Raw genomic sequence first — 144,179 nt, 5'->3', positions numbered from 1 at the left:
AAATGTTGGAAAAAAGCTAGAGGGAAACCGTCTAGACCTGGGGCCTTATAAAGTTTCATAAAAAATACTGCACATTTCACCTCCTCCTCCGTAATGTTTCCTAAAATGTGATTGTTTTCCACCACACCCAACACCTGAGGGATCATATTAATCAAGCTTCTTCTAATCACTGAATTTCCTACTTTATTGTCCTTAATGTATGCCTTGCTAAAGTATTCCACCGCATGTCTTCCCATCTCCTCCTAATCCTTATAAATTCTTCCCCCTTCACCTTCCAACCTGCAAATTGTGTTTCTTCTTTTATGGTTAGAGGCTGACCTATGGAAAAAAGTAGTGTTTTTATCACCCTCGGTTAACCATTGGACTCTTGATCTTTGCTTCCAAAAAATTTCCTCCCTCAAAATAATATCCTTCCACTTTTTTCTATATTCCTCTTCTTCTTGAGTAGCACTTTCTAGGTTAATTCCTACAATAATCTCCCCTTGGAGTTTTTGAAGTTTTTCCTCCACTTTGCCTTTGACTTTAAACAAGTCTCCAAAAGAACTCTTAACCTAGCCCTTAGCATTTCTCCTTATACTATCAAGTTTTTGGGTCAGTCTATACATTGAAGTACCAACTATCCTTATAGTCCACCATTCTTGAACTCTATCCTTGAATTCTGGGTGAGTCTTCCACATTATTTCATATCTAAAAGGTTTCGGCCCACTTTTTAAACCATCCTTCCACCGAAAGATTAAGGGAGAATGATCAGAAGTAGTTCTAGTGAGTTTTTCCAAAAGGGAATTGCCTAGTCAATTCTAGTTCCTTGCCACCATTAGCCTATCTAGCCTAACTTAGATAAGGTCTCTCCCCTTTCTATTATTGGTCCAAGTAAATGGATTCCCTCTCAGTTCTACATCAATAAAGTCCATTCTGCTCATAAAATCATGGAGATCTTGCAAGCTTTCAAGGTAGTCCCTATTATCACCTGATTTCTCTGAATGATAAAGGGGGGTATTAAAGTCTCCCATACAGATTACTTTCTTATCCTTCATTTTTTCTAAGATCCTAACCAACTTATCATACATTTCCTTTCTCCCTACCTTGCTATTAGAAGCATAGATATTGCTCAATACAATTAGATTTCTACTTTCAGAGCAGGTCTCTCTAAATTTAACACTCGAATGGTAGGAAGTGATTAGACTGTGCTACCATGAACCAGGTCTACCTAAGATTTTACAGTGCAATGTATAGTGAGTCCTATCAAAAGATGCAAGCATATTATTGAAATGAAAATATGCATGTGTTGGAGCTACACTTCTAGAAACAGATTTAAATGTAGGAACAATAGAAATTGTTTGAATGCCTTCAACTTGTTAGAACATATACTCATCATTTCACACATATGCAAGGCTAAATAAGGAATTAGTGTGGATTGTTTAAAAACATTATATACTAAGGTTAAATTCCTAGACTAAAAGTGTTGAATAATTAAAATTGATTTATTTGTCCAAACTTAATTTCCTTCTTAATGTGATGTTTAAAGGCAACCAAAATTTTGAAACGTCAATACTCAAATTACATGCACAATTGCTAGAAAAAAGTGTACTACAACATCTAAGTTGTATCTTAATAAGAATGCTATAAGACTAAAAGTGTCTAGTTGGTATTTTTTCCTTTCCTTTTTATCCATTTGAATTATTTATTTTTAATAATAATTAATGTATAAGAAGTGTTTCTTTATTGGTATTATATGATATAAGTTTTGAATGAATTCATCTTAGATGTCTCTGTGGAGCTTCAAGTTTTATTCTTTTTAAATATAGATTATTCAAAAAGGATGGATTTAAATCTAGTTTAAACTTATGGTATTAGAATTGAATCTAAAGTATTAATTTATTTTTAGATAGAGATATATGGAGACATATTCAAAGAGAAGTTCAACTCTAAATTATAGTAAAGTATAAAATCTACAACAACAATGATAAGTTAAGCTTACACATTTCCATGACTATTTAAAGCATCTTTCACATTATAAAAATTGTTAAAGTGATGTAATTGTTTTCACTACCTTGGTTGAGAGAGGATTTAAGCATCTTTCACCAAGGCACAATGTCCTCATTAGTGCTATTGGCATCACCCTATCTAGGAATTTGAGACAAAGTAAATCTTGAATAAATATGAAAACATAAATTCATTTTTATAACAAATGGTGTCAAAATAGTTAATTTAGATTGACACCTATAAATGTTCACTTAGAGTGGGCAAAAATTAATTACATATCCAAAATAGAATCGTCTGATATAAACATTAGTGTAGACATGTTGAATAAAAAAAGAACAACACCTATAAAGAATATTCTACAACAAAGCCTTCAGCTAAGTTTCCTAATCTTCTTAATTAATTTTTACTCTTATTTATGGATATGCTTTAGGCACCATTTATCTCAACTCATATATCTAGGCATTCATTTTCCATTATAGATTACTTATCATCATATAGTGTAATCACATTATAGTGCTTGCTTGCACTTTGAGTATCACAATCACATTATAACACGTGAGAATTTTGTTTAAATTGATTAAAATCTTTTCATTAGACTTTAATGTTCAATTTTAAGGGCGTAACTTATATATTAGGCTTTTTATTCAAAATTATGCACAAAAATGGTGTTGGCATTAGGTTTTTTATTTTCCTTAGTTGGGCATCATATATTTTCTCACACTTTTATTTTAGCCTTATTAGATATACTAAGTGTGTCATAATAAGAGCTTATGGCATCTTCCATGAGCATAACTCTCATCTTTTTTTGCTAGTTGAGTTACTTTTCACATTGGTCAATTTTAGCTCCCAACTTTCTAATAAATGTATTTTCCCTCTAACAAGTTATTTATTTAGTCAATTGTGAGATCTCATGATAGTATACATTCAAATGTTCTTAATTTTTTAAATATTTTGTGGGCATTAACTCTATTGTAATTTTTCTTTATTTCCTATTATGTAGTAGAATAATTTCTTAGACTAGATTTTGAGTAAGTTTGCTTTATCTTTTAATCTAACAGTCTACTAGAACTTGATATTAAAAGGAAGAAAAGTGAAAGATAACACTTACAAATTTAATGAGAGATATAATGCAAATAAATTCTTACAAACCTCTTTAATTATTATAAAATAGATAAACACCTACAAATTCATATTTAAAAAAAATAAAGATATAACACCAAATTTAAGTGATTAGACCCTTTTGGGAAAATAGTCACACTACAAAAGTCAAATAGTAATTATATAATCCATAATGATTTAATAGTTACAATATAATCTTATAGCCAATGTTCGTAAAGAGTAATTATAGAAACACAAAAATTATGGAAATTGTTAGTGTAAATAATTAATTACTATTTACATTTTACTTAAATTTACTTAGGTTAATGCATTATCTAGACACCTAGGTGTATGCATTGTCAATGAGTTGTCTTGTTGACAACACAAGAGTTAGCAACTAATTCAAGCACATGTATGGTGTCTACAACATCTCTATATGAGATACACCTTGTCATACTTATCCTCTCATTTTTTCACATACATTCATGCACAATGGAGGATAATCCAACTCTAGTCATACACCTTGTCATACTTATCCTCTAGGATGATGGCGATTCAGGAAAAATAATTATAGAGGTGATTTTTAAACAGTGCTACCTCCCTCATACAGACTCCTTTTTTCAAGCAACTTTTTTTATTTTGGGGTAGAATTTTGTGATCTACACATTGGTGCATGATGTTTGAGATCTATGTTACTGAATTTTTCTACAAATCACAAATCTTGATTTTTGCAACTTCAAAGGCTTAGTTCAGGCTCATCTAGACACATATTCAGGTTTCATTTTCTTTGAAAGTGCATAATTTTTCATCTACTTTCCAAATCTTCAATTAGATTATAAGCTTGTGTGGACAGAAACATCACTTTAAGAAATAACTCTTTTTTTGCATTATATTGCTTTGATGCAACTTCAAAATTGTTGTATATCTGAGCAACATTGCTAAGTGCTAGATTTGAACTCCAAGAGGATGTTGTAAACAGAAAAATCAGAAGTCCACTTAGGCCCTAAATTAGCAAGTGACTATTATAATTGCACTAAATATAAAGTGTCAGGGGGGTGGGGTGTCATTCATTATTTTTGTATTTTGGGGGGTGCATACATTTATTGATCTCATGGAGTCTTGTCACAAATGTCGGTTTGGTTTAAGATCGAGGTTGACAAAGAGGAACTATCACAAATGGAGTGCTTTGATGATTGATCATCTAAGAGAGCATAAGGAAGTATTTCCTTTTCTATGTTCTAAAGAACTCCCACTTACATTGATTCGACACCTATTTGCGCAATTGTGTTTTCCATTTTTTTCAATATTAGTGTTGATTACTTTGATCTCCTTGGAAAGCTCAATGAACCTTATGACCTTTTGATGTAACACCCCAACCTTGCTTCCAAACCCCAAGCTCTCACAAGGCTACCTTAGTTCAATCACTAGACCCACTAGGGCTTCTTCACACCCTATGCTTACTAGGACCTTGCTCAAAAGATCCTAATCCTTCAGTTGGGGGTACACGAACAATGTAACATCAAATTTCTTCCTAGCTGGCTCCAGTCCACTACTAATGCTCAAGTCCATCTATAGCCCCAAGGGTGCTAGTTCTTCATCCAAGGTTTTTTTAGACTCCTTCTAACATCCATGACCCTAAACAATGATGATTTCATAGGTGCATTCAATCTACTAGGGAAAATACACCAAATTGCTTCAAAAAGGCTACTAAGAATTGACACTCCTAAATAGTTGGCAACAAGATTTCTTGAAAAAATTCCATTTATGGATACCCTTTTTGGATTACTTCAATATTCTATGATTTTTCAACTCCCAAACTATCCATACAACCAAAGTACAATTTTAGGCCAAAAATGAGGGTTTCAAGTGCTTTAAAACCACCTTGGAAAGTGTTCCAATACCTCTCCTTTGGACTGAAGAAAGGTTAGAACTTCTCCTTACTCATTGTGTGGCTAGATTGAGGTGTTTGCATGCTCAATCCACTCCATAGCTCATTTTTCCAACTATGATTCCTAGCCAAGTCACATTTGGCCTGCCTAGGGCATCACTTTAAAAATACTTTATGTGCTTCCCATGGGCTCTCCTTTGCTGTACATAATGTAGAAGGAGTATAGTTTAAAATACCAAGAGGCCATAAATTTTATACAGTGAGAAAAGGCCCTAAGACTCCATTTTTCATTAGCTACCCAATTCAGAACAGCAACCTGCTAACTTACTTATTCGAACACACAAAAATCTCTATAAAAACACAAAAGCTAAAAAAATAAATGAAGGAAAACTACCACTAACACTTCCAACTCAGAAAAACCTAATTCTGATCTATAGAAAGCATGAAAAAACACTCAAAGAAAGAAACTGTTGTAATAAGTAAAAATGTTGATTAGAATCCGTAAACTCTCATTTCTCCTTCCTCCAACCTCTTGAAAAGGTTGAGTTTGACCTAATATAGTATTGGCATGGATGTTTATAACTAATTTAAGTGGTTGAAGGTCTCTCACAAAGAAGTTTCTCTTTTTGCATAAAAGTTGCAAAAGTTGTCAATGACAACTTTGCAAAAGATGAGCAATTTTTGCAATTTTGCAAATTGTCTACACAAACTTGCTCTACTTGCTACCAAACTTTTAAAAAGGCTTAAGATGGATCCAAAACACCTAATAAGTGCCCTAAAACACTTTCTTTCCCTCTTTTTCCCTCAAAACCCAAAAAATTTCTATTGAGCCAAATGAGCAATTTTGAGCAATTAGGAGCAATATTGTATTGTAGGGTTCTTCTAACCTAACTAACCTCACCTTAGGACCAAGTTGATCCTATTATTAGACTAGTGATGTGGCTAGCATAATTACAAGAAAAAAATAAGGAAATACCTAGGTTTCACACTTAGCCTACTTAGGTACTCCTACACCATACTCCCCCACAAGGGAAAGTCAAGTAACTCCAGCTTGAAGAAGATCCAAAGGAATTCCCAGCTTCATGAACTCAGTCTCAGCCACCCAAGTAGCCTCTGAATCAAGTTTTCCCTTTCATTTGATAAGGTTCTCAAAGTACACCTTGTGCCTAGTTGCCTTCATGGGTCTTGCTTCCAATGTCTTCTCTGCTTCCAATTTGATGACCTAAGGTGTTATAGCAGTGTCCACATCTTCATTAATATCTACAGTAGTTGGAGATACAACGCCCTTGAAAGCTACCAAATCCTAAACATTAAAGATTGGTGACATGCCTAGATCATGAGGTAAGTCCACCTTGTAAGCATTTGCTCCATACCTTGCCAAAATCTTGCATGGTCCCATCCTCTTCATGTGTAACTTGGTGGGAACACCTTTTTGGAGTCTTTCTTTGTTCAAATTCACCATGACATAGTCACCAACAAAAAATTGTATATCTTTCCTCTTTTCATCCAATTTAGCCTTGAGTTTTTGAGTGTTATCTTGGATAGTTTGCCTGACTTGGTCCTAAATCTCCTTCATAGTTTGAACAAAGTCTTTAGCTTGTCCACTCCTCTTATCCAAGTCTCCAAGAGTCCTCAAATCACACACACCTCTAGGATGCATGCTATAAACCACTTCAAAAGGGCTTTTACTGGTTGTTCTATTTTTGCTATCATTGTATGCATATTCAGCCTGTGAAATCACCATATCCCAAGACTAACCATACTCCTTTGTAAGGCACCTCAAGAGGTTACCTAAGGTTTGGTTAACCACTTCAATTTGACCATAAATTTGAGGATGGTAAGTTGAGCCAAAAGACATGTTAGTACCAAGCCTCTTCTATAGAGTTTGCCAAAAATGACTCATAATTCACATCTCTATCTGAAACAATACTCATAGGGAGTCCATGAATCCTAACCACCTCCTTAAAGAACAAAATGAGAAATATGACTAGAATCATTAGTAGTCCCACAAGGAATGAAATGTGCCATTTTGCTGAACCTATCCACCACAAGAAAAATACTATCAAATCCTTTCTTGGTTTTGGGTAAACTAGCAATGAAATCCATACTTACACAATCCCATGGATGGTTAGGAATTGGTAAAGGCTGGTACAGACCTGCATTACTCATACCTCCTTTTCTTTCATGCATATTGTGCATTGCTCCACATTCCTAGTAACATCTTTGACAAGTCTAGGCCAAAAGTAGAGTCTTTGTACAAGTTCCAAAGTTTTTCTCATGCCAAAATGACCACTTAAGCTACCATTGCATTTCTCTTGAATGAGATTCTCCCTTATAGATCCCTTGGGAACACACAACTGATTACCCTTGAAGAGTAACCCACTTTGCAAAGTATATTCTGAAAACTTTCTATGAAAATGGTTCTCAAAATCTGAACATACCTTGTATGCTTCACCAAAATCTTCACCATATTTGTAGAGATGTTTGAATCCTTCTATTTCTATCCTATGGAGCTGCACTTCTTGGATTATCATGACCCTTCTACTAAGTGCATCTGCCACTTTGTTAAGCTGCCCTTTCTTGTGCTTAATGGTGAAAGTGAAAGCCTACAAGTATTCCATCCATTTCAAGTGCCTATTGCTTAATTTCTCTTGGGTATTTATGTAACTAAGGACTTGGTTGTCAGTAAACACCACAAAATCCTTAGGTAATAAATAATGCCTCCACTTCCTAAGACATTGCACTAATGCATACAACTCTAAGCCATAAGATTAATACCTCTTTTTGGCTTCATTAAGTTTTTCACTATAAAAAGCTATGGGCCGACCCTCTTGACTCAAAACACCACCTATGGCTAAACCACTTACATCACATTCTAAGGTGAACAACTTCTCAAAGCTTGGTAATTGCAATATGGGCTGGATAGCTACTTGTTTCTTCAATAAGTCAAAGGATTTTTCAGCCTCTAGGTTCCACTTAAATTTGGTTTTGACACCTCCTTTGATAGTATCCAACAAAGGTGCACAAATCCCACTAAAGTTTCTAATGGACTTCCTATAGAATTGTGACAAACCATGAAAACTTCTTACCTCAGTGGCTGTAGTAGGTGTTGGCCAACTCAAGATAGCAACAAATTTCTCTTTATCCATTTTCAAAGAGCCTTTGGATACACTGAATCCCAAATACACCATCTCTTGCTTGAAAAAATCACATTTCTCAAGATTAATAGCCAACTTCTCTTCATGAAGCCTCTTTAGGACTGCCTCCACATGCTTGAAATATTCTTCTTTTGTCTTACTATAGATGAGAATATCATCTAGGTACACCACCAAAAGTCTTCCAGTGAAGTCCTTAAGTACTTCATTCATGAGTCTCATGAAGGTACTTGGAGCATTTGAGAGACCAAATGGCATTACAAGCCACTCATAAAGACCATCATTAGTCTTGAATGTTATTTTCCATTTATCTCCCTTCTTTATCCTAATTTGGTGATACCCACTTTTCAAGTCCAAATTTGTGAAGTACATAGCACCACCTAGACAATCCATTAGTTCTTCAATCCGGGGTATAGGAAACCTATACCTAATTGTGATCTAGTTTATTTCTCTTGAATCAGTACAAAGCCTCCATTTTCCTCCCTTCTTGGCTACCAAAACCATAGGAACTGCACATGGTCTTATGCTCTTTTGAATTAGGCCTTGATCCAACAACTCTTGAACTTGTATTGCAACTTCCAAATTTTTATTTGGGGCGAGCTTATAGGCTGCTTTATTGGGCAATGAAGCACTTGGAACAAAGTTAATTTGATGGTTAATGACTCTCCTTGGAGGTAAGATAGCTGGGGCACCATCACTTACAATATCTTTGTACTTATCAAGCAAGGTTCCCATTTCAATAGGCAAGGGTTCTTTTTCTAATTTTTCCTCTTCTTTGGACTTCAAGATGACAGCAAATCCCTAATTTTCAGTTTTTTTAAGTTCCCTTAAGAACTCCTTCTTACCACACAACAACATCTTAGGAATCTTTTCTTGTGTTCCCTCTTCTTCTAGTAAAGACTAAATTTTAAATGTCTTACCTTCTTTCTTGAATGAAATGGAATTTGTCCTACCATCACAAACCATCTCCCTATCAAATTGCCAAGGCCTACCTAGCAAAAGATAGCAAGCATCCATGGGCAAGATATCACTCAGTAATTTGTCCTTGTAACCAGCTATGGAAAAATCCATCTAAGCTTGCTCATTAACCAAGATACTTTGCCCCTTATTTAACCAAGTGACCTTGTGTGGATATCCTTATCAATTTTAGTTTAGTAACAACCTCTTCAAAGATGACATTACCAGTGGATCTTGAGTCCACTACCACCTTGCGCACTTTGCCTAAAATATTGCACTTGATTCTAAACAATGCCCTTCTTTGTTTGGGTTCATTAGGGGCAGGTTGTTTGATTAGCACCCTCCTATACATCAAACTCTCTCCTTTTTCAGACTCAAGATGATCTACATCAGCATCCTTGTTGTTTGAACAATCCTCTTGTACAAATGTCACTCTCTTGCTTGGATTTGAAGAAGAAGGCTTCTCATGACACCTATAAGTAGGGTGTCCAAGCTAGCCCCAATTGTAGTGCGAATGCTTGCAAAATAAGAATTTGATCTATCTTTTCCTCTTCCTCTTTGAGAGCTACTATGATTTCCTCTTCCTCTATTATGACCTCCTCTTTGTGAGGTTTCATTTGGTTGTTCATTGGTCTTACTTTTAGCTTGACCTTTTGGTTCACCACCTCTTCCTTGGTAATGTCCCCTTTGTCCTCTTTAGTTTTTACCCTTGCCTCTAAAATTTGAATCATTTCTCTTCTTGTTCTTCTCTTCTACCTTCAAGGCTAGTTGATGACACCTTTGGACTGTGGTAGGAGTCCACAAGCTAAGTTCTTCTTGGGTACTCCACTTCAAACCACTTAGGTATCTAGCAACTTTGATTGGTTCCTCCTCTTGCTTCTTGGATCTTAAGCATAATCTCTAAAATTCTTTTGTATAGGAAGCCACATCCGTGTCTTTTTGTTTCAGCCCTTGCCTTCTTTGGTGGAGCTGAACCTCAAAGTCTTCAAGTAGAAAGTTTTCTTGAATCTTCTTCACCATAGCTTTCCAATTCACAATGGGTGCCTTATCCATCATAACCCTGTCACCTTGGACGTATTTCCACAAAGTGAGTGTTGTTCCCCTAAATCTAGAGGTTGCCACCTTCACCTTTTGAGCCTCTGTTAACCCTTCACACTCAAAATGGTTCTCCATGCCTTCAATCTAATCCAAGACAACATCTAAGTCCATCTTGCCTATAAACAGAGGCATTCCTTATAAATCTTTTCCACTTAGTGCTTTGATGGCTTTTAAGAAGGGTTTTTCTTGCAAGATAAAATAAATTTTAGTCACAATGTCTTCCCCTTCTACCCTTTTACCCTTCCCATCTTCTTTCTCATCTCTTTTCCTAACTGTCTTTGCAACTGCATCCAATTTTTGCTTCACCTCTTCTAGTGCTTCTTCAAGAAGCTAGTTTCTTTGCCTTTGTTCATTAACCTATTTGGCTAATTCAACATTTGTTACCATCATGGATTCACCTACTAATTATGTAGCTTTAGACATCCACTACCTTTTCCCAAATCTTTAACCTACTCTAATACCACTCTAATGTAACACCCCAACCTTGTTTCCAAACCCCAAGCTCTTATAGGGCTACCTTAGGTCAATCACTAGACCCAATAGGGCTTCTTCACACCCTATGCTTACTAGGACCTTTCTCAAGAAATCCTAATCCTTTAGTTGGGGGCACACCAACAAAGTAACATCAAATTTCTTCCTAGCCGGCTCTAGTCCACTACTAACCCTCAAGTCCATCTATAGGCCCAAGGGTGCTAGTTCTTCATCTAGGGTTTTTTTAAACTCCTTCTAATGTCCATGACCCTAAAAAATGCTGATTTCATAGGTGCATTCAATCTACTAGGGAAAATACACCAAATTGCTCCAAAAAGGCTACTAGGAATTAGCCCTCCTAAATAGCTAGCAATAAGATTTCATGAAAAAATTCTTAACAAAACCACAAAAAAATTACATTTATGGATACCCTTTTTTTATTACTTCAAGATTCTATGATTTTCCAACCCCCAAACTATCTGTACAACCAAAGTACAATTTTAGGCCAAAAATGAGGGTTTCAAGTGCTTTATCGTTGTTGTGATGGAAAACCACCTTGGAAAATGTTCCAAGACCTCTCCTTTAGACTAAAGAAAGGTTAGACCTTCTCCTTACTCATTTTTTGGCTGGATTTAGGTGGTTGTACACTCAATCCCTTCCATACCTCATTTTTCCAACTATGATTCCTAGCCAAGTTGCATTTGGCTTGCCTAGGGCATCACTTTAAAAATGCTTTTTGTGCTCCCCATGGGCTATCCTTTGTTGTACATAATGTAAAAGGATTCTAGTTCCAAATACCAAGATTCTATACATTTTATATAGTGGAAAAAAGTTGTAAGACTCCATTTTTTATTAGCTACCTAGTTTAGAACAACAACCTGCTAACTTACAAAATAATTTATTCGAACACACAAAACTCTCTGTAACAACAAAAAATATAAAAATTAGAAATGAAGGACAACTACCACTAAAATTTCCAACTCATAAAAACCTGAGTCTGATCCGTACAAAGCATGAAAAAACACTCAAAGCAAGAAACTATTGTAATAAGTAAAAATGCCGATTACAATACATAAACTCCCATTTCTCCTTCCTACGTTGAGTTTGACCTAATATAGGCTTCGCATGGAAGTTTCTAACTAATTTAAGTGGTTGAAGGTCTCCCACAAAGAATTTTCTCTTTTTGCATAAAAGTTGCAAAAGTTGTCAATGACAACTTTGCAAAAAATGAGCAATTTTTGCAATTTTGCAAATTGTCTATGCCAAACTTGCTCTACTTGCTACCAAAATTTTCAAAAGGCTTAAAATGGATCCAAAAAACCTAATAAGGACCCTAAAACACTTTCTTTTCCTATTTAGCCCTCAAAACCAAAAAATTCTCTATTGAGCCAAATGAGCAATTTTTAGCAATTAGGAGCAATATTGCATTGTGGAGCTCTTCTAACCTATCTAACCTCACCTTAGGACCAAGTTGATCATATTATTAGACTAGTGATGTGGCTAGCATCATTACAAGCTAAAAATAAGTAAATAGCTAGGTTTCATACTTAGCTTTCCTAGGTGCTCGTACACCACCTTTGGATGGCTCTTTGGAAAGCATATGGAGATCTAACAATTCCTCCATTCCGAGAGGACATTCTACCCCTAGTGACTCCAGTTGAGATCATACCTTCTGATACTCATGTTGCATCTACTGATGTAGTTCTAGCCACAGATGCTTCTAATTCAGTGCAGCAAAAAACACCATGTCTTCCTATTTCAGCTTCATGAGATGAATTCCTTCTAGACATTATAGTGTTGTTTTTGGAGTCTCACATTGAAGATGTGGGAGACATTATTGATGAAATCCATCTTCTCTTTGTTGAGGAGACTTCTTCTTCACTTGCTGCAAGGGAACACTCTAACCCTCAACCACTTGATCCTTCTTTCGAGACTGACATGATTGTTGACACTTTGTTTCAGTAGTTGGAGGAGGACTCTTTTACTTCAAAGGAGACATATCAGTCTTTGGAGATTGTAGTCCAACTTCCTCAGACATCTTATCTTTTGAGGATTTTTCCTACTATTTGGGGAGCATTCTCTACTACACCTATGACACCACTTTTCCCTACAAGGATGAACATCATTCAATTTTCATGGTGCAGCCTCTTCAGTCATCAAGGAGCTTCTTTCAGGGTGTGAATTCATCATTGAGGGGAGACTATATTGCTTCTCTTCCCATATCTTCCTATAAGGATGATTCCTTATCTTTGGAGTTTGATTCTGTTTCCTACATAAACATGCTACCTTTTTTGTCACCTTCTTTTGGGCATTCACCAAATTGGCTTGTGGCATCTACATTCATCAAGGAATTTTCAACATATGAGAAGACTTTAGAGGTAACATCCACACCATATTACATATGGATCTCGCTTCCATCTTCATATCCACAGTGGGAAGAATACTTGCACTTATACTTGGTGTATCTTCTTCCCAAAGGGATAAATGTTGTTTGTAGGCATTAGATTCTCTACACTCATTATCAATAGATCCTTCACTAAGGGGGGGATTTCCTAGAGGGATTCTCAATTGTATACACATGATGTATGTCAAAGGGGGTGTGGGGGGTGTCTTGATTACTCTATCCCTTCATGCATCTTTCTTTATTGTACATATCTCTCTTTTTGGGGGAGGGTTTTTCCCATGAGATTTTCCCTCTTTCTTCATTTTTAGAGACATTGCATTGCATTATATGTACAACATTGCATTTGTACATTGCTACCTAACATGACCTAGTAGCTAGGACCCATCACAACTTTTGTGAGCTTAAGTGAATTCCCCTAAGTTGCACTTAAGGGGGGTGTTAGCATAAATAATTAATTACTATTTACACTTTACTTAAGTTTACTTAGGTTAATGCATTATCTAGACACCTAGGATTATGTGTTGTCATATGAGTTGTCTTGTTGACAACACAGGAGTTAACAAATAATTTAAGCACATGGTGTCTACAACATCTCTATACAAGATACACCAGTGTCATACTTATCCTCTCATTATTGCATGTACATTCATGCACAATGGAGGATAGTCCACCTCTGGTAGACGTGTGTGTAGTTGTTGAGCTTATCTCTTCACTGACTCCTATTTCATTCTAGAGGCTTTTATATATAGGCACTTCTAGTGTGTATGTACATGAGAAAATCATCTATCATTGAATAATCTGATATCTAAAGAATTAGTTATTCATTCTCATATTGTTATGATCATACATAATTTGGTCCATATTGTGCTAAGTCTTGTGCTTCTTGATCTTGGTGTCATTTTTCCCTAAGGAAAGTTCTTACGTGGTATTAGATCTATACCAAATTCTTACTAAAATTTCAACATAAAATAACTTCCTATAAATCATCAAAAATATCATAAAAAATACACTAAGCAACCACATATTTATAGAGCTCAATTCAAGAGTAGAAAGTTCACCTAGTTTTCAAAACCAAATCATACACTCAAAAGGTAAGAGGTATAAAGAAAACAATGTTGGACTAACCGCAAGCATTCCCCTTTGGGATTTGTGACATGTCTTAACTACCTCCTATGTTATATAATTCTAGTGGTTGTATCAAGCATTAACAGGTTAATCTTTTGATGCAATGACAACTCTAGCTTATAACAAGTGGTATTAGAACTTGGTCACAAGTTGAATCTCCTTAGAAACTCTAAGGGGGGGATTGTTGGACTAACTGCTAACATTCCCCTTCAAGATTCATGACATGGCTTAACCACCTCCTATATTCTATAAGTCTAGTGGTTGTATCAGGCATTGATAGGTCAATCTTTTGGTGCAATGACAACTCTAGCTTGTAACAAACAAATAATCACTTACATTAATTTTTTCACTTATCAACTTTTGAAAGTACTAATAAATGACTAACTCATCATGGATATCTTTCCATGTGAAAAACCTACCTCACACCACTTGTCAAAAGTGGACTCCACCATAAATTCCATCATTCAAAAAATAACTTAAAGACTCTCTTACTAAATTAGTAAGTATCATATTAATTTGAAAATTGGCATAGTTCCAGCATAGAAACCTAGGTAGTTAAGCTCCACAATTTTAGGGATCCCAAAGTAGGTGGAATAAATAATTAAAAAATAAGCATAAATTAGGACCTAAGGCTAAGACACCTTAATCTCAAGATTATCCTATTTTTTGAAGACCTAGAAAGATTCATTCTCGCTCACATGTTCAAGATCTAAAGCTCTTAGAAATTGGAACATCATTCAAACTTCTTAGTGTTCATTGACTTTGTTATTAAAAATGTATCAACTTTTTATTCCATAATATCTTGAATGAAGTGAAATTGTACATAATGCACTTTACATCCTTGTATGGAAAGTAGAGTATGTTACTAAGTTATCAACACTCTATATGTCAGAATAGACAATAATATATTCCATATCAAAATTAATATTGAAACAAAATTTATTAAGCTAGATGACATCCTTAAACAAGAATGAGTAAGATTCCTCGTAAGTTTTTTCTATATTGGAAAAATAAACTACAAACCTTTTTCTTCCCCATTCAACTAATAGCACCACTATACATCATGAAAATATATCTGCTAGTGAACCTTCTACTATCAATATCAATTGTCTAATTTGAATCAACATATCCAAAAATGAAAATTGAATGTCTTGGTCTAATAGGATAACCATAAAAATACAAATAATGCTTAAAGTACCCCTTAAATACTAGAACTCTCTTAATCATGTCCCAATGCACTCTTCCAGGATTATTTATAAACCAAAGAAGGACACTTTTGACAAGACACATTGTACAAGTCTTTTTTCATTGTAGTTGATGGAAACCTAAGTCACTGTACTCATCTGAATAGAATTATGTGATCAAAGAAAAAGTTAGATTGAAGATTTATTCTAGTCTGACAAGTTGAGAATATAGTATATGGAAGCATTCAATATTTTGGTTAGTTCTCATTTTTAGGTTAATATTTTGTATTTTAGATGTAAGGTAAGCAAGATGGATGAATAAATTAACTTATTCTAGACGTTTAATTTCCAATGATAATTCTAGTGTGCAATTTAGAAGCATCTATGTATCTAATTTAGGTTTGACATTGTAGAAATACCAACTTTTGTAGTTGATCCTTATGAAAATTTGATGGAGCAATTTTGGTGACTGTATTTTTGATTTAGGAAAATTGGATGAATATTTTTCACTCCTCAAATAGGCAGGGATGTCCCACGTCTTCTCAATTAGTCTTAAGACTTGGATCATTTTTCTCTTCCGATAAATCTTGTGTGGAAATGAGATTAGATCTATCCCATATGTGTTGTATGAGAGGAATTACAAGCCTTTTAATATACAAACACACATTTATTAGACTATCTCAAGTGGACAATTATGAAAGGAAAACCGCATGTGTGGAGGGGCCCGCAAATTGGACTAGTTCAATGGTGGCAACTAAATGATTTTTTTGACTAATGAAATGTTCCCAAGAGGAAGTGCCATGTGGCATCTACTAGAGGCTCTCCTAAGGTCAGGACATTAAGGAGGAAGATGTAAGATGCTATGCCAATTCGTATGATCGGAAATGAAATATTAAGGACCTAAGATGTCATGAAAATTCATAGGATCATAAGCAATAAATTTTTGGGATAAGATGCTACGAATACTAGAGTTGTCATATGGTCAAGGATTTCAAATTGAGGAGCTTCAATTCTATGATTATCATGAGATCAGGGCATAAAATTTAAAGGGTCACGATGTTATGACCTTGTCGTAGGATCAGAGATATGAAATTATAATGTTAAGATGAATTACAAGAGATATTTGAAGTGTTTCAATTTCAAATGGAAAATGATTTTAAAAAAAAATTAGAGCTATGAAATTATGATGGGATCATAATATTGTAGAGAGGAATATTAAATGATTCAAATGTAATTTGAAGGTGGGGCCCGCCAGGTAAGATGTCCAATCAAAATTTGACAAATGGAAAATGTGAGAAATAAAAAGTAAATTTTGAGATTTCAAAATGATTTGAATGCACATCTTAGATTTAAATAAATTTAATTATATTATATATTTCAAGTATATAGTTTTTTTATTAAAAAAAATCATTTTATTGCTATCATGGCCCGGGGCTTGAAATTCAAATCAGTCTCAAAGGCACAATTTTTATCCAAAATGTACACTATAATATACCATTGGAATTGGAAAGAGATGAATTTTCCATTTCTACAATTAGTTTTTATACATTTATTAACCGAAAACAACTACAAGAGGTTTTGCAATTTTGGGTATCCTTAGTGCAAATGCTAATTTGATGTTTCCAGAATGGGATAATATCATATTTTGATCAAATTTTTATAGGATTTGATCTCATTGACCATATTTAAAGGAGAAATTGAATATTGAATGTGTTAAAGCAAGCAGTTGCAAGTGACAAGTTTTTCCAATAGTATAGTTGAATTTGACGGCAAAAGAAGAGCATGAAAAACCAAGATTAAATTTGAAGCTCTAGCACATATTATGATGTGTATCTGATATTTTCTTCAGAGGATATTTTGTTGATTATTTTAAGGGGATATATCAGATATTTTGTTACAACATTTATGGTTTTGATTGTAGGCAGATTCAGAAAATTAGTTTCAACAACATCGAGATGAAGACAATTTCAGTATGGCATGTGAGAATCAGATGGTAGATCCAAAAACTTCTTCTCCTCTATAAATCTTTCTTCTCTACTCTTTGTACAAGTTCCAATTTTTATGACTAGTGAGACCATAAGGTTGGCTCCAGTTCTAGAGTTGTGATACCATTTCTTCTCATTATTCCTTTGTTATGAATAGAAACAATGTATTTCTTTTGAAGCATTTTATACTACACAATCATTCATTTTGTATTTTCTTAGTTTTGACATACAGATGATGTATTGATTTTAAGGAGATTAATGTAAAGCTTCATTTTCTTAGTTTCATTCTGATTCTCATCTCCTTCTCTATTGTCTACAATGTTTTGTGTTTAAGAACAAAGAGCTTAAACTCATTTGCAATCCCTTAAGGTTTTAAATGTCTAGATAGGTTTTCTATTGGAACAAAAAGACAAGTAAATGCTTATTTACCTTGGTAGGGTTGCAGGTTTCACTAGGAGGATTTTAGAATAAGTATGAGAGTTCTTATGAAAATAGATGTCTATTTGCAAGCTAAATAGATAGATTAAATGTCTGAATATATGAGTATACTTCAAGTGTCCATGTGTATGTTAAGGTTTAGTTGATGCCCAATGGATAAAGGGACTAATTAGGTTAGAGATTGCATGTTCTCTGCTATTGCATACCTGGGTTATGTTGAGATCCAAATCTTTAATCAAATATCAATTTACCTTTTTATGTATTAAAGAACTAAAGTGTTGGCCGTTACTTATTTGCATCTACTTTCCTTTTGGTTATAGTTAGCTACTATAATCAAGAAGTTTATCAACAAATCATAGAAGAATATTAAGGTTTTCCTGCCTTGGCTCTGTAGAGCCTAAAGTGAAGTGATTCCTAATGACTCTGCTAATGTTTTCCTAGAACTAAGATTTAGCCCTTCTGAATATAAGATTTAGCTACTCCTTAGGCTTGTCCCTATCTTATGGTTCGTGGTGTTAGGTTTAAAACCACCTTATATGTTCCTTACCTAGAAAGAACTACAACAAACCAATTGTTGACCAACCTTTGACTTTTTTATAACCTTATTACAACATGTAAAAAACATGCATAAATGCATATTTGAGATTGTCTAAACTATCTTCTGTCAACTTGGATGCTTATTGATCACCTTCTATATTATCCTACGTGGTGTTTGGGCACCTTATTTAGGATCAAGGTCCCCTACACCAAGATCTAGGATTTATTTGCCATGCCCTTTTGATCAATGTATACATATGTATGTATGTACATATATATACATATGTATATGTATATATATGTGTATATGTATATATGCATGTATCTATTTATATAAAAAATAAAAGTCACTCGATAGGTACCATGGCCACAAGATTTTAAACATAACTATATAAGAAATGAATTAGGATGTATACAAGTCAATTGGTGTAGTTTTTTATTAGCTAAGTTGATCACAAATTCCTATAGAACTTTCATCGAATTAGGTACAATAAAATGAACACTCAACTATTCCCAGCTACCATTAACTTGACTAGTCTATTTAGACTCATTGATTATTGTCAAAAGCTTTAAAACATGAGTATATAAGGAGTGAGTGAGGATGCGTATATGTTAACCTTACATTAACTATAAACTACAAAACAAAGGTTGCACTAGGGTATTATAGGGTTGTAATTATAGAAAACCACCTAATTCTCCCTAGTGGGTGTATGATGGTGAAGAGTTGTATTAGGTGAATAAAGATCACTAGTGGTTATCAAAATACAACTAAATCAAAACAATTAGAAACTATAACTACATATTCATTAGAGAAAGTAGTTCAATGGACTTGATCCCATTTATACGAGTATGTAGCCAACCTAGTAGGTTGAGTATACCTCTAGTGTGCAGACACCTTGGACATAATTAGGTAGCATGGATCACCACATGTGGTATGCACTTTCTCTGACCTTACCTCATGCATGTAATAGTTCAAAATCTTTCTACCAAGTTGAATGAAATCTAGAATCAATGCTAATGCTATATTGTTCAAAATCAATGCCAACATTTATATTGTATAATTCATTTGATTTGTTTAGATGCCATCTATACTAAAGAGATAGAAATATTTGATTATTTAATTATTATCTATTATATACAACATACTACTAATGCTTGTATGCTTATATTTGTTATAATTTTATAGCCTAAATATTTTTTATGAAGAAAGTCCATGCCTAACAATATAGACCCAGAACAAAATATGGTGAAAATTGCTAGATTTTGCTCTCAGTTCAAAATAAATGGTCACAAAAAATGTTATTGTCCTTGTAAAAAATGCAAGGGCTTAAAGAATCAAAGAATTCTAATCACAACAGTTGAGGGACATTATAGGCAACACAATCACATTGAAGGGGGAAAGGCTTATCGTCCTTTGGTGGATGTATATTTCAAACTGGTGGCACATGGAGGTGTGAATATCAAATAAAAAGGTAATGCTTCCATGGAAGAAGATGATCATGAGGCAAAGAACACAATTGAAGATGTTGGTATTGGTGTAGCTGATAATGTGCCAGAGAATAGGATTGAAAAAAATGTTACTGGTGCAATTGATGAAGATGATGATAGTTGTACATCTAATGATAATGATGATGAAGAGAACCTTGATATACCTATAATTGAAAAGGTAGACAAGCCCTTGTACCATGGCTCCCAAAAAACACACCTCTTTGTTGTATTATTGTTGGTAAACTTCAAGGTTATGAATGGTATATATAATGTAGCAATCTCATGTATGCTAAGGTATAGTGTCATTTTTGTCATCTTCTATGTTAGTGTACCATGAAATTTCAATTATGTACAATGCTTGTATAGACTATACATGATGCCCTTAGACCAACACATTTTTTTGGTATGTAAAAATGCTAACGCATAATTTTCATTGTATGTTTAAGTTGCATGCGATAATTGTGAACATGAATCTTATAGTACACATTTCATCCAATTATACATGATATTTTAGGTCTTTAGACAAAGGGAAAATTTTCATGTTCAATTTGTGGTCCAAAGACAAAATCTTGTCATTCAAAAAGTTTAGAAAAGTAGGTGTTCGATGAGCATAGACACTTTCTCCACAAAAATCATAAGTATCAAATTTCTAATAAATATCTTTTCAATGGGAAAGAAGAGACAACATCAAAGACACGAAGAATGCCACCTCACATGTGGAAGTTGGAATAGAATAGAATGAATTGTTGAGGTAATGCCATTCCATCCGATGTAGGTTTTTCATATGAAATTTAAATTTGGATACTGCCTTTTTTTTACTAATGATATAATTGATGTTTGTGAAGGTTGTCAAGGCATTGATGAGAAACTTCTAAAGAACTTAAAAGCTATCTTAGACAATTTAGTATTTTTTTGCACTACAAGAACCTCCCAATCATGCATTTGTTTGATGCTATGCATATTAGAAAGAATGTAACAAAGACACTATGGAAAATATTGGATGGAAGACATGAAAAAGAAAAATTGGTCAAAATTTTCAATGACATTGATGAATCCAATCATGCATTGAAGTTTTTTGTTGAATGAAATAGAGATGGAAATTGGATTAATATGAGCATCATTCAATGTGGATGGTTGAGAGGCACTTAAATTTTTTGAAAGGCTTGGTTTGAAAGAGAGAACATCCTAAGGGTTCCATGGTTGAGGGATATATGGTCTACCAAATGATGGTTTACATTAGTGAATATCTTTCCAAGTTTGAATCAAAGATCCATGTAGATTGCATTTGGTATCCCAACTCCATTAACATATTCAAAATTAGAGTACTTGATGGGGAAAGGTACAGTGAGGAAAGTGAGAGGTAATTATAAGATGTTATCGTAGTTAATTAATTCTTATCCATCATCAATATAAGTAATTTATAACTAGTCTATATATGTTATACAGTTTCTCATGAGTGGGATGCACTTCATTTGTATCTTGTAAACAATCTTGATTAGATGATGCTATGGATTTAATGATCTCAACAAAATGGTCACTCATTAACATTGGAAGGTGTGTCTTCATTAGTTAAAGAAACTCATTGAAATGGAGATCCTAATGTTACACCAATGGTAATTAATCTAGCAAATGGTTTAGGAGGTGGAAAGGTACATATAAGTTAATCTATCATGACCCATTTGATTAATATCAACTCAAGAATTGATGCATAATTTTAACATTTTTGAAAAATAATAGGTCAAGCACCATAGAGAAATGTACTACAATGGTAGTAAATTTTGCATTAAAAAAGTGGATGAGACTAAGAGAACTTGTGATTCTAGGATAACTGCAATGTTCAAGGTCATCAATATTTCATCTAGAAATGACAAGCATCCTCAACAATTTGAAAACATATACTCTACCATTTTGGATGATATAATTGAGTGTGACTTTAATTCCTTCAAACAAGTTCTATTCGGTATCAAATGGTATAGGCCACAATTGAATCAAAATGATTATAATAGAACTATTATTGAACATGATAATGGATTTACAATGATTAATAGAAGGTCATTTGAGCTAATTGGAAATGAGCACTATGTTCTTTCAAGCCAATATGAGCAAGTATTTTACTTTGGTGTTCCACATAAATTGGATTGGTCATTTTTTGTTAGACATGATCCATGAGGAAGAGTGGTAAAGTATAATGTGATTGAAGAAGAAAATGGAGGAGATGATGATGATGATGGTGAAAATAAAGGAGGAGATGATGATGCTAATGATGGTGAAGATGAAGAAGGAGATGATGATGATGATGATGGTGAAGATGTTCATGATGATGGTGGTGGTGGTGGTGGTGGTGGCAAAGATGATGATGGTGGTGATGGTAATGGTGATGATGATGATGATGATAACGATGATGATGATGATGGTCATAGTGATGATCATGATGTTGACGATGGTCATTATGTTGATTGGATGATGATGGCAATAATGATGATGTTCATGATGATGAGATGGATAAAGAAAATGATCAATGGAAATGCATTAGGTGCTAATTACTTATAATATATTTTTTGTAGAGGTAACCAATTGAAAAATATACAATGTTATGTTTTTCATGATGTATGCATATTGTTCATGTTATGTTGTATGCATAATTTTTAGTATAAGTATCATGTAATTTGTAACTATCTTAAGACAAATTATTTACATATGCAGGAAGCTATAACCCTTTAATGAGGATTTTACAAAGTGACATGGATCAGGATGTATAAGTTTATTACATGATTTCTTTCTCTTTACCTTCGGCATTAACTTTAGGAAAATTTGATCAATATTAGCCTCATTTGATATGCTGATATTTTGTTTCTTCAAATATATCTCTCATTTGATGGACTCTAGGTACCACCAAACAGGTATTTGTCAGATTTTTCTTCCTCAAGTGAGGGAAATGTGAGAATAGAAGAGGACACTGAGACATGTAGTAGGTCTATGAAAGAGAGACATACTAGAGGGAAAAAGATTAGAAGAAAATTCAATAAAAACATGCAATTTTTCCTTTCTCAAAGGGGGTCATGTTATTATGATGATGAGACAAAGGGTGACATGAAGGTTCCGTTGATGTACACACATCTTGAGAAAGAATGGGTAACCAACGAATTACCTCTAATTAACACTAATTTTTTTGTTAACAAGAGGATATATCGCATATCTCCATCATCATTACATAGTTTGGGCCTATTTTCCATGGATGGCATAAAGGTCAATTATAACAAGGTTGTTGAATTTATGAAATATATAGGACCTTTTTGAAATTTCAAAAATTGGATGCAGATAGTTCAATATAAAAAAGGTATGCATATGTATGCACGGTCAACAAATTATCTATAATGGAAAGAAAATGATCAAAGTAAAAGATTTGATGTGTACATTGATGGAAGGCCAAAAGCAACAAGGAACATTGTAGGTTTTATAAATAGTACGTGTCTTGGGTCAGCTAATAAGTGACCCAATTGCATTTCCAAGGTGCATGAGGGAAATCATGTTGTTATATGTGGGATGACATCAATAAGTTTAGGGGAAGAGTTGCTAATAGATTACAATTTGAATCACATAGATACAAAGAAATTACTATCCTAGGATTTATAAGTACTATATATGTAAAATTTAAACTAATTACTTCCAATTATGACTCTAATATATAATATACCATTTTAATAATATTTTTTCTGCTAAGTGGACTATTCCTTTGATTATGGTGATGTATTTATATTTTATTTTTTATCATAGGGCAACATGGTTGAGCCATCAAATGACAGAGGTAGGGGTGTTGCTCCCACCCCTTCTCCAATGCAGGTAAACCTTTTATATAATAATTAATACAATTTTAATTTTACAAAATATCATATTATTATGTTACTTTCATGAAGGTTTTGGACTTGTTTTGATTGTTTTACTGATATTTTTTTGTCACAATTTGATTCATAGGGAAAGGGAAAGGAACATTGCACAAGAGAAATTACTTATTGATATGGAAGCCAATGTATTATGTGATGATGATACTGCATATAACAGTGACCCTAATATCCTATATAAAAAGACCTTAAAGAATGTCAATCTATAAATTCTTGGACTTGTCATGGATCCACATCCGAAAGAAGAAAAAGAGGCCATGAAAATTGAATTGTGTCGTGGAGCACGTTGTCTAGAAGTAAGTAACAATGAGTCTTTTGCTAGGACAATAGTTCAATAAAGCTTTATGTTTTATACTAATTTATGGACCATGAACCACAATATGTATGTTTTGTTACAGGATTTCTTGAGACCACACCGAGTTCTTCCACCTGACGAGGGTACCAGTGTACATCCTGCAGGTATGCAATTTCAATTCCCAATCATCTAATATAGTATTAAATGTATATCCACTTGACCAATTCCATGTCCATTGAGCTTGTGATGATATGATTCTGATATCAATGTTATAAATAATTGTCAGTCTAAAACTTTCTATCATTGCCTCTAATATGATTTTGTTGACATTATCATAAAATATGCCTCTGAAACTCTCTATATATGGCTCTGATATCTGTGTTGCTTCTCATTGATAATGCCCTTGATGTAATGTCTCCTTTTATTAAAATTTGGGAAATATGTATAAATAACTCACAAAACTCAATGATAATTCCCTTGATGTAATGTCTCCTTTTATTAAAATTTGGGAAATATGCATAAATAACTTACAAAACTCAATTGCAAGAAACTTCTTTCCTTAAAGTCTCAAATAACACTTAAAACTGATAATGATTGATGTAAGAAAAATAGTCTATGGTACCACTTTTAAATGATTGTTCTTATGCATACGATTGATATGATATATGAGAAAAATGCCACTACTATCTCTAATACAACAGCTAGGTATATGTAAGATGATTTTGGTCAATATATCTACACTTAGTCCAATACAACAATATTGATATTATCTCTATTATTTCTGATATGACTAGTAATAATTATGCAAGGATGATCTTTAATTTGAATTGTGCAACTAATGATGCTATCGTTGTGTCTAATTTTGATCCTTAAACATATGCAATTATCTTTCAAATATTTATTGCTATGATATGATGATCCATTTCTCCTGATATATTGCACACTATAGGAATAGTTCCACTTATAGTGGTATAATGCTTACCCTCGACTTGATAATATTTATTTGGAATGACACATGGGTGGAGAGTTTCTCCTAATAGAAATTCCATTTTTATTTATTATCTATTGTTAATTTCTATATGATTATTTTTTAGGTGTTGTTGATTTCCATACACTTACTTCCATGAGGCTAGCTAGTACTCTAAGATTGCCAATTGCAATATCGACAACAAGGGGCATGGAAACATCCACACCTGCTGCAACTACAGATGGTAAATCATTTTTTTGCTACATTTTTTTATGTGTTAAATATGATAATATTTGTACTTTCTTGTTCATTTTAGTATATCTTGACATTGATTAAATTTTTTGTGTGACAGGTACACCTGATACAAGTACTGCTGATAATTTACTAGCCTTTCCTAGAGAAAATTGTGTTACTTGTATTGGATCATTGGAGGCATCATTGTTGATGGCTGAGAAAGATATGATTCACTTAAAATTTCCTAAGGTTCTAGGTACTTTAAAATTGTAATTATTTAGAGTGTAATTGTAGTTTACTTATTCATAACTCATTTTTGACTAATGATGTGGTGATGATTTCATAGGAAATGATCATTTTTATGAAATTTTTTATGATTTAGCATTGAAGATATTTGGGCCCACATTACATAAAAGGTACATAGCTTGATATAATTGGTTGCTACATTTTTCCATTCGTCCTTGAACTAATTTTTTTATCTAACAATTTTGTTTTTTGTTAAAATTTAGACTGACCAAGCCCCTGAATTAAAAGATCATCTCATAAAAACTATGGAGAAGTTCTTTGGTCAAAATATTTTGAACAAATCCCAATTTCTAAAAAAATCTTGCAAACATCTAAAGACTGTGAGAGACTAGTACATAAGGGCTCTAAAGCTCAACCCAAAGTATGAGTGTCCTTGTTATAAGCTAGAGTTTCCATTGCAACAAAAGATCAACTTTTTAATGCCTGATACAACCACTAGACTTATAGAACACAAGAGGCAGTTAAGCCATGTCATGAATCCCAATGGGTAATGTTGGTAGTTAGTCCAACAATCCCCCCCTCAGCGTTACTCAAGGAGATTCGAACTTGTGACCAAGCTCTGATACCACTAGTTACAAGCTAGAGTTATTGTTGCACTAAAAGATTGACCTCCTAATGCCCGATACAACCACTAGACTTATAGAACACAGGAGGCGGTTAAGCCATGTCACAAATCCTGATGGGGAACATTAGCAGTTAGTCCAATAGTCCTATGGTCCCACAGCTAGAGTGGAATGAAATAATTGAAGATGCAAAAGAGAAGAGAGTAAAGGATAAAGGAATCAACCCACTACTCGAAAAAAATAAGTTTGTGTCTCATAAATTTTAGTCGTATTTTTTTCAATAATGTTGATTCATTGTTTTTTCTTGCAACAACAGTTAATATGTTGATTCGTGTTCAACTCTTCAAAAGGAGTGATGGTTATGATTTAAACCCATAAGATAAAAATGAAGACAACCAAGAAATAATTAACACCTTCCCTAATCCCCATACAGTGATAATCATGCAATCAATCTTTTCTTCATTCTAAATCTGCATAGTATTTACTGTCCAACAGTGAGTAGTGAGGCCTTTTTCCATTACATGTTATTTATAAGAAGGTTAGTGCATTGTCCTAAAATAAGTGGCATGATGAACATATGAAAATATAATGGGGGAAGTTTAGAGAAAACTTTACTGTGATGCATTTTCAACCACAACTACAAATCATTTTGAAGGTATTGCATTATCATGTTTTGTCTTTCTCTTTTCAACATACTATCAGCACATCCCAATGTGAAGTGATGGAAGCCATTTACATATTTGTTCAGGAAAAACTTAGAATTTCCTTCATCGATGTTCAAGAATTACCTTTAAAAATCTCTCTAATCCATACACATCAAAGTTTGCACTAACTCACCGCACATGCATCATAGTTGGAAAACTAAAAAAATGGAAACTCCAAATGTCCCACTATTGATTCTTTTTTATCAACACAAGCTAAACTTTCTTCTACAAGCAACATTGAAAACTCCTCAATATATGTATTTTATTTATGAGGAGAGCGGTGCTTCTCATCAGCTCTAGATTTTATCTATACCTTTTCTCACATCCACCCACCACACCTACTTGGATTTGTAAAATGCAAATGGGTTGTTGGAGGCTATCTTGGGCTTCAAATTTCAAATCAAGACTATTCATCCTTGCGTAAATTCAATAGACCATGCCTCATCTCCAATCAAGAAAAATTTAAATTCCTTGCAAAAAGTATATAGAAGATAGTAGAATCAATCCATAAATAGCTAGTTTTTTATAGTCAATATAACTTCATTTAACTTATTATTCTATTGCATTATCTCTTGTTTTTACATGAGTAGTTCAGTAGGAAGATGATTTAATGGCACAAATCTTATCTATACTCCCTCTCTAGTGATTGTTCTTAATAAAATGTTGGAATCTCTTTAAAATTTTGTCAAAAAACATTTAGACTACAACTTCATCTGATATCATTGAAACAAAAAACCTCCTAACTCTACAATCACAATTTTTTGTAAACAATGGTTAGAGTCATGTATTAATGTCTTCATTGGTAGTCAATATTTTCAATTGGATTACCAACACTCATGATGTTGTGTAGCACAAGCAAGGTCACCTTTATACCTCATCGCACATCACATTTTGATAGAATGTCACCTACGACATATCAAACTTTTTAAATTCATTTATCGATTTATATAATCTAACATATTTCTAGAAGTGTGATTGTGGATTTATATAATATTTCAAACATATTTCAAAGTTTACATATATAGGTTGTAGGACACATCAAAGGCAACACAAGCTTGGAAAAAGAAGGTTGGTCAACTTGGCTCTGGTGGATATATAAAAATTCACTCATGCCATGTAAATAGTAGTAAATGAAATTTTATATCAAATTTTTAGTATAAAATTACAAATAAGAAATACATTAATTATTGATGATATTATGAAAAAAAATGTAGGGAATTGAATTTAATCTAGCACCTATTGAGTTGTCATTTTGCGCGATGCTTAGCAACAGGAATCCTTTTGAACTCCTCTCTTGAAAAGTTAATTTGGGATCAACTCCAAGGTTCTAAGAAATCTTGTAACCTACTAAAATCCACTCAGTAGAAGATAAATGTGAGTGTTCATGAGGAGGCCTTTGCTAGTTCTTAAACAATTTGGATAAGATTTTGAATCTACTTGCTATCTCAAAATAACAACAACACAAAAGAAATATATTTTTGTACTTTCTATTTTTTAATGAATGCAATCTAACAATGAAACTATATGAATTCCTAATTTAACCAAGGGGTTAGTAAAGAAAATAACAAAGATAGGGTAACAAGAAATTTAAGAAAATAATTAAGATCCTAATGGACATAAGCCATAGAACCAATGCATCTGCGAGTTAAGTCTTTGAAAAGATTGGTGGGTAACCAATGAAAATAGGAGAAATGTTTTCTTAATTCCATTGATGCAATAGTCAATGGGAATTTAGTAACTGTAAGATGTTTCACTTTTCATCAAATTGCAAGGCCACAAAAAGTGCGCTCATGCGAGGCAAAAAGTTATGCAGGAACAATATAGATGATCTCTTCTTGAACAAAGTATGTCAACAAAATTTATAGATCTATAGTAAACACTAGAATTAAAAGATCGCACAATCAAAATAACATAATAAAACTATTGGCTCAATAACACTTCATGAACATACATTCGCAAAATATAACACACTTAGGCAAGAAGCACTACACTCCAATTGCGAGCACCAATAGCATATATTATTGCATTAAAATAAAAACTTAGAATACATGTTAAATTCTTGAATTTATCAGAAATCTTCTCCTCAATTTGAATTGAGAGTGAGAGATATCTTTATGCAAACATAGGCTTCTAACTAATAAAAAAAATCTAATTATATTCAAGCTAACTCTCTAATTGGTGCTTAGTAGGACTTCATCCAAATTTATATCATTAAATGGATGCATAAGCCTTTACATGTCTTAAAAAAAAGGAAGCATGAAAAAATAAGAAGAAGAAAGATTTTAGATGATGTAGGAGTGTCTGGAAGTGCCAAAAATAGAAGCTTCATCTTTACTATGTGTCTGTAGGAGTTAAACTTTCGTCAAAATGTGTTTTCAATGCATAGAAAGATCTAAATTTAGAACTAGTAGTTAACTATCAGAGCACCTCTGACTTCTTCAAAAACTTCTGGCACACCTCTAGAAAAGCACACCTTGTAAGTAGTGCACTTGTGCACTTAGCACACCTGCACACCTCAGAAGCAAGTTCAAAAAATACAAAATTTTCAGCCAAGTGTCAAAGCTGAAATTCTAGCTTCTGAGTATTTGTTCCCTTTCATACCAAAGATATGTCTGGGTATTGGCTATTGAATTTCTCAATAATTTTGGTGACTTGAGCTGCATTTGAAAAATCTAAAACTTCATATTTTCCCTTCACTTTCTACCTATAGTTTCCCACATTGATGCATGTCTCTGCAAAATTTTTGAGTTTCACATCCAAATCTAGTAATGCTTCCTTAGTCTTGAATGCTTTTCTAATATCATCATCATTAGAAGTTTCTTTAAAAAAAATCTAAAATTGTTCAACAAATTCTTCTACAATCATCAATTTTTCCCTTGAATCATCCTAAAAAATATCTAAGCATGCATCACTATAATGTTTCTCTGCCTCCAAAATTTTCTCTTGGGTTTGATCCTTGAGCTTATGAATATCCATGTGTAATGTTTCCATTACTTTATTTCCTTTTGCAATCTTCTCTATCCAATCATCAATTTTATCTAACTCTTCCACTATATTACCTCTATTAACATCTGATACCATTGACCTTTGATCAACTGTAGTGACTGCAGGTCCTTGCCCCAAGTATGTACTTCATCTATTAAACCAAAATCCTGATTCAAAATTGCCACTAGTTTATCTACATTATTCTACATATGGTGTAGCAGCTTAATATTTTTCTATCTAATATGCACACCTTTCTCTTCAAAGCCTTCTCACAATTGTTGACAAGCTTTCAAAAATGGGTCTAGTTGTACCATCTCCTTATCTCTTTTCTCCAATGTTGCATTCAAAGTCTCGTTAGGGTTTTCAACATCTAAGTGACCAACAACTTCATTTAGATATCCTTTTAGGATCTCATTCTATTTCTGAAGTGTTATCAATTTTTTTTCATCCTGTTCTAGGTGTCTAAACACTTCTTTAATCCTAGATGTTACCATCAACTTGGTAGTGTCCAACATGGGTTTCCCAAGCACAACCTCCCTAACTTGATAATCTTTTGAATTGAATTCTTCAATATCTGCATACAGAGGAGGAATAGCAACATGAAAAAATAAGTCCTGGTTCCTGATCATGCATGATGAAAGCCAATTCTCATGCATCTTTTGGTGGTGACATAGGTTTCCTTAGAACTTCAATCAATTATCTCATTCCTTCTTCCTAAAAATCATATCATTACCTTTTGATTCTAATCACCTCCTTTCTTAACCATCTTGGAATATGTTCCATTGAAGATTTTCCTTTCGACGAAAAAGGATTTTTCTTTTCTCTGCTATTCCCCTTAACATTCCTCTCTAGGGTCTTCTCCATTTGTGAGAGATCCACATGGGGAGTCTCTATATCCATTGAGTCCATAGTTCTCACCTCTATGTCTTGGGAAGTCTACTAAGGATGCTCACATATTTTCCCCTCCTTTGACACTTCATCAGTGAGTATTTGTTGTGGCTCTTCCTTTTATTCTAGTTAGACCTATTCTTCTTCATTTCTTGGAGGGAGAGGAGTAGCTAAACCTTTATCCACACAAAATTTAGCTTGATTTTGTGATGGTGGAGCTACTTTGGTTCCTTGTGGCTGAGATGGAAACTAACCCCAATCCTCCTATTGAGGTTGATTAATTGGAGTATCCCTTTTCTTATCTCCTACCAACTCAATTCCAACTAGCATAAAATCAAAATCTAACATCTAAAAGACAGTAGTCCCTTCACCCTCCTGCTCATCAATCCATTGCTACAACTCATCTTCTAAAGTGGTAGACTGAATAGGTTGCTCAAGAATGGATGGTGGTATAATTGTGGAGCTTCTTCTCCATTCCAACTCTGTGGCTCTCACAAGATGAATCCTCCAACTTAAAGGAAGGTTATCTTTTTCATCTTCATCATCCTCTTCTTTCCCTTCTAGAATGACTTCTAGGACTGATGGGAAAGGTATAACTCTCCTAATCACCTTTTTTCTCCTCTTGACTGGAGTCTTGATATTTCTTCTTTTAGAAGCTAATATGGAAGCATACACCTCTTGTTGAGGATGAGACACTTCTTGTACTTCTATTAGAATTCCTCCTTGCCCTTGTTCTTGTAGTGACACTTGAGGATTATCCTAGGTTTGTGTAGCTTCTACATTCTCTGACCCTTGTACATTTTCTATCCCTTTTTGTGGTGATGCTTAAGTTGGTTCCTCTTCTAGCTCACCTTGTTGGGGAGAAGTTATCTTCCTCTTTCCTTTAACCTTCTAAGCCCTATAATATCCAACTTCTCTATCAAGTTGGTGCACTATTTCTGACCTCAGTAGGGACCGAGTTATAAAAGTGGGTATTGTTACCTTAGCTCCTCAACCTCTTGTTAGGCAGGCTGTAGTGTGGAAGACTACCGCTTGAAGAATTGGATCTAGTTTGAAAGGTCTCTTAATCCAATCCTTAGTCAATTTGATGACATGCCTGGCCTTGTGATTAATATCTAAGTTTTCTTCCTTATCAATCTCAGCATTCATAATAGTTTGATAAAAAATCCTATCCCCATTATACAATAGATCAAGTAAATCCTTAGTATCATATTGCACTACTTTTAAAGGAACCTTTATCTTCAAAGAATTGCTTGCTAGATAGAGGTTCATCCTACAATAATCCTTTATTCAGATATCATAGTCATCTACTGTGCTCATCCAATGGTCCTCAATTGCATCTTCATGTTGGAACATTTTTCCAACTAAATACTGAACTCTTTCAATATTATCAAAATAAGGATGAGGAGAGTTATATTCCTCCAAGGGATATTGATCCCTCTGAGGCTCAAAAGAAAAAATATCCTATCTTTGGACCACACTAAATGGTCCTATAATAATAACCTACACCCAGATTATCTTGCGCTACTTCTTTACTTTGTCGTAAGCAGACAGGAGCTGTCAAGCAATCTCTAGCAATATAAGTCTATCACTTGGATACCTAGGGAGCTTCTTGGGATTGATAATCATACTCGCTACCCTCAAATAAGTGAATTTTCAAAATTAGATGTCATAGGTACCAACTTCTAAAATCTTAATTTTTGGCTCATCTAACATCCTTTTTGCACAATCCCCTTCAATAAACTAGATAATTGTGAAAATAAAAGCATCATTCACTATCCTAAATTCCTTTTTGTGCACTAGAAGATTTTCTTCACCAATTGGGGATATACTATATATTGTCATGCATTAGCATCTTGCATGCTACCCTTTTTGAAGAGTCTTGGATAATCTATTGCCCTTGTACCTAACATGTACACCAAATAAGATTTCATGTAGAGCTTATGGTTGTTCTTAACCATCACCAGTTGCTCATCCAAGTTTTCACTAAGAATGGAAGCCCAATCAATTGGCATCTTCAATGTTTTGATAGAGTGAATAAAGTGCACTATCCATATATTCAGGTGTGTCGATGCTGGTAACCCCATAACTCTACTCAAAAGTATTATAGAATATTGGATATCCTCTTTCATGTAACCCCTTTTCATGTCCACTTTTCCTCGTTTATGCCCCAAATGAGTCTTCTCAATGAGATATGAGGACTGGATGATTTTAGATGCTTCCTCTACATGTTATCTATACCATCTTTCTGCTTTGTGATAGGTTAATTGCATGAACTAATCTACCCTTGGAAGATGGGACACCTTTTCTATATTCTTAGGTTGGAGATCTAGTATAATCTCTCTAGTTATATTCTTTACAACCCTTTCCTTAGAGACATAGTTTTCTACTAATGTCATGATCAATTTTGAGGACTTTACTAATACTAGGTGTGATGCAACATTGACTAGTCCTAATCAAATAAGAGTAGATATCAATGGGGACCATTTTGTGGGTTTGTTGCATCATACTAGGAACATGTTTCAGTTTGTATGACCAAGTTCAGTGTCTCGGATCTCTAAATAATCATCTTGGAAGCATGACTTTTCTAGAACACCTTAGAACTTAAAAATAACGGGGTTTGGGACCATCTTTCTAGAAAGGGGGGACAATGAAAAGGCCATTGAATCTACACAAAATCAATGTCTATTAGTCTGAAATTGAAGAAAAAACAATTAATACAAACCCTAATGTTGACACAAAAATGTAGAAACCCTAATTGACTAAAACTATATTTAAAAAACTATTTTTAAACCCTAGAAGACAAAAAAAAAAAAAAAAAAAGGCATACGTGGTGCACCTCAAAGGTGTGCTAGGTGTACTTTCCTTTGAAAATAAGGGTGTGCATCAAGCCCACCTCTAAGGTATGTCAAGTGTGTACCTTGATACAAAGGTAAGTGATACAAAAAGGGTGTGCATTTGGTGCACCTTATGGGGTGTGCCCTTTCATCTTTAAAGGTTGTTAATCCTTATGAAGGTGTGTAGCAGTACACCTAGATAGGTGCGTTGCTACACACCTTAACAAGATGTAAGTTTTTTTGTTTTTTAAAAAAGTTTTTTAGGATTAAAAGAGAATGTACAGAGTAGCACACCTAGATAGGTGTGTTGTTGCACACTTTTTTTTTGGTGTTCAATGTTTTATGTTGTGTGTACAAGTGGATCAGAGAAGACCTGACATAGTAGCGCACCTGAGGATCTACACAATTGCGGGTTAGGGAGTTGGAAGCAAAAAAATGAAGGAGGAAGGGGAGGGTCCCAGGTTTTATAGACTTGGGACTTAGCGCACCTCTTAGATGTGTGCAACTATGTAGCTACACTACTACACACTTTCCAAGCAAAAGTTCTTTCCTCATTATTTTGGCACACTAGTGCACCTGAGGAGGTGCACTAGTATATTATTTTTATTGCAAAAATGACTTACTCCCTTAGATGATGGTTTTAGGATTCTAGATTTTTAGGTTGGGACCCATATTTGGCCAAAGACTTTAGTAAAACCCTAAAAAAGACTTGAACCTTGGAGTAGGGATCTAGAAAGATAAAAAATAAAGTAGGTGGTCCCCATTTCTAGGTGAAATGGAGCTTGCATTGTGAAACCACAACAACACCCATAGAAGAAGACAAAGAAATTGGCTTCAAGAAAGACTTAAAAGTAGTGGATGTGTACCACCACACAAATTCCAGTTGCCAAATAGTTGTAGAAGGTTTTGGTGCAACGGTTATCACACGGGTAAATAGGCCAAATGAATAATAATAGTAATTGATAACTTCATGCCAAATAATGTATTTGATGTTAATTTTGAACAATGATAACAATGTGCACATGGAATTTCACTACAATCTACTACTCCCGGCATAGATCTTACTCATGATGACGAAGGCATGGATCCTACACATGACAACGACCTCAATGTGCATCACAATGATAGAGGTACATATTCAATTTCTATTGAAAATTAATCATATAATTATTAATACAATTTAACATCTTAATTTGAAATTGGTGTAACCTTTATGTGATATTTTTTTGAGTATGCAGAGCATGATGTCAGTGTTCAGCATGTTAATGTTGGGGCTGAATAGAATGTGACTATAGATGATCTAGCACTACCAGGTAAAGAAAAATCATTGTTATGCTCTTTAGCTTAATGAAATATTTATAATTTTTTTTTTATAAAAAATTTAGAATTAAACCCATTTATTTCTTATTGTAGGGGCACACTAGCCTTGTCCTCAACGAAGAGGAAGCCTCATGTTGTAAGATCAGAACCACAAGAGCCACAAATGTTGAAGATAGTCATGATGTGCATATTAGTCTTTATCTTCAAAAAAAGAAAAAAGAAAAGAAGAAATAAATGTTAAAAACCTTGTTTGATGATGAATATGTTGATGGATATTTATGAATGTTGCTTATTAATGGATATTAATGAATGTTTCTTATTGGTGATGAATTTTGATGGATTTTTACAAACGTTGATGAATTTTATGTCATGCTATTTTATATTGTTATGTCATTATAATGATTGGCATGTTCACAAATTATTGATGAATGTTTATATGTACATTATGTGATTATAATGATTCAATAATATACTTCTAAAATGAATGAATGAAATATTTACTTAGTGGTTAATGGAGAATGGAGAGTGATAATAGAGGGGGGAGTGGCCAAATGAGCTTCCACCTTTATGTGGTTGGCCTTGTGAAGTAGAGAATATGAAAGGATTCTTGAAACCAAGTGATCCTCAAACTAAACCAAGTGAAGCTCAAACTAAACCAAGTGAAGTTCAAACTAACCCATTAAAAGCATTTTAGTTACAACTTATTTTTGTATCATGTCATTATTGACTCTCACATGCATTATTTCCATTATTGTAGATCATGGGGATTCTTGAACTTTGAAGTCTCCAATATGGTACTTAATTCTAGTGGGTGAACATACTAGGTTTGAGGTGAATGCCTTAAAATGGTGTTAACTACTATAAATTACAACATGTTTCTTTCTCTATAAGTTGTATGCAGATTATGATTTATTTTTTTATTACCAATTACTTCTCTGATAGAAATGGACAACATGTTGTTTTCTCTATAAGTTGTATGCAGACATGGAGCTACTCCTGCAAGAGATTGTGTATCACACTTGTCCACCAAGGAGGAGAAAGTATTTGATTTTCAATATTAAGGTATATCAATCTTCTAAGTTTACTAAAAATTTAGTCATGCCCCTTACATATAATGTTTACTTCATAGATATCAAGTGGTGATTTCATAATAATACTTGAATCTATCTATATGTTTATTGTGCCAAACTTAAAGTTATCAACATCAATATGGTCTTGGGTGATTAGTAGCTTAATGTGCAGTAAATGTTTATGAAATTCTTATGTTTATTTTATCTATTGTGTGGCATTTAAGAAATATGCTACATTTGTAACGCTTCATAGTATTATGTCGTAGGTATGTCTTGTTAATATTATGCGAGATTGAGGTTGTGGGATCTTTCCAGCTAGATCGGCCCATTATGAGTACATCTTATTAGACTTTTGAGTGTTTCCAACATGGCAGTTTCTATTTGGTTATTTGTTTCATATCTCAATGTAGATGATCTATTAAGAGCAGCAAGAGAGTTTCCAACATTTCTGGTTGGTGCAACAACTAGTTCATTTTGTTATTGTTATGATTAGTAATCATACTATAGGAAAGTAAATAAAGTTCCTAAATTAGGGATATGAAATGGCCATGCAAATGAAGGCAGAGTGTGCTAGTGAATGCCATTGGAAAAGATTGAGGATGGCTAAGCAATTGAAGCATTGGAGACTTAAGTATCAAGCAATTGCATTCAAGACATTGAAGGATTGAAAATCAATAACAATACTACAGCATAGACTATTCATTCAAGTTTAGTTTATTTGATATTTGACTATTCATTTAGGTTTAGTTTATTTTAATAGTTTATTTTATATTCGACTATTTATTCAAGTTTAGTTGACCATGGTGTGATTTGGAGTCAATTTGTTGATAGTGCTTACTTTTTCCTATCAGAATTTTGCAGAGATGCACATTGATTTTTTGGTAAATTTCATCTTCTGCAATACCACCCAATGTTATATTTGATCATCTAAAGTATTCCAAAGGCCAATACAGTGTCCACCTATTCCTCATTCAAAATCTAGTTTTCCTATGGATTGTCTATAAGTATAATCTTTTCTTCATTGGGGTCCAGTACAAAGGTGGCTAGATTTCAATGTTGTCTCTGATTCAATAAAAAAAAGTATTATATTCACATAGGAAGTCTAAATGTCTTTCTATGAATTATTCTTTTGATTCACCAGCCTTAAATAAAACAAGTGTATTTCAAATCATCACAATGGTTAGAAGTTAAATTGCACATCTTAATTATTGATTAATAAAATAAAGGCATACTACAATATTTATTCAGGTAGTTGCACCAAACAAGACATAATATTAGAAAAGAGATGAAATATAACATTAATGCAAATTTAATGTAAAATTTATTCCACTGCTTTCTCTATGGCTTGTGAGTATTGACATTTTCTAGAAACTTATATGTACCATATATCCATATTATGTTTGAAATATTTTAAGATCAAATTAATCTATATAATCATATCACAAAGATATTATTGCTTTTCTTTAGAATAATATTTATATTTCTAAGAAAAGGATTAAAAAAGGAGCATACTCTCTAATACAAAACAACTTCAACAAATAAACCCATCCTACTACCTTAGAGAAACAAATAACCTATCCCATTGCCAATAGATATAGGCCTTTCTAATAATTCTGATGGGAATAGGTTCACATTCGAAGAACACAAAGCCTCAAACTTTCTTATGTCAAACTCCTCCACCACACATTTCTAAAGCACCTTCCAATATTTTTTCATCAACTTTTTCTTACCTGCCTCTTCTAGACAAAATAAACTCAGAATCCCTCCACCTGATAATCTTGTATCAATCTGATCCATTGCAATAGATACATCCATATAAATATCTTCTACCAACATTCTATGAATCATAACATTAACAACCACTAGGTGACCAAACAATTGGACAATAGGACAAAAAAGCTCAAAAATTAGTTTCCCATCATGCACATGCCTAGCTGACCAATAATCCACCCCCAATAGATCAATAATGGTAACTTTCTCTTGATCATTAGCCTACTTAAAAAGTCTCACAATTTTCTCCTTTGGAGCCTTTGCCAAGTCTACAACCTGCATACATTTGCACCTTATCCCCAAAAATACCCTCAAATCAATGCAAAAGAAAGAGCACAATTCCTTTTAAAAAAGGAAACAAACTGACTATCACTAGCTCTTAAGCCAAGATTCAACAAGGTATTTGGTCAAACTTGCTACCTAAATGCTAAAACCTTCTAGAAAACTAGTGGACCAAAACTACAAAAAAACTAAGTTCATGAGAAACACTCCTTTCAACATATGATGCAACTTCTTCTAGATTAACCTATGCCCTTTCTCAGGAAGGCCTACATATCTTCTACAATAATCTCTTGCAAGGACATTGGCAAGATATCTACACAATGAAACATTTTTAAATCTCTAATTTGATCTCATGTTTGCAATCATGTGGGATAGGGAAAGTAGAATGTAGAAAAAAATTATAACCTCAGTCTCAAATCTTCCATTGATCAATTGAATAGCTTCTTTAAGCTCATATTTCAATTAAACTATATAATCAATCAATGTCATACTGAAAATGATTTTTGTAGTTCAATAGTTATGATTTCAATATTGATTATTTTATGAAATTTTGCTTGTTGCTGCATTTTTTTAACTTTGACTACTACTGCTATTTTGATAGTTACTACCATCGACAATATTAGAAACCCATCGAAACATCTCTACAAGTCATCGATAGTTTGACGGATATTATCATCGAGAGTATGAAAAATCCATCACAACATATCTCCAGGTTATCAATAGTTCAATGCCTCTTGTTGTCGATAATGTGGACTACTCGTTGAACCATCTATCATAAGCATCGATAGTTTGATGTTCTAAACCAGTTGTCTGGTACTTCCATGGGACAATGATGGCAATAATTTCTAATGGGTTTCCATCACTATATTGACACTCATCTTGGTTTTCAAACTCTCTCATATGCATCAATAGTTTGACGTTCTAAACCAGTTGTCTAACGCAGTGATGGGACAATGATGACAATAATTTTTTATGGTTTTTTTGTCGATATATTGTCACTCATCTTGGCCGTTGAACTTTCAACTGCAGTTTAGCAATGGTAGTTTTCAACATTTTTTAGTCATAATTTTGATGGAAAAGAGTCTAAAAATAGGTCCAAATTTACTAGTGGCAAGATATGTCAAAAGGAACCATGCATCTGATCAAATCATTGGAGACAAATGAGATGGAATAATAACAAGAAGCAAATTGAAAGGTACATGTTTCCTTGTTGAATTTGAACCTAGAAATTTTAAAGTTTCTTTGGATAATGAAATTTGGATTGAAGCTATGAATGAATAAATACAATAGATAGAGAAGAATAAGACTTGGACTCTTTTTCCTAGACCCAAGGATAAAAATGTAATTGACACAAAGTGGGTATTTAAAAATAAGTTGAATGAAGATGAAAAAGTTTCAAGAAACAAAGAAAGGTTAGTTTGTAAAGGTTATTCTCAAGAAGAAGGTATTGATTATGGTGAAACATTTGCTTCTATTGCAACATTAGAAGGTGTTATAACTTTACTAGCATATGCAGCACAAAGAGGATTTAAAGTTTATCAAATGGATGTAAAATATGCATTCTTGAATAGAATTCTTGATGAGGAAGTCTACATACAACAAAATAAAGGTTTTGTAGATCCTACCAAATGGGATATGGTCTAATAATTATGCAAAGAATTGTATGGTCTGTATGAAATATTTCATAACTACTTGATAAAGATTGTTCTCAAAGAACAAATGATAACAACAATTTGTATATCAAAGAAGGACCAAACAAGAAGATTGTGTTGGCTAAAATTTTTGTGGATGACACTTTATCTATAAGAAATTATGACTTATGCAAGGAATTTTGAGTAGAGATAAGTAAAGAATTTGAGATGTCCATGTTTGGAGAGAAAATTCTTTGTTGAATTGTAGACCAAACAGAAGAAAGATGGTATCTACATTACTCAACTCAAATGTATCAAGGAGATAATAAAGAAGTTTGGAATGGAAGATTGAAAGCCTATTGCAACACCTATGTCTATTAGGCATAAGCTTTCCAAAAATGATCATTCCATAGAGGTAGATCAAACCACATACAAATCAATGATTGTAAAATTACAGTATGTAGTGCATACAAGGCTTGATATTGCATTAGCAGTTGGCATGGTGGCAACATTCTTAGTAAATTCTAAAGAAAATCACATGATGGCAATCAAAAGAATCATGAAATATCTAAAAGGAACTAAAGACTATGGATTATGGTACAAAATGAGGTAATTTGGATTTGAAAGCATTCACAGATGTTGATTGGGCATGAATTGTTGATGATAGAAATAGCACAAGTGGTGAGAATTCTTTCTTGGTAAAGGACTAGTGTCTTGGACAAGCAAGAAGTAGAATTGTATTTCTTAGTCCACAATAGAAGTAGAATATGTGGCAGTAGCAATTAATTGTTTCAATGTTGTTTGTTTTAAGCAACTGTTGGCAAGTATGTAGATAGAGATCAAGGATCCAGTGGTTTTCTATGATAACACTAGTGCAATTAATATATCCAAAAATCCTATGATGAATACCAAAACCAAGCACATTTCTATAAAATATCATTTTTTGAGAGAATTGGTACAAGATAAAGAGGTAAGATTGGAATATGTTAATACTAAAAAAAAAAATCCAGATATATTCACTAAGCCATTACCTAAGGATGCATTTTTGTATCTAAGAGGTAAGTTAGGGGTCATTCCCCTATCTGAAGCTCACTAAATAAAGTTCAGTGATGCATTAACCAGAGCATGTTGAAGATCATACAGTTGATGCATTATTGACAAGGAAAATTGAAAATGAATTAGTACATAAGGTACATTGATATTCACTATACATTGTCTTTGGCATGAGATGTCAAAGAGGGAGAAGTTTTCTTTCATATCTCTCAAAAATTAATTTCAAAGAAGGAAAGCTTTCTATCAGAAGAAGATGTTGAAGATAGAGTTTGTTGACAGAGAGTGAAATTGAAAGAAGAGGGAGTTCACACTGATAAAGGGAGTTCTCATGGATGAGAATCATAATGAAACTATGGATATGTTCTTTACTTTATTCTTGCTCTAAAATTTTATTTTGTTATAACATGTTGTGTTGCCATCAATGCCAAAGAGGGAGATTGTTGCAAATAATTGATTAATTGTGTATGGTCTTTGATGTTACACAAAATGTCATATCATTGTCATTTAGTGTATGTCGAGCTCACTTGGGTGATGAAGGAAATTACTTGTGTCTATCAAGAATTCCAAAGTTTTCCTATTTCAAAAGATAGTGTTTACCAAGTTCACTTGATCGAAAAAAGAAAGTTTGTAGAAGTTGAGTGTTAATTGAGCTCACTAGGTTAATGAAGGAAATATTGAATGGAACCAGTGTTAACCAAGATCGCTTGACTGCCAAAAGAACTTTGTGAATATTTATTTTTAATCGAGTTCACTTTCTTAACACAAGAAAAACATTTCTGAGTTAGTATCTATCGAGCATAGTCGGCTAATAAATAATTTTCTTATTTTGGCATATTGAGTTCAATTGATTTAATTGTTGGTTCTAGTCAACTGAGGAGATAAATATTAAGTATTCTAAGTTGTATACATGGTGACTTGAAAATGTGTAAAATATAAATATAAGGTCAACTTGAGGATTGAATGTGTGGAATGTAATAGAAGATTTGATGATGCTTAGAGGAAGTGAATTGGAAGGATAAGCAGAATATCCTTATTGAGCTGCAAAGATACATTCAATAAGGAAGGATCAAGTATTTAAGCCAGAATCTATAATTAGTAATTCAGTTGCATCAAAAATCATGTCATCTCATTGTTACTTTCTAACCATTTTAGCAGTGATCTAAATCTCATAGCCGAGTTGGCTTAACAGTTATTTATAAATCCTCTAACAAGGTGGCATTTTTAGATTGAAGTGTCTAAAGACCTCTAACATGGCCACTCTTAACAAGGTGATTAAATCCTCTAATAGGGTCACACCTAATAGTGTGTTTTCTAATATTTAACAGGGTTGGCTCCTAATAGGTCTCACTTTAGAAGAGTGAAAATCAGTAACTAGTTGCAATTGCTGGTTTTTCCCAAATTGGGTTTCGACATTAAATCTTGTTGTCACTTGTGTTCATGCTATTTATTTTATGTGTATCCAACTAAGTTAATCTTAAGGCTGACCACAAAAAATATCTTAAGTTCTACGTTTTTTAAGTTACAGTTGTTATTTCATTTATTGCCAAGTTACAATATTTGCTAGTGTAAACCGAGTGTGTGTGTTTGCCGAGTTATAACAAGAAATAGTTTAATTAGAATTTTTATTGACATCTAAAGGATCTGGCATTCATTTTTGTAGTTTGATTCACCCCTCCCCTCTTAGTTACTCATCATATATTTGCAACATACTTTTTAAAAAATCTTTATTGATGATATCATATTTGGAGGACAAAATGCATTATGCAAATCATTTGCAGATAAGGTGTAGAAGGAATTTAAAATTTCTATGATTGGGGAAATCAAATTCTTTTTTGGTTTATAAGTTTATCAAATGAAGCAAGGTATCTTCATTACTCAATCAAAATACATCAAGGAGATAGTGAAAATTTTGGGATGGAAGATTCAAGACTAGCCAACACACATATGGCTACAAAAGATAAGCTATCTAGGAATGATGAATCTATTTGTGTGAACCAAACATTGTATAGATCAATGATTGGGAAGCTAAAATATGTTATTCAAAGCATACTTGATATCTCCCTACAAGTTGTAATTGTTGCAAGATTTTGTACAAATTCTAAGGAGAATCATATGATGATAGCAAAAATAATATTGAGATATATGAAAGGAACAAAGGATTATGGCTTCTATTACAATAGGAATGAAAAATTTGAACTGAAAGTGTACATAGATGTGGATTGGTCAAGCAATGTTGATGACAAAAGGACTACTTGGTGCATATTTCTTTCTAAGAAAGAGATTAACTTATTGGACAAGCAAGAAGTAAAACTACATTTTACAATCAACAACAAGAGCTAAATATGTGGCACTAGCAGTAAATTGTTCAAAAATTATGTAAATCAAGAAATTGTTGAAAGGAATGAAAGAAGAGATCATTGATCTTGTTGTTATCTATTTTGACAACAAAACTACTATAAATATATCAAAGAACCATGTAATACACACAAAGACCAAGCATATTACTATCAATTATCATTACTTGAGAGAATTAGCTCAAGAAGAAGAAGTGAGATTTGAATATGTGAACACCAAGGTGAAAATAGTTGATATTTTCACTAAGGATTTAGCAAAGGATGCACATGATTATCTGAGGTAAATTAGGGGTGATTCCCCTAGCTAAGGCTACTTAAGCTAAGATGGAGCTCTACATCAAATGGGTTGATTAAAATATCTTACAAATTGATGAAAACGATCATACTTTAGGAGGGCATAATGTTGTATTAATCATAAGAAAAAATGACATATTTGTTGGCAATATGGTTAGATATATGGATAGAGAGTTGTCATTTATGGCAACATATATTTAACATTTCATTTATGCATTTAGAGTTCAAAAACTGTTTAAGTGTTAGACAGATTATAGTAGTACAGAAGTAGATCTAATGTGTACATGAGACACACTTCAAATTAGCATATGTATAGTTGTGGATAGCTTTATGATGATGTATTCTAGTGTGAAAACTTTTATGGATAGTACGACACAAGTTATAGTTAAAATACCAATTCAGGTATTAAACAGAGTACAACAGAGCATATTAGATTTTTGAGTTGTATGACTTAATAAATTATTTTGGTAACAAAATAATTACTTAGTCATAGTTAGTTGACATCCTAAATTATAATTGGGCAATCTTGTGAGAGCATGAAGGCCGATAGAGCATAGTTTTATAATCCTCAAGTATATAAAGATATTATCTTACACAGAGCAATGTGGACAACTTGTGAGAGTAATATATGTTGACGCAAACTATTGTAAAGATAATATATATCATGTGCGAGCTTATATGATGTGAGATATGAAGCAAAATCAAAGCAAGAGTGAGATACAATAGTAAGAAAGTATTGTATGCATATATATTATTGTGAAGGAACTTAATTGTATAATTGCATGTTAGGGATGTTGGCTCTTCTTGCATACATTTTATTTGATCTACCAACTCCTAATAGGGTTGAAGAAACTAGTAAAAAGGTTGAGGCTTTTAGTAGGGCCTAGTCTTCTAACAAGGACTCAAGACACTTTATGTACTTCATAGACTACTAATAGGGTCAACATCCTTAACATGATTCTTTTGTTTACTAGATCATCTTGTGGATATCATACCCACAGGGCTTTTCCCTTGGCCAAGATGATCTAGTTAACAAATAATGGTATTATGAGTCCTCTTTGTGTATGGTTATATTTACTATTCATCATTGTTGGTTTACTTTCATATGAAAGTTATAAAGTAATTAACAATATTTAGTTGGGAAGAATTTTTTTTTATAAAGTACTAATTCACCCACCCTCTCAGTATTAGAGCATAGTTACTCTTAAGAGGTTTAACAACTTGAGTAAGATCACAATGGATATGTGTTATGGTTTCACAATGCACACCCCATTTCCCCAGAAATGGGGACCCTCTAGTAATTTTTTTTTCTCCCAAACCCCTAGTCTAGGGCCTTGGTCCTTCTGGAACTCTGCTCAAACTCTAGGTCCAACCTTTGTCTCTAACTGAAAAAGCCCTATGGTGTCAAAACTAGGAAATTTAGAGAAAAAGAGTATTTTTGTAATTAGAAGCTAAAAGAACTCTAAGTCCCCCATTTGCACTACCACATGTAGATGCACAATAGTGCACATGTTTGGAAATGTAGAACTACACATAAATTGACCAACTAGGGGTCATTAAGTGCACCTAGCACACCTATAAAACTGTGTAAGGTGCACTACTTTGCATTCCAAGGCTATTGGAGGGATTGATTTGGTTTTCCTCTACTTTTTTATTTGGGTTAGGTTTTTTGACTGATTAGGGTTTGTATTTAGGTTTATTTGTATCTTTTTGGACTAATTTATTATCCTAATGGTGTCATCGTCATCCTCAATGGTAGAAAGTATTTCTCTTAAGCCTGTTGTCTTCAAATACCAAGCTACACCAAATAAATCCCACTTTCAAGATGAACATGCAGAAATAAAAGACACTAAGCTCAGACATATTGAGTGGAATGCATACCTCACCATATCCAACAAGCCTAAATAAAGATCTACAATGGTATTAGCTATGACCAGGTTAGGGTTGGTAAATGTAGCATCACATTTGACTTCTGTATAATCCTTTGAGTTGATAATGTCCTTGGCAGAACATTATGTTCCTAGAGAAAAGGTTGTCAAGTCTATCATAGGGAAGATAGTTCTGGATCTCTGACTGAGGAATATTAAGAAGGTGTTTCATGTCCCAAGGGTCAAATGAATATGTAAAGATAACATGTGGCTGGGCAGGAAGATAGTATAGGGAGAATGAAAAGCAAGCCAAAAAAATAATTCAATCTTCCTTCCTAATAGATAGAACACCATTAGGTCACAAATTTGGAAAGGTAGACATGACTCGGGTTTATATGAAGGATGATATTAGATATGCCATAATGCTCTTGATCAGAGTCATGGGCTTATTGGTGGCTATACATCTTAATATCTAGATGGTGCACTTCATATGGACCATCAGGATGACCAAGATATCAATGGATTAGGCTACTATCCTTAGTGATAATCTACATGAACAACTAGTAGGTGCAAAATCTGATCCAAAATTTTATATGACATCATATATGGTGTACTTACTAGTAGCTAGGACAACGGACTACTTAGGACTTTACAAAAGAGGTAGCATGCAAGATGCAAACAAATGGCCTTATGTGGTATACCCTTAGATAGTAAAGAATAAGCTTTCATGTCAAAGCAAGGAATATAGGATAGTGAATGACAATTTTATATTTGCAATCATCCAAATCATAGAGGGAAATTATGCTAAATAGATGTTTGTAGAGGCAGCACCTAGAATGAAAAAAATTAGCACCTACTACATCTAGTTCAAATAATTCGCATACCTAAGGGAAGATGACACACAAGTGAACCCAATGAAGCTCCTAAGTTATCCTTTAAATAGGCTCATTTTTTTGGAAATCACCATGCAACTCACATCTACATGTGACAGAGTGAGGAAATAGCACAAGAAGACATGGGTGTGGCCGATCACAATAGCTGCCTTTGAAGTCAAATAGAAGAAGGATATAATGACCTTTGATTCAAAATGGGATTAGTATCCCTTGGAAAAGTACAACTCCCCCCACTTATACTTTGATAATATTGGAAGGGTGCAACATCTAGCAGGGACGCAGTTCATACACAAGGATGCACTAGAAAACCACTAGATGAATGCCATAAATTACTATGATGTTTGAATCAGAGACTATTATAGGATAACTCTATATTTAGTAGAAAAGGTGCTCAAAATGAAGATCCCATTGGAGGTTGTCAAGAAAGACAAAAAAGATGTCTTTGACCCACTGCACTATAGGGAGAAGATATATGGCTGGCCCATTATAAGGATAGAAATTGGTAGGGATGAGAATGAGGACATCAATGAAAAAGCCCTACATATTGTCTAGTTAACAAGGGAATGGATCAAGAAACCATTCAAACTTGATCTAGTTCCCTACGTTATCCCTCTTTAAGCCACAACACATCCAGCTAGGGGTAAAGGTGCAAAATTTATAGTACCAACATTCCTTGCTCAATCCCTAGTGACACTGGAAATAATATATCAACATGAGAAGATATGAGATTCTCCAATGACTCATGCCCTAGGAGAGGACTGGAACCAATTACCACCTTTTCTTCAAGGACCTCTGGGCCTACCCCCACTACCATCTCTAAATTTTTCATTTATGGACAAAGGATCTGCGACACCACTTCCTAAGGACCTTAGTCCAAGAGATGCAGAATCAAATTGGTGATCATTCTCAATGGGAAAAGACTCTAGAGAGGACTAATAAGGGAAAGAGACCTATAGTTCAAACCCTATCTTAAGTCAAATATATGTCTCCAATGGGCACTACACCTACTTGGTTGAAGAGGGAGGTAATGGTTTGACACAAGAGGTAGTTGAGTGTAACTGCTGAGTAGGGAATGGAGGAGCTAGTAAGAGCCATCAAGAAGCCTAAGCTACCTAAGGGTGATGCATGACCATTAGCCTTTATCAAGAAGAATCAAGATAAGGATTTTATTTCACATATAGCCATCCCTCCTCAAGATTCTGACATCAAGGATTTGAGTCCTAGTGATTACTAAATCAAGGAGGTCATGTTAGGAAACCCCATGGTAGACACTGCTAAAGTACTAATTACTACGTGAGTAAAAGATGTGTTCAAGTGCATAGATAGAAATGAGTCAAAGTTGCCAATGTTGAGGAAAAAATTGATATTATGAGAGGCTATATGCATGGAGTAGTGGGCACAATAGACCCAAATCATCTGGAAATCTCTCTTGCATTGACATTAGAGAGGAAGGAAAAAGGGATGATTTAGATGCATCCATTTTTGGGAGCATGTCAACAATGGCTTGATAATTTTGAACAAAAGGGCATACAAATAATATAGAGGAACTTGAACCTATTGCGTTACATTCAGCCAAGTGCAGATAAACTAGTGTCCATAGTGAACAAGGATTTGGGTTAATGGATGAGATACATACCTAGGCAAAAGACCTATATATTTTGACAGTAATAAAGGGTCAAAGAGCTTGATAAGCTCAAAGATTGGATTAAGAAGATAGCTACTAGAAATAAGGGCATGGAAGGACTTCATGAAGATATTCAAACATAAAGAGACCAAATTCAAGAGAAGATTTTGGAAGAAGAGAAGTACTACAATGCTACTACCCTTGAGAGTTTTGAAGATGTGTAAAAAATAAAGCTCGAGTCAGTTCAATTAGCTATTCAACAATTCCAAAGAACTTTTGAGGATGCTTCATCTACTGAAGATATTAGGCAAGAATTTAAGAATGAAGAGTTATTGTTGGAACTAGACACTAAATTGGAGGTTGTAGAGACCTATATGGAGGTTAGTTACTCCTAATAGGTAGTTAAAGATAAGTATAAAGTTTTGAATTTTTTGGGAGCTTCCCAAGTAGCAGAGATTGTAGAGAAATCAAGAGAAAACATCTAGACATCACTCTGGTATAAAGGGATACAAAACCTAGAAGCTAGAAATTCATTTTTGACAGTTGGGAAAATTTTAGATTTTTGGAACTTGTCATTAAGGTGTGTAGGTGTGCTATTTTTAGAGGTGAGTCAATAAGTTTGAAGAAGTAATAGTGCACTAACAGTTAACTGCTAGTTTCTAATTTACAGCTTTCCATGCACCAAAAACACATTCTGATGGTAGTTCGACTCCTAGAAATTCTCAGAGAAGTTCAAGGTTCCATTTTTAGAGCTTCTAGTGACTCTCAGATCCTCTTGCATCTTCCTTATTCTTATCTATTGCTTCTTTTTTCTCTTTAAGTCATGTAAAGGCTCATGCACCCATTAATTGATATAAACAAGGGTGGAGACCTACTTAGCACCATTTAGAGAGTTAGTTTGTACATAATTAGATTTGTTTTATTAGTTTTAAGAATATTTTTGCATTCTAAGTGCTCTCACTCTCAACACAAAAAGAGGAGATGACTTCTTATAAATACATGGATGTAATATATACTCCAGGCCATTATTTTGATGTAATAATATATGCTATTGATGCTCTCATTCTGAGTGTGTTATTTTTAAAAAATTATTGTTGATGAATAATAATGGAGTTAATAGTTATGTTGTGTTGATTTATTATGTGATCTTTTAGTTCTGGTGTTTTCCTCATGTTAATGAATTCCACTAATGTTTTGAGTTGGAGAAAATATCACCTTATTGTTCCTACAAAGCTTCTTGTCTCACATAAACACACTTTTTGTGGCCTTGTGATTTGATGAGAAGTGAAACATCTTTTGGTTACTACTAAGTTCTCATTGATGATTGCATCAGTGAAATTGAGGAAGCATTGTTCTTATTTTCATTAGTTTCCTACTTGATCTTTTTGATGATTTAACTCATAGACGTGTTGTTACTGTGGTTTATGTTCGTTAGTGATTTATCTTTCAAGTTTATTTTCTTTCATCTATCATTATCTTATCCTTGTCATTTTTTTTCTAACACTTGGTTATATTAGGAATTCATATAGTTGAATTAATAGATTGCATTCATTATAAATTAGAAAATACCAAAAATATGTCTCCTTTATGGTTACTTTTCAAAACAGAAAATCAAACATCTTATTCATATTGATTCAAACTAGAAAAGGCCTTCCTATGAAAAAATACATTTATCTTCAATTTAGTGAATTCGAATAGGTCACAAGATCACCAAGAACCTTGGAGTTGATCCCAAATTAGCTTTCCAAGAGAGGAGTTTGAAAGGATTTCTATCATTAAGAATCATGCAAAATGACAACTCAACAAAAGTGCCACTAGAAGGAGGGCCTCGCACCATTTCAAATATAAAAATAATTCATTTTTTTTGAATTCTAAAGTTTTTAGAAGTTCATAAAAAAAATTCGTTTGCACAAAATGCGCAAGGTGTGTTGTTTTTTAGAAAGTGTGCTTCTGTAATGGTGCACTTTTCCTAGAATTAATGCAAGCTGGAAGATCCTAATCCAACATATTTTTTTCAATGAGCTTTAAGATCTTCATATAGTGAGCTAGATTTCTCATAACTTAGTCATTTTTTAAAGCCTTGTAGTGATAAAGGATTTCCCAAAATTCTACCACTTCCATTCCAAATTTCATCATCTTCAATTCTACCTTTGAACCAACCTCCACCCATTTTTCCACCATATTCTCCACTAATGGCCTTCTTTTCAAATTAAGTAGATTCGCCAATTAACTTGCAAGGTGCACTTAATGACCTTCCCAAGAATTCTGGAAATTTAGCCCAAAGTTCATCTACAGAGAAACACTAACAGCTAAGGATCATGTCAAACTTTTTAAAGAAATATGAAATTGAAAGAAAGTTCAACAAGAGAATGTGGTCCTCTATTTATTCCCATACTCAATAGGAGAAGTTATAGTTAACTAGTATGTTAATCTCCCACTAGGATGTATCCATAATTGGAATACCTTCAAAAAATTGTTTCTTTAACAATTCAAAACATTCGTCAACTCGACTGTGATACATCATCAGTTCATATCAATAAAAAGGGATCCAACAGAGTTTATTTCTATTGGCATTAAGTTAGTATTTCCATTAGTGACAATACTTATCCATGTTAATATAGCTATCGAGCTCAACACTTAATTCTCTACACTTACCGAGCATTCCAGTGTTAACCAAGCTTTGAAGAGTTTAGTAGTTTACATCAAGCAGACAATGGCTACCAAGAAAATAGAGGCAATGTGAAGATCAGTTGTGTCTATCAAGCTTCACAGTGTCTACCAAGCAGTAAGTTTGTGTCATGAAGATTCAGTGTAAACTGGGCATTGGAAGTAGTAGTGTTTACTGAGTGAAGCAAGGTAAACTTAGTGTATAGTATCTATCAAGTCAGTAGTGGTCACTGAGTTCAGAACTACATCGAGTGATTAGTATGGACCGAGCCTTCACTTCTACCAAGTGTATGACAATGCTGAGTAATGTAGTGAACATCATGTATTAGAAGGTCACCGAGTCAGTTTAGTGAACCTAAGTTATTTACTATTGGGCTGATTTTTTAATGTATTTGTTCACCTGTGTTTTGGTTGACCTTGCAATTTTGTAAATTTGAAAGGTATATATGTAAGGTGTAATATAAGATATTGTATATATGAAGCAATAGTGAAGTAATATGAAATATTTTTGAGAAGTACATGCGAAAGATTATCAGCAGTAGTTCAAGGAATGAAACAAGATCAATACAGAGGAAAAAAAGTTATATCCATCATATAAGGTGAGCAGTGCATAAAGGATCTTATCAACAATCAGTTGTAAGTAGATCCACTACTTCATCTTAATAGGTGAATCAGCTTCTAAATATTTTAACAGGGTAGACTTAATAGTCTTTGTATAAATCTCTAAACCAAGTGCATACTTCATTGCATGTTTGTAAATCGTCTAATAAGGTGGACCTAGTAGTCCTTAGTGCTCTTAATAGGGTAGATCACCAAAAGTGGTCAATGCAAGCCTTAACAAGCCAACTTTATGCTGCAATATTGAAGTTTTGTGGGTATCATCCCCACCCTAGTTTTACTTTCTATTTGGGAGGTTTCTGGGTCACCAAAATATTGTGTTCTTTTATGTGATGAATGTTTTAACTTTCAGCATTAATACATTCAGTAGCATAGATTGTTTTGTGGAAAATTTAGAAGGAAGAATTTAAAGTTACTGATTCACCCCTCTCCTCTCTATAACTTATCACATATTGAATATTTCCAACAATTGGTATCAGATCTTTTTGGTTCTCAAGATAGAAGCTTGACAACTTGAGAAAAGATCTAAGGACAAATGGAGATATTCATACTTGACAAGGCAATTGAAAATGAAAAGCTAGATCTAGAGATGGCCATAGCTCAACTCAAAGAGTCAAAGGAGCATCTTTCCCAATCCCTAAAAAGAACGAAGGAACTTGCAAGACAAATGGATTACCATTAGTATGTTGAAGAAAAGATTGAAGACTTTTTCCCATCAAGTAGCTCAGATGAAGCTAATGAGACAATCAAGGAACTCCTAGCAAAAAATGGCTCTCTACAAGAAGAAGTAAGGAAACTCAAAAGAGAACAAGAAATCCAATCAATTAGGCTATGTAAAATTTTGGAACAAAGGAACAAGGAAAATGAAGACTTGGAGGAAAGAGACAATGAAGAACATAATCAATCCAATCAGTATGAAGACCTCATTGATCAAATCATTAGAGCAAATGAAGAAATCAGAATTCTCAAAGAACATAATTAAAGAGTAAGAAGTTATCTAAATTATGAAAGGGAAATCAATGAAAGAATAATGAGAGAACAAAGATGTGAAAAGAAAATCATTGAAAATTTGAAGAATGACCTAAATACTGAAAAATAAATCAATGAGAGAATGTTGAAATCACAAGAAGACATGAATCAATTGAATTAGAAAAATTAGTAGAATCTTCATAGGTAAAAAGGTAAAGTAGGACTGGGATAAAATGAAGAACAAGGTGAATCTTCCAAGAAAGGTGCAAAAAGGAATAAAAAACCCTCATGTAATCATTGTGGGAAAATTGGTCATACATCAAACAAATCCTGGAGCAATGGAAAAGAAAAATTCAATGGGAAGTGCTACAACTGTGATCAACATGGTCACAAAGCCAATGAATGCAAGGAGAAACCAAAATTTGAAGGTAAATGTCACAAATGCAAAAAGTATGGTCACAAGGTATCTCAATGCAGATCCAAATCATTCAATCTAGCTGAATAATTTGTAAAGGCAATATTTGGATGGGACTACAATACCAGGTGCAAAAGTCATTATTGTGGAGAATATGGACACACTAGCATTAATTGTGCAAGGCATCACCTAAGAAAAAAAGATACTACTATAAGGCGTTACACATGCATTGAACTCGGTTAGCTAAAAACTGCATGAATATAGGCAAAGTTGAAGATGAAAAGAAAGCAAGGGTTGACAATATAAGGAAACAAATGAGGTGATAATGGATTCCTAAATCTACTGAGGATACAAGCTCAAATCATGGTAGTGAAGTCACTCAAGAAGTGGGTGACTCCATCCCCTCAAACTAAAATTCCTAAGAATGTATTAGAGCTGTACTCAGCAAGAAAATCATAAGCAATTCGGAGAAATATGAGGAATGCAAATGATCCAATCTGTATTCTAGATACACTAGGATCACAAAAAGGTCATCTTTTGCTGATTTGCATTAGACTCCATTGAGGAAAGTTGGTTGTAGACCTTACCAAGCAAGGTCGGGAGTAAAGGAATTTGGTTGACCTGCCGAGTTGATACTCTTGTCGAGTTAGGTCAGTGGATGATAGTCTATCGCACACTTTGTCATAATGGCACCAAGCATTTATGAAAAATTATCAACAAAAAGAGCAATTTTGACTTCATTTTTCATCGCATCCACAACATTTGAAGAGTAGAGCGATTTGAAAGAGCATTATAGTGTCTTTAAGCAATTCAGCAACAAGGTCTTCACAAATTTTATCATCTACCAAGCAGTAATGGTGTCTACCAGTGGAAGAAGCTCTAAAGCAAAGAAGGGTTCTGAAATGTTGGTTAAGGGTGTCGAATGGAAAGCACCTAATTTCAAGATTATTCTGACCGTTGCTGAATCACTTGATCCTTACAAAGCTCAGTCACAAATCTCACCTAAGGTACTCCTAATTAATGACATTCAAACTCACTTTAAATGTTTTGTTCAAGAATTAGGGACATTAGAAATGGATACTATCCTAGCTATAATGTGTGTTGACAAAGTTTTGAAACCCAAGCATAAACATTTGGAAGTTAAAGAATTAACTCATACCCCTCACATGCCTCAAAATTTCCAAGTGAAACGGATAAGATACATATTAAGCCAGTTTCACAATGGTCAATTATGGTTGGAGCAAACTATTTTGATTACAAAGAAGATGATACACAAGGTTACGGGTCTGCCAATACTAAGCAAAGCAAAGTCAACCAAAACCCTAGGTCAGGAGGAACTGCAGAACAAAACCCTAGCCAAGTGGGATAGTATAGGTTTGAAACTAAACAATGTCACTAACATAGAGCTTAGGTTTGGCATCCATATCATTACACATAAGATCTATAGCTCGAGTTAGTCAAACAACATTCCTTATGACACAGTTGAACTGGCATACAAGGTTATAAAGAAAAACCTTGAATTTGATTTGTTAGATGTATTACTGAAGTAGTTGAACAAAAACATTGAAAGTGTGAAGACTTCCAAGAACAATTCCTTCAAGTTCAGTTCATTTCTTACTTGTTTATTCTTTTATGTTCAAAAATTATTTCCATCTAAGGGCATAGTCGTATGGAGGAAAGAAACCCCTTTTCTTTATCAAATAAATGAATTTATTGAAGAAATGGGTGAAAACTTTGAAAGGGAGTTGGATAATTATTTTGAGGCATTCCAGGAGAAAATGAACAACAGATTTTGAATCCACCCAAGCTTGTGGAAGACTACAAGGATGACATATACTTCATGGTGGACTATGATAGAGTGTACATTCAAGTAGTCATATCGAGAGTGGCATGGGTAAAACCATTGCCTTATGAAATTAACATTGATGAAGCTAGAGACATTATTGAGGTTTTAGTAAATGAGCTAGCCAATCCAAATCTTCCTACATTTGGCACTTATGAGGAAGCCAAGAAGAGGATAGAGCTTAGAATCAAGATTCCTCAAGCTCTCAACAAAGGGAAGAAGAGGATTGCAAAATTGAAGACAGCTAAAGGTCCTCTAATGCTTACCGAGGGCAAGGGTGAGGATGAAGAGGAGGATTATGATGAAGAAGAAGAATCATAGAAAAAGGAACCAGTGAAGAATAAAGGTAGAGTGATTATCACTAAAACTCAGAAGAAACCAACTGTAGTGTTCTCCAGGAGAGGTAGGAAAGGTAAAACTAAACCTATATTCATTTGCTCTCCACCTATATTTGAGTAAAGGATGAAATAGCTAAGAGTTGGAGCAGGAATATGTAACTTCAAAGTTCTCAAATATGAGACTCGAACTCTAGCTGAGCAGAAAGAGATTGAGGAATTAGCCATGGAGAAGATGGGTATTTGGAAATATTCCCCTGCTCAAATTCAACATCAAATCCATGCAGATCTTTATGCCAAAATCCAAGTCAGATGGGAGAACACGGTGCAAACTATAAAAGACATCTTTGAACAATAGTTTAGACAGTTAGTACCTAATCTGACTAATGCAAAAGTAAAGAAGGCAATAAAAGAGCATGAAGATGGAATGATTCTAAAGCTTAACTCATGTTTTATATTAATGAATAACATAGAATTAGTGTTTAAGTATGCCTTAGATGTCTAGAGAGATGTAAATCATCTCAACAAGCCATCAGATGAATTTTTTATAATTAAAGATGATGATAGTGATGATGATGATGATGACAACACTCCTTCCATCATAGTTACTGAAGGTGAATTGCATGCTCTAATGGAAGAGAAGGAAGAAGAGGAGGAGGAAGTAGAAGAATTGGATGAAGAAGGAAAGGAGGAAGTAGAAGAGGAAGAAAAGGATGAAGATGATCCAGTCAGAATTGTAGAAAAAGCAATTGCATCTCTTCCTCACACTCCACCACATACTGTCACATCTATGGAGATAGTTTCTACTAGTGAGATTGTGAGCACATCAACAACATCAATTGTTCAATCTTCACTAGCCACCTCCCAGCTCCAAGCATCTATAATGGAAGTGTCAAGCACTTCATCTACTAAGTTAGCTCCCTCTACTTTTGCATCTTAAGTTAGTGCATCAGTAAGTTCTACAATTTTGTCTTCATCAATTCTAGTAAGCTCTATAGTTTTGTTTTCATCAGCATTGTCTACATCTACTTCAATTCCAGTTAGTTCAAACACTTCTATGGGTATTCTACCAAGTGTGGCACCATTTTTGGGAAATGTTTTAGTTTTTGGTCTAGTTAGTACTTCTATTAGCATTCAATCCTTAAGCCCTATTCCATTTTTCACTGCTGGCCCTTCTATCTCTACTATTGTGTCTATTCCAAAGGTCAAACCAGTAATCACTAAAGTAAAACAAAGGTAACCATTAAAACTTCTGATCACTGGAAAATAAATTGAAGAAGACATTGACTTAGACACAAAGATAATAATACCTAAGATTGACTATGAGACTGCTACTATTGAAGAAATGAGGTTAGCTAGTCAACTCATAGAGAAGAAAGCTACGCAAGAGTAGCTAAGGTCTGAAAGGGATAAGGAGTACAAAATAATTGAAAATGCCAAGAATATAATTACAGATGCTATAGGTATTGAAGTGGATTCCACTCAACATATTTTGATTCAGTTAGAAGAGGTTGTATAGAAATATAATGAGGACTCCTCTAGACAAGAGAAGTTAATTGAAAAGGTTGAAAGGAAGTTTGATAACAAGGTGTTGGAGCATATTGCTCAGTAGATAGCAATCAAACAAGTGGAGTTGTCCACATTTTTGGGTAATTTTGAAAATTCCTTTAATACTATAGCATCACTTTTTGCCAAACTTTGTGATGTGTCTAGTTTTACCAATGAAATAAAGGAGAAGCTAAATAAGATTGATGCTAACATGAAATTTAGTGCATCAAAGTTGCAGGTTGATCCCTCTTCCAACTCCTCTGATCACACCAAGGTGAAATATCTAGCAAAAGTGTAGGAATAACTTTTAAGAGAAGAAGCAAGAATAAGATCAACCTTGATTGATATTCAAAACATGATATTGTCAATAATCGATATAATGCAGAAACATATTGCTCATTGCAAGACATTGGTCTAGGATTAGAACTTCTTAGTGGTTGATCACATGATCAAATTATTAGCAATAGTTCAGATTGCTCTCTCCACCTACAAAATTTTGCAAGAGAATTGAGATACCTCATTTGCCCTCATTCTTAAGGTACATCAAGAATTTCTCTCTCATTTTGGTGTAACTATATAGATAGTATATGTAGCCCTTTGGCATTACTATCAAAAAGGGGGAGAGATATTAGTATAAGCGATAGAGGGAGATAGAACTCAATAGAGTCAGCATGTATATGTGTATAGCTATGTACATAAGTAACTTTGTATATACATTATGTGTCATCAAGGAGATATATGTAGAAATGTATATGCAACAACTTTACAAAAATCAATTTTGAAAAACCAAAATTCAAAAATATCAATGAGTCAATTTATGTACATATGTTTTGGCTTATAAGTGTTTTTTCACTAATAACAAAGGGGGAGATTGTTGGCATTAATTTAGTATTGCCATTAGTGACAACACTTATCCATGTCAGTATAGCTACCAAGCTCAACACTTAATTCTCTACACTCACTAAGCATTCTAGTGTTAACAAAGCTTTGAAGAGTTTAGCAGTTTACACCGAGTAGACAGTGGCTATCGAGCAAATACAAGCAATATGAAGATCAACAATGTCTACTAGGCTTCACAGTGTCTATCGAGCAGTAAGTTTGTCTCATGAAGATTTAGTGTAAACCGAGCATTGGAAGTAGTAGTGTTTACCAAGTGAAGCAAGGTAAACTCAGTGTATAGTATCTATCAAGCGACACTACATCTACCGAGTCACCAGTGGTCACTAAGTTCAGAATTACGTTATTAGTATGGACTAAGCCTTCACTTCTACCAAGTGCATGACAATGTAGAGTAATGTAGTGAATTCCATGTATTGGAAGGTCACCGAGTTAGTTTAGTGAACCCGAGATATTTACTATTAGGCCGACTTTGTAATGTATTTGTTCACTTGTGTTTTCGCCAACCTTGCAATTTTGTAAATTTGAAAGGTATATATGTAAGGTATATTGTAAGATATCGTATGTATGAAGCAAGAGAAAAGTAATATGAAATATTTTTGAGAAGTACATGTGAAAGATTATCAGCAACAATTCAAGGAATACAAAATGGTCAATATAGAGGCAAAAAAGTTATATCCATCACATAAGGTGATCAGTGCATAAAGGATCTTATCAGCAATTAGTTGTAAGTAGATCCACTACTTCATCTTAATAGGTGAATCAGCTTCTAAATCCTTTAATAGGGTAGACTTAACAGTCTTTGTATAAATCTCTTAACTGAATGCATACTTCATTGTATGTTTGTAAATCCTCTAACAAAGTGGACCTAGCAGTCCTTTGTGCTCCTAACAGGGTAGATCACTAGAAGTGGTCAATGTAAGCCTTAATAGGCCATCTTTATGCTGTAGTATTGAAGTTTTGTATCATCCCCAACCTAGTTTTACTTTCTATTTGGAAGGTTTCTAGGTCACAAAAATATTGTGTTCTTTTGTGTGATGAATGTTTTAACTTTCAATATTAATACATGCATTAGCATAGATTGTTTTGTCTTAAATTTAGAAAGAATAATTTAAATTTATTGGTTCACCCCTCCCCTCTCAGTAACTTATCATATATTGAATATTTCCAACATATTTCACACTTCAATCTTCTCTTTCATATGGCTTTCTGTAAGCTGGAAACACCCTTTATTATACTATTTGAAGCTACAATTTAGATTTATCTAAATCTTATGGGTCATCTTATGACTATCTTTCTATGAAGACTCCTATTGGAAGACATTGACACATTAGAAAATGGTCTTTCATGAATCAATTACCTTTACTAAGAAAAATAATCCTAATGGAGGAGGATTGATGGTTCCAACTCAAGAAGCTATAATGATACCAACATACCCTACTGGAACATGGCTGATGCCTAGTCAATTCATTCTAATGAATCCATCCCACTACATTAGGCACCATCTATACTATTTCCAGCCATAACCTATCCAAAATATGAACCTCCAAAAGTTTCTTTCTTCTAGAAAAAGGCAAAAATTTATGTTGAATCATAAAATAAAATCAACTCTAAGATTGGTCAAATAAAGAAAACAATGTCTCAAATTACTAGCAAATCAACCCGCTTGAGGTTGTCGCAAGGGTAGAACAACTTTTAGAGAATGAATGCAACCCCTTACAACAACAACAACTATGGTCAAAATCATAGCAATAATTTCAAAAGAAATAATAATGAAAGGAATAATTACAATCCCCTATATAGCAACAATGGCTTCCAAAGGTAGAATCCACAATGGAATACTCATCCTAATAAAGGAAGCATCCCTATAATAATAGCAATAACGCTCAATATTTAGACATCAACTAGTATGACAATAATTAGAATATACCTAACAATGGTGGCTCATACTTCAATGGAAATCAAGAAATGAACTAGAATTCAAAAGGCAATAATGGTGAGTTTCCTATTCTGTACACCAATATGGTGTTAGAATCTTATGATTCCCCAAAAAATCCTCAAATGGAACAACTAGCTAGTGAAGAATTCCCTTTTCCATTTAGTCAAGAATCAGATCCTTAACTAGAAGAGATGCTAGCTTTTCAAAATGAAAATCAAAATACTTACAATTTGCATAACTAAAGGGAACCTATAATTGATGGGATTCCTCTTGCCTTGCACCTAACAACTCCTAATCCAAGAGCTGATAACAATCCAGTACCTATTTAGGGAAACAAAATCAAAATCAAGGGAACATGCCTACAATCTTGAAGAATCCTATATGGAAAACTAAAAAGTACAATGTAGTGGAAGATCTATAGAGAACCAAGACTAATATTTCCATGTTTGATATGCTACAAAATTGTCCTAATCAAAGGGAAGTAGTGCTGAGGACTTTGGATCATAAAAAGAAAATGTCAAATGTGAACATTGCCCCTCAAAAGAAAACATCACAACAAATCAATACTTCTGAGGTAATGCCTACCACGCATAAGACAAGGCTGAAGTGCATCCTTTCTTCTTTTGTCTCAAATTTTTTGGAAAGAACCTACACAATTTTGTTATAGATTTAGGAGCTTCTTGCAACATCATGTCTGGATTTACTCAATGGCCAGATCTTTTCAGCTTTGCAATAACTATTCTCTAGAGATTTGATTGTAGTGGTTATTTTTGTCTTATGAGAAAAGTCATCCAAGTTATGCTTACACTATAAAGGCAAAAAATACTCTTTCTTAGGGTCAGATCTTCTTTATTTTCTCTAGTACTATCTTGGCATGCTACTATAAATTTAATTTAGACTTTTAGTTATATGAGCTTCTGCCTTATCTCTTTCAACCGGTGTCATATTTTATAAGTTTGTTTGACTCTGTTCAACATACTGTGAATATTTGTAATCTGCATTCTTTATATCTCTTTGGCCCATGAATGACAAGAAGTGAAGTATTTTCCTTGTGTCACTCATATGGTTGTCTGATGTTTGTGTATTTTACAAATTAAAGAAAAGTTTGGATTTGTATATCTTTGGATTGTCATAATAATAGCACTCTACATGTATGGGTAGAGATTGGTCTAGACATCCCATTTTGGTGCATCACCTCTTTAGAATAGATTAGGTAGTTGCTTTCATGTAGTCCTTCTCCCTTTTCTCTTACAAGAATAATTTAAGTGCATCCTAATAGTAGAGGAAGATGGCCTTCTCTAGAGACACAACCTCATAGTTCAAGTCCCAAAACTTGTAGGTTGTTTCCATATTTTATGAGGTTGTCCTTAGATAAGACTTTGGACAAGGGTACAAGATTTGTGACAATAATTTTTAGCACGCCCGACATGACATCTTATTTTAAATATTACAAAGTTCATTGGCTTCGAGAAAAGATTCTTTGTTCATGCTGAGGAGATAGTATTGCCTTTAGTATAAATCCTTAGAGAGGCTCATTGTTCAAATGTAGTTGGCGACTCTAAGCTTCAAGTGTATCTAGTTTCTAGACCAAAGTTGCTATGATTCATGGCCAAGAGACACACAAGGGCATCCTTTAGAGGTAAGTTCCAATATCAAGAACTTTCTCTTTCTAGTCCAAGAAGAAAGGTTAGAGTGTCCTTATCACCAATTAGGAGTGTGATAGTAACACATACCCCTACAAGATCTATCTCCACTCCTCCTACTATTAGGTCTTAGCCTAGAATACCATCTACTCATTTCAACAAAACACTTGCTTATATGGCTAGAGTTCACACTTTCTCCACCTTTAATGGTGGGAGCCCCCTCCTATTATCCCAAAGGCATGACATACCAGTGTCATCTCTCAAAAGTGTACCTATGTTTACTGGAGAAACCTCCACATCCCCTATTGAACATATTCAAGAAGTGTCTAATGTGTGTAATATTCATGGCATCACTGAGGATGATGTATCGGATATACTTCTAGCCTCATCCTTGAATGGGAAGGCATTACAATGGTATAGAGGCTTACCTCATAACTCTATTACTAATTGGGATGGGTTAGGGGCAGCCCTATGCAAGCATTATGAGGACAAAAGCGACCACCTATCACTTTTAGAGAAACTAGCAACTATCAAATGGGCCCTCCATGAATGTATGACTGATTTCAATTATAGATTTTAGAAAACATGGGATAACATACCTATTACAGTGAAACCCTCTCCTAATAATGCATTCTTGTATTATCTTAGAGCCTTCAATAGTGATATTTCTACCATCTTGCAATCTATGGGAGGAGGCACTTTACCAAATGCTTATGAGGTTGCCATAAGAGCTGAAAATAATTTGACACGGGGAGGGAAATTAGCTCCAAGGCCCCTAATGCCTTTCTTCCCTAACATGCCTAACCATCAACCTACTGTAGTCCCTATTCATGTCTCCTCTATAAGTCAATCTCTTGATGTGGTTCCAATAGCCTTTATATCCTCTAGTGGAGTTGATAGGATTGAGGCTATGATGTACATATTGATGTAGAATGTAGATAGAAGGATGTTGGATCAAGAAAAGAAGATGGAGGAGAATAGTGCAGTAGTGCAAAAAATGGGAAATTAGTTGGTGACCATGAAGAGGCAAAAATCTCAAAATAATAAGCCTCTCCAACTCCAGAGTCAAGTTCCCATTAACATTAGACCTCCAAACTAGTCATGCCCCTTACAATCAAATAGATCTATCGATCACCCTTAGTCTTCAAACACCAACCTAAACAGGGCCTTAGTCTCTCAAAAGAACCTTGCCCAAGATCAAGATTTATGCCCTTCTTGTAACTACTCCTATGGATATTACATGTGTCAAGAGGAAGAATCTTACTTGGCTTTATTTGTACAAAAGCGAGTGGTTGTCCAACAACACAATGCTAATCAACATATTGATACTTTTCAGCAAGATGATTATTCTTTTATGAACCGCCTAGTAGAAGAGCATGGTAATGTAAACTAGGATCCATGTGCTTGCAATAATAGGAGCAAGAAAAGATATGTGGAGGAGATGACACCTCAACCTCCTAATCAGCAGTCCACATCAAGTGCAACACCACGTGTACAAACAGTTGCACATCAACACAATGAAGATCAACTTGCCTATGCTTCTCAATAGAAAAGGCAAGGTGAAAGAAGAGATAATGTGAATAACCCATAGACTATCCCACCTCAAGCTTCTACTTCCAAGGCTCCTACTAGAACATCTAATTCTTCTTTTAGTGTGGTAGAGAAAATCAGGAAGACCAATGCAAACATTTCTATGTGGGATGTTGTAACTATTGCACCATCACAAAGGAGGCTACTGTAGTAGGAGTTGGAAAGCATTGAACTCAAAGATCATCCACCTAGTATGGAGTATTTCATGAGTTTGACACAACCATCTAAGGAAGTGGAAATAAGAAAAAATCTTAGACCTCCTCCATTTTATGTTTCTCTCATTATAGGAGATAAGCTAGTCCACAATTGCATGATGTATTTAGGGGCCAGTAGCTCAATAATGCCCAAGTGTGTTGTCAATACTTTAAAAATGAAATATGAACCTATTATTAAGGAGGTATTGTAGTTAGATGGTAGTACTATCAAGATTGTGGGAATCCTTAGGAATGTTGAGCCTTACATGCCTGCCCAGGTTGTACTGTAGTTCATTATATATCAATTTTTTAGGTGAAGCCACACTTTTCCATTTGTCTTTCAAGAGACTTCACTTCTCAAATAGGTGGTTACATATCTTCTAATTGGTCATATATGTTTTTTAGAACTAGCTATGGAAACAAGGCCTCAATCAAGGCAAAACCATTAGCCCTCCATCATATTGAGCCCTATAATCCTAATCTCATCAATATGAATTGTACCATCCTAGAGATAGATGAAAATGATACAAAAAATGATCCTCCCACATATTTATCTAATACACCTAATTTCCTCTTGGATGAATGGGCTAACACTTATTAGTTTGATCCTATATCAGAAACCTTAGCAACTAGCTTGGGCACATATTGTAAATCAAAAAAAGATGCTCTTGTCCCTAACTTGATGAAAGCAAAAAAAGATACAAGTGGGATATGGAGTATGTATTTTGATGGGTCATGAAATAAGAATGGGTTAGGGTTTGGTGTAATGTTGGTTTCTCGTGCATTAGAAGAGTACTATTTCTCATTTAGGTTGCAATTCAGTTGTACTAATAATGTAGCGGAATATGAGGCATTGATTAAGTGCCTCTAACTTGCTCAAAAGAGAGAAATACAAATATAAAGCATGTATGGGGATAGTGAGCTAGTGATCAATTAGGTGAGAAATCAAAATGTCACTAAGAATAATTTTCTAAAGTCTTAAAAATATAGGGCATGGGATTTGCTCGAAGGATTCTGTGCATTTAATATTCAAAGCATTGCTATAAAAGAAAATACACATGTTGAAAGACTTGTGGCAGTGGGCGCATCTTATGATGTCCCAAGAAGCCTCGCAGATGAGAAGAGATAGAAAATTAAAATGGTGGTTAGGTCCACTATTCTTGATAATGATATGAATTGGAAAGTCTTTGAATCTGATGCACAAATAATGAGTTTTTTGTAGAATGAAGTAGAATTCTTAGATAGAAATCGATCAAGATTGTATGACCAATATGGTGATCAAATCATCAACCTTAGCTCCAACAAATTTCCTAAGGGTCTCATTATGTTAGAAAGTCTCTTCAACCCTGATGACCAAGTGAGGGTAAGAGGCATGAATCTTACTACAAACAAAGGAGACAATGTGTCAATCACAGTTGATAATGAAAAGATGCTAAACTTGGGAAAGGTATGTTCTGAAACTAAGCAAGAAATTTTTGTTCATCTGTGTCAAGAATTTAATGATATATTTGCTTGGACATATGATGATTTGAAGGGATTTGACCCTAGCCTATTTCAAAATACTATAGATCTAGTGGATAATGTCAAGCCTATTAGGCAAAAATAGAAGCCAATAAACCACAAGATTGAGCCCCTAATGAGAAATGAGTTGTCCAAGTTAATTGAGGCCAATATTATTTTCCCTATCAAGCACTCCTCTTGGGTGGAAAACCTTGTCCCTATTAGGAAAAAGAATGGAGAGATTAGACTATGTGTATATTTTAGGGATCTTAACCAAGCCTCCCTTTAAGATCATCATCCTCTCCCTTCTATGGAACAAATATTGTATAAGGTTAGTGGTTCAAAGAGATTCTCCTTCTTGGATGGATTCTTAGGTTATAATCAGGTGTTAGTCAAGGAAAGTGATAGATATAAAATGCTTTCACTACCAAGTGGGGTACCTATGCCTATAGTAAGATGCCTTTTGGACTAACAAATGCAAGTGCCATGTTTCAAAAAGAAATGGAGATGCACTTTTAAAATGTTATCAAGAGGTTTGTGTTAGTCTACCTTGGTGATATCACAGTATACTTGAAGTAGCAAGACAATTTGGTCATCTCAAGCAAGTATTTGTGAGATGTAGAGAGTAACAGGGTGTCCTTGAATCGAAGCAAGTGTGTCTTGGCTGCTGATCAAGGGAAATTATTAGGACATATTGTATCTAAAGAGGGTTTGACCATTGATCTAGAAAGGACAAAGGAAATATTTTCCCTCCTTCCTAGTCACAAGAAAGGTCTGCAAAGTTTTCTTGGTAGAATAGATTTTGTGAGAATATAACCTTCTTATCAACTAAGGAAGGGAAATAAATTTTTGAATAAATTAAAGTAGCCATAGCTTTAGCTCATACTCTCATTAATTTGAATTTTGATAAGAATTTTATCCTTTAAACCTTGGGAGTTGAGTCAAGTATTTTTGTTGTTTTGACTCAACTAAATGAAAAAATGAAGAACACCCTATTGTTTTCTTTAGTGAAGGACACAAAGGATATGAAAATAAATATAGCCATGTGAAAAGAAAGGCCCTTATAGTCATAAGAGCCTTGAAGAAATTCAAACACCTAATGTCTCATAATAAAATCCATTTGTTGGTTCCTCATGCTAGTGTAAAGGATTTCTTATTGAGAAAAAGACATTAGTGAGAAGAGCTTTGTTTAGGTCACCAAGGTAATGGAGTATGATGTGGATATTCAGATTACCAAGCTAGTAAGGGGAAGGGGATTGTGTGAATAGATGATCTCATCTCATGAGACTGATGAAGAGGTCATCTTGCTGTTGGAAAAAAATCAGGAGGCAAGAAATGACAATCAAAGGAGTTGAATGGATGATATGAAGACCTTAGCTAGGAATGGGTATCCTCAAGGGTTGAATAAAGCTAAGAGAAGACAGTTAAGGCTATAGTCTATTGCTTATGCTACAACTAAAGGAAAGATTTCAATGGAACCCTACTAAAATTTGCTGATATAGATCAAGTAGAGAGGATACTTAAAGAACTTCATGGTGGTCCTAATGGTGGCCACTTTTCAACAAGAACTACTACAATGAAAATTATGAGTTTTTTACTATTGGTCATCCTTTTTCCATGATTGCCACAAACATGTAAGGAAGTGTGAGAAGTGTTCTTTCTTCTCAAGTAAGCAGAGACTTGCAGCTCTTCCACTTCATCCTATCTAGGCTGATCAACCTTTTGCCCAATGGGGATTAGATTTTATTGGTCCCATCAATCCTCCTTCTAGCTCTAGTCATAAATGGATTCTAGCTTCTACAAACTAATTTACAAGGTGGATAGAGGCAATAGCACTAAAGGATTCCATAGAACCTTCAGTCATTAAATTCCTTGATGGAACTAAAAACAGGTTTGGCGCCCCCTCAACTATTATTTTAGATAATTCTAAATCATTCATAGGAGCTTGAATTTGTACATGGTAACTTGGTCATGATGTTTACTTGAGCACATCTTCCAATTATTATCCTCAAGGAAATGGCTTGGCCAAGTCATCCACTAAGAATTTGATCAAGATCATCAAGAGGACTATTGAAGATAACCAAAGGTGTTGGAAACAAAAGTTGAAGACTTCCCTTTGGGTTGACAAAATAATGCCCAAGAGAGCCATAGGAAATTATCCCTTCATGTTAGTCTATGGTAGGGAAGCTAGACTTCTTGTCTCACTAGAGTTTCCTACTCTTGAGCTAGTTCCCTAGCTAGAGTTGATTGAGAATGATGCTATGTCTATAAGAATGGTAGATTTGATAGAGCTAGAGGAAAAAAGAGTTCACTAAATCCAAGCCTTCGAAATACATCAACAATAGATGAAGAGGAGTTTTGATAAGAAGGCTAAGGCCAGATTTTTTGAGGAAGGTGATCTTGTGTTGAAATGGGATGTAGATAGAGAAAAGGCATGGATACACTCAAATTTTGATGCCTTATGGAGTGGCCCCTATGTAATCATCAACTACAAACAATATAATACCTTTTAGTTGGGCAATCCTAATGGAAAATTCTTGCCTATTCCAATTAGTGGGCTATATCTTAAGTCCTATTTTTGATGAAAATCAATATTTCATGTACATAGTTAGAGTGGTTTTTCTTTCTTATTCTTTTCTATTTTCAAAGAAGTGCATGGGCACATGTTTTGTTTTGTAGGAAAGGGGTCTGGTTCTAAGCTTTTTTGCAAGTTGCAAAGGAAAAAGGCATTTTATGGTTCAAAATGCAGTAGAGGTGGTGAATTGATGAGTTTTATAGTTTTAGAGACTCTATAGCCCAATGGATCTTTTGGTCACTGGTCATATACTAAGCAGGCTTGCATCACCCCTAAGTCACCAGAAATGTTAGTCCAAAGTTGCCCTCCCAACAAAAATCAAATTTAAATAATGATTTTTTTTAAATGGTCACCTAGGGTTCTCGTGAAATGATTTAACGTAGGCCATTTTCCTTATTTCATGTTATTCCTTATAATATTTTAAGTCACAATCATGTGATTTGCATGGTCACAAGTAGCTAAGCATCGAGTAAGGTCAAGATGGAAAAGGTGTTTTTTTCTTTGTATTCACTTGATTGCATGATTACATTCGCATGCTAGGGTTTAAGGTGTGAAGTTCTAGAAAAGGAAAACCTTTACTATTTCAAAACATAGCCTGCACCATTAGATCACCCAGATCTATGGCCAGCACATGATCTCCGCAAGTCAAGAAATGGTTAAGGTTTGAGTTGTAAAGTAGTGGTTTCCTTTTTTTTTCTTGGTTGTTAGGGTTAGACAATAACATCAATCTAAGAAGGCAATAGTGTGGATTTGGTCTAACCTCAACTTTCAAAGGGTTGTAGTGGTTAGTAAAGAATTCCAAGTGTAGGTTGCCAGGAAGTGATGATCAGTGGATCTCAGTTTCACAAGTAGTAATAGTTATTAAGGAAAGGCAATGGCAAGGTGGCAATCATAGGTGATTGAACATAAGGATTGGACCACTCATAGGGTGGCATAATGGTGAGAGATGTTTGGTCCACATAGTAAGACCTAAGAGTTAGACCACAGTTAACCAAGGGTGATGACAGAGTTAGAAGTTGATGGTAGTAGGAGCAGTTCCTTGTATGATGAATCTAATCTTTCCAATCTCCTGCAACTACTCTCATCAATTCTAAGGACTGATAAATGCAAATGAAATACTCCACCACCATTTTGTTGATCCACTCATTTAGTCAGAGATTAAATGACCATCACTCCTGGTCTCTTAGAGATTTTTTTGGTGTGGAAGTGATCATCTCATGTGTGGATTTACTCAATGGCTAGATCTTTTCAGCTTTATAGTAACTATTCTTTGGAGATGAGATGATTGTAGTGGTTGTTTTTTTCTTATGAGGGAAGTCATCCAAGTTATGCTTGCACTATAAAGGTAAAAATTGTACTCTTTCTTAGGGTTGGATCTTCTCTATTTTCTCTAGTATTGTCTTGGCATGCTACTATGAATTCCTTTTTTCCTTTGAGTTATATGACTTTCTACCTAGTCTCTTTCAATAGTCATCATACTGTATAAGCTTGTTTTCCTCTCTTCGATGTACTTTGAATATCTAAAATATGAATTCTTTGTATTTCTTTGGCCCATGAATGACAAGAAGTGAAGTGTTTTCCTTGTGTCATTCATATGGTTGTATGATCTTTGTGTAGTTTATAGATTAAAGTAAAGCTTGAATAAGTATATCTTTAGACTGTCATAATAATAACATTGTGCATGTATGAGTAGAGACCGGTCTAGACATCCTATTTTGGTGCATCACCTCTTTACAATAGATTAGTTAGTTTCTTTCATGTATTCCTTCTCCCTTTTCTCTTCAAGAATATCTTAAATGCATCCTAATAGTAGAGGAAGTTGACCTTCTCTAGAGAATCAACCTCCTAGTTCAAGTCCCACAACTTGGAGGTTGTTTCCATGTTTCACGAGGTTGTCCTTAGGTAAGACTTTGGACAAGGGTACAAGCTTTTGTGACAACAAATCCCAAAGAAACAATCTTTCAAAACTCAAATCAAGAAAAAGTTACATACAAACAAGCAAGAGATCAGAAAGCCCAAAGAACAACTAATCTAGACACTTAGGTTTGATGGCTCCAAATGAAAATTAGGAGCCAACATAGGTATTGAGCTAATAAATCCTAAAGATAAGTCTTTTTATGTAGCATATCATTTATAGTTTATATATACTAACAATGTTGCAGAGTGTAAAGCCTTGATTTGTAGACTCTTTTTTGCATTGAAAAAGGATTTCAAAGCCCTCATAATTGGAGGAGAATCTCAATTAGTCATCAAATAGGTAAAATAAATCTACTCATTTAATGATAGGAGATTGCTTGCATACCAAAAAAGATTTTGGTACTTGTTGGAAAATTTTGAGGCCTTAAACATAAGGTGCATCCCAAGGAAAAAGAACATGGTATCTAATGCCCTTGTCATTTAGCAAGTGCATTGTAGCCAATTGAAAGGACAAAGCTAAAAAATATTTTCAGTTGAATTGGTTGTTGCCCCATCTAATATAATATTGTGAATTTCCAAGTCTTTCAAGATGACCAATACATTCTTGAGTTTATCATGTGCAATGGCCTTTTCAAGGGTCACGATATTGATGATACTACCAACGATAAACCTTAAGAAGATGAGCTAGAGGATGAAGATGGGATTATAAATTTGACGACCAATATTATTCCCAAGGGGATGGTAGAATTAGGATACATCTTCAATCAAGATGAATTAACATGTCGTAAAAGAAATGTTGAATAAAAAGGTCTTGAAGAATGTGATTTATATAATTTAGGCACAGAAGAAGATCTAAAGATGGTCAAAATCAAAAAATATTTTAACTCTCAAGAATGAGAAAGTATGCTTCAATTACTTACGAAATACAAAGACATCATAGCATGGAGTTATGAAGAACTTAAGACCTACAATTCTGAGATCATCACTCATGACAGTCTGTTGGAGCCAGATGCCAAATCCTTTCATTAGAGATAAAGACCAGTGAATCCCGTAATCAATCATTTGATAATAAAAGAAGTACAGAAATTACTTGATGCTAAAATTATATTACCAATATAACATTCTACATGGGTTGCTAACTTGGTTCTAGCAAGGAAGAAGATTGGAGAAATTTTCCTTTGCATGGATTTTCTAAGTTTGAACTTGTCTTCCCAAAAGGATAATTACCCATTGCCCTCGCTTGATGAAGTGTTACAAATTGTGAATGGGTCTAAAATGATGTCTTTTCTAGATGGATATTTTGGATACAATCAAGTGATGGTAGATGAAGAAGACAGGTTGAAGATTGCATTTACAAAAAAATGGGGAACCTTTGCATACCAAAGGATGCCTTTTGGATTGATATATGTGGGAGCCACATTCCAAAGAGCGATGGATGAGGCATTCAAAGGGCTGATAAACAAGTGCATAGTCATCTACATGGATGGCCTTACTATATTTTCTAAATATAGGAGTACTCATATTGCATACTTGAAGAAATTATTCAACCAATGTTGAAGGTATGGGATATCAGTAACTCCAAAAAAGTGTTCATTCAAGGTTAGCAAAGGAAGGATTCTTGGTCATATTATTTCTAAAGTTGGGATATCTAGGCCATTCTTAATCTATCACCTCCTCATAGTCGTAAAGAGCTGAAATATTTCTTTGGCAAAATCACTTTTGTATGTAAGTTCATTAGTGGATTTGTTGAGATAGTACGTCCTCTTAATGATCCTCTCAAGAAAGGAGAAAAGAATAAATGGGTCCTTTAAATAAAGAAATCTTTTAATGAGATCAAAGTAGCAATCTCTATTTTCCTAGTGCTTATAAGTCCAAATTATGACTTACCATTCAAAATCTATTCATTTGCATTAGACTATTTGTGTGCTAGGATTCTTACTGAAAAGAAAGACAAAGAGGATGAAAGACCTATCGTGTTTATGAGTTTCTCCACTAAAGAATGTTGAGTTGAACTATTATAATTTTGACAATTAGTCTTCCACATTGATAAAAGCAATCAAGAAATTTTTCCATTATATACTCAAGAGAAAGATATATGCAATTGTGCTTGACCTTGTAGTTAAGACATTGTTGATGCATAATGAACTAGGTGAGAGGCAAGGAAAATGGATGGTTATATTGCGAGAGCTTGATTTGGAGATTCAACCAATGAATTTTGTAAGAGGTTAGGGATTAACCAAGATGATAGCTAATAATGAGATCAATAATGATAATGAAATCAAATTTTATGATGAAATCAACATTGATAATCAACAAAAGATCATGGTGTCTCAAGTGGATATTGATTGAGGTTTTAGTGTTTTAAAACATTACGCTTTAAATTATCTTGATGAGAAAAAAATACATCTAGTGGAAGCTACTTCTCATCTACAACATATCCTTTCAAATGATGGACCAACTATAAGCCTAGACCCTTCTTCTACTTTAGGCTCTACAATATCTAGGTGGGTGTACCTCAGTTTCATTTATATGGTGCCAGTTGTTCAAAAGAATATAGTTGAATCTAAACAAAGCAGATCAAACCCTTCTTTCTACTATACTCATGCAATAACAAAGATGTACAGTAGAAAATTAAAATTTTATGAAATCCACAAGCTAAGTGAGGGCACCCTTTCAGCTCTTGAATGGAAAGGGAAATGGATGATTATAATTTTCATTTCAACAAATCTCCAAATATGTAATAGTAAGAACAAGTTGATCATTTAGCTTACCAATGCCTTATCTATTGGGCAATTCCATAAATCACATGCATACATCTATAATACTAGTAACATATTTCATACTCAAGATACCAGATCTATCCTATCACTTTTTGAATCAGACATCAGTGTTCATAAAGACCTCATTCTCATGCAATATCCTTCTCAAATAACCAGCAAACTGTCAAATACATCAAGCATTTACTTGGTGATTTGTTCCAACAGAAAAACATACCAAGCATAAAACCTTAAGGGAATGTAAAAGGGTATAATTTCTTTGTCCCTAAACCATAAAACATTGTAAATTACAAAGATAGGAGATGAGAATCAAAGTGAAACTAAGAAGTTTGTTGTTCATTGTATTCTTTTATTCGAAACTATACATTCAAGATGCATGTAAATAACCCATAAAATCACTAAATAGACCAAAACTATCTATATTAACTTATTGTTCAATACATGAGAGAAATGTTAAATGGTGGAATCATAGTCATGATAGAGATTTCAACCTAACTAGAACCATCCTTGTGGTATCATAATAGTGAAAGATGTCCAAGAACTAGAATCACTTCAATGAGAGAGAAAGAGAAAGATATAGGAAAGGAAAAAGAAGTTGGATCTAATCTAGAAGTGACATGTGTCCACATGAATTTCCATTCCCTACTACTGCAAATCATCTCTCTTCTCTCTACAATTGAAATCAGAAAAGAATCTCATCATTGAGTGTAACAAACTTGAAATATATCTTCCTTATTGATGAAAAACCCTTGTTCTGCTAAAATATCAGATATGCATCTGAAATTCTGATCAAACCATTATTAAACCAACTTGGGAGTGAGAAAATCTATCCCTAACTGAAACCTTATTGCCTTTGGCATTCACCCAGTTCATCACTTTGCCAAAAATTAGATCTAAACTGTCTTAACTCAATGAGGTGGAAAAATAGGCAACTGATACAAAAATTTGAATAACTCAAATACATGGCTTCTTGTGTAAAAACAAACCTCAAATATGAAAATTTCATTCTCTCCTAGTTCCAATTTTATATGATAGGGCTATGTCAATGTATCGGAGATGCCCAAAATGTCCACTTGAAGTTTAGGTTCCTGGCATGACCCTCAAGATTGTATTTTTATGCAAAGATTCAAAATATCCTAAGGTCAAAAATATTTTATCAAACCCTTTTTATTTAAAAATCAACCTCCTGCATGTGATTTTGTAGGAAATCATTAAAAATAAATTTAGCACTTTTGAATTTTCCCTCTATTTAAACATCTAAGTCAAAGTAGGTTTGATCGAGTTTGACACATGTCACACCATGATTCACCTTTTCCTGTCTCATCACTTGTTCTATCAGTACCTCTGTCATATGCATACCATGTGGCACCACTAGATTGGTCCTCTCAATTTCTCAAGGCTCCTAAAAATTTGCCACGTGTCAACTTTTCATTGATCATTGCATTCTCACATTTCTTAACCAATGAGCAACTCCATTTTGCAAGAATGCAACATCTATCATATCTAACACGTGTCATGATCCTATGAATCAACCTACTCACTACCACATCATTACCTAATGTCACATGTCAACATGTCACATTTTTGCATTTATTATCTTCCTTGCAAATTTATTTTGTGACATAGGAATGTTTATCCAAACTACCAAGTGTCAACATCCTATGAAGTTGATCTTGGACCACAAAAACACTACCTCCTCAAAATCCACACCAAATTTTGCCTTTTGATTCATCTGGTGGTTCTAGTCATACTACCATGTCACTATCTATGTTAGCATATGGGCTCAAAATTAACTCACATTTCTCCAGTTAGCATCGGGCCCACCAGATGCATGCAACTTCCAAAAGCATCCAATTGCTTTGACATTTAAATGTGGAATTGTTGTGGTGTAAGAACACATTGAAAATCTATCACCTAACAAATGTGGGGTTAAGAAAATATGAGTCCCCTGCAAAAATGCATCTGAAAGCAACTTATCTTCACATGTTAATCTCCATTTGGTTTGATGGCATTTTCAAAAGAGAGACCTATTGTTTTTATGTTCACCATGGCCACAAAAACTAGTGGGGAAATCACTCACTATTGAAGAAGGATTTCTTATGTTCAGAGAAACAAACTATTCAATAAGAAAAAGACTAGGTTCATAGTTTAGGCTAACACTTCTCAAGAATTAGGTATATCCCAAATCTAAACTTTGCTCAATCTTGTATTTTTGTGCTTTCTAGATGGAGTCATGGTGTTGAAATATAATTTTCTTCTCTTGCAGGGAGCTTGAGCATGGTGGACGAGGATGTGTTAATAATAGATTGCAGATAGATTGAAAGGAACTACCTATAGCTTAACAAAAACTAAGCACATCAGGAACCATTTCCCCAATCAATGGTGCCTCGGCCTAAATAGAAAGGAGGACTGGGTGGGTGCTCCTCACCTCAAACCCACCTTTTGCTAGTGACTATGATTCATTTTCTATATCCTTTACATTTTTCTTGCTTCTAATTCCAAAGAACCAGAATCACTTCCTGCACTTTCCAAATCATCTTAAGAGGGAAAAATGACAAACTAGTATGCCTTCCACACGCAAGTCAACTGGTAGCCAAAACATGATGGGGCTCCATCTGCACAACTTCTTCACAAAAGTATTTCAATTTAGCCCCAATTGTTTTGATTCTCCTCAGTTCCAAAGCTTAACTAAGCGATCCCTTAGCCATCATCATTGGTCAATATCATCTTGATTTTGTCTTTTGTTACTCATTATGTGCAACTTCAAACTAATTTCCTTTAATATGGCATACACATTTCATGCCCTTCAATGATCATCATCATTATAACTTCTTCTTGCATTTCAATCCCAATGTCTTACCGATCTACTGAAATTAGTCAAGCCCCAAAGTGGGTCTAGCTGAAAAAGAAAATTATTTTCAAACAATTGAGATCACAACTTAATCTGATGAACACCACGTACTGACTAAAATTGATTTGCATCACTAATTCATCCTTTAAAATTCATTTTAACATTTTTTGCAAACTACCAATTTCATGCCAAGAGATCCTCTGACTGGCTTTAAAAACTAACTAAAACAAATAACTGGGCATTGGAAACTAATATGTTGATTTTCTCTTCCACATTCTTGCACACTATTAGATTTTGTCTCATGACGACTTCAGGGTCAAAACATATTGACCATCAAAGTTGCCTTCACACAACTACCTGCAAGCAGACATGTCAAAAAACCATAAATTACATTCAATTTTGGATTTGAAAAAAGGTCAAACAGATACTTTGGGAAATGAGAACTAGGACATTGGTTCACAATCACAAGGCAAGTATAAAAATGTGTTTAGGGCTCACGAAAAATAATAGGGCAAATTTGGAAAACGATCAAAGTGGGTTACTTTTATTTGTAGGACTAGAAACAATGGTAGAAAAGTGATTTTCTCAAATAGAATGGACTAGGGAAAGCGTGCAAACAAATTCGTTGAGACTTGAAAACTCACACACTTAAAGAGCTTTTAGAGTAGAACATAGTGGTGCAATATATTTTATCTCACCTATCATGAATTCAATGTTATAACATCCTGAATAGGGGTACCAATCAATCTACATTTCTTGAAACTAGTAAAATTTCACAAATTACATATGGAACCACATTTGAAAACTAATCAAATAGATTCATCATAACCTCAAAATTGAATCATAACAATTGTTTAACCTCTAGAATGCAATGAAAAATGAGTTTTCTCATTTAAGTCAACTAGGTCAAAGTTACAACTAGTCAAATAAGGCCTCAGAATTCTGAACAATTATCATGAGCATGAAAACAATAAACAGCCAACTTTGAGGGATTCAAAACTGACTCAAAACATGTCAAAATGACTTGAAATATGAAATATAGGTTCATTGATATGCGTAATAAACACTCCTAAAGTGTTGAGTCATGAAAGATTATTGGGTGCAAGATATTCAAATGCAAACTAGGCTACCTATCATTGTTTGACACTGAGGCAAAAATGCAGATTTGAACATTGCTCAAAACGAGACTTTACAAAATGCCTTCAAATAGAAATTTATCATTATGGAACACATGAACATATTGAATGCAAGGTGTTAGAAACATTAAGCACCTCTTAGTCCTCAAAAAAATAGTCAGGTACACCTGCATTAAAATGCACTTATAGGGCTCAATTTTAATCAATTTTTTGGACTAGTACTCAAATTGGGAAGGTGATTTCGAGTCCCAACACAAGGAATAATCATTGATGTTTGGTATCAAGATATTGTTTACTATCTTTTGTGAAACCAATACCCCAACGAGATGAATAGTCCCCAATGTAGAGGAATCAAGATGAAATGTGAATCCTACATGCCAGAAGATAGAAAACTTTAAAAATGGAACTACAAGGGAATTTATTTGAAATGCCTGTGATGTGAAGAATTGAAAGAAGTTTTGGAATAGTTTCATTATAGATATGGCATGGGACATGGATCAATAGAAGCTATAGTGCATATGATTTTAGGATCGGGTTATTTTTGTCCTACCATCTTTAAGGATACATTTGAACATGTAGGTTCTTTCCATATTTGTTAGACAAGTGCAAATAGAGAAAGGAATCTAGCTATGCCACTACAACCAGTGTTCAAGGTACACCTTTTTTCTAAGTATGGATTGGACTTTATTGGTCTAGTAAACCCGCCATCATCTACAAGACATATGTTTTTCCTTATAGGTATAGACTATTGCACGTGTTGGACAAAAGAAAAAACTTTTAGAAATTGCACAGTAAAGGTGGTTACATATTTCTTGGAAGAACACATTATCACAAGGTTTGGTATGTCATTCTTCCTAGTGTGTGATAATGGATCGTCATTTGCATCAATCTTTCTTAATGGGCACTAGATAATCAGCTTATAATCAAGTTCTCTTCAAATTACTATCCCCAAGGGAATGGTGTAGCTGAGTTCACCAATAAGAACTTGATCACAGTGATAAAGGAATTGCTATAGGGAAATCCAAAAGATTGGCATACTCAATTGAAATATGCATTATGAATAAATAGAGTAAGGATAAAAAATGCTTTGGGGACATCCCCCTATCTTCTCGTCTATAGACAAGAACCAGTGTTCCCACTTAGTCTTAGGATTCTAGTATCGAAATTTATGAAGGGATATGCTAAGGACACGGATAGAGTTTAAATTAGATTAATGAATCTCTTGGAATTGGATGAGAAAAGAACAATAGCCTTAGAGTATATGGTGAAACATTAGGCTCTTATCAAATAGTGGTTCATCAAGTGGACCACAATAAAATATTTTAGAATATCTAAACTTGTTCTTCTATGGGATAAGGTGGAAGAATAGTCGGGCAATCATACTAAGTTTCAATGCTTGTGGATTGGTCCTTATCAAATTATAGAGATTTTGGGAGAAAATACTTTTAGGCTTAGTTCCTTACAAGGAGAATTGGTCCCATTTCCTATCAATGGCTAGTTCCTCAAACATTACTTTGAGGCCTAAAAGCAAAAAACATTTCAATAATAATAATAATAATTCCCTTTCTACAAGTGTGTGTATTTTCAGCAACTGTTTTTATATTATGAAAGTGTATTTATTTTTTGCAAGTATGTTTATTTCAATTGTGTTTTTTCTTTCAAAGTCATGTCAATCCAGGGGTTAGGTGTAATCAAGGATCATTCTTGATGCATTTCATAAATCACTTCTTGTGGTTTTGACTTTTAGGAAGAGGTATATCTTTGTCAAAGCATTTAGATGATTTTGTTTCTTTTACCAACTGGAGAATGGACATCTTTTTTAGTCGTAAAGGACTTATAGTCTTGAAATTAGAATTGCTAATTAATAGTTCTCAATGCTTGGCAAACTTAAAGAATGACTATCTTGGTGTTCTCAAATTAAGGTTGATGATAGCAAGGGATAGCCTGAAACTTGTCAGTTTAGACAAGAGGTCATTTCAAGGAATTTCAAAGGTCATTGTTTGGCGTGAGAGTTTTCAAAATTTCTTGAAAGAGGAATGCGGAGGTTATCAAACTAAGGAAAGAATCTGAGAAATAACACCAATGCCTTGGCCACATAGTCTAAGAGTGGTCAAGGTACAAAAAGAAAACAAAAATTAGGAATTATGGTGTTAAGAAAGAAAGATTACAAAATGTTTGAGAAGGTAATCTAACAATAGCTGAATATACCCTCCAAAATGGCTATCTAGTACCTATACAAATTTCTTCATAGAAGAATCAAATGGAAATATGCAAGCTCCGTGAAGTAGGATCCAAAAGATTACTCAGGACTTGAAATACAAATATGATAACTCGTTAAGAACCCTCTAAATGGATTCTCTAATCGAGATCGGTGGAGTGGAGGAATATTTATAACTTGTTACAAACTCATGATAGATTACATCTTGAAACATCAAAGGAAATGGATACACTATGCACACATTGAGCTTGAAGATTAAAGATTTTGAATTTTTGACTATCAAGGAACTTGAAAATTGTTTTAAGTGTTTGGGATTTAGTTGTTATTGGACACATGTCAGATGAATTCTTGCTAGTGAAGAAATGTCTTTGTCACTTTTTCCTTTTTGTTAGGGCTATTTTTTGTGGTTTCACAATGCACACTCCATTTCTCTTAGAAATGGGGACCCCCTAGTAATTTTTTTGTCTTTTAGACCACTAGTCTAGGGACTGGGTCATTTTGGGACTCCAGTTGGACTCTGGGTCTAGCCTTTATCTCTAACTAAGATGCCCCCTGGAGTGGGAACTGGGAAAATTTGGAGAAGAAGAGTATTTTTGTGTAAAGAGCACACTAGCACACTTAGTACACATGCATGACTATCTTAGGTGTGTAAGTGCACACTCTTCATCCTTTGGAGATGTGCACATGTGCACCTACACATGTGCGCACCTCTAAAGGGTGAAAAAATTAGGCCCAAGCCTATATAAGCCCAAGACCCCCTCCATTCTCCTCATTATTCTCCATGCATATTCAACAACTGCACCTCTGCACCTCCAAAGGTGCACTTGACTCTACCTACACAACACAAAACACCAAGTGTTAGAGCACAAAGGTGTGCACGTGCACACCTTTGTTCACACCAAAACCCTAAAACCTAAAGAAACAAAAAACCTAAGGAATATAAGTTGAAAGATGTGCATGTATGCACCTATTCAAGGTGCACACATACACACATTTTTACATTTTAACTTAAGAAAAACACCTAAAGGAAAGGTGTGCATGTGCACACCTCCCTAAGCTACACACATGTGCACCTTTTCAAAACCTTTAGGCAAAACATAAGGGTGGGCACATGCACACCCCACCAAGATGTGCATGTATGGACCCTTTTTTGCACTAAGAAGCTAAAAGAACTCTAAGTCACTCTCTGTATTGTCACATGCAGATGCACAGTAGTGCACATGCACATGTGTGCACCCCATCAAGGTGCACATGTGCACAAATCCATTTAAATTGACCAACTAGGGGTCATTAAGCACACCTAGCCAACCTATGAAGGTGTGAAGGGTGCATTATTTTGCATTCTAAGGCTACTGGGGGGATTGTACTGGTTTTCCTCTATTTTGGTGATTTTGGTTAGGTATTTTTACAAATTAGGGTCTGTGTTTAGTTTTATTTGTATCTTCCTAAACTAATGTCTTCTCTTTTGTGCAGATATAATGGCATCATTATCATCCTCAATGGAAGAAAAGATTGCTCTTAAGCTTGTTTTCTTCAAATACCAAGGTACACCAAAGAAATCTCTCTTTCAAGATGGACATGTAGAAATTAGAGACATGAAGCTTAGACATATTGAATATAATGCATCCCTCACTATATGCAGTAAGCCTAAAGAAAGATCCACTATGGTATCAGCTATGATCAGGTCAGGGTTGGTAAATGCAGTATCACATCTGACTTTTGTACAATCCTATGAGTATATAATGACCTTGCAAGAATGCTATATGCCTAAAGAAAAGTTTCTCAAGTCTTTCACAAGGGAGATAGTTATGGATCTCTAACTAAGGAATATTGAGGTGTTTCATCTCCCAAGGGTGGATCAATACATAAAGATGACCTATGACTAGGTAGAAAGATGGTATAGGGAGAATGAAAAGAAATCCAAAGAAATAATTCAATATTCCTTCCTAATAGACAGAACACCAATAGGCTGTAGAGTTGGAAAGGTAGACATGAAACTAGGTTAAATGAAGGATGATATTATATATGCCATAGTGCTCTTGACCATATTCATGGGCTTATTGGTGGGTGGAAATCTTAATATCTAGATGGTACACTTCATAGAAATCATTAGGATGGCCAAGATGCCAATGGATTGGGCTACTATCCTTAGTGATAATCTACATGAGCGATTGGTAGACATAAAATCTTACCCAATATTTTATATGATAGTGTACATGTTGTAATTATTGGTGGCTAGGACAACAAACTACCCAAGACTTTACAAAAGGGGTATACCCTATGTGGTATACCCTTAGCTAGTAAAGAAGCTTTTAGATCAGAGTAAGGAATATAGGATAGTGAATGAAAATTTTATATTCAGAATCATCCAATTCATAGAGGGTGTTTCTGCTAAATAAAAAATAAGTAGAGCTAGCAGCTAGAAACACAAAAATTGGTGCCTACTACATGCAATTCAAAATATTCACATATCTAAGGGTAGTTGGTACATAGGTGAACCTAATGAAGCTCCTAAGATATCCTTCTAATGGGCTCATTTTGTTGGAAATCACTATAGGTTCCTTTGAGATCAAAAGAAAGTAGGATATAATGACCTTTGATGCAAAATAGGATCAAGATCTCTTAGAAGAGTACAACTCCCCTTGTCCATACTTTGTTAATATTGGAAAGGTACAACATCTAACAGGGATGTAGTTTGTACACAAGGATGCACTAGAAGACCACTGGATGAATAACATAGATTACTATGATGTCAAAATTAGAGACTATTGTAGGATGACTCTATATTTAGAAGAAAAGGCACTCACAAAGAAGATCCCATTGAAGGTTGTTGAGAAAGACACAAAAGATGTCTTAGACCCACTGTACAATAGGGATAAGATATATGAAAAACCCATAATAAATGCAAAAATTGCCAGGAATGAGAATATAAACATCAACAATAGAGCCTGACATATTGTCTAGTTGACAAGGGAATGGATCAAGAAACCATTCAAACTTGATCCAATTCCCCAAGTTATTCCTCTTCAAGCTATAGCATGCCCAGCTAGGGGTAAATTTGCAAATGTTACAGTATCAACCTTTCCTGCTCAAGCCATAGTGAGGTTGGAAATAATATAGTAGCATGAGATGGAGGTTGAGTACTTTAGGTTGGATAAAGGGAAGTATAAAAGGAAGAGAGTAAAAAGGGTAGAGAGCAAACACATTAGGCCTAGCCACCTCAACAACTAGAACAATGTCTTGAACCAAAAAAGCCTCAAGATGAGCTAGTAGCCCAGGTATGATAGACTGAGCAAGTGCCTCCATCAAGATAGGAGAAGGAGCCAGAACAAGAGGAAGAATAGAGGGTGCCACTTGTAGGTCAAGAGGAAGAATCCTCTCCCTCAGCATCTAAGAAGACCAGGACTAAGTCCACTATGGTAGGGTCATGTAGGAGAAAACTATAGAAAAAGGATAATCCTCCTCCATAGGTTCCTAAAACAATTCCTGAAGCTGAAGAAAAAGAGGAGGAGCAACTTGATAATGTTCCCTTGAGTTGTAGGACTCAATCAGCTAAGGCATTGGAAGAGGAAAGAAGGAGTTCCACTCTAATGCCACCATCCAATCCAAAATGAACTTATTCAAGTTACAACTTCTAAGGATGAGTAGTAATAGTGGATCATAGATATGCAGGGTCAAGGGACAAATATTTTTGATCTATTAGATTTTGATTTCATGCCAGTATCCATTAAGATGGTAGGGGAGAAGATACAGTATACTCAAATGAGTCAATCCCTAGGAGAGGACTAGAATAAATTACCACCTCTACCTCAAGGACCTTTGGGCCTACCCCCACTACCATCTTAGAATCTTTCATTTATGGACAAAGGATCTATGACACCACTTCCTCCATCTACTAAAGCAAAAGAACAAGCACTGGAGGAAGATGAACCTCAACAAATGTAAGCTGATGAAGTATTAGAAGAGGTAAAAATACACAAGGAACCTCAACAAATGCCTCTCGATATCAAGGGAAGTACCTTAGACCAAAACACACAAGCTCAAACTAGTGATCTTTCTCAATGGGAAAAGACTCTAGAGAGGACTGATAAGGGAAAGGGACCTGTAGTGTAAATTCCCTTTTAAGTCAAATATATATCTCCAATGGGCACTACACTCGCTTAGCTAAAGAGGGTGGTAATGGTTTGACACAAGAGGCAGCTGAATGTAACTAATGAGGAGGGAAAGGAGGAGCTAGTAAGAGCCATCAAGAATAAGCGACCTAAGGGTGATGCGCGATCATTGGTCTTCATCATGAAGAATCAAGATCAAGACTTCCTTGCACATATAGCCATCCCTCCTCCACATGTTGACATCGAGGATTTGACTCCTAATGATTACCAAATCAAGGAGGTCCTATTAGGAAAGCCTAGACTAGACACTACCAAAGCACTAATTAGTACGGGCATAAAAGAGGTGTTCAAGCATATGGATAGAAATGAGTCAAAGTTGCTAATGCTGAGGAAACAAAAAGAGATTATGTGAGGCTATCTGCATGGAATAATGTCCCCTATACACCTAGATCATCTAGAAATCACTCTTTATGCTACATTAGAGAGGAAGGAAAAAGGGATGATTCATATGGATTCATGTTTGGGAGCATGTTAGCAATGGCATGACAAATTTCAACAAAAGGGTGTACAAATAATATAGAGGAACTTGAACCTTTTGCATTACATTTAGTCAAGTGGAGATAAATTGATGTGCATACTAAACTAGGATTTTGGATTAATGGGTGAGGTACATACCTGGGTGAAAGACCTACAAATTTTGTCAGCAACAAAGGGTCAAAGGTAGTGTACACTCATGGAGGTGTATATAGTGGAAGATCTTGATAAGCTCAAAAATTGGATTAAGAAGATAATTGTCGACAATAAAGTCATGGAAGGACTTCATGAAGACATTTAGAGGTTAAGAGACCGGACTTAAGAGAATATTTTGGTAATAGAGAAGTACTACAATGTTGCTGCCCTTGACATTTTTGAAGATGTGTCAAAACTAAAGCTCAAGTCAATACAACCAATTGTCCAAAAATTCTGAAGAACTTTTGAGGATGCTTTTTCTAATGAAGATATTGGGTAAACATTTAAGAATAAAGAGGTATTGTTGGAACTAGACACTAAACTAGAGGATTTGGTGAAGACCTGTATGGGGTTTAGTAATTCCCAGTGGATAGTTAAAGATATGTATAAAGCATTGGATTTTCCAAAAGATTCCAAAGTAGCAGAGATTATAGAGAAATTGAAGAGAAAACATCCAAACATCACTCTGGTATAAAGTGGTCCAAAATCCATAAGCTAGAAATTCATTTTCGACACTTGGAAATTTTTTGGATTTTTGGAACCTATCATCAAGGCACAAATACACTATTTTCAGAAGTGTGCTAACAGTTAACTGCCAGTTCCTAATTTAGAGCTTTCTATGAACTGGAAATGCATTCTGATGGCAATTAAACTCCTAGAAATGCCTAGAGAAGGCCAAGCTTCCATTTTTAGAGCTTCCAGTGACTCTCAAATCCTCATGCAGTTTATTTCTTCTTATCTAGTGGTTCTTTCTTTGTTTTAATTCATGTAAATTCTCATGCACCCATTAATTTATATAGAAAAGGATGAAGACCTACTTAGAACCATTTAGAGAATCAGTTTGTATATAATTAGATTTTCTTTTATTAGTTTCAAGCATATGTTTCTATTCTAAGAACTCTCACTCTCAACACAAAAAGAGGAGATCACTTCATATAAATACATGGTTGTAATATGTACTCCAAGTCATTATTTTGATGCAATAATATATGCTATTGGTGCTTTCATTCTGAGTGTAGTCATTCTTGTTAGAGTATGTTATTTTTTTAATTCTTGTTCATGAATAATAATGTAGCCAATGGTTTTTTTTTTATGATTTTATTGTGTGATATTTTAGTTCTGGTGTTTGCTTCATGTTAATGAATTTTGTTGATGTATTGAGTTGAAGAAAAGATCACCTTATTGTTCCTACATAGCTTCTTGTCTTGCATGAGTGCACTTTCTATGGCCTTGTGATTTGATGAGAATTGAAATGTCTTTCAGTTATTACTAAGTTCCCATCAATGATTACATCAATGGAATTGAGGAAGTGATGCTCCTACTTTCATCGATTTCCTACCTGATCTTTTCAATGATTTAACTCGCAAACGTGTTGTTATGTGGTTTATGTCCATTGGGAAATTCCGCTTCAATTTTATTTTCTTTCATCTCTCATTACCTTATCCTTGTTATTTGTTTTCCTAACACTTGGTTAAATTAGGAATTCTTATAGTTGCATTAATGGATTGGATTCATTATAAAATAGGAAAAAACAAAATATATCTCTTTTGTGGTTACTTTTCAAAATAGCAAATCAAACATCTTATCTGAATTGGTTGGAACTAGCAAAGGCCTCCCTGTGAACAAATACATTTATCTTCAATTGAGCAGATTTTAGTAGGTCGCAAGATCATCCAAAACCTTGGAGTTGATCCCAAATTAGATTTTCAAGAGAGGAGTTTGAAAGGGTTTCTATCATTAAGCATTGTGCAAAACAACAACTCAACAATATGGAAAAGTTAAAAAAGAAATCTTGAAGAATTTCTTCAAAAAATTGACCTTCTTATAGAAGAAAGAGATAACCTGAAGTATAGGTATGAAGATGTGAAAGTTTACATTGGAAAATTGAAAGACAAGATTGACGATCTGAAATCTATGAGAGAATCAAATGTGTAGACTAGTGACAATGATGAAGTAGGGAATCTCAAGAAATAAAATGAGATTTTGAAACATGAGTTGAAAAATGTTGAACTTAACTTCAGTCTTAAGGAAAATGATAGTAAGAATGAACCTAATGTAAAATTTGAGAATGCAAACCTTAGATCTAGGTTAAGTCAATTAACATCTGGATTAGAATCTATCAAGCTAGAACCACTGAGTTAGAAAAATACAACACTATTGTGAAATAGGAGTTGACATAGGATAATCAATGATTAGAGAAACATTATAAAAGTAGTGATAAAATTGATGAGCGTATACTTTTTTAAAGACCTTCTTATGAAAAAATAGGTCTTGGATATCTTATTAGAGAAAAGTTAACCAAGAGAACTGAAATTAGGAAAGAACCAAATCTAGTTGTAGAAACCCTCAAAGAAGTTGATCATAATATGATTAAGTCATCTAAAGGAGTTGACATAGTTGATTTCTCTATGAAATATGATGAACCTAAGATAATAGAGCAAGTTGATCAAACTAAGAATGTTGAATCACCCAAGGAAGTTAGACATGAATTCAGAGGTAAATGTTTCATATGTAGTGTAGTTGGTCATATGAAGAGTGATTACACAGGGAAGTCTTTTAAGCCTATTACTAATTTCTATTGTTATATTTGTCATGGTTATGGACATAAAGCAGTTAAATTTAAGAAACCTATATTTGATGGTAATAATGGGAATAGTAGAATTTTTAGGTATACTAACCCTACAAGTAAGGATAGAGGAAGATCCTAGAGTAGATCCAATGATAGTGAAAGACCCAATGGTGAGAAGAAATAGTTTGTATGTTACAAGTGTAACAACCTAGACATTTGCAAGGAATTGTAGAGTACTTGATAGTCACAATGGAACCAATCAAAAGAGGAATGCACCTATATGTCAATTATGCAATAATTATGGACACACAACAAGATTTTGCAGAATGGACAGAAGAAACTTCAAAAATAATCTTAATCATAGAAGAAATAATAACATAAATAAAAAAAGGAATGATAATGGAAGCGACAATAGTCAAAAGGAAGAAGTCAAAGAACATGTTGATGAATTCAAAGAAGTATTTGTAAAATCTTGTAATCCAAAGAGTTCTTATACAGTTTTGGAAGAACAATATTTTGACGCACCTGAAGGGAAATTGAAGTCAAAAATTGTTTGTCACTCATCCTAAATGAATTAGGCAATTTTAGTAGAGATAGAACATCATTTAATCAAAATTGATGTTAGAATGTGACTGAGAAGTTGTGTAGTTAACAATGTGTAGAAGACATAGAGAGGAAGCTAAGGTTGAGTGCGCAAGCTTAGATATGATTGTAGTAAAATGTATGACAAAAAACAAGTTTACTGGTAATCAGTGATAGTATTTGAATTTTAGGTAGATGTGCATTTAATGAAAATTGATTTTTGAAGAAATTTAAGGATTGTGACCAAGATTGTGAGTACCATTTGATCATGCAAAGTGTTTAGAGCAACTTGAGAGTGGTTTGATAGTGATTTCAAGTCTGAAGAAAGGATTTTGAAGTGTGAAGTTGTAGAAGCCCTAAATGTAATATTTTGAGGTATTTTACGAAGCTTGAATTGAATTTCTAGTGTATATAAGTTGAGAGTTATGGCAGCTTAGACAATATATGATGTCAGTGATAGGTCAATATATAGGTTCAAGAAACATTCTTTGTTTCTTTATTGGATGATCCATTAGGAGTGTTTTCACAAATCTTGCCAAATGTTCTTCACGTAGATGATGTTCAAATTTATATTCATTATAAGATTGAAAGCATTGGAGATGAGGGCATACACAAGGACTTGGGAATCATGTGTAATAATGACCTAACCCTAAAATTTGAGTACGCATACATAAATGAGTTAAACTTGGTGAAGTATATGTTCTACACAAAATTTGACAATCATTAGTAGACTAGAATCATTCTGATTAGAGTTCATTATGAGATGTTTTGGATAGGTGATGTTCCACTCGCAATTGGAAATGACCTAATTCACAAGTTCACAGGTCTAAGAAATGAGGGATACAACCCAGTGAATGACAAAAATGTAAGGAAGTTAGTTGAGACAAACCTATTTACTAGATTTGATAGAAGTAGGATGAAGGTGAGAATGAGTTGCGACAAAGGAGTCAAGGTATTAAGTAAAATTTTAGGATACAAGTTTGACCATAGTTAAAGGGTTAGCTTAGTACTAGCAAGATTTATGCATACAACCTATGTAATTGCAATTGAGAGAATGAAAGTAAACTTATGTGAGATAGTCAAAACTTGGTTATTGGACAACATTGCAAAGATAAAGAAGACTAAGAATGCAATATTTAGGTTTGAGTCTTTGCTAACACATATATTCTTCTATGAAACCAAGCAATTCCCTAGTATAACTAGTTGGCAAAGTGATGAATGTTATATGAAGATGGTAACATAGTGTTACAGGGCCAAATTGGAGAATATTAGAGACAATGACATTGATAGAATGTTGAAGAAATTTTAGACTGAGATGAAGCAGAGGTATAGAATGCCTCCCTCCACAGTGAAGTACATCAATGAATTATGTTTCATGGTAGAGACTAACAATACATGTATGGAAGTAGTTGAACCTAGGGTGAAATTTACTGAGCCCATGGGGTATGAAATGAGTGTAGAACTCATAGAAGGGTATGAAAAGTCACAAAAGGACACAAAATTCCCTAGATAGGGTACATATGAAGAAAAGGTAAGGGAAGTTCATTCAGAACTTCATAGTAAGGAAATTAAGAAAAATGTGGAGAAGAAGATAGATTCCATCCTCAAGGAATCGGGCATGAATCAAGGGGATTTTAATGAGGTCAAAGATATTGCATTGGAAATGAAAATCAGTAGACATACTAAGGTGATAGTAGCAACACCAATTGTTGTTGCAGCACCATATAAAGGTGTAACAATTGCAAATCCTAGTGCACAAGGACCCTATGTAGTAATTGTGCAAGAGCAAATGGGTAAATCACAAATACCTAAGAATAAATCAAAGGATATCACACCTATTGTGTAGAGGAGTCTAAGATATTGGTGAAATTAAAACAAGAATTTACACCATCTCCCAAGAAAAGGGCCAAGAAAACTACTAGTGGACCTAGGAAAAGGAGAAAAATATTACAAATCAGTGATTCAAGGGAATCAAAGGATGAAACAGAGGAGAGGTCGGTTGAACAAGTAGCACAAGAAGGAAGAACACCAATAGGCAAGAAGGCATGGAAGCCAATGGTAGAGAATCTAAACATGCAAATAATTAATGATGATAATTTTGTACAATTAAATAATTATCATAGCTTGTAATACAATATGGATAGGAGGCAACTATAGAATGCATTAGCAAGGAATATGATCTTGAGGAACAAGAGGTTAAATAAAATTTAGAATAAGATCCTAGAAACCCTATATAATAGGTTACTAAATAGGAAGGAAAGATGGTAGAGGAAGACACAAAGTTGAGAGAGAACATGATTAACAAATTGTGTGAAATAAACACTAGGGAAGACTTGGATAGAACTTTTAAAGGTATTGAACCTTTGTTTAGGAACAAAAACGAGAAATTCTTTTGATAGGAGGCAATTATGAGGAGGTTAAGAAGGAAATAAAAGAATCCATAGTAAAATATATGACTTCTATGCCTAAGGAATCCACAACCTGATAGTCTAGTCTATGTGGAACCCAGTACTCCCAGTGGTGATGAAAAAGAAGTTAAAGAGACATAGCAAGCACCATCACCACCTCACATAGTTATGGGTACTAAATCCATGAAAGTGGATAGTACACACATAATAGTATATGCAAAAGAGTAGCCTTTTACAGCTTATGGAACATTAATTGTTGGCAATATTACTCCCTATACAATCTATGATGAAGAAGATGAAGAAGAGGAAAGGAAGAAATAGGTAGATGAATAGAAGAAGAAATAAGAGGCAAAGAGAAAAGAAGATAAAACAAGAGAAGAGAAGAAGGAAGAAGAAGAAATGAAGAAAGAAGTAAAAAGGAAAAGAGACGAAGAAAGAGAAGTTGCAGAAAAGAAATAGAGAGAAGAAAAGAAGAGGAAAGAAGAGCAAAGGAAGAAGAAGCAAGAGGAAGAGGAAAGGAAGAAAGTAGAAGAAGAATCAAAGGAAGAAGAGGAGAAACAAAACAAAGTTGAGAAAGAAATAATAGAATAAGAGAAGAGAACTAAAAGTAGTTACACTAATTCCTACAACAACTCTAGTAGCAGTGGTATTGTTATTGGATGATGATGATGATATCAAAAAGGATTGGTAAGTTCTTTGAGAAAATTTCTCCAAAAGAATAAATCAGTTAAATATTTGGAGAAGACATTATTAGAAGTCTTGAATAGGATACAAAAGATCCAAATCCAAATCCACAAGTTCCATAGATCCAGATTTTTACTCAAAGTCTAAGAAATTGGTGAAGTCTTTTGATGAAGAATCCACAACCTTGTCTGAAGTTCTAAAGTTGCTTCAGCACAAGTGCAAGCCAAGCATGATGCATCACTATTTGATATAGTATGCAAAAACTTGAGAAATGACATAAAGTCATTAGATGTATGCATCAAGGAATTGAGAAAGTATAATGATGAAGGTAAGAAGTTGTATGGACAATGTGCATTGTCATACAATTACCTATCAGATTTTGAGAATTAGATCAAGGGTCAAATGAGTGAGCTCCGTCCACTCATACAAGGTTGCAGTTACCTAAGACCAGCATTGAAGATTTTGGAACTAAAGTGGAGAAGATTCACAATGCAATCAAAGGCATAAAGACTAGTAAGGAAAAGTAATAAAAAGGTTCTCCACTCTTAGAGATGTTTTGTCACCCAAGATCAACATTTTGCAGAGGCAATTGGAGGAGTTTTTTTGCAGCTAAGGCCCCCTATGGTAAATTTTCCTATACTGACTTGATTGTAGTAGAAGTGGCATCCTATGCACTTTTCACACTCATCTGTATCTCTTATATAGTCAAGGAGAACTCGAAGAAAGAAGTTGAGTGACTAAAACTTGTCTATACAAACTATTTTTCTAGAATATCAAATTGATTAGCAGAAGGCCACACAATTTTTGTATACAATTTTTGACACATTTTCCATTGATGTCAAAGGGGGAGAAGTATATGCAAGGAAAATTGTCTTTGCAGGAGAAGTGTGTGTGTGTGTGTGTGTGTGTGTGTGTGTGTGTGTGTGTGTGTGTGTGTGTGTGTGTGTGTGTGTGTGTGTGTGTGTGTCTATGTCTGTGGGGTAGTAGACTTATGTATCATTGTAAGGAGTGATAAATAATGTAATGATCCATCAAAACATGAATAAAATAGCTTCTAGTAATTTTTGTGTAGTTACTTTTGTATTTACTTTTATTTTGTATGGCATCATTTTGCGACTTAGCCAATTTTCCTAAATGTTGTCATCAATGTTAAAGGGGGAGATTGTTGGCAATATGGTAGTTAGATGTCTAGAGAGTTTTCATTTATGGAAAAATAGTATAGAGACAGATGTGATGTGTACGGATGAAAAACTTTGAATTAGCTTATGCCCAGTAGTCGATTGATTTATGAAAATATTATGATGATGTGCTCTAGTACATAGACTTGTATGGACTATATGATGTAAGTTATAGATAAGAAACTAGTTTGGGTATTTAGCATAGCACAACAAAGCATATCAGAGTTTTGAGTTGTGCAATTTAAGGAATTATTTTAGTAATGAAATAATTACTTAGTTATGGTTAGCTGACATACTAAATTATAACTAGGCAAGCTTGTGAGAGCATGAAGGCTAACAAAGCATAGCTTTATAATCATCAAGGTATATAGGAATATTTTATCTTGTGCACATAAGAGTGCGATGTGGATGAGTTGTGCGAGAAATATATGTTGATGCAAACTATTATAAAGATAAAAATATATGATGTGTGTTCTTATATGATGTAAGATCTGAAGTGGAATTAGAGAAGGTGCGAGATATAATAGTAAGAAAGTATTGTATGTATATATTATTGTGAAGGAGCTTAATCATATAACTACATGTTAGGGTAGTGGACTCTTCTTCCATACATTGTATTTGATCTACCAACTCCTAATAGGTTTGAAGCAACTCCTAATAGGGATGAGGCTTTTAAAGATGTATGAGAAAGATGAAGTGTCTTTTGCATTATTTTCAAAGAGTGAGATAATATACAATTATCATATGTAGAGGGAGATATTTATGAAAAGTTAAGATTAAAATAGTAAGAGATATTGTAGAAAGGGGGAATGTATTAATTAGTGAATGGTGTTTCCAGCAATACAAGAGGAAGTTGATTGGTTTCATGATCTCATATGATAAAGGGAGTTTATCTGTTGCATATTAGAGCTCCATGGATGAGAACTAGAATGAAACTAAGGATATTAATGATGGTGTGATACTAAAAATAAAGGAAGGTGCTCTAAGAAATTACATGTTTTGGATTACATGGTAATTAGAGGTGTTTCCATCAATGCCAAAGAGGGAGATTGTTGGAAACTAAAATTGGAACAATAGTTATGTTGTCATTGATGTCAAAGTTTATTGCTAAGATAGTTTCTAACTTAGTAGAGTGTCATATCAAGATGATTGATGAAGAGAATTAGAGAAGAAAAACATAACAAAAGGACCTCAAGGAAAGGTTGAGTTATGAGGAACTAAAATGGATACTTGATTAGATAGACTTTGGCAAGATAATATGATTGTTTAATCATAACCTAAGTGAATAAGATAGTCATACTCAAGCCTAGAAGATGTAATTAATAGAAGACCAAATGAATAGGCTTCACTAAGAAAAAGAGCAAGTAGATTATGGAGCTAGAATTTTATGTCAAGTGGTGTTAGAGTTGACCAAGTGCTAACCAAATATAGGTATTTTAAAAGTGAGTTGTATTTAGATCAACCTATTGTTAAATTCTAATCATTGTATCAATGTTGAAATCCTTTAATCAAGATTGACCTAATAGTTATAAGAAAAATCTTTTAATCAAGATGAAGTTCTAATTGAATATTCTTAAGCCCTCTAACAAGGCCACTCCTAATAGGGTGATTAAATTATTTAGAAAAGTCACATTAAACAATGTGTTTTGTAACCTTCAACGAGGTTGGCTCCTAACAAAGATCACTTCAAAAGAGTGAAAATTTGGTGACATGTTACTAGTGCTTTTTCTCATATTAGGTTTCTACATTCAATCCTAGTTCCATACTTGTGTCAATAATATCTGAGATCTTTTACTATTAATAGTTTGCATTTTGCAAGTTTGTTACTATTAGGATAGTGGACTGCAAGTTTATGTTACTGATTATTTTCTATAGAGACCAAGTTACTAAATGTTTAGATCTGAAGTATTAGAAGTGATTAATAGTTCAATTGGTATGTCTAGACTTGAGGATAACTGATTCATCTCCTCTTGGTTATTCGAAACCATTCTAAAAGGATTATGGATTAAGAAGAATATATTAATTTAAATGAAAATGTAGAGGTGCATATAGGGAGGTATTTAAAACATAATTTTTTGTGTGACTAATGAAATTATGAAATGTGGTGTTTGGATTAGTCATGATATAGATTTGGTTGCATGGTGATCTCATATTGTGCTTTCACTAGTTTCAAGTCTTAACCTAGTGTTCCTAGCATATTTCTAAGTATAGATATGATGAATAGGGTATGGTAGTGAGTTTTAGTGGTTTCTATCCTTATGGGGGACTTAGGGTTGTCTCTTCCAATCAAATGTATGATCACTACTCTTGATGTAAAGGTTTGGGTAAGCTATACTACTAGAATATTTCCTGATAAGGAATAGGAAATTTGGTTGTTTTATTAGATCTCTAAAGAGTTAAGTGGGGTTAGTCAAATGATTTGTGACCATGAATTGTAGAGACTAAAAAGAAATGAACAAAGTGTTTGTATTCTTGACCTACTAATGATAGATCAAGGATTGGTGACCAGTGTGGAAGATTTGGTGAATTCGGTTGAGCTAGACACAATATAGTGATGTGTCTTAATGTTTGGAGGTGATGATCTAGAATTCCTTGATTGATGTAATAATTTCATGAAGATTATAGAATAAGGTTTGTTTGTCCAAACATGTTTTATTATTCTTCATGAATTCAGATGTAGAGCTAATTATGGGATAATAAGATATAGGAATTATTTTATGTGTATTCAGATATATGTTTGGGTGTGTGGTATGCAGTCAATCTATTTGAATTTCAAATTAAAAATTTTAAGGGAAAGTTTAAGGTGGTGGAATGTTTATGTTTTTTAAAGAACATTACACATTAGAAGTGTGAAGGTGCAATTAATGTAGAAAATTGGAGATGAAGTGAAGTGATTATGTACACTATATTGGATTTGTTTAGGAAAAAGGAGGTTTTTTTTATAGATCTATTGGCATAACTGGTCTTAACCTCAAATATTGACCAATAGACATACTGATGGACTCAATTATCAAAGATTTTATCATTAATGTCAAGAAAAAAAAATGAACTAAGGTTGGTAGGGATAAACAATTGGGAAGGCACGCTAATTTAGGATGTGCAACTCTAGTTCATAAGGGTGATTGGATAAAGATAAAGTGTAGGCCTATAAGAGGTGATGATAGAGGAAATCCACTTAGATGAAAGTATGCTAAAAGAAGATAATATGATTAGAAGAATTCCAAGAAGATAGGAAGTCAAATCGATCATTGACCATACAGGATGGCTTGGCTGAGTCAACAAGGAAAGAATGGAGTAAGATACACATGACTTCCACATCACGAAGATGGTAGGAGTGCAATCATCATTGTACTTAATTGTGATAGGTTAACATATTGAGGAACAATAAGAAGAATTTAAATTTTCAATTATTTCCAACAATAGCAAGCCATCAAGGACACATGACACCTATGACTACTATATGAACACACTACATCTAATAAGAGTATCACACTACTATAATGGGAAGTCGAGCTAGAAGTAGGGATGAAAATTAAAATCTTGAATTCATGGATTGGGGCTTCAAAGACAAGAAAAAGTTAAGTATAAAAGAAGTGAGAGTCAAAAGAAAAAAAGGTTAAATTGTTGAGTGATTAACCTAAGATCCAAGAGAATTGAGCTAAGAATAATCTCAAAGTGTGAAGAAAAGTGATAGAGAGAAGTCACAACTTAGGAATTAGTGAATTTTCTAAGAAGCCAATGAACTAGATTGGTACAAGTGTGATGATGTGCAAGAAAAAGTAGAGCCAAGTGCACAAGTAATTGTGTCTGCAGTTACATAGCCAAGAAAAGGAAGAACATAGTTCCAGACATGTTAAAAGAGATGATGAAGGGTCTATTTCCATGATAAGTGTAGTAGCTACTTTCTTGGATAATTCCCTATTGTTTACTAATCTCTACAACAATAAATCCCATCAAAGGTGGAACCTAATAGGGTTTTTGTAAAAAATACCTTGACAAGGTGACACAAACTTGTGTTTAGAAATCCTTTAACTAGACTACTCCAAACATGGGAAGACTCTAATAGGTCTTATAAAAATCCCTTACTTAGGTGGAACTTAATAGTGTCTTTGTAATCTTTCATCAAAGATAAGTTCTTTACTAGGTGCACTTTAGGAGAGTGAAATCTTTTTGAGGATTGAATCACACACTATGGTTTTAACCCTAACAAGGTTTCCATGAGATGTATATTGTGTTGTGTGCTTCTATTTTTATTTTCCTTTTTTTCACTTAATCTTGACTGATTGAGTTGTAGTCACCACAGATTTGTAGACTAACATGAAGTGTAATAAAAGGTGAAAAGTTGGAACTAGTGATTATATTGATTCGCCCCCCACCCTCCCACAATATATTAACATGAATTTGGATTGACAATTAGTATCAGATCCAATTGGTCCTCTAAATTAAAAAGTTTAACAACTCAAGGAAAAGAACAAGATTTTTAAGAGAGATGCACCAAATTTTTCCAATGAGAACTATAGTGCATGGTGTAGAAAGATGTTTTTACACTTGAGAAATCTTGGTGATTCCTACTAGACCCATATAGAGGTCAAATATGTTGAATCTTCTAGTCAACTCAAAAAAATAGTTAAAGAAGAAAGAAACACACGACCAAAATAGATTCTCTAGAAAGCACCCTATCCTACTCTAGGTACAAAGATGTTGAAGACCTAGAAACAACATATGATATGTGGGAGAAGATCAAAATACTCTATGGTGGTGATAATAATATAATGAAGGCTAAAACTAAAAGCCTAAGAGAAAAGTTTGATGACATGAGAATGCAAGAGGGCGAAGACATTAAGACCTATTACAGTGAGTGAAGGATGTTATGGTAGTCATCAAAGCATCATGAGGAATACCACACAAAGATGAGTGTTTAAGAAAGTTATTAAAATTCCTAAAGCCCAAATATTCCATAAGGGTGTCATCCATTCAAGAGCTAAGAACAATAGACAAGATGGAGGTATCTCTTGATACCATGGTAGAAAATCTCATGACATTTGAACTTAGCAACTTTGACAATAGTCAACCACCCAGAATTGAAACTAAAATAAAATCCTTAGTTGCATTTGTTGTAATGAAATGGAAGGGAGGAGGAAAGAACATTCAGATATAGAAGAGAACTAGAGAGATTGTATGATAAAGAAGTTGAACAAGAAGAGTTGGAGGATCTATTCATAAAAAGAATTGTTAGAAAAAAGAAAAAAAATTGAAGCACAAAAGTAAGCTTCTATTAAAATTCTTTAACTATAAGAAGGTAGGAGAATATGATGCTAAATGTTTAGAGAAAGTGAAGAAGGAGACCAATAAAAGATGAAAAATCTCCAAAGGGCAACCAATGATGAGGATGAGGATAAGTATCATTTGTTTCCATCATAGAAGAAAGGGTGGAAAGAGCCCCGATAACCAATACTAGCATACACAAGAATTAGATAATAGATAGAATTTTCTTGCACCATATGTCTAGTGAATGGAGAAAGTTCCATGTCGTTGAGGCCTATGATGGAGACATGGTGAAGTTCTAAAACAACCCACCATGCACAAGGATAGGTAAGGGTATTATATCCCTAAATAATTCCACTACCTTTGAATATGTATATCTAGTGGAAAAAACTTTACATACTTGTCTTTATTTCATTCTCACAGTCTCACCTTGATCATTCATCTTATTTTTGAATACCCACTTATTTCCAATAACATTCTTATCCTTAGGTCTAGGAACCAATTCCCAAGTCTTATTCTTTTCAATATGATCTAGTTCTTCTTTCATATCTTTAATCCAAAAGTCTTTACTAGCTTCTTTAGAACTTTTAGGTTAAAGTTTTGAAATCTAACACAAGTATTCATGTAACTTATTCCTTTCCATGACTCCTTTATCATTTCATCCAATAATATGATTGACGGGATGATTCTTTGTCTCTAGGCTTAGTCCTAGGTTATTATCTTTCTTCTACTACTTCTAACTCATTCTAAAAATCAATGTCAATCTCGTAAAACAACTCAACATTCTCTAGATCAATCCTTGCATTAGTCTCTTCATCAAAATTGTAATCAAGTATTCTTTCCTTAATTCTAAATTTTTATCCACTCTAACAGTTGCACTCTCAATAATATTCTTATCTCTCTTATTCAAACTTTGATAAGCTTTTCTTTTCAATGAGTAACCAAAGAACATGCCTTCGTCACTCCTTGAATAATTTTTTTTAATATCATCATCCCTTTTAATGTAACACTTACTTCAAAGTATTATGATGCAATGGGCACCCTGGAAATGCCCAGGAACTAAACCAACTACTGAAAGCAATTTTAATGTCTTTACATAGGTTTTAATCCACATAACATGAGCAAGAAAGAATTTATGAAAATTGAAGATTGAACCTCTATTGAAATAATATTAGTTCTCAAAATGATTAAATTAATACATAGCAATGTATTCCAAAGGCCAAACCCCAAGGGAATGATGTCTAGAATGTTACAAGAGAGGATGAATGTCCTCTAATGCCAAGAACAAATCTCTAACTCACACCTCCAAGCTTTTATCAAATGCGATTCACAATCATCTGATGCTCAACAATGACTCTCCCACCTCTATTTACATTTTTCCTACACCCTTCTAGAATGAAATCAAATATTAATTAATTGCAAATACTAGAGGCTTCCCCCTTCCAATAATTAATGCACTCTCTAGAAACTCCTCCCTTGTAATACAATAATTAATTGTGCTTCTAGAAAATTAAATTACTAGAGGCTTCCCCCTTTCCAATAATTAACACACACTCTAGAAGCTTCTCCCTTGTAATACAATAATTAATTAAATTAATTAAATAAAAGACAGAGACATTATAGTCTGCCCTCCTTGAAATTGCTTGTCCTCAAGCAATCTAGCAACACAATGAACTCCAATCTCCACCCAGATCCCAAATGAGGTAGTATGTGACATACTTATGGACATTAAACCAATTGCAAACCAGCATCATCAAGACTAACCACATGTCCTACAGCCTAGCACCCAAAACTTGTGTTGATGATGTAGAAGTCAGAATCTCACTAGAAGTCAACTCCATAGAAGATCTATGAAACCTTTTCTTCCCTATATCCACCCACATAATATATATTGGACTAGAATCCTGATCATCACCAACATGTATTGAAGATGATGTAGCTACAGGAAAACCATATGCACTCATGCTAACTATATCAACAATAGGTGTAGCTGCATTGAAATATATGGACATAGGAACAAAACTAACTGCTTCAACAAAAAACTAAACTGAATCTGTAGTTGATGAAAAATCATAATCAATATGGGCACCATTATTAGAACACACATCAACTACTGCATGCATACTGCTAAACTCCTAATTAGATGGTTCAACTTACATAGAAGTGGCTGTTGATATGACAGTATCCTCACATTCTCCTAATCCCACTATTGTTGCATTGCCATCCCCTGACAAAGCTCCATATGTGAACTCTTGACTCTGCACACATGACTCAACACCAAATTGTGAACCAATAATACTAGATTGTAAACCCACATCTACTAACTCTATTGAAATGCCCACATCACCAACATCATAGCTAGGTGGCTCTATATGTGTCTCAATCCCACTTGAGGAATCAACTACCTCTTGCACTGGAGCAACATACAAATCATCAATATTGATGCCCATATGTCTAGCCATAAGCTGCAACATCATATACATTTTCCTATTTTGTTGCTGTTGCAAATGCTGCCCCACCTCTAATGTATGCAATAACCATTTGAGCATTTTTTCAAACACTTTTCCCTCCATCTAGTTCCAAATTCCCTATAATACTTCCACAGGATGGCAAGACTTATAGCTTTGATACCATTGTAATGGGCACCTACCGATTATAACTTTGTGAAACACTTTGCAAGCAAGCTCTGATACCACTATAATGAGCACCTATTGGTTATAACTTCGTGAAACACTTTGCAAGTAAGCTCTGATACCACTATAATGATCACCTACCGGTTATAACTTTGTGAAACACTTTGCAAGAAAGCTCTGATACCATTGTAATGGGCACCCTAGAAATGCCCAAGAACTAAACCAACTACTAAAAGTGACTTTAATGTCTTTGCATAGGTTTCCATCCACGCAACATGAGTAAGAAGGAATTTATGAAAATTGAAGATTGAACCACTATTGAAATAATATTAGTTCTCAAAATGATTAAATCAATACGTAGCAATGTATTTCAAAGGCCAAACCCCAAGGGAATGGCATCTAGAATGTTACAAGAGAGGATGAACATCCTCTAATGCCAAGACCAAATCTCTAATTCACACCTCCAAGCTTTTATCAAATGCAATTCAAAATCATCCGATGCTCAACAATGACTCTCCCACTTCTATTTATATTTTTCCTACACCCTTCTAGAATGAAATCAAATATTAATTAATAGCAAATACTAGAGGCTTCCCCCTTCCAATAATTAATGCACTCTCTAGAAACTCCTCCCTTGCAATACAATAATTAATTGTGCTTCTAGAAAACTAAATTACTAGAGGCTTCCCTCTTTCCAATAATTAATACACACTCTAGAAGCTTCTCCATTGTAATATAGTAATTAATTAAATTAGCACCAACATGCATTGAAAAAGATGTAGCTGCAGGCGAACCATATGCACTCATGCCAACTGTATCAATAATAGGTGTAGCCACATCAAAATATATGGACATAAGAACAACACTAACTGCTGCAACAAAAAACTGAACTAAATCTATAGTTGATGAAAACTCATAATCATCAACATGTGCACCTTTATTAGAACACACATCAAAAACTGTATGCATACTGCTAACTCCTCGTTAGATGGTTCAACTAACACAAAAGTGGCTATTGATATGACAGTATCCTCGCATTCTCCTAATCCCACTATTGTTGCATTGCCATCCCCTAACAAAGCTTCATATGTGAACTCTGACTCTGCACACATGACTCAACACCAGATTGTGAATCAATAATACTAGATTGTAAACCCACATCTACTGACTCTGCTAAAATGTCCACATAACCAACATCATAGTTAGGTGGCTCTATATGTGTCTCAATCCCACCTAAGGAATCAACTACCTCCTACACTGGAGCAACCTGCAAATCATCAATATTGATGCCCATCTGTCTAGCCATAAGCTGTAACATCATATCCATTCGCCTATTCTGCTCCTATTACATCATTTCCATTTGCCTATTCTACTTCTCTAATGTATCTAGTAACCTAAACATTGCATTTTCCTAATCTAGACTGATATACATTTTGTCAAACACTTTTCCCTCTATTCAACTATCCCAAATTCCCTATAAGACCTCCATAGGATAGTAGGACTTATAGCTCTGATACCACTATAATGGGCACCCTAGAAATGCCCAAGAACTAAACCAACCACTGAAAGAAATTTTAATGTCTTTGCATAGGTTTCAATCCACATAACATGAGAAAGAAGGAACTTATGCAAATTGAAGATTGAATCGCTACTCAAATAATATTAGTTCTCAAAATGATAAAATCAAAAACATAGTAATGTATTCCAAAGGGAAAACACCAAAGGAATGGCATCTAGAATGTTACAAGAGAGGATGAACGTCCTCTAATGCCAAGACCAAATTTCTAACTCCACCTCCAAGCTTTATCAAATGCAATTCACAATCATCTGATGCTCAATAATAACTCTCCCACCTCTATTTATACTTTTCCTACACCCTTCTAGAAGGAATTCAAATATGAATTAATTACAAGTGTTAGAAGCTTCCCCCTTCCAATAATTAATGCATTCTCTAGAAACTCCTCCCTTGCAATACATAATTAATTGTGCTTCTTGAAAATTAAATTACTAGAGACTCCCCCCTTTCCAATAATTAATACACACTCTAGAAGCTTCTCCCTTGTAATACAATAATTAATTAAATTAATTAAATAAAAGACAGGGACATTACATCTGAAATACTTAACTGATGGTGCATGTCAAAACAACAATTAATAGGGTGTATTATGATTCACTTGTTTGATTTGTAATATGTTCATAATGTATACTATTGTATTTACTACTTCTCTCGAGAATATATTTTCCACATTATTTCCAAACATCATAGCTCTTGTTGCTTCTATTATAGATCTATTTCACCTCTTTGCTATACCATTTTGTTAAGGTTTCTTAGGGGTTGAAAATTTTCTTTTAATGTCATTCACTTCACAAAAACTATTAAACTCATTAAAATTAAACTCTCCTCATCTATCAAATTTCAAACATATAATCTTTAACCTAGATTCATTTTCTACTTTGTTCTTAAACAACTTAATCTTCCCAAATGCTTCATTTTTTTCTCTAAAAAATGCTACCCACTTCATTCTTGAAAAATTGTCAACATGAATCATAAAATACCTTTCACCATAGAAATATATTGTCCTTGTGGGACCACCAAAATTTATATGTACAATCTCCAACTTCATAGATGTAATAAACATCTTTTCTTGGAAATGAACTTTTCTTCTACTTTGTCATAACACATTCCTTACATACCACATTAGTAGGCTTCGCCATCTTCGAAAAATCTTTAATAGAAAATGTAGTACTGGTCTCTTCAATGTTATCAAAGTTTATATAGAAAAATATCTTATGCCATAACCACCTATCATCTACCTTAGCAACTAAGCATGCCATCTCAATAGGACTCAACTGAAATTTTTTATCTCTTGTCCTAGTACTAGTACCAATCAACTTACCATATTTATCTTTGATAATGGATGTCTTTCCTATGAATTTAAATATATATCCCTTGTCCACTAACTATCCAACACTCAAAATATTATTTTTCAACTCATCAACAAAATCAACATCACCAATGTTGGTTTTCCATCAAGTGTAATAGATCATTTCCATTAATGTGATAGGTTGCATTATTTCCAACTCTAGCAATTTCACCATCATAGCTATTGAATTCAATGAACTTGTACATATCTCTAGTCATATGATGAGAACAACCACTATCTATAATCCAATCAGATTGTTTATTTTCAACTTGTGATATTAATGCTCTTTCTTCTATAACTTCTTCTTTTTCATGACTTTCTTCTTTGATACCAATGAATCCCATTTTATCACTCTCATCATCACTTTCACTTAAAAAAAATTCACAAAACCATATAATTTCTCATCATTAGCAAATAGATACTTACTTGGCTTATACAGATTCTTCTTTAAGTTTTCCTACTTTTTTAGGGCACTTGGAAGAATAATGACCATACCCATCACATGTCCAACATTTAAAGATTGTCATTTCTTTAGGTTCTCTCTTGATAAGAATGGCAAGGCCTTCCTCGATCTTCTTGTCTTCTTCTATTTTTCTCGGGTTGCTACTATTGTAATCTCCACTTGTACTTGTTTTTCTTGTAAACATAGGTCTAACACTTAATGTATTGAAAGTAGTCTCAATCATAAGGAATTCTAGAGTCTATTTCATCCACATCTCAACTGATTCCAATCTCCCAAGAAGATTTTCTCTTGTGAAATTATGTGTCTAGGGAATAGTTTTTTCAATCATCTGTGTTGTCTATTTGTATGCAGGTGTCCAAGTATTCAATATTTTCCATATAACTTCATATTCATCTTTTTTTCTATCACCAACCTTAATTCATGCAACAATCTCTTATATTTTTTCAAAATAACTTTTACATATTCATCGTCCATCATCTTAGCATCTTGAATTAAACATATCTAATTCTATACTCTAACATTTGTAGCATGCTTATCACTGTCAAATGTAGATTCCAAAGATTTCCAAAATTAATGACCTAGTTTTAAATTTTTCACCTAGCTATACTCATTTTCAGGAAGAGTTGTCAAGAGTGCATATCTAGCAAACATATTGCAAATAAACTTTTCTCTCTAAGGTTCATTATAAGCCTTAAGTTTATCTTCATCAACCACATCCTTCTTCCTCATAGTGATCAACCAATATCTCAAACCCCTACATAGAAAATGTGACTTCATCTTCTCCTTCCAACTATCATAGTTAACTATATCAAACTTTGAACTTTCTTTCCTAAAATACACCATAGGTCTCCTTAAGTTGTTAAGATTTCCCTTCAAGGACTTGATGCTCTAATACTAATTGTTAGAAAATAAAGTCCACAAAAATAACTAGGGGTGGGTGAATCAATTGTGCAATTAAAACACCTCTCATTATCCTTATTAATTTCAAAACATGTAAATTGTAGATGCAACACCAATAGAAATATCACCATACAAAAATTACATCATATTTGTTTACTAGGGAAAACCTTGATCAAAGGGAAAACCTTTGTGGGGATGGTACCCACAATATGATGTACTAATAGGTAAGTTCCTTGTAAGAGGATGGACCATGTTAGAAGTCAATGAAATTCTTTAAGTACATATTAGTCCCTATTAGGAGACTTTGAATCCACGTTAGGAGATTCCAACATTGTTATGAGTTGTGCCAACCATGTTGTTAGCTGTGAAAGACAGAAGGACCTACTATCCAAAAAGCTTTAGGCAAATACCATCAAACTTGATGCCTAACTTGTCTTAGTACTATCATTTTTCAAAATTATACAAGTAAAAAATTGTCCATAATAACTTCTTTTCCAAATACAATCTCTTTGTTCACTCATCATGCCTCAACTACACCAAAAAATTCATTGATCAAAAGATATTCAATATCAAGTTCATTGGATCTCACATAAAACTTTGCATACTCTTATTACACAAATACTTCACTTAATCACACTACCTCAAGGAAAACATCTTCCCTTTATACCAAGTCTTAAAACAAATTATTCATTCAACCTTGAGGCTTTCTCAATTTACAAGAATAATATAGGACCATCTTAAAATACTACATTTACAATTTGTATCTTTTTCATGTCTTCTACCTTTTCCCAAGTGCACATAACCAAATTATAGATCAGTTGCAAGATAAAATGCAAACATCACTAGCTATTACACAGGATCTTTGTTTGAACATTGTCTTTAATAAATCTTGAATAACTATGTACTGTCTTCATATTTTTGCATGTTCTCTTAACTATATCACCAAACTATGTAGAACATTATACCATATCCATATAAGTTCAACTTAGTTCCTTGATCCTCATGAAACCAAAAAAAAAATTCTTAATTGTCATTCTTCGTAGAATAACCAATATGTTGACATCAATGACAAACACTATCATGAATATGACACACAACCAAGATTTAGAGGTCCACAAATTTTAGGATACTCCCCTATAGGAATATAATTAGTATTCATACTAACAAGAATTTGGAAGCACAACTTTGTACACCTTGAATAGGGTACAAGTGAAGAAGGGAACAAAGAAAACTCCTTATTAACTATGGTTTGGCCATATACCATATGTTACTTATTTTAAGGTATTTGGAAGAAAATTCTACATCAAGAGAGATTAATACCAAGGAAATTTTGAGCCTAAAAGAAATGATGGTATCTTTCTAGGATATTCTACCAAAAGCACAACATACTAGCACGTATGAACCTTTAGACAAGCAAGATTGTGGATTTTTCCAATGTAAGGGTGGATGAGTTCTCAAAGAAAAATGTGGAAGAAAGAAAGAAATAACTAGAAGACTAAAAAAAAATGAATACAATCCACTTAGTGACATAGTAGAGAGGATACCAGTAGAGGGGGAATTGTACAAGATGTTATACCATCTCAAAAAGAAGAAGCTCAACATGAAGGATAAACATAAGAAGTACCTAAAGAGGAACTGATTCTAACAAAGTATGTGAGAAGGAACCACTCCACTAACTAGATCATTGGAGACAAGGATTTTAGATGATGACCAAGAGAAAGGAAAGAGAGAAGATATCTATACGATGATCTATAAGATAAAGACTCTAGAAAGGCCATGGAGGGGGGGGATTGATCAAATAATAAATAATGATACATGGACTTTAGTCATCTAACCAAGAGACAATAATGTCATTGGTAAAATATGAGTGTTCCAAAACAAGATGGATGAGGATGGAGAGGTGGTAAAAAATAAGGATAGATTTTTTGTTAAGGTTGTGCACAAGAAGAAGGAATAGACTATAGAGAAACCTCTAGACTGGTGCCTAGGTTGGAAGGGATTAAAATACTCTTAGAATTTGAAAGCTACAAGAAATTAAAAAATGTACTAGATGGATACAAAGTCTATATTCCTAAAAAAAGATCTAGAAGAGGAAGTGTACATTAAGAAACCTAAGGAATTTGAGAATGAATGAGGAAAAAATCAAGTATGTAGACTAAGAAAATCCTTGTATGGATTTAAATGGGCACCCAAAGCATGGTATAAGAGATTTCACTCATTCTTGATAAATATTGGGTTCATAAGAACAAGTGACAAGTGCAATTAATACATGAAGCAGGAAATAGAACTAAGTTTTTTGATTACTAAAAAAAAAAGTTATGGCATCATCTTTGGAGGAGATGATAAGCTAAGTCTTGAGTTTGTTGAGGCCATGAAGAGAGAGTTCATGATGACCATGATCAGAGAAATAAAAGTCTTTGCTAGAGTTCAAATATCCCATCTAAAAGGAGGTATCTTCATAGAGTAAACATGTGAAGAAAATGATGAATAAATTTGGTACCGATGAAGCAAAACTAGTGGGAAATCCAATGATGACTATTGCAAGTTATCAAAGGAGGATAAGAGCACTAAAGAAAATGACACACTTTCCCAATTTATGATTGGTAAGCTGCAATATGTTGTGCACAACATTCTAGACATAGCATGGGTAGTTGGAATAGTAGCCAAAGTTTCATCCAACCCAAAGGAGTCATACATGGTAGCTACAAAGAGGATCTTCAAAATTCTTAAGGTACTGAAGAGTATGGTCTATGGTATCCTTGCAAGGAAAATTTTGAGCTCTATGTCTTTACTAATACTCACTAGAAAGGTAACATAGATGATAGAAATAGTACAACCCTTAGTTTATTATTTCTTAGAGGAAGACTAATTGCATGTGCCAACAAGAAGAAGAACTCCATATTGTAATCAACTACTGAAGCAAAATATGTTTTTGCGATGAGTTAAAATCAAGTTAAATTTGGATCAAATAGATACTTCAAGAAGTTTAAGAGAAAAAGGAGGAACTTGTAGTTATCAACTATGATAACACTAGTGCAATTAACATATCCAAAAAACTAGTGATGCACTCGAAGACAAAACACATATCAATAAAGTATCATTTTATAAGAGAAAAAGTATAAGAAAAAGAGGTCAGGTTGGAATATGTACTAGCCAAGGAGTAATTATTTGATATCTTCACAAGGTTTCTTCAAAAATAATACTTTTGAGTATCTAAGAGAAGATTTAGGGGTCTCACCCCTATATAGCTTGAACTAAGAATAGACAGGCGAACATCAATCCAGGATCAAGAAGTGGAGAAATCTAACGGTGCATTGATAAGAAAAAATAACTACACCATAGGAGGAGAAGTCACATAAAAAGGGAACATGGTTGTCTTTGTTATTTTTTTCAAAGGGAGAGAAGGAGAAGGGAAAAAGAAGCAAAACAAAGGGGAAGCCAAACAAAAGGAGTTGTAAAGAGATAGTACAAAAGACATAGGAATAAGATGAGAGGAGACCAAGGAAAACATCAAAAGGAATTGAAGTCTCACAAAGGACCAAGAATGGTCAAATAATGTGGATGAATCATCTTAAGGGGGGTGTTGACAGAAGAAGAGAAAGAGAAGGCAAGGCACAAAAATGATGATGAAATTTGACCATTAGAGAAGTTAGTGACATGCAATAGGAAATTTTATTTGTTCATCAAATATATGAATAGTTAAGTGGACATTCATAGGAGAAGGTGGAAAATTGTTTGTAGATGGGTATGTGCAAGATCATAGTGAACCATACTATACCCTTAAGTGATAGTGAAAAAACACCTAATCGAGGTTATCTCAATTTCAGGTGTAATTTTGAAGTAGTTATATAGATTATATCAAAAAGTTGTAACAAAATAATCTATAGGAATTGAATGCAAATTCTAAAACACTAGGTGTTATTTAAAGAGAAACAAATTTTGATTAGTGAAATTTTTCGCTTTTAATTCCAGATTACAAAAATTTCAAGCCAAAAATAAGAGGTAGGTGTATGTCTAACCACCTTAATCAAAATCAAATGATAATATTTGTTAATAAGATTCTAGATATAAGAATTAAACCCATGCTCTGATTTGATGCATATGTTTGGATATTTTTATTCAAAGTAATCAATTAATTATGAATTTTGTACTATAAGATTTTGAGAATAAAAAACTCACATGTCTAACCACTTTAACTAATTCATTTTTTTCTTTTTTTACCTTATAGTAGGAAGAGCATATAATGTGATGCGTCTTTTAAATTTAAAAATCTTATGTCATTTGAAAGTTATAGATACTTTTAAATCAGTGTGTCAATCAACACTTTGTAGCTAACTCCATTAGAAGATAAGTAATAATTACTTACTAAACTCATATTTAATAGACACTATATTGCTAGAAATCCTATAATGTTCTCAAGAAATCATTTTTTGTTTCATCAAATTTAGATAAAATAAAAGTTGTTAGCTACATGGTCAAAGTTAGAAATACAAAATAATAGGCCAAAAACATGTTTTGAGGACATTTTTGGTGTTGACCATGGAGAGTTCATATCCAAAGAAAAACCAAGGCTGATTGGGTACCTAATAATATCAAGTACCTCTTCCCAAATTGGATACCCTTTCCCAAATTGGACACTAATTTGCCAAAAAAAAATTAATTTTTTAAATTAAACATATTATTTTTTCAATTTTTTTAATAATACTATGATCCCATTTCAATATCCTTAGTATGTTTTTTAAAATTCTTTAGGACCCTTAACCATACATATAATAGATCCAAAGGATCAAAAGGGGTCATAAGTTATCCTTTAACACACTTTGACCCATTCAATCAGAACATGTGTGCTTATAGGTCCTAGTACCCCTATGTTAGTTTGTGGTGACTGATCAGAGAAGTACTGTGCATACTTCATAATTCTTTGGGTTGACTGATCATGCCTTATTCAGATAGGCTTATTGTAACCCTAAAAGGGTAATATATCATATAAGATAGCTTAGAGTTAGGGATAAAGATAATGCAATGTATAATGAGATAGGTTGTTCTTGCGGCAGGATTGAGCTATAAGGGCTTGTACTATAATCATTGGATAATAAGAAAGGTTGGATGGATTTGTAAGTGGACATAGCCTAGGTTTTGAGTGAACCATGTTAAATTTGTGTGTTATCTATGTTCTTATGTTTTTTTTTTCTTCCATTTAACTGTTGATTCTTATATTGTTTTGGATCTATCAATTCCTAACACCCTAACCACATAAATAATGTAATCTAATAGCTCAAAAGGGGTCCTAGAATTCCCTCTCACCCCTTTTTACCCATTCAATGACATTAAGTGTTCTTAAGGGTCATATAGAACTCTATAACCCCTTTCGACTCATTCAAACACATGGTATATGTTGCTAGGGGCCATAAGATCCCTTGGAATGTATGTTCTCATTTAATGGGTCAAAAGGGGTCATAGGGCACACTCTATGACACCATTTGACCCATTCAAACACATGATGTATGTCCTTATGGATCCTACAACCCTTAAAAATATATTTTGTCATATAATAGGTCGAAAGGGGTCATAGGGTACTCTATGAGCCCTTTCAATTCATTCAAACACTCATATATGTTCATAGGCATCCTAAGATCCCTAAGAACATATGTTCTCATTTAATGGGTCAAAAAGGGTCATAGGGCACCCTATGACCCCATTCGACCTATTCAAACACATGAAATATGTCACTAGGTGTCCTAGTACCCCTAAGACCATATGTTGACATTTAAAGCATCGAAATGGGTCATAGGGTGCTTTATGACCACTTTCGACTCATTTGAACACATGATATATGTTCCTAGGGTCCTAAAACCCCTTGGAATCTATGTTCTCATTAAATGGGTCAAAAGAATCCATAGGGAACCATATGACATCATTTGACCCATTTAACTACATGATGTATGTCCCTAAGGGTCCTAATACCCCTAGGAACATATGTTGACATATAATGGATTGAGAGGGGTCATAACAAACCCTATGACCAATTTTCGATCCATTCAAACACATGATATATGTTCCTAGGGGTCTCATGACCGTGAGGGACATGTGTTATCATTCAATGGGTAAAAAAAATGTAGGGTACCCTATTACCCCTTTCGACCCATTCAAAATCATGATGTATTTCCCTAGGGGTCATAGGACCCCAATGAACAAATGTTGTCATATAATGGCTTGAAATGGGTCATAGTATATAGTGTGACCCCTTTTGACTCATTTGAACACATGATATATGTTCTTAGGGGTCTTAGAATCCCTAAGAACATATGTTTTAATTTAATGGGTCAAAAGGGGTCATAAATCACCCTATAACCTCATTCAAGTCATTCAAACACATAATGTATGTTCCTAGGGGTCCTAAGACCCAATGGAGCATATGTTGTCATATAATGAGCCAAGAGGGGTCATAAAATACCTTATGACCCCTTTTGATCCATTCAAACACATGATGTATGTCCCTATGGGTACCCTTAGGAACATATGTTGTCATATAATGGGTCGAAAGGGGTCATAACATACTCTATGAACCCTTTTGACTCATTCAAACATATGATATATGTTCCTAAGTGTCTTAGGACCCCTAGTAACATAGTTATCATTTAGTGGGTCAAAAGTGATCATAGGGTACTCTATTACTCATTTTGATAAATTCAAACTCATGATGTATTTCCCTAGGGGTCCTATGATCCCTAAGAACATATGTTGTATAATAGGTTGAAAGGGGTCATAGGATACTCTATGAACCCTTTTGAATCATGTGAACACATGATATATGTTCCACATTTTCTCGCTATAACCCCATTTAAACACATGGCGTATGTCCCTAGGGGTCCTAGGACCCCTAGGAACATATGTTGTCATATCATGAGTTAAGAGGTGTCATAGAGTACCCTACGACCCCTTTCGATCTATTCAAACACATGATGTATTTTCTAGGAGTCGTGGTACCCTTATGAACATATCTTGTCATTTAATGGGTTGAAAGGGGTCATAAGTTAGTCTAAGACCCTTTTCAACATATTTCATTTTTTCATATAGGACAAAAGGGGTCATAGAATAACCTATGACCCTTTTCAATAGATTTCAATACAACATATGTGATCTAGAACCCCTAGGAATCTAATTCATTTATTCAAATAGGGTCATAGGATAACTCAAAACCCCTTTCAATAAATTTCATGACAACATATGTCCCTAGGAGTCCTAGGGACCTATTTCATTTGTTCAAATGGGTTGAAAGGGGTCACATGATAATCTATTCAACCCCTTTTGATGTATTTCATGACAATATATGTTCTTAGGGATTTTAGTAACCCTAGGGACCTATTTCATTTGTTCAAATTGATCAAAATGGGTCATAGGATAACCTATAACCCATTTCAATACATTTCATGACAACATATCTCCCTAGAGCCCTAATTCATTTATTTGAATGGGTTGAAATCCTATAACCCCTTTTGATAAATTTTATGACAACATATGTCCCTAAAGGTCCTAGGACCCATAGGGTCCTATTTCATTTGTTTAAATGAGTTGAAAGGGGTCATAGGATAACCTATGACTGTTTTTAACACATTTAATGACAACATATTTACCTAAGGGACCTAGGACCTTGAGGGGCCTATTTCATTTGTTCAAATGGGTTGAAAGTGGTCATAAGATAACCTATGACCCCTTTCTACTAATTCAAACATATAAAATAGGTCTCTAGTTAGTAGAAATGGGCCATAGGTTATCCTACAACCACTTTAAATCCACTCAAAAAAATGAAATAGGTTCCTTAGGGACATATGTTATCATTTAATGTGTCAAAAGTGGTCATAGATCATCCTATGTCCCTTTTCAACCCATTCAAATAAATGAAATAGGCGCGTAGGGATCCTTGGACTCTTAGGGACATATTTTGTCATGAAATTTGTCAAAAGGGATCATAAGTTATCCGATGACCCCTTTCAAACCATTCAAATAAATGAATTAGGGTTCTAGGGGTCCTATGACCTCTAGGACCCCTAGGAATATTTGTTACTATGAAATGCATAGGAAGGGGTCATAGGTTATCCTACAACTCCTTTCGATCCATTTGAACAAATGAAATAGGTCCCTAGGAGTCTTAGGTCCCTTAGGGACATATGTTGTCATTAAAAATATTTTATGCATATGAAAAATTATAATATGACCCCTTTTGACACATTTTATGAGATCATATGTCCCTAGGGGTCTTATGACCCCTAGATACCTATTTCATTTGTTCAAATGGATCGAAGGGGGTCATAGGATAACATGTGACTCTTTTGATGCATTTCATTACAACATATGTCCCTAGGACCTGATTCATTTCTTCGAATGGGTCAAAGTGGGTCATAGGATAATCTATGACCCCTTTTGATGCATTTCATGACAAGATACTAGACCCCTAGAGGCATGGCATGAAATGAGTGAAAAGGGATCATAGATTATCCTATGACCCCTTTTGACCCATATGAACATTTATAATATGTCCCTAGGGGTCATAGGACCTCTAGGGACATATCTTATAATAAAATATGTTCAAGGGGTCATAGGTTATCCTATGAACCCTTTTGACCCATTCAAATAAATTAATGAGGTCCTTATGTGTCCTAGGACTCCTAGAGACGTGTTGTCATGAAATGTGTCAAAATCGATCATAGGTTATTCAATGAACCCTTTTGACCCATTCGAACGAATGAAATAGGTCATAGGTGTCCTAAGGCCCCTAGGGACACATGTTGTCATCAAATGCATCGAAAGGGGTCATAAGTTATCCTATGACCCCTTTCAACCCATTTGAATCAATGAAATAGGACCCTAGGGGTCCTAGGGATATATGTTGTCATGAAATGTCATAGGTTATCATATGATCCCTTTCAACCCATTCAAACAAAGTTAATAGGTCCCTAGGGCTCCTAGGACCCCTAAGGATATATGTTGTCATGAAATATGTCGAAAGGGGTCATAGGGTACTCTACGAACCATTTCAACTCATTTGAACACATTATATATGTTCCTAAGGAACCTAACACCCTTAGGAACACATGTTATCATTTAATGGGTCAAAAGGGGTCATAGGCTACTTGATGACACCTTTCGACCCATTCAAACACATGATTTATGTCTCTAGCCATCCTATGAATCCTAGGAACATTTGTTGTCATATAATGGGTCAAAAAGGGTTATATGTTACTTTATGACCCCTTTCGACTCATTCAAAGGCATGATGTATGTTCCTAAGGGTCTTAGGACCCCTATGAACATATGTAATCATTTAATGGGTGAAAAGGGGTCATAGGTATCCTATGAAGCCATTCAACCCATTCAACCACATGATGTATGTCCCTAGGGATCCTAGGATCCCTATGGATATATGTGATGTGTTCTAATGGGTCAAAAGGGATCATGGGATACCCTATGACCACTTTTTACCAATTGCATGACAATATATGTTACTAGGGGTCCTACGGACATACATGTTGTGTTTGAATAGTTAGAAAGGGGTTATAGGGTATCCCATGACACCTTTCAACCCATTATACGATAAAATATGTTCTTAGCGGTCCTAGGACCCCTAGGGACATACATATTTTATTCCAATGTGTCGAATAGGGTTAAAGGATAACCTATGGCCCCTTTCAACTTATTACGTGACAAAATATGTTCATATGGGTCTTAGGACCCCTAAAGACAAACATGTTGTGTTTCAATGAGTTAAAAGGGATCATAGGATAACTTATGATCTATTTCAATCAAATACATGACAACATATGTTCTTGGGACATACTGCTTTTATTCCAATAGCTAAAAAGAGGTCATAGGGTATTCTATGACCCCTTAGGAGCTATTACATGACTACATATGTTCCTAGGGTTCCAAGAACCCCTAGGGACATACCTCTTTTATTCCAATGGGTAGAAAGGGGTCATAAAGTATTCCATGACCCCTTTTGAACCATTACATGACAATATATGTTCTTAGGGTCCTAGGACTCTTATGGTCATGTGTGTTATTGTCTAATGGGTCAAAAGCATATGCCCCCTTTTGACCCATTACTCAAAAACATATGTTCCTTCCATAAATGTTGTGTTCCAAAGGGTTAAAAAGGGTAATTGAATCCCCTATGACCCCTTTCAACCCATTACATGACAACATATGTTCCTAGGGGTCCTATGACACCTACAAAAATATGTTGTCATGTAACAGGTTGAAGAGGTCATAGGATAATCTATGACCCCTTTTGACTTATTAGAACACAACATTTATGTCTGTAGGAGTCCTAGGACCCCTAAGAACATATCTTATCATGTAATAGATTGAAACAGGTCATACAATAATCTATGACCAATTTCTACTGATTGGAACACAAGATGTGTGTCCCTAGGCATGCCAAGACCCCTAGGAACATATATTATCGTAGAATGGGTCAAAAGGGGTCATAAGGTATCGCATGAACCCTTTCAACCCATTAGAACACAACATGTATGTCCCTAGGGGGACCCCTAGGAACATACATCGTCATATAGGTTATTTACTTAACTTATATATATTATTATAATGTATGTAATATATTATTATACTACAAATAAAATAACTATATAATAATAAAAAATTATAATTATTTAATACTATATATTAAATTTTAGTAACTATATATATTAATTAGTCCCCTATCTAATTATACTATAAATATATTTTACTAGGACTATATAGCTTAAAAATTAGTCCCCACTCCCTTCACATTTGAATTTGGTTCCATGATTTGGGTGCATAGATTAGGTACCTAATTTCAAATCAGATACCCATTCTGAAATTGGGGACCCGATAAAGCAAAGTATTACTTTTTTGATTTGGTATCAAGATGGGTGGGAAAAATGTCAAAGAGGATTTTGAAATTCTTTTAGATATTTCAAAACTACATATTTTTCATATCACCACTTTTTGGCACACCATGACCTTGCCCATACCTAGATGTTATGGTTATGACCGCAACTCATTTGGATGATCAATGAGCAAGTATTGTAGTGATACAAAAGGCTTCTAAATAAAGTGTCTGTTTTCTTGAGCTACCGATGGTAGGTCTAAGATTGGTGATTTGTATGAACATTGTGACAAATTTGGTCAAGATAGATGCAATGTAGTTACATGTCTTAATGTTTGGAGATAATGATGTGGCATTCCATTGATGAACACAAGCATGTCATGAGGATTCGAGAAGAAGGATTTTTTTGGTCAAATGTGTTTGATTGTTCTTCACAAATTCAAATGTAAAGTTGATTGTAAGATGACATGGTATAGAAAAAAATTGTGTGCATAGAGATGTTTGTTTGGGCACGTGGTATGTGATTAATTCTTTTGAAATTTAAAATGAAACATGTTTGGCAAGTTTAAGTTGGTGGAACATTTAGGGTTTTGAAGAACATTATATATTTGATAAATGAGAAAGAGTTATATGTTGATTGTGGTTCATAAGTGTAAAGGTGTGATCAATCCAAAAGATAGTCGGGTATGAAGTGAAGTGAAGTGTTTGTGTGTACTAAATTGGATATGATCATGCAAAGGAGGTGTTGTTATACACTTTATTCTACTTGTTATTCCCTACAATTTGTAGTAGTAAAATCCCTTAACTTTGTGGACCCTAAAATGTCATTAATTGTAAATCCTTTAACAAGGTGGCACTTTAATTACTCTTCTAAGTTCTCTGACAAGGCTACTCCTAACATGATTAAGCTCCTAATAGGGAATACTTTAGAAGAGTGCACAATTTAATTACTAATTCCCAATATGGCTTTCACCCAAGTTCGATTTCCACAAGAAAAAAATATTTGTTTCGTGTTTCATTATTTTGTGCATGTGTGTGCATGTTTGATGCTTTCATTTTATATTGTTAAGTTTGTGTTGCGATAAGGGTTTGTGTCATTGAAAATTTATTTAATAGGTTGATTATTGATCCCCCACCCCACAATAATTAGATCTCTTAATACTAAAAACAATAAGATCCAAGACACAATATGTGCATTAACAAGTTGTAGCATACAAAGTGTAAATGTTTACAACAAATTACATTTATATAAGAAAGAGCATGCGGTAACTAAAGACAACCTTTCATATTTATACCAAGAAAATAGTAATTTATAAAGATGCACTCTAGTTCCTAACCCTACTAAGTATTATGTAAATTGTAGACGAGATAACAAGTTTCAAACTATGTACAATGAAGATAAGTCTACATATGTAAGGCTTTGCAATTATTTTCATCTATCAAGGACTTATCAATATTCCCTTTTCTCATTGCAAAGCTAAAGAGATCTTGGATTACTAATAAATAAAGGGCCAAAAACTAAAGAAGAGCAATAATGGAGGCATAACAATTATGAATCTTCTTGAGAAACTAATAGCATCCATTGTTTTACATTTGAACCCTTTGATATCCTTTTTGTTTTCTTACAATACATGTACGTTTATAATTATACAAACTTTGAGATGCATGACTATTTTAAGATTAAACATATATGCTTCAAAATGTGATGGTGTAATTTCCATACCCATGCCATTTTCCATAAATAGTTTTCTACCAAGTTGAAAATTGGCTCGATGCATGTACATGTCAATGAATTGCACAATCCCTTGTAAGGTTGGGCTCATTCTCCTTATCTATTATCTATTAGGCTACACACACACACATTCCACACACTTGTCCCATTTTATCCTTATATCGAATACTCTAATACATTTTATTCATTCTTATATTTATTAGACTCATCCACACATTTACCCATGTATAACCATTATAGAACTAATATGTAATCACCCTATCTAAAACCTAATGTAATATAATATTACAAAATGATACGTACAACTATCAATTCCAATTTTAATGCCTATGAATAGTACTTTCTCCTTCAAAACTATGATCTCCACAATAACAACAAAAAAACACTTAATAATGTGACCAAAGTATTTTTTTAATTCAAAACTAAAGTATAAACCAATTTTCATATGAATGATATTGCAATGTAACAATAAGTCTTATTATAGACAAAAAACACATTCAATAATAACATATATATATATATATATATATATATATATATATATATATATATATATATATATATATGACTTGCAACATTTATCACAGACTGCTTAAACTTCAAGACTTGATTTTTTGACTAAAAGTATGAAATAGTCAAAGTTGAACTATTTTTGACAAACTTAATTTTCCTCAATGCACGATGTTTAAGGGTGGCCAAATTAGTATGTCTTCAAATATATAATGACATAGTTTAAATGCTTTGTTAGGATGGTACCTTTGTTGAGTCATTGAGCTCTCATTTTCAACAAGAATTAAAAATTTCCACTAACTAAATCTTTTTTCAACTCTTATTTTCAACAAAAAATTAAAAATTTCCACTAACTAAATCTTTTAATTAAAAATAATTAATATAATTAATAAAAAAATTGACCAACACTTCCACATCATAACCATTTCCACCATTTTTCGCTTCACTAGGTTATACCATTGGACCAATAGCATTTTACATACACAAAAAGACATCTCAATAATAGAGTGAGGATAAAATGTATCCATGGAATCTCAATAATTCAATTGATTCGCTTCCTCAATTTACACGTCACAATCGGAATAGACTGTTGCAGTGCCTCTAACCACGGCTTGCGACGCTTCTGGCCCTGTTCACCTATGCACCAACCATACCCGCCTGACAGAAATAATATTCCAAACAATAGTACTATATGCGTTGAACAATCGCTTAGTTCTTCCCATTCTTGGAAATCTATCGCTCGTATTGAAAATGTTGATCGAAATTTCGTCTTCCCTATATATGCCATAAATTTGGTCCGCTCGTGTCCGTTTATCGGGCATTTGGGCGCTACAGAGACCACAATTCTATTCTGTTCAGATTCCCCTCTTCTCACAACTTTAAAACAGAATTCTCGCTTTTTCATTTGGCACATGCCCGCACGAGAATGTTGTTGCAAGATTACAGACGAATATTACGAAGAGATGTTGAAGGCAAATCCTGGCAGTCTGCCGCTGTGCGGGACTTATGCCAAATACTTAAACGATGTAAGCTTGCAACATTCTCATAAGTTTTCTTTTCCTTTTCTTTGTCAAGATTTACTGGGAATTGAGATCTTGCTCGCTCTCATTTTTATTTCTAATTGAACGCGAATTGTGTTTGGCGGTGATCATTTTAGGTGAAAGGATTAATTAGCAAGGCAGAGGAAGCCTATGAAAGGGCCATACTGGCTTGTCCTGAAGATGGATCAAGCAATCAAGGCCGCCCCTTATGACTGGTAATCAATTGTTAGCTTCCTTTTCAGCTCTCAAATCCGGTTTTAGTTGTTGATTTAGCAATGGATAGTCCCTAATGGCTGATTTAACAGCTATGTATTTGCTTCTTATGCCAAGTTTTTATGGAATTTGGAGGAGAGTGGTGGAAATGAAATATAGCATCTCTCAACAAATTTTGAAAAATAAAAGAGCAGGGCATTCAATATCAGTTCCAGGGCAGGGGTTTCTAAATTTAACATCCATAGGAGGTGATTAGAATGTGCTACCATGGAGCAGGGGCGCTTGAGATTTCTTAGTAAAGTGCGAAGTTAAATGCAACAAACTGAAGCTTTTATCCAGTGTTTTGAAGATTTAGCTAAAAGCAATTTTACTAGTTATTCAGCAGTTGAAAATTTGAAAAAATAAATAAAAATCATCTAATTAATTTCTTGATACATACTAGATGTTGAATAAACATTACCCAAATTTACAAAGCCCACACCATTTTCAACGGCGATTATTATGACTACCTACGAAATAGAAACCTGTTTTTGATACTATTTAAAAAGATTCCCATTGATTATTTTATTCTATGGGTCGACTCTGCTTCTCTATCAAAAAATTGTAACGATTATCCATTTGAATTTAATCTTTAATAAAATATTAAATTTCTAAAAGCATCTGTAAATATTTGACGGTTTATTCCAAAATCTCGCTTCATGTGATTCAGTATTTCTGAAATAAAATAATCATCAGTGAAGCCCCTCAATCTATAACCCCATCCATATAAATATTGTCTATACTTATTACTAGCACTTGTACTGTTAAGACGTGCAGTAGAATTACCTAAATAAATATAAAGATCTGCCGATTTAGTGTATTCTCTTGTACTGGAGAGAAAAAAAATTCCATAAATATTTATTATTTCTCGGGTTAGGCATCTTTCCTCACATCTGATCGCCTTGGAGGGACTGACAAATTCTTCACCATCATAGAAAAGAGCGATTCACAACAAGAAATATGTATTTATAATTCCTAGTCATAGTTCTTTTTTAATCTACATGTACTACGAAGAATGCTTGAAAATATATCTGGAAGAAAAACTTGAGTCTAATCTAAAAACATTTCAAAATAATGTAATAGAAACTACATATTTTAGGAAATTTACAGTCAAATCCAGAAACAACATTATTATATGTTATTTGCGAGAATTTCCCGATAATTGCAAGGCTTATCAAGATATCCACAAGTTAGATGGCAATTCATTAATTTTTGTGTACATGTTTAATATGTACCATACTAAGCGCCATTCTTTAACAATTCGTGCTCTGGAAGAGAAATGTTAAAGCTTCGGTTTTACGAACATGTCAGAACTTCAGTACTAATCACAGCAAGAAATCTCATGGATAAAATTTAGTGTTGCTACTTAGCACTGGTTATCAAAAGTTCACTTATTACATCTTTTTAATTTATGATTTGTTATTTATTTTAAGCTGCATGCAAATTTAGTATGAGGCATTCGCCTAAAATCTTCTTTTACAAAATCTCTCAATTTCTCACATATTCTTATATTCAACAGTAAAATATCCAATTTCCAGCTTAATATTATGAAAAGTTGGAGAAATGCGTACCTGCACATCCTTAGCCGTCTTTCGCTTCAAACTTCTTCCGTTGATTTACGATAGTAAGTCTCCTGAAACCTTACGAGTAATTTAAAATGCACAATATGAGATATTCGCCTCAAAATCCTTTTTATTTGACTAAATATCTCCCAACATCTCCTTATAATAAACATTCTAAGATGCAATTTACCGCTTCACATTCTGAAATTTGGGGAAATGAAGTACCTGTGCTACATTCTTAACGATCTTTAGGCTTCGATCAGAGCAAGTCTCCTTAAAGCTTTCTAGTAATGCGAATTTTATATTTGAGGGCAAATATCAGAAAATTTAATCAACAACGTTCCTTGATTTAGGAAATAAGAACGATCCCTTCATAATATGTGTCCCTAGTGACGGCCTGCTGTAAGAAATTAATTGGCTGCGATATTCCAGTGATAGCAAAGCGAAAGTTCCAGTCAAACTCTTCTTAAAATGTGGGAAGCGGCTCATGCTTATCCCTTTGCTGAGTCAACTGACATCAACGCAAAATTATACCACACTTTCCGAAAGTTTCCTCTATGCTGGCCACGTATATTCGCGACGCGGCGTTCATCCAACTTTCTCAAATCGCGTCGGCTAAAGATAAAATGTACCCATAAGAGGCAAAGGAGAATTTGAAATCAAAATATAATATGTTAGTGCTTATCCTCTTTTAACAATCTTTAGTAGAATTTCTAGAATTTCTAGTGCTTATCCTCTTTCCATAATCTTTACTAGAATTTCGATTACTTAACCTCTTTAATATGGGTTTTTTTTTTTTTCCACGTTTTGTTAGACACTATTTTTCGCACGAAACTATTGGCATCATTCAATTCAATTTTTCGATTCAATTGACCAATGAACTCATAGAATTTAAAAGATTAAAAGAAACTTTAAATGTTTATATTTTTTTTTTCTAATTTTTCATTATTTTATAAACCACATTTTTCATTTATTCTATTAGACCATACTATTTTTGGTAGGGAAAAAATTCAATTTTCTTCAACAAAAATACAAATATTTTCTAACAAGTTTATCATAGGGTAATGAATTCATTAGTTACAACTTTATCTTTTCCACATTTGTGACAAGTGGATTAACATTTGAAAAAATAATATTTTTAACTTCCACCTCACAAATTAATGTCTAATCAATATTAATTATTAGAGCTATCAGATTTTCACAATCCATTAGTGTTGTGCATTTGATTTCTGGATTTGATTGTGTGAACAGATTTTTTACATCAACGTTTTGAATCACACTCTGTGATCCATCATCAGAGTACATTCAAGAGAAGAGAAGGAGAAGAGTTATCACTATTTATTTTCTTACCAAGTTCAAATATAGAGTTAAATGTTTTATATGTCTTATTTTAAATATATTTATTAATTTTACATTGATGTTTATTTTTTTCATTTGTAAGAAAATACAAATAATATTTTCTAACAAGTCTATTATTCATTAATTACAACTTTACCTTTTCCACATTTGTGACAAGTGGATAACTTTTTTTTTTTAAATAATCATTTTTTATCTTCCACCTCACGAATGAATTTCTAATCCATATTAATTATTACTATCTATTTTTCTTACCAAGTTCAAATATAGAGTTAAATATTTTATATTTCCTATTTTAAATATATTTATTATTTTTACATTTATGTTTATTTTTGTCATTTGTAAAATGATATTCTTTAAGTTTACACTATGTTTTACTAGCTACTATTTTACAATCTTACTATAATTTTTAAGTCGATAGGCTTATATGTGGGAGCTTTGCTCCCAGATTTTACAAATTTTCATCCTGAAATTGTCAGCCTCTAATGTAAAAATATATTTTCAGTTACTTTGAACTGTTTCCGATTATTTTAATGTCCTTTCTTTTTTCTTTTTCTTTTTAAAATTAGCAAGTTTCTAATTGTAGTGACCCGTTTATAAGATTCTAATTAATCTTAGAATTTGCATGTTTCTAATTGTGATGACTAGTTTTTAATTCTCTTTACGACTTTGTCTATAAAATAAAAATCTATGAGTATAATTCACTGAAGGTATTTTTTTCTCAAACAACTTGAAGAACCATTATTTTTCACTTTTATCCTTGAAATACATTTGTTGAGGTAGTGAATCTTTTGTTTGATTTTGCATTTTCATTTGTGTTTGTATTTCTCTGTGCAACCATTTCTTAATATGTATCTCTCCTTTCTCTTCTCATTTTCATCATTAAAATATTCTCTATATAATCAAATGTTTGCCATGAAATTATTTATATGTGCGAAAGCTTGATAAAAAAATGTGGGCCAAGTGAAGTATTTGAAGTAAAGCGGTGGTTAAAGAAAAGGAGAGGGAATCAAGTATCATAAGAGTAATGCTTTCAACATTGTAATCAATTTAAAAACATTTTAAAAAATTAGGTTAGTGTGTATAAAATATGTAAAGGATAAAATTGTATTGACAATCATAATCAAATGGTGATTTGGGGTTGAAATAGAATGATGATTTTGCCTTTGCAATTTTCCAATCTAAACTATACTCTTATTTGAAATTTGTTGCTTTGCTACGAAAAAGTTGGTTGGAATCTCATGAAAAATGCTTGCAATATCAAGAAAAGAGGAATGCCAAACTTTCATTTTAATTTCATCAATCTTGAATATTTTTTATGTAATCTTTTTACGTTTGATTTGAGTTGAATTGGAATAAAATTGTGAAATTTGTTAGCATGTTTTCTGGAGAAATCTTTATTATTTACTTTTAGCATAGTCTAGAATAATTTTATCTTAGATTGACAAAAAATATTGTATAGGTTTTCTGTTTTGAGCTTGAAAATGTTTAAATTAATTTTATTTTTTTTAAAAAAAAGATTTGATAGAGAGCACTAGTACGAACAAATGAAAGTAAAATAAAATAAAATGAAAAAATCTCAAGAAAGATTTAGACGTGAAGAAAAATCGCAAGGAAGATGTACATGTAAAGAAATATTATATTTTTGTAGAGGTAGGCTTCTTTACCAGAACAAAGCATTGTGAGTAATTCATGAGAACAAAAATATCTTTAAAGAAAATAAGAATGAAAATAGGTTTCTTCTATTTTGCTGCAAAAAGAGATTCTAATGTTTTACAAAATTGATTCTCTATGGAATGTTTCTATGTTTTAATAAGGCAAAGATTGTATTTTATCAATTGCATGTCCACATGCAATGGACCCTTATTATTTGTCATTAAAGTGAAGGGGAGCAAGAAATCTATATAAACTTTTTTAAAGTGTAATTTAAAACTAATTTAATAAATATAAAATAATGTAGATTGAAAATAATAATTTTTTATATCAATAGTTTACAAATTGAAATGTTGAATTGTAGAATAAAATATATCCATTTAGTTCTATGATTAAAATATTATTAGTTTTTGTGACAATTTTAAATGTTAATTATATATGTATTAAAAATATTATAATTCAAAATTTATTGTGAATTTATATCTCATTTGACATGAAATTTTCAAAGATTAGATTCTTGCATTATAAAAGTGAAATAAATATCATAAATACAACATCCTGTTTAATAAAATGTGTACTTAATCACTATACAAGGGTTGGTTTATGAATGTTTGTATAATTATTTCAATAATATGCAATTATATCACAATTTTGTGAGGTACAATTTCTTTTGTGAAAGGAAGGTTTTGATCATGAAATAAATTTGTGAGTCTTTTTTGAAGACTGAAATGTCTATTTTTTGATAAAAACTTGATTATTATTATTATTCTCACTTTTCTTTAGTATCATACATACCACTCCTATGGACATCACTCCTATTGGCTTATTGTTGTATGTACAAAAATAGACAATTGCTAGTTTTTATACCATTTTACAAATTGTAAAACTAATACTACCCCTTAAACTAATTAAATATTTTGGTAGTTTGAATTAAGCAATAAACAATTTATTTTTTTAAATTGAATATTTCAACTTATAATTGAATTGGTAGAAATGATTAGTTCATTCATATAATATAATTTTTATTGTTATTTATATATTTATTTAAATATTATAATTATTAATATTTTTATAATTCTCTTCAACTCTCTCTATCATTCTACCTTTACTTGTCCTTATAATAACATATCATTCTCTTTTTTAGCTCTCTCTTCATATCCTTCCTTTCTACCTATAAATCTCCATTTTCTTTCTTTTCCAATTCTTGGTAGAAACTTTGACGCATTGCATCTCTTGTTAGACATGTTTCTCATAAGTTTTGTAAATGTTGTAAGTCATGAATAAATTTAGTTTTATTTATTTTGTACAATTTCAAGATATTTTTGTAAGTATGAATTGTGCATTTAGTTAACACATTAGTTGTAAATTTAGTTCTATAATTTTTAGATATAATCTTAATTTATAATTCTAGCTAGCCCCTTACTTATGAACTAAGTGTAAATAAAATGTAGTGCCTGCCCCTGGTTCGCATTTTGTTATCGTTGCTGAACTCTTTTAGAGCTAGTTTTATATTGTTGGTTAGCAGCATTGTTATGAGATTATCAGATATTGTGCTATAGATTTAGTTTATTATGTGATGAGATCACTTAAACTTTATATTTCATGTATGCATGATGATCATTACATTGCTTTCAGTTATTGATGGTTATTAGCTAGATGGTTTATTATCATATGTGTTTTCTTACGGATACTTACCCCATACTTGCATGTGTATGGTGTGTGTGTTTGCTTTTGTATGGCGTGTCTGATGTGGTTAAGGAAGGGAGTCGTAGTCACCTACTAGTCAGGATCTACACGATGCACCACTTCCTACCATTGCTTGTTTAGTTTAGTATATATTGTGTTTGTACATGCATGGTTTTTATGCAGGTTGCAGGTACCGAGTATCAACTTCTCTGAATTGCCAGGATGAGCATACCCTATCACATTATCTCAATGATAAGAGAGGGGAGATAAATTCTCAAGTTCAAATCCCAACCTTTTAAGACATTTGTCCTAATTGGAAAATTAGGACAAGTATCCGAGTTGAGTACCCTTCGAATGAGTCAGATGACGTAATTCATGATTTAAACCCTTGGTTTGATTTTGTATGTATTTTGGCTATGATGGGTTTTCATATTTTTACCTTGTGAGTCTTTGGAGTATTTTCTATTAATTAAGCCTAAATAAAAGATTTAATTAATGGTTCAATTAAATGGAAAATTAATATGGTATTTTAATATTTATTTAATTAATTGAGAAATTAATTAAATAAAATAATTAAATTTGAAAATAAAAGTTTAAAGTTTAAATTTGGAATGTGACAATATTTATTTTAATAATAATATATTTGGAGCTCATTTTTAAATAAATGACTAAATAATATTATTATTAAAGTTAATAAATATTTTAGCAATAAAGTTTTGAAAAAATAAAATTTAAAAGTGGAAAATATATTAAAAGATTCTAGATTTCATGTGATTAAAATATAAATATATTAAGATTGAAAAGTGGAATTATTAAAGTTAGTGCATGAGATTTAATAAATAAATAAATTAAATTGGAAAGAGTAAAGTAAATATTAAATTAATTATTGTGCATTATTTTAATATTTTCTCACATAGGAGTTGGCAAATTCTTGAAAGTTGTCATGTAGACAACACAGAAGTTTGCACTCTAAGAATGCACAAGTTGTCGACACTTAAAAGTTAACATTTTATTTGAGCACATGGTGTCTACAACCTTAAGACTCATCTAGAAGGTTGGAGAAGACCCATGCTTGGTTGTCATGCTTATCTTCTAGTTGTTTCTAGAGACACTCTAGATGCATCTTAGAGGCCTTTAAATAGAGGCTCTCCTAGTGTGTTTTGGCAAGCTGAATGGAAGCTACAAGCTACAAGCTTAATGGAAGCTACAAGCCTCAAGCTAAAATGAAAGCTTCAAAGCTTACATGCATTTGAGAAGCTCATATGCTTCTACATGCTCACATGTTTCTACATATTCTTATGCTTCTTCTAGCACTTCTAGTCACTTGGAGGATTTGGTTGGCTTGGGTCATGGAGGAATTGCAGTGATGGAGAAGGAAGGGATTTTCTATGGACTTCTGAGGCATGGCAAATTTAGCATCAATGTCCAGGTGCACTCATGATATTCGCATATTCTCTTTGCACTATTTCTCTTCCTGTCTTTATCATGTTTGTTATATGTGTCTGAATACTCTTTGTGATTGAATCTAAAATTTGAAATTGGAATCTAGATATTTTATTTGGTTGAGAAGAAAATATTAGAAAACTCTAGATCTAATTAAGGAAGAAATTAGATCTAAACGGGTTTGGGTTCGAATTAGAATCAAATTGATAAATAGATTTGAAAAAAAAGATTTCTTAATCTATAGTCAAACCTATTTAAAAATTAATGAACAATTATTTTAAGAGGAAATTCTTAATTCATCACAAATTGTCCTGTCGCTGCCCCTTGGATAGACCCGAACTCAGTCATTCATAACTTTTTATCGAGATCAAATTTATTCAATTGCTCGGGTCAGAAGTGGCGCAACTTGGCCCTCTCCAACATTTTCAATTTCAGCCTGATCCAACGGTTCGTTAGGGAGATATGGCTGTCGAACTGAGACTATTTTATTCAAGGACAGATATTTTTCCATTTCCCATAACCAAGAGTTCTTTATGCTTAAACTTCACAAGAATGATATATCAAAGCATGGAATGAATTAAAGATATTATTGCAATCTTCCTTTAGTAGAATCTTATTTTTATGCATTAGTTTTATATGATTTATTAACTAATCTAATTTAATTAAGATTAGTTAATAGTAGAAGAAGTATAATTAATCTATTTATCAACCAACATAGGAGGTATTTAGTTGAGATATTAATATTGGAGATTTATTATAATTTTTATTAGTAAAGTAATAATTTGAACATTGATGGAATGATACATAGTTGACTCTTAATAAACGAAGCTATTATCAGCTGATAATCATGTAGTTATTGACATAGCTACTAGTTAATTTAATCGTAGAATTAATTAGATTTAATTGATAATAGAGTTTTAATTGTTTTATCAAGGGAAGTATTTGTTGGAAATTATTTCAATTATTTTGGAGTTCTCAAAATTGTTAAATGATAAATGTTTAATAATAATTTGTCAATTATTATTAATAGAGAAAAGATATTGATATAGTTTATATAGTGAACTTTTAATATTAATTATTTAATGTATATTAAATATTATTTACTATATATTAAATAGTTAAGAGGTGGTAATTTATAAAGATGTTTAATGATGATTATTAAGATATACAAATTTTAATGATATTGGACAATGGGTCATTGTTACATTTTGACCTTGTTATAACATAGCTACGATTTGAATTATTATATTGATTATAAATTATTGATATGCCTTGAAGGTTAGTTAAATATTAACTAATGAGACTTATGGAAATATAGTTTGATGAGTTTATTATTTATTAATGTTTGTTGGGTCTAACAAACTATTAATAAATAATGGTTTAAATAGTTATCAACAAATTTGATTAGAGATAATCTAGTGGAGATTATTTATTGATTGAAGTTTTGTAAAAAATAATAATTTTTGGAGTTGGATTATAATTGATTTTAATCAATTGATATTCATTGAGTTGTCAATATAATTATATCATGCGATAGAGTTTTAACTTGAAATGACTATCATTAATACGAAATTGTTAAGAAAGATGAATGTAGTCATTATGGATAAGATTTCCAAAATAACTTGTTAATATTATTATTATTAAAATATTAATATTTGTGTATTGGATTGAAGTTGACTTTGACGTACAAACTATTGTTAGTCAACTAATACTCATTGGGTTGATGGTTTGGTTGTGAAATTATTAATTAAATCAATTAACTAGAGCTAATTGGATTTAATTAATAATTATGTTATGTAATAGAGATTTAATTGATATAATTCTTTTAATAAGATTGTAAAAATATTGATATCAAAGTTGATAGGTCTTGTTTTGATGACTTGAATAATGACCTTAGATGTTTTAATGGTGAGACTTAGTAATATTGAATTAAAAACTATTAGAATGTTAATAGGTCATGGATGGTGTACATATTGATTTAATTGATCATTTTAATAAAGTTATAATCTTCTTATTCGAAGATTGATAATTGGCTTTCTTATATTATAATGAATAATGATCCTTTGATGATGTGAAAAGTTGTAGTAACATCAATTAGAATATGGATCATGGTTAAAGATAGAGAACAATTTAATTAGAGGTTAATGATGATCAGTTTAGTGAATATTTATCTTTAAGTTATTCTTAGAATGTAATTCCTAATAATGGAAGGACAATGCTATCGGGGAACAATTGGGTTGACTTGTAGGTCAAATGATGAAACTTTGACACTTGAAGTATACTTGCAAACAGAAAATTGGAAACTTCTACACTATGTGAATTTAGTAAACCAAAACATGTGTTTGCATCGTGTATTCTATATGCTTCTTATTTTGGGTTTTGGGTTGACTAGTGTTGACCAGTTCTAGGTTGTTACCAAAGGCTCAGGGGTTATGAGATGTGTTGGCATGTTGATCTTATTTGGCCTCGATCTTTATAAGCCCAACCATGGTAATGTGATTGTATGCTCTATGAAATGTTTGTATTTACTGATTGTTATTGTTCATCAGTCTTCATGTGTGAAGATGAGATGTATATGTATTTGAGACACTTGAGCTAATCATTTTTGAGTCATCGATCAGTTATCCTTGGATTATTTTCTAGTCGCCACGATGGGACTGAAATGTGGATTTATTTCTTGATGGTGTCATGTTGTGACATGTTTGAATCAACCATTTTGGAGTCTTCGATCAGTATGATTTTGAGATATTCTTGGTTGCTTGTTGAGAACCAATGGATATTGTGATTTATTTTGAGATATATTTTGGTTATTGAGAACCAATGGATACTTATGATTATCAATGATGCCTTTAGTTGCCAATAGAGAACTGTTGTGGTCATGATTTTCTATGGATGGTTTTTAGATGCTCATGGAGATTTGATGATTCTTATCTTGGAGATTTGATGATTCTTATTATGGATATTTGATGCTTTTATACATATTTGATGATTTTATTATGGAATATCTTTTGTGATTTTGAGATTTTATGATTCCATGAGCTTAGGGTAGGTAATCTACTTGTAGTGTCGAGAAGTGGCTTACAATGGGGGCCGGGGCCCTAAGTGGCTGCCAGGGTAACTCATTGTAAGTTTGGTTAATAAGTGATAACATTTACACACTAGATGAGGATTAAATGAATCTAAAAAGATAATTGTTTTGGTTATCACCCATGCCTTGAGTGCTTGTACAGGCTAGGATGGGAGTAGTGAGAACGCATGGTTGCAACCTTGCATTTCGTAGTATGCCTCGTCAGTATGAGAGGATACTAGTGGTTGCATGAGATCAGTATGGACCCGTGGATTTTAGCTAACTGCCAGGGTAACTTGTACATGATAAATGCGATGACATTTTCTCGCTTGTAGAGTAGGTTTCCTACATGTCATTGTGTGCCTCTGGGAATTAGATGTCGATTTTGTGTGTGTTGGAACCTTTGAGTAGTATACTTTTAGGATTCCTAGATTATAGAGATTTATACTTTGTGGTTTTGATAGCCTGTTTGAGACTTGAGATTATCTCCTCAGCACGGTGGGAGTGGACCACTTAGGTTCCACATGGTCGGGTGGTAGTGTATTTTCCACTCTTATCATTTGAGATCCGTCTGAGACACTATGGCTGGAGCATTCTTGGTTGGTATTTATCTTCATTCTATTCTTGGATCATAATGATAGATGATATACCTTATGATGGATGTATTTACTGGTATGTTTCTCACATTGATGATTTGCATATGATGATGCTATCTTATGTTTTACTTTGCATGTTAGTAGGATGTTTTAGGAGTGACATTCCTACTATGATAATACCAATGATCTCTTCAGTGCTTTGGAATGTTATGCACAGAGGGATGACTAGGATCCATGATGGTCTAATGATGCTATTTACGGTTGGGAGGAACCGTGCACTTAGTTATTTATGTTTGTAATATATGGTTATCTTTTATGATTGATATTTATGTCTTTTTGATGATGTATCATGTATTGTTTATGGTTTCATTATGTTATTTCATCATGGATTAATATTGGATGCTGATGTACCTCATTTACAGTGGATGATTGAACTAAATTAAAATTTAATTACTCAAAGGACACTTGTATATGGTTTAAGAATGTTGCATGTATCATTGTTATTTCATAAGGATGTGATGTTAGATGAATAGTTAATTTAGATGTGATAAAACATTAAGGGATCTTTAAAGAATGTAATCTGTTAAGTATGTTATGTTTACTTTCAGTTGGATGTTACTATTGCTTTCGTGAATGTTATGAATAGTTTTACTTTCATGTTTTAAAAAAAAAAATTGTTTGGAAAACTTAGTGAAATTCTTTGGATCCCTTGGTGGGGCATTACATAAAATATCAGAAAAAGGTTTGAAACTATGTACTAGGATGATAAATTTTCATCTATTGAGCCTTGTGACTCTTAAGATCTATGGAGCACTTACAATTTGTAATTGGTAAATTGCAAAGAGTGAATGTACTCTATGACCCATTACACTTGAGGGTTTTCCCCTATAGACATTGTGTGCATTGTGGACCAAATGAAAAGTGAGTTTAAAACTATATACAAGGAGGATAAATTTGCATGTATATGACCTTGTGAATTTTGGGATCCATGGAGCACCTATGATTTTCACTTTGAAAATTGTAAAGTCTTAATGTACTTCATGACCCACCTACAAGAGTTATTTAGTTTTATGGGACAAGAGAAAAGTATGTCGTTTGCATCATATAAATTGTAATTATGTATGTAAGTTCTAAATATACTATAATGCAATATAAACTTAAGACTTGAAAAAAAAAAACATGAACTACCTTTGCATATAAGTTGAACAAATGAATTGCTATAGTTGAAATTCACAAAAAAATGTGGCGGGGGGGGGGGCGCGTCGGGAAATCACATATGCACACCTAAGTGATATTAGACAAATAATAAATAAAGGGAAAAAAAGAGAACAAGGTGAAAAATCAAGGAATAATTTTTGTATGAATCTAGATGACAAGTCAATACAAAATATTTTTATAGATGGGCCCCATTAGATAATCTTTTAAGTCTGGATATTTATTTTACATGCATGTTTGTGTATTATATAATTTGAGATACATGATTATTTTAGGATTGAACATACATACCTCAAAGTGGATACAAAATATGGTGTAATTTGCATACCTGTAGGATTTTCTATTTATCCTTGTTTCATTTGAAAATGTCTTGACGCATATACTTATTAAGAAATTGAACAATATTGTAAAAGGTTGGATCATTTTCCTTATCTATTATCTATCAATACAAATATATCCCATATGCTTAACCCACATTCTTCTTGTAATACTATAATAAGTTTTCTTAATCTAAACTTTTACCATATGTAATCATAAATTTACCCAAATTTAACCATTCTACATCTAGATATGGTAAGTCCTCTCATTGAAGAATATTAAAGGAGTAACCAATATAGAATCATTTGAATTTGATATATTCAAGGAGTAAAAAATTCACATATACCATTCTAGAGTGTTTTTCTCCTACCTTTAAACATTTTGGAGAGATGATCTAGAACATGTATTTGTGACACAATGGAAGCCCTCCCAATGTAGTTTTAAATAATGACATGACTTCAAACATTAGAAAAGATTATAGGGTAGCTATAGAGAAACCTGACACATAATAAAGGAGAACTATGCATTTCATAGAGTCAAATCCAAACATAAATGACAAAATCTATAATGTAGACCTAACGAAAACTAAAGGAATGAACCATAAATTGTTCAAACATTTAACTTGTTAAAATTGAGGCACTTTACTAATAGAGAGGTCACACTTTTTAAAAGGGAAAAAATCATAATTTTTATTTGTTTATGAGATAATATATTTACTATAAATTCAAATATATTCATGCATTGTACTTATATATCATAATTTGATATTTAATTCTAAAAAGATAATCCATAATTTAATAGATATTTGTATTTCTTGTAAATAAATTTTAAAAGAAATTATCTCTTATAAACAAAATCTAAAAGACAATATTATGTAATAGAATTAGTAGAGTATAGATCATATATTTTTTAGTCTACATATAATTAAAATAATATTAAGATGAAAACCATTTTTGACAATATCAAAGGTTCAAGCGCATTGATTATTAAATTTGACTATAGACTCTACCTCTTAACATTTTGTTGTGACAATTATCCATTTAAAAATGATATTTAAATTAAAGCATTACATTTATATGAGTATATTTCAAAACTTTGACGATTGTCCAATATCTCCCCTAATGTGATTCAACATTCCTAGAATAAAATAAAATAGCTATCAGTCAAGCCCCTTATTTGATAACCCAATCCATAAGAATAGTCTCTTATTACTAGAACTTGCACTGTTGAGCCATGCAACAGAATTAAATGTCTAGCAATTGAGAGTCTATTCGTGTATTGAATAGAAGAAAATTCCATATAATAAAATAATAAATAATATCTTCTCAATTAAAAAAAATTTCTCACATCTAACTGCTTAATTATCTAGGACCGATGAATTCTTCAATAGAACATCTAAGAGCTTTTCATAGTAGTGTCAAAAGAAGGGGGATGTTAATCAAACAGAAGACAATTGAGTTGCTCGACAATGCAAGGGACTGAATCACTCAGTCAATAAGGAGGACCAACTCACTCAATCAATACAAGAGTCACTCGGTCAATACAAAGGGTTGAGTCACTCAGTCAATGCCACTTGGGAAAGCACAAGCCAAGACAAGACCAAGAGAAAATAACACTTGACAAAGTAGTGTGTTAACCCATGGGAAAATAAAAAACAACGATTCCTAAAAATGTACAAGCAAGAACAGATATTGGTGCTCGATTTTTCCAAACAACTAAATGCATAGTGGAATATATAAATGGAGACAAGATAAACAAAATGCATTGGAGATGGACAATTCTACTAGATTTCTTGCTTTCTATTAATCGAATCAAGCTATTACAAATCTGGAATGTAAAACTATAAAACTAGAATACGCAATAACTAAATGCTACTTTTGATAATAAAATCAACTTGTAGCAATGTATGGTTGCATATGATAATCCTAGAGAAATCACTACTCATACAAGAAAAAATTCCACTTTCACAAAAAACTTAGAAAATCATGAACCCATGCTGTTATACTTTGATAAAAATAGTCTGATGTTGTTCCTCTACTAATCTGATCTCTTTATTGAACTTTTTCTCTTACTATCCACACAAATATTTCTAACTCTTTTCAAATTCTAACTTACTTACCACATTAAATATCTTGACTATTGAAGTTGCAGTGTTAGAGGAGATCTGTGGATCTAAAATTCCACTAGTAAATTTGGACCAATTTTTTGACAAGGGTTGGTCAATTCTTCGACCACCAATGGTCAAAATATTTTGTCATTATAATTTTATGAAAAAATTGATGAAAGCTAGGGTTGTCTATTTATCAACAAAAAACCTCATTGAAAATGAGCCCAATCTCTAGTAGGAGGATTCGTCAGACTATACTTAGCAAAGGTTGAAAATTTTATGATTACAAGTGGTTATCAATGAGCTTGCTATGCCATCGATGAAAGGCCTCATTGAAACATCGAAAAAAATCATCAAAATCCTATGATATTGAGACAATGTTACCATGTTATCAATGACAAATATTATTGATAGATTGACTAATGGTCGTCAAAACTTTGACAATAGCCTTGGTTTGTAAAAACAAAATTTAAAATCATAAGAATCCTATTTGTTTGGTCATCCAAGGTAGTTGGTGTCTATCATGTTGGTAGAATTACGAGTATAAGAGTACTTTTTCTTTGGAGATCCAAGGTAAAACAATTGTTAGTAAGTGTCCCTATTGATTTAAGAGTGGGGCCCCACCGCAAAGATAACTTGACAAGTGTCTGTATTCTAGAGACTTTCCAAGAAACTTTTTATCCTTCTAATATTTGGCCCAAAATAGACTATATGGTGGATGATTGTCATTATTATAAAAAATTTCTCTAAAACTTGTTGTTCTTTAATATTTTATCCTGAAATAGGATTTATACCATTGATTTAGGATCATCTAATGATCATTAAAAAGGATTATTATATTTTGAATGTTATAAAATTTTGGACAATACATAAAAAATATTGTGATGACTTTGCCAACATAATCTAATCTTTCCACACAATAAATTAAATATTTTTGCCTACAATTTTTGAGTCATGTCCTATTAGATGGTCACATTCACCAATCTATGGTAAAATATTAAGTCGGGTTATATGTAAAATACACAGACTTGACAAGTGTCTCTATTTCGAATACTTTCCAAGGAAATTTTTATCCTTCTAATATTTGGCCCAAAATAGATTATACAATAGACAAGTGTCATTATTCTAGAAACTTTCTCTACATTTATTTTTCTTTATCATTTTATCCTAAAATAGGATTTATACAGTTGATTTAGGATCATCTAACAGTCATTCAAAATAGTTATTATATTTTTGATGATATAAAATTATGTTTCTTAGTTATTTTTGCTTTTGGTCGCCATTAATGATAAAAAATTATTTTTTATTTTAACAATGACTTCACTAATAGGATCTAATATTTTTCACACAAAAAATTAAATATTATCACCTACAATTTCCAAGGCTAGCCTCGATTGATGGTCATATTTGTAAATATGTGGTAGAAATTAAAGTTTATTTATAGGCTAAGTACATATATTTGATGTATTTTTCTCTATTCTAGAGAGTTTCCATGGAACTTTTTATCATTTCTCACTTTGGGCTGAAATATATTTTATTATGGGAATATGTCTTTATTTCAGAGAACTTTCTCTAAAACTTGGTGTCCTGCAAAAGTTTTGCCTAAAATAGGATTTGGGCCATTGATTAAGAACCATCGAATGGTTATAAAATAAGTTTTCTATATGTTATATGATATAATATTAAATTAGGACATGTTAATAAAATATCTAATGTAAATTTAGCTTTCGGGGGTACTATTCTTGAAAACCCCCATGAGGGAGCTGCGCCTCAACCATGCCCTATACTGTGATAGGGAGCATGCCAAATTCACCAATATTTTATATAATTTGAATATGACTAAAAAAAAAAATGGCCAATAGAATTAAATTTATTCTACTTTGAGAAAAAATTGCCAATAAAAATTAAATTTTCCCACTTAAAATGATGTTAGATTTTCCAAAGTTTAATACATTTTCACAAAGGGGGATTTCTTAGAGTTTTCTGTAAATCCAACTCAACCATAATATCATTTGACATAGATAGCCATCATTTAGTACAAATATCAAATTGGAAGGAGATCATGGAGAAGATGAGCAGACTACCTATTCGAGGGAATAGAAATATGCATGTCAAATTATAATACATGATGTAGATCACTATTTTATATAATATATAAATGATTCATGGGTCTTTCCTAAGTTGTTAATAAAGCTTTGATGATAAGATTATATTTTAAAAGAATGAATATCTCATACTCATAAAATAGAGATAATTACAGTCAGCAAGCATGACACATAAGGTCATACATGTTATAGTCAAAGGTACATGAACTTAATATGCATCAAAACATCCATCCCTGCTATGGAATGAGGGATTATATTCCTCTAGGAAATAAATAGAATTTAACTTCAATAAGAAGATGTTATGTTTAATCTATAAATGGAAAATAATGATGCGATAATAATAATAATAAATCTAAAATATTGTTGTCATCTCAAATAATTTACTTCTAATTTATGAATTTTAAACTTATATTCTGACTTATACCGATTTCTCTATAATCAATGTATGTATTTTATATTCTAATATAGTGGATATAACTAACATAGAGGTCAACTTCATGATTATTCTTGGTTTATCTTCTTAGCAATGATGGGTGATATTCATGGGAAGCTTGAATAAAAACAAATATGTGGAAAATAGATGAGATTATTTAGAAAAATACAAAAACCAAGGTCTTTGAATAAGTTATAGAATTATTAAAGAATGAATCATAATCCTTGTATCAGATCATGCCTTAACGATGATATTAGGAATAAGATTGGTAAAAAATAAACCTAATGTCTCTTAATTCTAGTAGGGGCATTACATTGAAGAACCTAACAAGTGCAATTAGTTTGAAGTGAAAAGATTCCACAAACCAAATGGACCCTAAAGGAATGACCTATGAAAAATGTTCCTTCTAATTCAGAGAATAACTCTCCCTAAGATATGCAAGCTATGTTTTTGTATTTTTCTAGGTTAAAATGATGACTATGAAAAAAAATAAAGGTTATAAATGCAAGATACCAAGTACCTCTATATGCTAACCACTAGAGAGGTATAGGTTCTAAAAAGAGAATGGTTAGGATATGGTTTAGAAATACAAAAAATATTTACAAAAAATAGAAATTCATGAGCAAGAGAGTTACAAGTACATAACGACCCTAATTCAATACCAAACATGTAACAAAATGACATTATATAGAAACCTTAAAAAAAAATTGTCATTGATACTCTCCTTCTATACTCAAACCATAAATAGATGTAGTCCTTACCTACAATTACCCTCAAATGATGGAGAGATTCTTTCTTTACACTAAAACCTCAATTTCTCATTTAGTTCTATTTCTTGGTACCTTGCAACCAAATACAACGAAATCATGATCAATTAGCATTACAAAAGATGTTGAAAAGTTTTAAGATATGTTCTAGTTTTGTTGCATTGGTGTGCACTATATGCATATTAGGATCTTTAGTGTTATAACAACAACTTTAAGAAGACTAAAACTAGCATGCTACCAATATGGTTGAAATTATAAAAGATCAATTTTAGTGAATGAAGGCATGACACATTTCAACAAAAGAAACAAAACATTACTTTTAATAACATCAAAATGTAGAATTTAGTAATAGTCAAAATAAGGAACTTAGTGATAAAACTACAATATAAACAGTGAAGAATCATTGTTTGTAGCCACTAAAGCATCCATATGTCTTTGGCTTCTCTCCCTCCCATCCAAAATAAGATTCTAGCACTCTAAATTGAGAATGCACATGCAACAACATTCTATATGCATGGACAGAAGGTGGAGCTGAAAAATGCACCACATTTACATTAATGACAAGTATAAAAAATGCAAACATGTTGCATTTTTTAGCTTCAACTGATGTTCTATGTATATCAATTGAGATTGCATATTGAACTAGGACCTGCTTCTACATTTTTTAAATCCAAGAGATTGATACAGTTAACATGTAATACTATCTCCATTAATTTGGTCCACTCAAGAAAAATATTTCAAATTTTCTTTGAAACATAAATAGGAAAGGATGTCCAACATATTAATTTCCAATTTCTCTTGAATATGTTCACTAATAGGATCAACTCATAGATAGAAAAAAGTGTCTGATGCAAATACAATGAAGAGTTTACGTGTTTCTTCAATTAATTTAAATATCTATGAAATATAAATAGGAGACAAAAAAATATAAGTATTAATTGCAAGATTCTCAACAAGGTATATAAAGTTTTCATAGATTTTGGTTACATTGAATGTGATAGATTTAACTATGTATAAATGAATTATTCCATCCATCTCACAAGTAGATTCAAACCTCTCTCAAACCATTGCCAAATTACCAAAAAAAAGGATAAATCCCTTAACAAATAGGAATGAGCGAGATCTTGGTAGGAGGGTAAGAAGAAATTAGGTAGGAGGGAATTTAGCTATGGGGATTGACTATGGTTTTCTAGGGAATCTAGATGTTGGGAGCTTAGAGGGTGGTGTAGAGATTGCAAAAGTAGATACTGGTAATGGAATATATGGGAACTTGAAGCTGGAAGAAGACAAAGTTTTACTAGGTTTTGACTCTTGAAGATTTGGGGATTTTGATTGTTATCAATCTGATCCTTTAACCAAAATTCCTACCCTTTTAAGGGACCCAATGAAGAATATCTAAATAGGGGAACTATCTTCAGATGTTTGTAATATTTCTAAAAAATTACGTATTGGGGAGAAGAAGAAAGAGGATAATGAAGTGGGTCAAAGAAAGTGGTCTTCTTTGTTTGGAAAAAGGCCAGAAGGCAAGTCTTCTTTCCCCCCTGTTACTTCAAAATCCTATTGGGAAAAAGGAAAGTTTCAAATTTTTGTTCTAGACTCGATAGTATATTATTATATCTCTACTATTTAACTAACCCTAGTGTGAAATTTTTGGGGGATCAACCAGATATTGAAACCTTAAGAAAAATGATTAAAAGGAAATGGGTCCTCCATGGTCAAGAGGACATAGTTTTAATGATGAAAGGTTTTTTCTTCTTTTTATTTACTTGCAAGGAGGATTTGAATATGGTTTTATGTGGTGGACCTTGGTTATTTGGTAATAGTTTCTTAATGATTAAAAAATGGGAAATAAATATGGATATATTAGATGCTTTCTTCCTTACTAATTTGGTGTGGGTATGACTCCCAAGTCTCCCCCTTGAGTTTTGGCATGAGGAAAATTTTAAGGGGATAGTTTTCTCCTTTGGAGAGCTCATGGCTATTGATAATATGACTGCATCTAGATCTAAGCTTGTATGCGCTGGAATCTATGTCAAAGTTGCGCATCTAAAGGACCTTCCTCAGAGGGTGGAAATTAATGTAAAAGTAGGAGAATGGACTCAAGAAGTATTTTCTAAAGATCTTCCTAAGTGGTGTTTTGTTTCCAAAAAATGGGTCATTGGGAAAAAAATTGTCCATTAAAACTCAAAAAAAAAAAAGGTGGTGAACATGGAAAAGAAGGTTCAAAAAAGGGTTTTGAAACCTAAAGTGTTATCTAGAGATGTTGTTTTGCAAGGCCAAAACAATGAAGATAGCCTTACATCTTAGTATGATAAAAGGAAGGAGATCTTGAAGGATGAAGGGAAGAAGACCCATAATATTGAGGAAATTCTTCTACCTACTATAAAGGAAAATGAGAAATCTGAAAGATTATGGAACTAGTTGGTTATTTATCAGAATAATGTTGAGGAACTAGAAGAGGTCGAGAATTTAGAAAAGTTTGAGGAAGGAGTAATCTAAGAGGAAATGAGTGGATAGATGGATGAGAATATTCTTATGGAGGATTTACTGGAAGAAGGAAATTTCATTCTATTAGAACCTCTATGTGAAGAAATACCTCTTAATGGATGTGAGATAGATTCTAAATATTTGCATTAGATAACTGACAAGGAAGAACCAAAATAGAAATAGGGTTAAAGGTAAAAAATTGAAATGAAATATAATCCTTTTCTTATAGGAGTATCTACTTGAAGAAGTAAATTGGAAATAAGACCTCTAAATTTGAAACCAAATTTTGGAACCCTAGAGAAATTAGGGATAAAGACTACCAAAAGAGGAGAAAAATAGAAAATTTACAAAATTTTGTTTATGTGAATCAAGAAACTATTCTAGATTTTACCCCTAAAAGGTAATAATGAAAATCATTACATGGAATGTAAGGGGGATGAATAGTATTCATAAATTAGTACAAACTTTTGTAAGAGAGCATAAACCTGATATGATGGTGAGCTAGGAAACAAAAATGGATAAATGCAAAGCTAAAAGTTTGAAATCATTCAATAACTATTGTATTATGGAAAGTAGTTATGAAGGAACCTCAGGTGGAACTCTGATAATGTGGAAAAAATCTATGTTTTATGGTACCCTGATGGATGCCAATAAGCACTTCATTTTGGTCAAGGTTTAGATCTTATCTCAAGGTAACTATTGGGATGTAGTTAATATGTAGGCTCTTAATAACAAAAACTCTAGAAAAATGTTTTTGGATTCTCTTTCTGAGATCAAAATTTTAGATTATAATGGAAAATGGTTATTTCTAGGGGATTTTAATGTTCCACTCTATAAACATGAAAAAAAGAGGAAAATTCTAATCAATTAGAAGGAAGGCTGGATCTAATGGACTTTATCAATAAAGAAGGTCTAATGGATTTGGAACTCCAAGGTATTGAATTTACTTGGAGTAATAAAAGAGTTGGAAATGAATATATTCAAGCTCGATTGGAAAAAGTTCTAATCCTCCAGATTGAACCAAAGATTTTGTTTGTTCTCTTAATGCAATGTAGAAAATTGCTTCTGACCATTATCCTCTCTTTTTTAAGGCTGAATCTATTCACGTTAGGAAGAATTTCCCATTTAGGTTTTGAGAAAATATGGATGTAGCATCCAAATTTTCATGCTTTACTAGATGAATGGTGGAATAACAATAGTGAAGGAATGACTATGTTTTGAGTTGCATCCAAACTTAAGAATGTTGAAAAAAGATTTAGGGAATGAAATAAGAAGTCTTTTGGAAATATCTTTGAGAGTAAATTGAATTTGAAGGATGGGCTTAAAATTATCCAAGAAAGAATTTAGTAGGAAGGTTATTTGGAGGAGTTGGTTAAAGAAGAAAATGAAAAGTTGGTTAAATACCATGACATTATTTCTAAAGAGGAAACCTTTTGGAGATAGAGGTCTACATCTATCTGGCTGGAAGAAGGTGATAGAAACACTATATTTTTCATCTAACTACAATGAAACATAGAGCTAAGAATCAAATTTCAAGCATTTCTAAGGGAAGAGAGAAAATTATTAATAAATTGGATATTTCTAAAGAAATGGTATCCTACTTTTCTTCTCTTTTTTCTTCAGACCCTAATGTGGATGGTAGTAGAAAATTTGAGGTTCTTGAACCTAATTCTTGTATGACTTTTAATGCGAAGAACAAAATGTTGATAGTTATTTCCAGAGGAGATGAAATTTATAAAGCAGTTTGTTCCTTTAAACGGGATGTATCTCCAAGTTTGAATGGATTTCCAATGTTTTTCTTCTAGAAGGAGTAAAAAATAGTAGGTAAAGATGTTTGTGATGTAGTTAAATAATTCTTTGGAGCTAAAAGAATGATGAAGGAGATTAATTCTACTTTTCTTTGTCTTATTCCAAAGAAGCTTGGAGCTAACTCCATTGAACAATTTAGAACCATTAGTGTTTGTAATTCAATTTCCAAAATCATCTCTAAAGTTCTTACTTTGAGGTTATTAGGTATCCTTCCTACTCTTATTCTAAGCAACAAAATGGGTTCATTCCTAGAAGGAAAATTTTGAACTCAATTATTTATGTCCATGAAAATATCCATTCTTTACCTCTATCTAATAATTAGGGTTTGATTATGAAGGTGGATATTTCTAAAGCTTATGATAGAGTAGAATGGAGTTTTCTCCAAAAGGTTTTGCTTTCTTTTGGTTTTAATGATTCTATTACTAAGCTAATTATTTAGCTTATTTCTACCTCTTCTATGGTTGTTTTAGTCAATGGGAGTTCTTTAGATTTTTTTGTGCCTTCTAGGGGTCTGAGGAAAGGTGATCATATTTCTCCTATTCTTTTCACTATTATGGCTGATAGTCATGGCAAGTATATTGGTAAGATGGGTTTGAGAGGGAGATTCAATATGTGAGACCTACTTCACATGCTTTTATTTTTTGTCATGAACAATTTGTGGATGGTACCATTTTCTTAGGAAAAGTTAATGTTAGGGAGGCTAGAAGTTTTTAAAAGGATTTGAATCCTTATTCTACTATCATTGGGTAGTTGATAAATTGGGATAAGATCTATCTATTTTTTTAATTAAAACTCCCACTTTTGGAGAAAGGAAATTTCTAATATTCCTAGGTGTTCTATAGGATCTTTGTCGAGCACTTATCTAGGCATTTCTTTGGGGCTTAGTCCTTGTAATACTTTTTGGGAGGATCTAGTTAAGAAATTCAATAAGAAATTAGTTGGATGGAAAGGTAATATGTTGAGTTAAGTAGGTAAAGTCACTCTACTTAAATTTTATCTTCAAACCCTTCCAACTTATGCCTTGAGTCTTTTTAGGATTCTAGCTAAATTTGCAGATGCAGTTAATAAAATTCAAAGGAATTTTTTATGGTCTAGAACCAATGAAAAAAAGATAATGGCTTTGATGGGCAAGGAAAAGGTTTTTAAATAGATGGAAGAAGGTTTGGGTATAAGATGTATTAGAAGTATGAATAAATATTTGTTGGTTAAACAAGGATGGAAAGTGTACCATGATGATAAGGAATGGAGCTTAATTTGGAAACATAAGTAGCTTTATAATGCTCCTTCTAATTTTGACTTTCTATCCTACCTAATTATCCCTAGTTCTTCTATTATTTGGGGGGCTTTCCAAGGAGCTAAACATATTTTGAATAAAGGTTGTAAGTGGAAAGCATGAATTCTATAGAAAGATGGAAATGAGTGTTTGGGGAATTTGTGGAGAATTATTGGTCTATTGATGGTTGGGTAAATATTGTTGAGATTAACCAAAGTTTTTCCAACATTCAAAATTTTCTTAATGCTTGTAGCCTTTATCCTAATCAGGAGGATTTAACAATGCAGGGGATTGAACCTAGTGCTTATTTTGAGGTCTCTTCTATGTTTAAATCTAAGGATAAGATCAAATCCCCCTATGGGATAGAGCTTGGATTAATGGTCTAATCCATAAAATTAATATTTCTTCTGGACTATGCTTCAAAAATAAAAATAAAATTTTGGATAATTTGAAGAAAAGAGGTATTTATTTAGTGAATAGATGGTGTCTTTGTAAGATGGATTTGGAAGATAGGAATCACCTTTTTAGGAATTGCAAATATAGCTAGAATGTTTGGGGTTTCCTCCTTCAATATTGGAATATTTGGTGGGTTCATCCTAATAATATTTATATCTTCTTTTAGAATTGAATTTGTCCTATTAAAAGAGCTAAACAAGTTTCTCTAAAAATTTTCTCTTTCCCATATTTGTTGGGGTATTTGGGAAGAAAGGAACAATAGAATTTTTAGAAGTTAAGAAAATCCTAAGTGGGTTGTGGGTCAAAATATTATTAGAGTGATTAAAGAAAATTTTATATCTCAGAATGAAAATAATGATGAAGTTCATATAAGAAATCCTATCACAACATGTGAAATGGATGTCTCCTTCTTTGGATTGGTTGAAAGCTAATTTTGATGGATTTGCTAAAGGGAACTCTAGAAGATTCGGGTGTGGTGGAGTTTTGAGAGACCATTATAATAGAGTGGTGGATGTTGTTGCTATTCCTTTTGGTCACTCAACTAGTCATAAAGCTGAGGCTACAATGACAATGTATACTATTAGGTAGGAATTTATGGCTAGAAGGGATTCTTTAAATATTGTAAACGTGTTGAATAACAAGAGTACAACTACGTGGAGTATTGATGGCAATATTATGGAAATGAAAGATCTAATTAATTTTTTTGACAAAGTAATTATAACCCATATATTCTGTGAAGGTAATCGAGTGGTTGATTGGATAGATGATAAAGAAGTTCATAGGGATGCTAAGATGACTTGGCATGACTACCTCATAAAGGAGAGTGAGTTGATGATGATTATTAATAATGATATAACTAATGCTATCGAATGAAAGATTACATAAGATTAAGCAATTTATTATGACAAGCGATGGTTTTACTATAGATTGTTTACATATCTCTAGGAAGTACCATTGTGTCATCATCAAAATTACTTGGCACATTTTAAGGATACTTGCTCTCAATTCAAGTTGTCATTTTTCAAAAAATTTGTAGAGAAGGTTGCGTTATGGGTGGAGTTGAGGAAACAAGAGTTGTCTACCTGGAAGGAATGGAAGAAAAAATTTATGGTGTGGGAGATACTCCAAAAGGATAAAGTGAGGATGTACATCAAGAAGTTACGTGGCTACAAGCACCATGTCATTGATTATTTCTTCAAGAATTGGACTGAGGAAAGGGTTACTCTTCATGGGGTAACAATGAAATTGACAAGGAATTTATTGATGAGATAACTGGTCTTCCAATGGGGGGCTAAAATTCAGAAAGGAAATAAACATATCAAATATAACATTCAAGAAATTTACAAAAAAATGATGACAAGGAGAAAAGGCTTGTGAAGAATGGGGACTTATATGACTTGGACCAAATCAAGGTAATCTATCAAGATGTTCCTACATTTTTGAATATTTCATTCTGGATGGAATATTTAAAAAGGTGCATAAATTTCATTTTGTGTTTTTAAAACATTTCCAATATAAAGACAGGGTGTCTTTCCCTTTTATTTTAAATTCACTCTGCTACATAGCCTGTAGGTCCATAGGAAGAATCAATCTAGCCCTGTGCTCCATGAAGGTCTTATTTTATTAATTGAAAATTATTGTAGAAATAATGTAGTCAAACCTTCACCTATAGCAAAGAAGAAGAGAAAATTGGTTGCTAGTGAGCCTCATCAAAAGATGAGTGCTAAGAAAATTTAAAATAATAAAGTCAAAACCAAGGAGAGTTTTAGTGATAGAAAGGGTACTAAGAAGGAAATTAAGATGGAAAAAAGAAGGAAAAATAATGAGGAAGCTACAGAGTCTGAGAAAAGTGCAAATGATGAGGATAACATTGAAACGGGGGATTTTTAGCTCTAATCTAGATGGGTACTCTAGAAGTAGGGGTATTTTAGTGGTAAAGAATGAGGGGGAAAGTAGAAAAAAAATGAACTAGGAGTAAAAAATGATTTTAGAAGCCTTGGGTTAGCATGATGGAAACCAAAGTGAAAAGCCTACGCTTACTAAAATGGATATTATTGACGTTATGAGCTTGATGGACCATGAAACAGAGAATAATGATGAAGAAAAGACCCTATTCATTAAAGATAAGTGCGCGAATAAGGAAATCAAAAGGAGATGATGGAACAAAAGTGTTTAAATACCGAGAATTGACTCCATCTCTAGGAAACTAAGGAAACCCCTAATGAGTCTAGGAAAAAGTCTAATGAAGAGATTAGAGATGAAAATAATTTGGTGAACTTTTCTTTCCTTCACAAAGCCAAGTTGAAAGCAGATGCTTCCCTCCAAGTTGAATCCTAGCTCTATAACAAAATAATTGTTCTAAAGAAGAAAATGGACAAAATCTAGAGAGAATTGGATCAAGAAAAAATTAAGAGAACCCAACTAGAAAATCAAGTTGGGAACATCCTTGAGAAATTAAAAGAGTATGAAATGGAACTTTGGTAATTGGTTAAAGATAGTGGGAAAAAAATGGAGATGGTGATTTGTAGTTTATGTGTCACAGCTTCCAGTTTAAGGAAAATGAGCAAGAAGGAGATGATGTCACCTAATTATGTTGCTTCCAATATTCTAGATGTTTTGAGCAAAAGAATGAGACTAGGTACGAAGAAAGTTGTTGATGTTCCTCATCCTACTGTAGAAGACATCCTTCATAGTACAACAAAGGCTAGAAAGGAATTAGCTAAGGTCATTAAAGAGATAAGTTAGTTGTTGATCTGGTTTGTGGGTGTTTGGTGGCTAGTTGGGTTGCTAATTTTGGTCTTCTATTTTTTTATCATTTCTAGCTTTTTACTATTATTAACTCTAGGTTCTAGGTCCTTGTAAAACTTGGGTTTGAACTATGTCTAGTCCTTTTTTGGTTTTAGGTCCCTATAAAACCTGGCTTTTTATGCTTAGTTGTGAACTTTAGGTTTAGGTCCTTGTAAACCCTAGTGATCCTTATCACCAATCTTTTATTTTTGTAAGGGGTTTTAGATCCCCTCAAAACTTGTTTTTGATTTAATCTATAAAAGGGATAGACCCCTTGAAGCTAAAAATATTCTTAGTTCAAGGATTAGGAAATAAACAAGATACAAGACATATATGTATTATCTTATAAAGTGGAAGGGAAGACCTGATAATAAGGCTACTTGGATCCCTAAAACTGACTTCAAGAAGAGAGAAATCAATCCCCAGCTACTTACCCCTATTTTCTCATTACAGTTGCTTTCTTTGTGGGGGAGAATGGTTCGGGAGAACCCCAATTTTGGCTTGCAAGACTCAATTTTGGGTCATAGATATGGAATAAGGGTTTCTCAACAACCTAAGTGTGTATTTTTACCTAAATGTTTGGTTTATGTTACATCATGCATTCATTTTTTTTCATTTTTTTTGTCAAACTCTCAAAGAGATTCCTACACAATGAAAGGTGATCAAACAACCACAATGTGATCAAAAGAATTAAGAAAGGTAGAGTGAGGTATAATAAGGTTTTAAAAACCATAATACATGCATTTTTCCTCCATTTCCAACAAGGAAGCCAAAAGTTGTCACTCAATTGTCAACTTTACATAAAATTCAAAATTTGAAAAGTTACAATGTTGAAACTTTTTGCAACTTCAGAAAATAAGTGAGATGTTCGGAATAATACTTATTTTTCACCTTCCTTAATTTGTTAATCATCTTGGAATCACATAAA

At 33.3% G+C, this 144,179-nt stretch overlaps 1 protein-coding gene and 1 long non-coding RNA gene across 6 annotated transcripts; one reads left to right on the top strand and one right to left on the bottom strand.

The window, feature by feature from the left end:
* Nucleotides 1–27,873: 27,873 nt before the first annotated feature.
* Nucleotides 27,874–118,178, bottom strand: LOC149534542 (uncharacterized). 2 transcript variants are annotated; one of them, XR_016357711.1, is made up of 3 exons: nucleotides 117,919–118,178; nucleotides 117,703–117,771; nucleotides 27,874–28,126 (listed from the first exon to the last, which is right to left on the bottom strand). It is a non-coding gene; the product is annotated as an uncharacterized LOC149534542 (long non-coding RNA). The 2 variants fall into 2 exon arrangements; XR_016357712.1 differs by lacking the exon at nucleotides 27,874–28,126 and adding an exon at nucleotides 37,483–37,648.
* LOC149534541 (uncharacterized) lies at nucleotides 115,471–119,256 on the top strand. 4 transcript variants are annotated; one of them, XM_089806444.1, is made up of 3 exons: nucleotides 115,471–115,864; nucleotides 115,996–116,094; nucleotides 118,945–119,256. In XM_089806444.1, the coding sequence occupies exons 1-2, from the start codon at nucleotides 115,478–115,480 to the stop codon at nucleotides 116,089–116,091; spliced, it is 483 nt and encodes a 160-aa protein (XP_089662570.1). In that variant the 5' UTR covers nucleotides 115,471–115,477; the 3' UTR covers nucleotides 116,092–116,094; nucleotides 118,945–119,256. The 4 variants fall into 4 exon arrangements, with proteins under 4 accessions (XP_089662570.1, XP_089662571.1, XP_089662572.1 ...); XM_089806445.1 differs by lacking the exon at nucleotides 118,945–119,256 and adding an exon at nucleotides 116,210–116,528; XM_089806446.1 differs by lacking the exon at nucleotides 118,945–119,256 and adding an exon at nucleotides 116,185–116,528.
* Nucleotides 119,257–144,179: the final 24,923 nt, after the last annotated feature.

The sequence above is a fragment of the Cupressus sempervirens genome, chromosome 10 (genome assembly GCF_028749045.1).
Source record: "Cupressus sempervirens isolate cs-2001-9-10 chromosome 10, ASM2874904v1, whole genome shotgun sequence".
NCBI lineage: Eukaryota > Viridiplantae > Streptophyta > Pinopsida > Cupressales > Cupressaceae > Cupressus > Cupressus sempervirens.
The sequence above is the reverse complement of the archived record's forward strand: the minus strand, read 5'-3'. Positions and strand labels throughout refer to the sequence as shown.

Excerpts from the sequence above, each read along its gene's own strand:
- LOC149534541 (XM_089806444.1), top strand. The coding sequence starts at position 115,478 with ATGCACCAACCATACCCGCCTGACAGAAATAATATTCCAAACAATAGT. Across the intron at positions 115,865-115,995 it reads ATGCCAAATACTTAAACGAT|GTGAAAGGATTAATTAGCAA; the intron begins GTAAGCTTGCAA and ends TGATCATTTTAG.